Genomic DNA, 121,896 nt, shown 5'->3' on the forward strand with positions numbered 1-121,896 from the left:
TATCATTACCGATGCTGATTAGTCCCATCAGTGGTAATGTTAATATTGATCACTTGCAATCCTCAGCATCAGGAAAAAAAAAAATTGTTTGATCACTTGGCTAAAGCAATATCCTCCAGATTTCTCTGCTTTAAATTTACTATTTTCCTTTTTACAATTATTAAGTGTCTTATGGGAAGATACTTGGAAACTGTTAACTATGCTCTTTTTCATTAGGGCTTTCACTTCCATCTAGTTTTGCTTGAATCAGTTATTACTCACCGGATATTCTGAAGCAAATATGAGAGGTCAAATCTTTTCATTTGTAAATACTCTTCTTTTTATCTTTAAAAGATAGCAATACTTAAAAAACTTAACCACAGGTTTGGGTTTGTGGCTCAGTGGTAGAGCGCTCACCTAGCACGTGTGAGGCCCTGGGTTCGATCCCCAGCACCACATAAAAATAAATAAATAAAATAAAATCATTGTGTCCATCTACAACTAAAGAAAAATATTTTAAAAAAAACTTAACCACAATACCATCATCGTACTTATTAAAAGTATCAATTAGAAGTTAGGTGCAGGGCTGGGGTTGTGGTTCAGTGATAGAGCACTCACCTAGCACGTGTGAGGCACCGGGTTCAATTCTCAGCAGGACATAAAAATAAATAAGTAAAATGTACTGTGTCCATCTACAACTAAAAATATTAAAAGAAAAGAAGCCAAGTGCAGTGGCGAACACCTGTAATCCTAGTGACTCAGAAGGCTGAAGCAGGAGAATCACAAGTTCAAGGCCAGCCTCAACAACTTAGAGAGGCCCTATCTTAAAATAATAATAATAATAATAATAATAATAATAATAATAATAATTAAAAGGGCTGTGGGTACCAAAATAATAAAGTTCCCCATTTATCAGTTTTATTTGTGTGTGTGTGGGGGGGTATTTCTGAGGATTGAACTCAGGGGCACTTGACCACTGAGCCACATCCCAAGCCCAATTTTGTATTTTATTTAGAGATGGGATCTCACTGAGTTGCTTAGTGCCTTGCTTTTGCTGAGGCTGGCTTTGAATTTGCGATCCTTAGGCCTCAGCCTCCAGAGCCGCTGGGATTAAGGTATGCACCCCCATGCCTAGCTGGTTTTATTCTTTAGCATATAATGCATTTGAATTGGAATCCAAATAAGATTTATTTATGCCTGTATTTACCACTGCCTCAGCAATTTCATTTCCAGAACTTGTTTGCAGAACTAAATACTCCTTTCGGTATCAAAAACACCCAAACAATGTAAACTTGAATACTCTTATCAAAAAGGTTAATAAATTATGTGTGTCACTTGGTGGAACGTTACACAACTAATAAAATATGATTTTGAGGAACAAAAAAAAAAGATTTATTTATGGAATTTAATTAAGGAAAGGTGTTGTAAGGAATCTCTGAAATATTGTATTTTGAATTTTTTTAGTTGTTGATGGACCTTTATTTTATTCATTTATTTATATGTAATGCTGAGAATCGAACCCAGTGTCTCACACATGCATAGCAAGTGCTCTATCACTGAGCCACAACCTTAGCTCCTGAAATATTGTTTAACATATAGATTTTATTTTCCTTTCCTATTTACTTACTTTTTTAAAGTCATTTGTTGAAGAAACCAGGTGATTTTCCTTGGAGAGCTTCCCACAATAACATTGATTGATGTTATTTAATGTGCTCCTTTGCCCTAAATCAGACTCAGGATGCACAAATATTTTGGGAGTCTGGGGCTTCAGTTCTTTATAAATGGTGGAGAAAATGTCTATCAGAAGGCCAATGTCGGGTTATCTCTCCTTTTTACTGATAACTAAGACTGATCTGTGGTTTCAGATGCCATCAACTGGTCCTCCCTTTGTCAATTCCTCGAATTCCCTAATGGTTTATCTATGGGCAACACATCGTTTTGTTAGCAGTCTTCAAAGGGTTTCTAACGCATCTTCCTAACCTCATATCCTGGTCATTTTCCCCATTTGTCTACAAAACTGACATATTTTCCTCGAATTCAGACCGCCAACACCTATTACCTTTCCCTAAATGTCTTATCCTGAAATAGTTGCCTCTACCGGAGAGGGAAATGATACTGGTCAGATGTGATTCATTTTTAGTGGCCATTGTAGTGTAAGTGTTAACAGTGCCGACCATGAAGTTAGAAAAACTAGATTTGAATCTCAAATGCAACCCTTGACAGCTCAAGTAGACTTTGGGCAGGGCACCTGACAACTCTCACCTGGTTTCTTTATCTGTAAAAATGGGCATGTTAATAATCCCTACCTCCGATGCAAAATGGTACAGCCGCTTTGGAAGTTGGTTTAACAGCTTTGTACAAAGGCAAACAAACTCACACAAGACCCAGCAACCTGACTCCAGGTATCCACCTCCCCAAGAGAAATGAAAACACATGTCTTCCAGAGACTGTATGTGAACATTCACAGCAGCATTTTTAACGGCCTGAAAGTGGAAACAACCCAAATGTCCATCAATTGGTGAATGGATAAACAAGTTAGAGTACATCCCTACAGTGGAATAACATTCAGCAATAAAAAGGGACAGAATACTGACACACACAATAACCTCCTTGTAATGAACTTCCCAACATTATTTTAAAATGTCGTCCACAAGCAGGCAGCTTGTGAAAAAAAAAAATGCAGGTTCCTGGGCTCTATCAGGGCCTGGAGAGTCTGATTCCAGGGCCCAGGACTCCTCCTGGTTACATTGCCCTGTTCCTGATGTGAACCATCCATGACTTATAATTTTCCCAAAGGCTGTTGTGGGGCTGATTTTAGGCTTAGGCATCCAAGAGGTGTCCAGAAGGCAAATGGTTAGGACAAGGCTCGGGTGCTTTATATAATGTCATTTCTACATGGTTAAATCAGTGATTCTCCCCCGACAGGAGACATCTGACCATTTATGGAGGCGTTTGGTGGTTCTGCCTGGCTGGAGGCAGGTCAGCAAGGAGGGTGCTGCTGTGGCACCTTGTGAGCAGGGATCAGGGATGTTGCTCATTACATGCATAAGACACAGCCTATGTGACAAAAGATAATTCAGCCCCTTAATTAAGGAAAGGTGTTGTTAAGGAATCTCTGAAATATTGTTTAACATATAGGTCTCCTTTCCCTTTACTATTTATTTATTTTATTTTATTTATTTATTTTTTTTAAAGAGAGAGAGAGAGAATTTTAATATTTATTTTTTAGTTATTGGCGGACACAACATCTTTGATTGTATGTGGTGCTGAGGATCGAACCCGGGCCGCACACATGCCAGGCGAGCGCGCTACCACTTGAGCCATATCCCCAGCCCCTTTACTATTTATTTATTTTTCTATTTACTGTTTATTCCACAGTGCCCAGATTGTGGAATCCTGGGCTAAAGGAATTGTATGTGCCTTTCTTTTCTTCTTCTTCTTCTTTTTTTTTTTTTAGTCGTAGTTGACACAATACCTTTATTTTATTTATTTTTATATGGTGCTGAGGATTGAAACCAGGGCCTCACATGTGCTAGGCGAGCACTCTACCACTGAGCCACGACCCCAGCCCCATGTGTGCCTTTCTCATTCCCTCTATTTGCTCAGATGAGTTGTGGCTCCTTAGTCTGAGACTGGGAAACTTCTAGAAACATCCCCAATACTCTGACTGGAGAGCTTAACTCTCTCTCTTTGCCAGGTAGTTTTAATAACTTGGCAATTGCCTTCGGAGAATCAATTGTGGTTAATTGATGGTCATTTTGGGGACGGAAGCTCCTCAGGTGAAACTCGTCTGGTTTATTGGTGTGGGCAGGCCCAGCCCTTATTTCTACCCCCTTCGCTAGGCGAGGGAGACTTTCTTTGCGGTTCCAGAGCGGACGCTGTGTTTTCACATTATTCTCCAGAAGGTAGGCACCTCTCAGCTCTGACCGCTGTTCTTCTCCAGGGCTATGAAGGGCAGAGGCTGTGGGACCCAGGCTGGCCAGAGAGGCCTGAGCAGAGCTAAAGGAGGGGGACACGGTGTAAGTGGCCTGGAGGGGAGAAAGCCATGGCCAGAGTGGGAGAAGTGGGGAGGGAACTGTGGAGAGAAGAGCTGGCGCCTCCTATAACCGGAACCGTCAGTAGGTATGTCCCTGCTGGCTTCTCTGATGCACCACCACGTCTGAGATGCGTTTGTAGTTCTAAATGGGATTGGCAGGTCCTGGTTCTCGAAACTATGTGGCAGGATTTGGCAAAATCTACCCATAAGGCTAGTGGGCCGAATGTAACCACAGCCAGTTTTCATGCAGACTATGGGTGTCTTTCCCATTTTTAAAGGGTTGAGGTGGAAGGAAAAAAAGAAAGAAAGAAAAATAACCTTTTGTGACACGCGAGAATGGTGTGGAAATTGATTTTCGGTGGCTCTACATCGTCTTACCGGCTCACCACAATGCTGACTCACTTATGTATTGTCCGTGACTGCTTTGAGGCCACAAGAGCAGAGTTGGTAGTTGTGGCAGACTGTAGAGCCCACAAATCCTAAAAAATTTACTATGTGACCCTTGATAGAAAAAGCTTCTGACCCCGCTAGGTTTCGTATTCTCTATCTGTCCCTTGTGGCTTATGCCGTCTTCAGTTTGGGGCTATTGTGAATAAACTCAACAATTTTGTTCTTGTCATTGGATTGCTGGGTCCTGGGGCAAGAATATATCTAGCCTCAGCAGGTGTTCCCAAACCAGTTTCCAAAGTGGCTATACCATTTTTGGACTCGCCCCAACAGCATCAAAGAGTTCTGCTCTCGCTAACACTTGAACATTGTCTTTCATTGCAGCCGTCCTGGGGTGTGTGTGTGTGAGATAGGGTATTGAGGTTTTATTTTACATTTCCCTGATGACTAATGAACTTGAGCAGCTTTCCAGATGAGCCTTGTCCACTTGGATATCCTCTTTTGTGAAGTGCCTGTTCAGATGCTTTTGTTCACTTAACAAAAAAGGGACGGTCTCTTACTAATTTGAAGGCGCTCCATGTGTGATAGATTGGCGTTTTGTCAGGCTTTGCTAGCGGAGCCTGCGAAGGGCTGCGTTTCCCTTGAGGACTCGGAAGTCTTTCAGGTGTGCTCAATGAGGTAGGAAGGAAGTGTCCTAATCAGATTTGGCTTCTAATAAGTTTCTCCTGAACACTTGGGGAGGGGGCAGAGGGGCAACCTGGGCTGGCATCTAGGAGAAAGCTGAGGGAGCTTTGAGCCAGGAGGGGCAGATCGGAGGGTTCTGTGAGGCAAAGCTTGCAGGGGGTGGCAGCTGGCCTCCTGTGATCCCAAAGAGTCATCAATCAGTTTGCTCAAGGGGCCTCACAAGGAGGAGGCAGCTGTGTCCAGCACACTCCAAAGGCCATGGGTTTTCCTGGATTTGATTCCTGGCTTGGGCAAGTCACTCAAGTCTGGAGAGTTTTTGAGGACCATGGGGTTGAGACTGTTGAGTCATTGAGTGCTACAGCTGCCGCCAAGGGCCTCTGTGGGGGCCTGGTGCTGAGCACGCGCTCAGTTGCTGTGACAATTTCCCTGGCATCTGCGGTGACTCAGCTTTGGCCTTCTGACTGGGGCTTGGGACACGTGGCTATTCCTCCTCCAGACTTGCCAAATTTGGGCAGCCTGGCCCCTGGCCAGGCTGATATCTGGGCCTCTGCGGAGCATAGCCCTTCAGGTGGAGCTGGAATATGACTGGGAAGCAGGGGCTTGGGCCTGGGAAGCCTTTCGTGGGTGCTGTGGTTAGTGAACAGGACTTCAGAGTTGTAGAGATGAGGCAGACAGAATACCCACAAGCTGGTTCGGTTTTTTTCTGGTGGTTTCAGTAGCTTCTCTCAAAGGAGTCCTGTCTTCTAGGCTGTGGGTGGGGGGTCTCTCTGTTGGTCCAACTACTCATTCCAGGAGATTCTGGAAAGCCCTCAATATCTTCGTCCACCACCCCCATGGCTTTGTGTGGCATTTCTACCGGCCAAATGATGGAGAGAGCCGACAAGATAGGGCCTGGAGATGGAGTAGATTTGCAGCCTGGTCCGTTTGTGCCTCAGTTTCCCCTTGTGAAATGGAAGTTACAACGTTGTAGGACAGAAAACTGCTTCATTACACTCCCGTATAGTCTTATCTCTTTCGGGTAACTTCCATGCCCTATATATTAATTCAACTGATAACTGCATTTCTTTGGAGAATGTAGTCTATGTAGGATTCCACACATGAGGCCTGAGAGCCAAATCTGGCCCACCATCTTTGTGGCCCCACCCACCCTGTACTGGGGATTGAACCGGATTGAACCCAGGAGTACTTTATTCCTGAGCTATATGCCTTTTTTTAAAATTGAGATGGGGCCTTGCTAAGTTGCTAAGGCTGTTCTTGGACTATCACAGCAGACTTGAGCAATTTGATCAGGGAATGTGTGACTCACAAAACCAAAAATATTATCTGGTCTTTTACAGAAAGGTTTCCAACCTCTGCTCTAGTTGGGATAGATAGTATTTACCATGGTCAGATTTTTTTTATTATGAAGAAACGGTGTAATAAGATGGCGTGAATAGAGGGCAAACTATTGCTTACAGGAGGTCTGGAGAAAGCCTCTAAGCACAAGCAAACTGTGAGCTGTGCAAATTTTCCAGAAGAATGGTCTGCGCAGAAATTACAGTAAAAACAAAGGCCCTGGGGCACATGAGCCTGAAAGGGTAAAAATGGGTCAGTTAAGTTGGTGATCAACGAGGTGGAGTAGAATCAGATGAATCTAGGCTGGGTGCTGGAGATGGAATAATTTTTTTTTTTTTTCCTAGCTACAGTGTGGAGGGGAAAGAACTCTCTGCAGCAGGTAGAATTTGAGTTTTAGAAAAATTTGGATTGTAGTTTCAAAGAACAACCAAGAGGTTATATTCAACTTGTAGGGAGCCTGTGGGCAAACTTTGTCTGATCCTTGGCCCCATCCATAAAACGACCAGACTCATTCCTTCCTAGCAAGGTTGACACAAGTATTATAAAGAATCTGCCCATGTGGAAGTCCCCAGTAAATACAGCTGCTGTGGCCAGGGATGTAGCTCGGTGGTAGAGCACTTGCCTAGCAGTGCAAGGCCCTGGGTCTGATTCCCCAGCTCTAGAAAAACAAAAGCCCAGCTCCTCTCCCTTGTATTGAGTCTCCTTTTGCCCTCGAGCGCCTCTTTCCCCAAGGTATATGAGGCCCACGTGCTAGGTACTGACAGTTCTATGAGCCCGAGTTGCACTCTGTTGAAACTTTCTTGTGACTATTACCCTGTTTATGACTTTGTCAAGTTTCCCAGTCCTGTCTCTTTTGGCCATCTGTGGGATGGCCAAGTGGCCAACACTGGGGTCACCATTTTGTATTCAGGCTCTGGACTAAAGACATCTGGTTGCTGATTGAAATCTATGATCTTGTATAAACAAGTAGCTTTGGAGTCAGAGTCCCATGTAACTAATCTCCTAGGCCATATGAAATGCAGTCCTAATACATAATCATAAAACCCTAATCATAAAACCCAAAATCTAGGGGGCTGTGTATGAGGCTTCTACTTAATTCCCAGCAAGTACACATAAGTAAAAATCCCTAAACCTGATTCCAAAATCCAAAACTTTGAGTATGAATATGTTGCCACTAATGGAAAATTCCATGCCATGAAACTTTCTTGCCCAAAATTGTTTTTTTTTTTTTTTTTTTTTAAAACAAACTTGTACAAAATTATATTCTGGGGGCTGGGGTTGTGGTTCAGTGGTAGATTGCTCACATAGCATGTGCAAGGCCCTGGGTTTGATCCTCAGCACCACATATAAATAATTAATTAAAGGTATTGTGTCCAGCTACTTCTAAAAAATAAATATTAAAAAATAGGGGCTGGGGTTATGGCTCGGTGGTAGAACACTTGCCTAGCATGTGTGAGGCAATGGGTTTGATTCTCAGCACTGCATATAAATAAATAAACTAAAGGTACATCAACATTAGAAAAAAAGCTAAAAAAAAAATATTAAAAATTATATTCAGGATGTGTATGAGACTTATATATGAAACATAATTTCATGTTTAGACTTGCATCCCCTCCCTAAGATATTGTTGTATATATGCAAATATCCCCAACTTAAAAAAAAAAAAATCTTTGAAATCCAAGATACTTCTGGTCCCAAGCATTTCAGGGGAGGGAAAATAAACCTGTGCTTCTCTTTAGGGTTGTTAAGCACCAAATTAAATAACTCTAAAGAGCTATTTAGGACCATTTATAAGTTCTATTAGATGTTAAATTAATATGTATTTATTTTGGGCTAGGCATAGTAGTGCATGCCTGAAATTCCAGCTATCTGGGCTGAGGCAGGAGTATTGCAAGTTTGAGGCCAGCCTCAGTGACCCAGTGACACTCTCAATAATTTAGCAAGACCCTGTCTCAAAATAAATAAGGGCTGGGGATGTGGCTCGGTGCTCCTGGGTTTAATCCCCAGTAGCACAATAAAAGAAAGTTGTTAATTTTATATTTATCAATTCTAAAATTAACATAAAACATTAAAATTACTTTAACTAAAATATTAAGATTAAAAACATTAAGATTTTTCAGTGTTCCAGCAACCTGCCATATGTGATTGATGCATAACAAGGTTGGACATTTTGGGATACCAAATACTTTGGTACAAAAATATAAAAATATGTCCAACTTAACATGCCATACTAGAACTTCGTCAGAGATAAAATACCACATTAAAAAAAAATCTTAATAAAAAAACCTAAATAGTGTTTTTCGTACTAGGGATTGAAGCAGGGATGCTTTATCACTGAACTACATCCCCAGCTCTTTTTATTTTGGGACATAGCCTCATTAAGTTGCTAAGGCTAGTCTCAAATTTAAAATCCTCCTGCCTTGGCCTCCTCTTGTGATTATAGATGTGCACCACTGTGTCTGGCCTAAGTTTTTGTGGTACTGGGGATTGAACCCATTGCTTGGCTGTTACTAGGTAAGTGCTCTGCCACTGAGCTATATCCCCATCCCTAGTTTCTTCTTTTTTTATTGCAATAAAAAGCCACCTAAAATCGATCTTTTTTTTTTTTTTTTTTTTTTTTGTGTGTGTGTGTGTGTGTTACTAGGGATTGAACCCAGGGCACTTACACATGCTAGGCAAGTGCTCTATCAAAGAGCTACATCCCAACTCCAAAATTTACCTTTTCTTTAGAGACTTTAGGATCTTGCTTCAGGCTGGCCCTGAGCTCGAGTGATTCTCTGCTTCAGTCTCCCTAATGCTGGGACTACAGGCTCAGTGTTTTACCTTAGCTACCATCTTCACCCTTTTTAAGGGTACAGTTCAGTAGTGTTAACTATATGCATATTGTGCAACAGATTTCTGGAAACTTTTCATTTCACGAAACTGAAACTCTACATGCATTGAACAATTCCCCTTTTTCCACTCCTTTTCATCCTTGGTAGCTGCCATTCTGCTTTCTGTTTCTAAGATTTTGACTTTAGATACCTCATAGAAATGGAATCCTGTATCTATCTTTTCATGACTGTCTTATTTCATTTGTTCTCCAGGTTCAGTCATGTTGAAGCATGAGATGGGAATACTTTTTTTTTAATATTCTTTAGTTGTAGGTGGACACAATACTTTAATTTTTATGTGGTGCTGAGGATTGAACTCGGTGCCTCACACATGCTAGACGAGCACTTTTCCTTTGAGCCACAACCCCAGCCTGAGATGGGATTTATTTTTTAAGGCTGAATAATATTTCACTGTATGTGCCACGTTTTCTTTTTCTTTTTTTTTTTGGTGCTGGGGATTGAACCCAGGGCCTTGGGCTTGCAAGACAAGCACTCTACCAACTGATCTATACCCCCAGCCCCTATATGGCACATTTTCTTTACCCACTCATCTGTAGATGGACATTTTGATTTCACCTCTTAGCTATTGTGAGTAGTGCTTCAATGAAGATGGTTGTGCAAATACCACAAGATCCTGTTTTTTAATTCTGTGAATACATGACTGGAAGCTAAAACACACAATCCATGGGCTTGTACCCTGTGATGGTGCCAGGCAGAAGTGGGACTGTGGGATCACAAAATTCTATTTTTAACTTTGAGGAAATTTCATACTGTTTTCTATAGTGGCTGAACCATTTTTATCCCATTTCAGTTGTTTGTTTCTGTTCCACTGTTGGTTGATTCATTTGCTGTGCAGATGTTTTCAAGTTTGTAGACTCATTTGTGTATTTTAGCTTTTGTTATATTCAAGTATTGTCAAATTCAATATCATGAAGCTTTCCCTCATGGTTTCCTCTCTAGTTCCATGTTTTCTTATATAGTCTATGGTTTCAGGTCTTACATTTAGTTCTTTAATCCATCTTGAGAGGTTGGGATCTAACTTTTTTCTTTTTTTTTTTGTGGTGCTGGGGATTGAACCCAGGGCCTTGTGCATGGAGGCAAGCACTCTACCATGAGCTATAGCCCCAGCCCTAACTTCTTTCTTTTATAAAAGTTTTCCCAGAACCAGATATTCAACAGCCCATCTTCTTATGATTTGGTGCTGTATCAAATAGACAGGCCGTGGAGGTGGTCCCTCGCCTCCCTACAGTGTGAGATCCTTGGTGTTGGCTACAAATTCTGGGTATCCTCAAGATTTTCTGGAGTAGGTGCTATTAGCCCGATCTATAAAGAGAACACTGAGGCTGAGTCAAAGTGTTCAGCCCAAGGTCATACTGTGAACAAATGGAGGTTGGATTGGAACTGAGGGCTGTAACTCAAGAGCTCAAATGCGGGCTTTTAATTCCCTCGAACTGCTGGAGGCTCCACTGCCCTCATGCCCGCATGCCCGCATGCCCTCAGGCCCGCAAGAATGAATGAATGACTGTCTCCGACACTGCGCCCCCTAGACTGCAAATGTTAGAGGAGCTTGGACGAACCCACTGCTCTGGGGGGGGTGCATGCCCGCCTCACGCATGCGCAGCCTCGGAGCACAGCCCGCTCCGCTCTGTCTGCCCGCATGTGGTACGTCCTTCCTTCCCCCGTGCCCGAGCAAGGGTGGTACGCGCTGCCTCCGCTCGCCGCCCCTCCCAGTCAGTTTCCGCGCGAAAAGCTGGGGCTGTCTGCTCTGCTGCCGCGTCTGCTGCAGTCTCCGAGATGCCGGCCCGCACCGCCCCAGCCCGGGTGCCCGCGCTGGCCATCCCGGCCATCTCCCTGCCTGACGATGTCCGCAGGCGGTACGTATTGTGGGGGACAGTCGGCCCAGGGAGGGGGAGAGGCAAAGCATTAGGGTGGGGGGTCGCTTTCCCTCCAGGTGGCCCGAAGCCGCTGCTGACAGCCGGGCACGCATGCGTAGGGATGAGGCGGCGCGCGGCTGTTGGCGCGGGCAGGGTGGCACTTCCGGTTGCGCGCTCCCCTTGCTGTTTGGCGCCAAAATGGGCAGAGGTCCCTCTAAACTCCTTGGTGACTAAAAACTTGGATTTTTTTTTTCTGATCCCCAAATAGAACAAGCTTTGGGTTCGTCTAGGCGGCTCCCCTACCCGAGCAGCTATGGGCCGCGCTCTCGCCGCCAGCCTAGTCGCTCAGGAAGTGGGCAGCCCAGGGCCTCCAGACACCCCTAAGTCCGGGTACTCCGGCCTCCACTTCCGGTGCCCGGCTGGCTCCCCTCGGGTGCTTGGGGACCCTTGGGCATCTCCTTTGATGCTTCCTCCTCTCCCTGAGCTGTGCATCCTGATGGAGGCTTCCAGAGATGGACGTTACTGCTCGGGGTCCCGGGTGTCTTCCACCCGGGCTCTGTCCCTCACCTGGGACTACAAGGTCCTTGCCCCGCGGGGGAACTTGTGTTTCAGAAGGAGCGCTTAGAGTGCATGTCAGGCCTGGGCAGCATGCAAGCTGGTCTCTCTGATAGTAAATCTGCGCCCATAAGCCTTGGGCCTCAAGGAAGCCTTCACAGCGAGGACTGGTCAGTGTCCAGTGTGCACCTAGGAATAAGTGAGGGATGATGGCTGATGGAGGGGACCCCCCCCCCGCCCCCAGCAGTGCTTGCCCTCGTAGGGCTTCTGTGCACAGGGATTGGCGGGAAGATGGCCTGGCCTCTTGCTGAAGGACATCCATTCATTCCTGAAAAACTTGTTCCAAATGAGGTGTGCATTAGTCACGGGAACCCTGGCTGGATCTGGACACTTCATCTAGATTTGTGAACTTAATTTCACCATCTTTTATTTCCACCGGCTTGTACCCTGTGATGTTTTGATTTGGCGAGTTTTGATTTGGGCTTTGGAGAATGAAGTAGGAAGGGGGCTATTTGATTCATACTACTTCCCTTTAACACTTTTTTTTTTTTTTTTTGGTATGGGGGATTGAGGCCAGAGGTACTTTCCCATTGAGCCACTTCCCAGCCCTTTATTTTGAGACAGGGTCTCACTAAGTTACTTAGAGCCTCCCAGTTGCTTGAGACTGATCTGAAACTTGAGATCCTCCTGCCTCAACGTCCCAAATTGCTGGGATTACAGGCATGGGCTCCCACACTCAGCCTGATTCACCCTATTTTTTGGTACTAGGGATTGAAGCCAGGGGCACTTAACCACTGAGCCACATCCTCAGTGCCCCCCCCCCCACTTTCAATTTTTTTTTTTAATTTTAGAGAAAGGGTCTGGCTAAATTGCTGAGGCTGGCTTTGAATTCAGAATCCTCTAGCTCAGTCTACTGGGTTGCTGGGATTACAGGCGTGCACCACCGTGCCCAGCTTCACACTTTTTTTAAATATATATTTTAGTTGTTGGTGGACTTTATTTTATTTATTTATATGCAGTGCTGAGAAGCGAGGCAAGTGCCCTACCACTGAGCCACAACCCCAGCCTTTCACAATACTTCTGAACCCACAGTTAGAAAGTTTACATCTTATTGAGTCTGTATCCCCCACATGCCCCCTACCCACAAAATAGAACTTGATTTCAAATGAAATAATCAGAGTACCTGGCTTCATGATATTAACAGTTCAGAAGTTTGCACCCCCCCTTCTTGTTATAGTCTCAAGTACCAAAAATAGTCATCTTTCAGGGCAAGCCACATTTTCTTCAGCCTGGTTGTTCTTAACCCAGTTGACGTTGCCATCATTTGCTCCATAAGCGTGATCTCCCCTTTGTCTTCTGGTGTTTTTTTGGTTTGCTTTTTTTTTTTTTTTGGTGTGGTTCTATGGGTGGAACTCAGGGCCTTTTGCTTGCTAGGTAAGTGCTCTACCACTGATCTATATTCCTAGCTTTCAGTTATGTCTTCTACAGAGTAGAAACTGTGATTCTGTTAAAAGACCAGTTGGAGCCAGTAGTTTCCCAGCTCCATACACTTCCTTGCACACTTGGCCAGAATTCCCATTGACCTCCCCACCTCATCTTGTGCTCTTCTCATAAACCGCACATGCCTTCTCTCAGGTTCCCTGGTGACTCTCAGGTCCATACAGAGCAACCAGCGTGAGGCCGGATGCCACCGACCCCTTCCCCAAATTGATTTCTGTCCATCCCCTCCCCCCACCATCGTAACAAGGGTCCCTCACTTACTAAGCATGTGCTCTACCACTGATCTGCACCCCACAGCCTTATCCATTCGTTCTTAACCCTTCCCCTTAAAAATAGTCTGGCTTCCCTGCAATAAGTAGCCTTGAATTCATTTTAAAAATAACCATTAGCTTGTTGTCTAGATATTGAACCCAGGGCCTTGCGTGGCGTGCTAGGACAGAGCTCTACTTCTGATGTGCACCCCTGGCCTAGAAGGGTGTTGATCTCTGTTTACTCTGCTTGTTGCCTTTGCTACTTGAGTTGCATTATTTCAAGTAGCATTAGACCATGTTTGCCTTGTTCATTGTATCTGCAGCTTGGTGCACATACACATGAGACTCTTTAAGAGTTTGCAGTCAGATTTTTCCTGTAAGGAAGCCTAGATTTACGATTCTAGCAGCAGCGTCTGCATGGCTGATTATCGTTTTGTTTTTTTTTTTGCCCATGCTGGGGATTGAGCTCTGCCTCATGCATGCTGAATAAGCACTGTGCCATTGAGCTACACACCCAGCCCTGCTGATTAGCCTTTGTAATTACTACAGCTTTCTTATCTGCTAGTCATTCTGTGATTAAACTGGGTTTTGAACCTTACCTCTTAATTTCATGGCCGCTACTGAGCAGATGTTGAAAAGAGCAAAAATGACTTATCTTTTCTAGTTCTTCCCTACAGTAGGATTTTAGGGATGCAAACTACAGGGGTTCAAATCCTGTACCACCCCTTACCATCTTTGTGGCAAAGCCATCTAACCTCTTGGTGCTGGTGCCCCATCTATAAAATGGGGATGGGGCTGCCCCTTTATGGTGTTACAGATTTAGTACAAGGTGTAGGTGTGTTGAAGCGCCTGCCTGAAGGTCTTTATCGCTTGTTATCGTGTGTTCAACCTTGTATTTCACTTCTATCAGGGAAGCATAATTTATATTGTATGTACAGATCTGATACCCTGGCAGATGTTAGTGTGGCCATGTAGTCTGCAGGAGATGAGGGATACAGGGATAGGTTTACTTCTTATTCCAACCTTATTTGTTGGCTGGCTTCTTCTGGAATCATCTGGGCTCTTTTTTTTTTTTAAGTGGTGCTGGGGGTGGAATCCAGGGCCCCACATGTTAGCTAGGCAAGTGCTGTATCACTGAGCTACATTTCCAGCCCTGGGCTTGTTCTCTTTTGCTGGGGATTAAACCAATGGCTTTACACCTGAGTGGCAGGTTACTACTACTGAGCTATATCTTCAGCCCTTCTTCTTTTTTTTTTTTTAACTTTATTTTTTGGTACTTAGGGATTGAACTCGGGACACTCAACCACTGAGCCACATCCCCAGTCCTCTTTTCTATTTTATTTAGAGACAGGGTCTCCCTGAGGCTGGCTTTGAACCCATGATCCTTCGTCTCAGCCCCCTGAGCCACTGGGATTACAGCCATGCACCACTGTGCCTGGCCTCTGCAGCCTTTTTTAAATTTTGAGAAGGTCTTGCTGAGTTGTCCAGGGTGGCCTCAAACTTTATCTTCCTGCCCCAGCCTCTAGAGTTGCTGGGTTTATAGGCAAGTGCCACCACACTCAGTTCCAGTCCTATTCTTAAAGACCTTTTTTTTTTTTTTTTTCCCTAGGCATTGAACCCAGGGAGCTTTGTCACTGAGCCACATCCCCAGTCTTTTTTTAAATCTTGAGTCAAGCTCTCCCTAAGTTCTTAGGGACTTGCTAAGTTGCTGAGGCTGGCCTTGAACTTGTGAGCCTCCTGCCTCAGCCTCCCAGGTCGCTGGGATTACAGATGTGCACCACCACTCCTAGAGATTCTTCTCTCTTAAGAGATGTGGTGGCTTTGTCTTCCTTTATCTCTCAATATCTTGCTTCTCAATTCTTAACTTTCGATTTCTTGAGGTGGACTCAGAGGACCCTCTCTTCCCCGACTTCCATTTTATTCCTTCCATTCCAGTCCTACAACTACTTTTAGCAGTTGGGGTACCAGCTGGAGATGCCAATTTTAATGCCTATCTCGAGTGCCAGTTCTAATTTCTAGTTGCTGAATAATCGTCTCCTTAGCTGCTGCGGGGCTGGGCTGGAGCTGTGGTAGAGGGCTCGCCTAGCATCTGAGGTCCTGCATCTGGTCTTTCACACTGCAGACAACAACAAATACATAGCCGCTGTTCACTACTAAAAGTTACAGCCTGTGTACTCTCCTTTCTCTCCACCAAGAAGTTTAGAATTTGGTAGTTTTTAGTTGCTGCCATAACAAATTGACAGACTCAGTGGTTTAAACATCAAATGTTTATTATCATAGGTTGTGCAGGCCTGAAACTGGTCTCACTGGATGAAAAATCACGGTGTCCGCAGGCTGCATTCCTTTTTGGAAGCTCTAGGGGAGAATGTTTCCTGCTGTCCCGGGCGTTGGCTGAATTCAGTTCCTTGCAGTTGTAGGACTCGGACCTCCATTTTCTTGTTGACTCTGAGCTGAAGGCTGTTCCCAGCCTTTGAAAGGCTGTCTCATCTTTTGGCTCATGGTCTCCTTTATCTTTAAAGCCAGCAACTGCAGGTTGCATCCTCACATCTCTCTGACCCTTCTTCCATAGTCACATTTCTTTTGAAATACAGCTGGAAAGTTCTGTGCTGCTAAGGGCTAGATTAGAGATTAGATCAGGCCCACAGATCATGCAGGATAATCTCTTCATCTCAAGGGCTGTTGAACAATCACATCTGCAGGGTCCTTTTTGCCACATAAAAGAATATTCATGGATTCCGTAGGTTGGGGTATGAATATCTTTGGGGTATTTACTGTTTGCCTTCTGCAAATACCATTGGCTAGTTCCCTCTTGCCTGTGGCATTCTTAAGCAGGGTTGAGTCTTAGAACTTCTCTTACATAGCCCACTCCTATTGCCTAACCCATGTTTCTCACCAACATATCTGGCTTAGATGTTAGAGTAATTTAACATTTTGTAATTTTGCCTTCTCCAGGTTTTGGGGTGCTAGTGATCAAACCCAGAGATATTCTACCACTCGCTACATCCCCACCCTTTTTATTGAGACGGGGCCTCTCTAAGTTCCCTAGACTGTCATCAAACTTGTGATCCTCCTGTCTCACTCCCTTGAGTAGCTGGGATTACAGGCATTCACCACCTGTACCTGGTTATAGTGTGCCTCTGCCAGATCAGTTTTTCTAAAGCATGACTCTGGTATCATGGTTTCTCCCTCCCCTGTGATTCCTCTGGTTTGTTGACTGGGGAGCAGAACTCATGATTTTTAGCCTGACATCCCTGACCTCCTTCAGGCTGTCACCAGCCTTCACTCTCTGGTCTTGCCTTTCTGACCTGGTATGCTTGTCTGTTTCTTGGGTGTCTCCTAAGTGACATTCAGTACCCTGGTGCTCCAGCTTGGACAGCTCCCTCTGCCCAGGTCATAAAGAGCTCTTGGTTGCCCTGTGTCCCTCCTTGGTGGCCTGACTGCCCTTTCTCTGGGAAAGTGCTCAGATGTTGACTGTGGGGGTATTGCCTTACTTCATATTGGTTCTATATTTCTTATGACTGATCTCTGAGGAATACAATTGGGAATGAATCATGAGATCTCAAGTGGGCAGAGAGCTAAGGTTATATAGAGTTGAGTCTTCTGCTAAGTCTTGCTCCATTTCTAATCCTCCTAGTTATAACTGTCAAGTGGGCATGGGATGGCATAAATGTCACTAGGGGAAGGACCAACTCAAGCAAAGGCCTGGTGGCAGGGAGGAAAGCCGTACCCAGTGGCCAGCTTCCTTCCCACTAGCTCCTGGGATCCTGCTGTGGTTCACTTTGGGGACAGGAAGGATAAATGCAATCTTCAGATGCCTTAAAACATCTTGCCCCGTGAAGATGTGTTGCTCTTTGCCAGGCTAAATATCCCAGTGTATAGCAAGATTGAAAGAATTCAGACCTGCAGGTCTGTTTAATGCCCAGGTGTAAGAGATGGCTGAAAAGGGCACCTTGGTGGGCTGTACAGTCTCTTGAGCCATGTCCCTAATACCTGGGATAACCTCAGGATTCAGGCACTGTTCAGCTATTCAGGGTAGAAGCTATGTCCTGCCACTTTGAAAACAGTGACCAGAGCCGGGAGTGAAGCTTAGTGGTAGAGTACTACTTCGCATGCATGAGTCCCTGGATTTGATCCCTAGCACTGCCCCAAACCAAGAAACCAAGTAACCAAGAAGGCAAAAGTAATGCTGCTGCAGTAGCGTGTGTGCCTCTGGCTGGTGATGCCCAGTTCTACAGCTGTCCTTATTGCGGGCTCTCCCTGGACAGTTACTATGGGAATAGGAAGACATTTTTGCCTGCAAGGGGCTTCACGTGCTTCTGGAATTCTCCCACTTCTTCCTGCAGTGCTGGGGGTGGAGCACAGGGCCTTGTGCATGCTAGGCAAGTGCTCTACCACTGAGCCATACCCCAGCCCTTGCTCCTGAAGGTCTTTATTCCAAAGGTTCCCAAGCCCAAGTTACAGTCCATATAACATACAGTGTATATTCACCACTGTGCCCACAGTGAGCCAAGCGTCTTTTTCCTGACCACCCAGCAAGTCAGAAAGTCCCTGCTTGGTGGCACCCATCCAGCCACCCAGCCTGGAATTGGGGCCTGGTATACAGTTGGTGCCTACAGACATGAATGGCACTTGAAGAAAGTGAGTGCACTGCTCCCACAGCAGCCAGTGTGTGGCAGTGGTCAGGCCAGACACATCACTCGAATTCCTGGCTTTGCTGTTTGTTCTAGGCCTCTGCGGAGGCCAGCCAGGGAGAGCTATTTCTGCCCCTTGGCTAGTGATAACTGAGCACCTAGTCTTTGTGGCGCTGGGTGGGAGAATCCAGAGATGGCAGAGGCCTGGTGCCGCCACAGGGTGCCCTCCATGGACAGTCACCCACCCAACTGGTTAGACCTGTTCTTACCTCACTCTCTGTAGTCAGCACTGCCTGGGGACAACAGCCTTTTCACTCATCTCGCTCTCCTTGGTGTCTTCATTCCTTCAGTTTCTCCTTCCCCTACAGCAATGGCAAGCCACTGTCTTCAATAATCAGATTTTCCACCAAAACTTGACAGTTCTGCTCTTCTGAACAACGGGAATAAATACGGATGAGGTGCATGTATTCTGAAGGATGAGCTTTTTGGGGAGCCAGCCCGCTCTCCTAACTTGGTCTCTAGTTCCCGTGTGCAGGGTGGGGCACTTCGCTGCTCAGATGCCTTGACCTCCAATTTAATTAGCTCCTCAATGAGAATGTTGCCACCTTCTCTGGCCTATGGAACATTTGCTGCCTGTTCCTTAGTGTGACCCTGGTCCACTCATTGTAGCACTGACCACTCTGTGGCACACCCTTAAGGGCTCTGGAGAAAGATCAGACCAGCTGTCTTCTAATTTACAGAAGGAACCTGGCTGCCGATACGTGTATGCGCACTGGGGATTGAACCCAGAGGCACTCTGCCACTGAGCCACATCCCCAGCCTTTGTTGAGACAGGGTGTTACTCCATTGCCTAGAGCCTTGCTAAGTTGCTGAGGCTGGTCTCATGCCTGGCCTGATACCTTTTTAAATAACATCTGTTCTGTTCTAGAGTTCCCGTGTTGTCCATTATCTCCAGAAAACCAACCTCAAAAAGGCAGCCTTGCTCAGTTCACAGATGACTTCTTGTGTAGGCATCGTGGAAGCACACACTACACATCGTGGGGGATGGGGGAAAGCCGCCCTATTTATGTTCTATCATTTTAAGCTTAATTCCAAAATTCATTAAAATTGTGGTATTCTTACAGCTAAATGAAGTTTTTACATGAGTGTTTCATCCTCCCTTATTTTATTCCACCAGGCTCAAAGACTTGGAAAGAGACAGCTTAACGGAAAAGGTAATCTCCAGAGTGTGGGGTTTTTTTGTTTTGTTTTTTGTTTTTTAGATAGTCTTACTAGGTTGAATTCCTGGGCTCAAATGACTTTAAGTCATCTAGAGATGACAAATGCCATGTTAATGCTCTGCTATGTACATAGTTGTTGTGCTGTATTGTTTAGGGAATAAAGACAAGAAAATCTTTTTGTGGGGGGAGTTGGTACTAGAGATTGAACCCAGGGTGCTTTATCACTAATATCTCCAGTTCACTTTTTTTTTCTTTACACATTTTGTATTGGTGCATTAGTTTTATAGAATGGTGGGATTTGTTACATATTCGTACATGCACACAATATAATATTATTTGGCCACTAACAACACTCCCTAGCACTTTCCCTCTCCTTTCCTTCTACCACCCTTTTTTTTGAGACAGGGTCTTGTTCAGTTGCTGAGGCTGATCTCATACTTGCAGTCCTCCTGCCTCAGCATCCTGACTGGCTGGGATTACAGGCATGTGCCACTCCATTGAACCCAGATGAAATTCTTTTAAGAATATTTTCCATCTGAGGATGGTTGAATACTTAGAATCAGAACCTGTGAATATGGAGAACTGACCATTTTTTTTTTTTTAGTGTGTTGGCTGAGTCGGTGCTGCCTGCCGTTCAGTCATTGTGATGTGACCAGGTGGTTCGGTTACTTGTGTATTAGCCCATTAGTTAATATCTTGGGAGTTTGGGGGCTGATGAACATATATTCTTCCCTTAGGAGTGTGTGAAGGAGAAATTGAATCTCTTGCATGAATTTCTGCAAACAGAAATAAAGAATCAGTTATGTGATTTGGAAACCAAATTACATAAAGAAGAATTATCTGAGGTAAGTCAGTTCCCAGCATCTTGGCTACCAGAAGAAACATCTCCCTGTAACTTGTGTGTCACCAAGGAGTCGGAGAAACCCCCGCTCCTTGTTGCCTGATGATTGTAAAGGAAACGCATGTATTTGTTCCCTTGTTCTTATTGCCATTTGTTTACATTCACTGCTACTTAAATTATCCTTTCCTGCTGTAGGAGGGCTACCTGGCTAAAGTCAAATCCCTTTTAAATAAAGATTTGTCCTTGGAGAACGGAGCTCATACTGTCAGTCGAGAAACGAACGGCCATCTAGAAAACGGGAGCCAAGGAAGCCGTGCAGACAGGAGAGTGAAAATGTCAGAACCAAACGCCCCCAAATCCGGTTCCAAACCTCGTGGACCCAGAAGAAGCAAGTCTGATAGCGAGACTAAGGGTAAGAACCCTTGGCTCATTTCCAACCTTGGAGGAGATTATGATACACACGAGGGCACAGACTTTGACTCATGCACCCCTGGGCAGCATCTTCTTGTTTTCTTTTTTCGTGCTGGGGGTGGAACCCAGGGCCTCCTACATGCTAAGTGCACTCTCTATCACTGAGCTACTCCCCAATACTTCTGGGTTTTTGTGTGTGTGTGTATGTGTGTGTGTGTACTTCCTAACTTAGACTTGGGTAGATGTTTCCTGAGTTCCAATGGTTCTGGGCTTTTTCAACTTTATAATGTCCATACTTGCTGAAAAACATATTTTGAATTATTTTTGGTACTAGGGATTAAATCTAGATGCCTTTTACATGGAGCTGCATCCCCAGTCCTTTTTTTTTTTTTTTTTTTTTTTTTATTTTGAAGTGGTCTCTAAGTTACTGAGGCTAGCCTTGAATTTGCAGTCCTCCTGCTGGTTATTGACTAGAATCTAAAACCTCAGGATACTTAAGCCTCAATACCTGACTTTCTGCAATAGCTAGGGCCATGCGTGGACTTATCTTTTCATAGCGGCCTTTTCTTGTTTCTTTTTTTCCCTCCTTAAACAGCTGAAGCTTCATCTAGTCCCATGGTTACGAGGAGAACGACCAGGCAGACCACCATCACATCTCATTTTACAAAGGGGTCAGTATATAATGAATGGATTGCTACTTTTTCTTGGTGCACGGCTTTTGGTAAAACATGAATGGAATAGTTTATAATTTATCAGTGCCAACTTTTATGTTGCATAGATTTTTTTCCCCCCCGTTTTTTTGCACTGTGCTGAGATAGAATCCAGGGCCTGGTATATGCTAGGCAAGTGCTCTCCTCCTGAGCTACACTCCCTGCATAGGTTTTCATCTTGCAGTTTTTGTTGACATTCATAAACAGCATTTTTAAAGATATTTTTTAGTTATCGATGCACCTTTTATTTATGTGGTGCTGAGAATCAAACCCAGTGCCTCACACATGCTAGGCAAGGACTCTACCACTGAGCCACAAAAAAACAAAACAAAACAAAAAAACCCCAGCCCCAATAACAGCTTTTTTCTGGGGGGCGGGTACTGGGGATTGAACTCGGGGGCACTCGACCACTGAGCCACATCCCCAACCGTTTTTGTATTTTATTTAGAGACAGGGTCTCACTTAGTTGCTTAGCACCTTGCCACTGCTGAGGCTGGATTTGAACCCGTGATCCTCCTGCCTCATATTCCTGAGCTGCTGGGATTACAGGCATGTGCCACCACGCCTGGCATGAACAACATTTCTGAAGAATTCATCTACTTTTGTTTTACCAGTTACAGTTAGGTGATGAAACAATAGCCATTTGTATCACTTTGAAACAAATCCCAAACATGTCATCCAGCATAAAAACAACATACTGTTTCATGCCTTTTACAATTTTTTTTCCCCCCTCTGCTGAGGATTAAGCTCAGGGCCTGTAGGGACGCTAGGCAAGTATGCTACCACTGAGCTATATACCTAGCATAACTTTTTTTTTTTTAACTGAAGACTTAAACCAGGGATGTTTTACCACTGAGATCCACCCCAGCCCTTTTATTTTGAGATGGGGGTCTCACTAAGTTGCTGTTGGTGTTGGTCGAACTGAGGGCCTCACACATGCTTGAACTTGGAATCCTTCTGTCTCGGCCTCCTAAGTTGCTGGGATTATGGTGTATATTGCCGTGCCCAGCTACTTTTTATTCTTTGAGGCTGATTTCTTTTTTTTTTTTTTTAATATTTTTAGTTTTAGATGGACACAATATACTTATTTTTATTTATGTGGTGCTGAGGATCGAACCCAGCTCTACCACTGAGCTACAGCCCCAGCCTCGAGGCTGAGTTCTTTATAGATGGTACTGTGTATCAGGTGTGTGATGTCTCTTCTCTTTGTGACATTAGCAGCCATTGTTCAGTATTTAGATGCATGATTTCTTAGGACATGCAAAATGGAATTATCCTAAATCTGTCAAAGAAATATTGAATTTAAGCCTCTTTCAACATCCTGCCAATAAGGGTCTCTCCTGGGAGGAAAGAAGGCATCTAGGTCCTGCATTAGGCTGAGTCCTTTTGGGAAGGAGGGCCACAAGTTATTCTGGGCCCACTGGAGGGCAAGGGTCTCTCTGAACTAACAGTTGCCTGATTCTGTGTGACAGCCCTGCTAAACGGAAACCTGAGGAAGAACCTGAAAGAACAAATTCAGATGACTCTGAGGAAGACAAAGACCAGGTAACGCAGGCATTACACAAAAATTAGAGTTCAGAATCGATATATGCTTAGATAACCTAGCGTGTGGTTCATACTGTCAAGCTGGGGTTCTCCAGAGAAGCAACTAGTTTGTGTGTGTGTGTGTGTGTGTGTGTGTGTGTGTGTGTGTGTTGATACATATGATACATAGACATATAAAATGTCAGAAAGCTATGTGATTCTTTGGCTCAAAGATGGTTGGAAGCTGGGACCAGGGTTGTGGCTCGGTGGTAGAGTGATTGCCTTGCATGAGTGAAGCGGGGTTTGAAACTCAGCACCACATAAAAATAAATTAAAGATTATGTCCATTTACACACAAACACACACAAAAAATGATGGTGGAAACTGAAAAGACAGGCTGGTATCTGCAGGATAGGCTGGCAGGCTGGAGGACCCAGGAAGAATTGATGTTGCAGTTTGAGTCTAAAAGCATCTGGAGGCAAAAACTTAATTTTGGTGTTGGTCGAACTGAGGGCCTCACACATGCTAGGCAAGTATTTTACCATTGAATTACATCCCATCCCCAGAATTTTATGTGTACTCCTAATCAGATGTTTCATATATAAATGTTCCTTGTGATAGTACACGGATGTTCCATATACCCTATGTTCCACTTTTCACCAATGATAACATCTCAGACTGTTAGGTACAAATGGCAACAAACCCTTAGGAAATTAACATTGGTACAGGGTACAGACTATTCAGATGGTATCAGTTTTCATGCTTGTATGGATACATATGTATCATTACATGCAGCTTTATCAGTCATATATGTGTGTGTATATATATATATATATATTATAGGTTTATGGGATTCAACCCGGAGTCTGTGCACACATGGCAAGTGCTGTACTGCTGGCATATGCTCCAAACCCTTTAGTTCTCAAATAGCGTTCAGATTTGTTTTTATTGTAACTTTTCTTTGATGCTGAAGATGGAACCTAGGGCTTCATGCTAGCAAACACTATGCCATTACTACATTCCCAGCCTCCTCATCACTATATTTTTATCCCTTTTTAAGTTAAATGAACAGTTAACCTAGAGATGGAAAATCTCATGACCTTAGGGAAATAGTATACTAGTGCATCCACCTGAGAAAGGAACTAATGTCCTAGCTGGGCAGTCACAGTTGCTTCCTGATATGAATCCCAAACTTCCACTTTGTTTTATCCCAGTACTGAAGAATTGCTGACCTGAGAGAATCTGACTCCTATAGCATCCCTAGGCAGTCTCTAGGAATCAGACATGTATTGGCCTAACTCCTGGCCTTGACTTGGTTTGGGGAGCTATGGGGCATTGAAATAAGACTGACAGTTTCCCAGATAGCCCCCAAACCTAGACATCCCTCTTTTCCCACCCTTTTTTATCTTTTGTTTTGTAGCATTAGGAATGGAACCCAGCGAGTGCTAGGCAAGCACTCCACCACTGAGCCACCCAGCTCCACCCTGCTTTTAACTACATCAGATGTTTATTTGATAATTTGACTCATGATTTTGGTATTGATATTCCTTTGAATCCCATATTCTTGTCTTTTTGTTCTCCCTCCTTCCCTCCACACAGGAAGAGAAGAGACGTTTACAGGAAGAGAAGAGACGTAGAGTTACAGCCACTGAATCGTGAGAATAATTATTATACCTTTCTTTTTGTTTGTGTTGTTTCACCTTAATTATGGAAATTACTTTCCCAGAAAGTTTGAAAAGTGGAGTTTATAGTGAGTTTCCCTAGCAACCATAGACCTGTTAAGGATGCTAAATTTGGGGTCAGATAAGTAACCATTTGAGGTAAAACTTCTCCATTGAAAAGAATGAATTAAGAAAAATATCAGTTTTCCTCATCAGAGCTGGATTTAAAGGTTTTACAAATAATACATGTAAAATGAATATTACCCTTCGGGGCTCCTGAGATGACCATTGCTTTTGGGTTAGGAAAAGAGATTTTATGAAATAACTTCAAAATGAACCTGTATAAGTCCCAGTTGCTGTATTTTATTTTGCTTAACAGAGTTGCTGAACCTACTGCAACAGAACCGGAAACAGTGACACCAGGAACACATGCTGACACTGAAGAGGAAGAGAGAGAAGGAGTAATACCTTGTTACCTCCTTTTTTTTTTTTTTTTTTTTTTTAATTCTACTGTGATCTCAAGTCCCCCCTGGTTCCAGGCATGAGGGCAAGGAGTGGGCAATGTACGGGTACACAGTGAGTGTCATGAATAATCTAATAGCCTTAATTTGGTCAAGACACTCAACACTCCCCAACTGTCCATAAGGAAGGTATGTCAAGTTGTGATGGTAAGACCTCAGTGGCAGACCTAGGGGGCCAGCTGGACCTTGGTTACTTGGTCACAGAGCTTGTCTGTCCCCTTACTTGCCTGCCTTCAGTCTTTGTGAAGATGTTTTAAACATGGGAGGTCCTTACATTCTATAGCATCATCCTGATACAAAGTTGCCTTCTTGGACTAGAGATGTAATTCAGAGGCTGATGCCTTCCTAGCATGGGTGAGGCTCTGGGTTCATCTATAGTACTACAAAAAAGAAAAAAAAATTTTTAATTTTCTTTTGAGATGGTGTTTCTTTGTTGACTCGGCTGGTCTCAAACTCCTGAGCTCAAATGATCCTCCTATCTCAGCCTCCCAAGTAGCTGGGACTCTTGGCTTAAACTACAGTGTTACAGGATCTAGTCTGTAAAAATTTCCTTATTGTCCTGCCATTTGCCCTATCAAAAAGAAGGGGCAAGAAAAATTGTCTTAAAGGCAGATAGTTTTTACTCTTACCAAATAGATGATAGGACCAGTTTAGGTAGGCTGTTTCCATAGAACATAAAGATCAGGACCACATGGAAAAATTACTCTTTCTATTCCCCCTTAGGAAGAGAGGAGACTCAGAAGTCAAACCAAAGAACCGTAAGTATAGTTAACTTGCCTTTGTGCTTTGACACCTAACTGCTAACGTGAGGGTTTCAGTGCGATGACTAGAGTGCTGAACGCTGGTGCAGGACTCCAGCCTGTGAAGTTCAGATCACTGCAGGGAAGGCTAAAGTCACCTGGGATGTTTTCTGACCCTGGCCTGCCCTCAGGGTGGTCCTCAACAGGCTGTCATGTGGTGCCAGAGGCCTCAGAGGCTGTGTTGATTATCTTGCTCTGATAGTGCTTGGTGACAACCCTCCCAGAAGCTCAGCTGCTTAAAACAGCACTCATCCAGCTCAACAGCTGTTAGGTGGCTGAGGTTTACGGGGACTGATGGGGCTGACCCAGCTGCCCCATGAATAGGCCAACCTGGGCACACTCTCATGACTGGGTAGAGCATGATGGCACAGTGAGAAGTGTAGCACTTTCTCAAGTTTCTGATGTCCCATTTGAAGGACCTGAGTCCAGAGGTGGGTTGAGTACCCCATCCAAGTGCAGCTCCCTGGTGGAGAGAGACTCTAATCCCTCACATAGCCAGTTTACTATAGTTGCTGGTGCAGACCATACTCAGCCTAGCTCCAAAGGCTAGATGCCCACCTTCTTCCACCACAGGCAGAGCTCCCATCGGGGTCCAGGTAGTGGAGGCCCCCTGTCTGTTGTTCACTGCCATCTCTGATCAATATTCTGTTCAGGGCTGGGCTGGAGCTCTGTGGTGGAGGCTCTGGGTTCAGTTCCTAATACCAAAAAACTCATGAAGCAGTATTTCTGAAGATCTTAAGTTCCAAAGTAATTGGTGCCTTTTGGATTTCCCGCAGTGCAGATAAGAGGTGGCTTGTGCCCTGAATCTAGGAAGGAGACCACTGTAAGCCTTCCGTGGGGCTGCCTGAAGTAGTCCTAGCTCCCCAGCTGACTGACACATCTTTTGTTTTATGTGACAGAACACCTATACCGAAACTGGAGGAGGAGCTGGATGGAGAAGCCAGACCAGGGACTCACAATGAAGCGGAAGGAGATAAGCGAGTAAAGGCAAAAATTTTTTTTAAGTAATATTTTTTTGTGGTAGATGGACGCAATACCTTTATTTATGTGATGCTGAGGATTGAACCCAGGGCCTCGCAAGTGCTAGGCGAGTGTTCTACCACTGAGCCACAACCCCAGCCCAAGGCAAAATCTTTATTATCTATTCTCATGTTCCTGTTTGGTTGGCGGAAACAGTACAGGGTTTGGCTCTGGGATTCAAACCCAGCCCCACATACTGTGGGATGACTCTGGGCAACTTAATCTGTCGGATCAGTGTCACATGTCTGCACTGATACATAGTGAGCATTGCTGTTCTGTCTCTGCACCATGTTGGAGAACCTGTGTTTCTAGACTGAGACTGGTGTGCAACCTGCTTCTCTTGAGGCCTTTTCCACCCAAAAGTCTTGATCTGTGCTCAGCTCAGTTCAGCAAGTTCTCCTTTACCAGCCTGCCTATTAAATCATTCTGAGCCTAGTTCTCTTCTTGCTCCCCAGCCAGCCTCCCTGCCTCCTACTCAGCCAAAGAAGCATTTTTAAAACCTAGAATAAGCTGGGTGTGGTGGCACATTTCTGAAACCTAGCCCCTACAGAGGCTGAGGCAGGAGGATTGCAGATTCTAGGCCAGCCTGGGCAACTTGGTGAGATCCTGTCTCAAAGTAAAAATAAATAAATAAAAATAAAAAAGGGAGGGGGTGCTGGGGATGGTGCTGGGGATGTATCTTGGTGGTGGAGTGACCGAGGGTTCAATGCCTAGAATCAGACACACACACACACCAAAAAAAAAAAAACACCCAAAACACAAAAATAGTTGTTCCCTAGTTTATTCCGAGGATTGGTGCCAGGACCCTCTGATACCAAAGTCTGCTCAAGTCCTTTACACAAAATGACATATTTGCAAACTACACACATCCTCCCATATGCTTTAAATCATTTCTAGATTATGTATGCTGCCTAATACAACATAAATGCTATGTAAATAGTTGTTATACTGTACTCTTTTTTTTTTTTTTTTTTTTTTGTACCAAGGATTGAACTCGGGGCACTTGACCAATTTAGAGACAGGGTCTCACTGAGTTGATTAGCACCTCACTAAGATGCTAAGGCTGGCTTTGAACTTGCGATCCTCCTGTCTCAGCCTCCCGAGTTGCTGAGATTACAGGCATGTGTGACTGTGCCCGACTGGCTGTTACACTGTATTTAGGAAATGACAAGAACAGTGTGTTCATGTTAAGGATAGGAAAATCCTGAGCATCTTCCGTCCCCAGTTGGATGGATCAGATGATAAGGAGGGCCCCTAGTTCTTGGGGCTTGACCTCTGAAAGTATAGGCTGACAGTACTATCTTCTACCTGAGCTTTAAGCAAGAGGGACAGGCTGTATGCTGGGGGCTGCAGGCCTCTGCTCCTCTAATAGGGAATCACAAACTTGGGTAGTCCCAGGGCTACCCATGTGGTTTTTCTGCCTGTTGAGATCTAGAGTGAAGCCCAAAGTCACAGCCTTACTGGGTCATGAGCTGGTTGGCAATGGTTCCCTGTTTTTGTCCCGTGGCACATGAGCCGTAGATATGGCCGCCAGTGGGCTGTGATATCTCACTGCCTCTCTCCTTTCCTGTCCAGATATGGGTTGCATTTCCATCAGTGCTTGCCTGAAATCCCTTCAGAAGGGAGAGACAATAGAAGTATAAACACTCTATCCTCAGTTGGACTTTTTGCCCCTTGGTAGAAAGGGATGTCAGGATCAAACATGTGGCTTTTTAAACTTTTAGTTGTAGAAGGACACTACACCTTTATCTTATGTTTTATGTGGTGCTGAAGATCGAACCCAGTGCCTCACACTTGGTAGGCAAGTGCTGCTCCACTGAGCCACAACCCCAGCCCCCTAGTAAGGTATTTTATTATACATAGCCTCACAAAATACTAGATTGTCCATGTAAGTTAATAACAGAGTTGGGAAATTCTGCTTTTTTTGTTAGCAGTAGGGATTGAATCCAAGGCAGTTTACCACTGAGCTACATCCCCAGCCTTTTTTATTGTTTTGAGACAGGGTCTTGCTAAGTTGCCCAGGTTGGCCTTGAATTTGCGATCCGCTTGCCTCTGCCTCCTGCGTTGCCACAATTAGTAGTGTTCCATTGCACTGGCCTGGAATTTCTGCTTTTTCTCAATCTTTTCTTTTCTGAAACTCTATTCCTTTTTTTTTTTTTTTTTTTTCTTATATCCCAATGTCTGTAAAAGTCTTAACCACTTACCAGAGGACTGGTGGGACTTTAGCCTTTCTGGACAACATCAGCACAATGTCCACAAATTCCCCTTTACACTCAACTTTCCTAGGACAGAAGTTGGCAGGGTGTGGCTAGCAGGACAAATCCAGCCCACTGCCTGTTTTTTGTAAACTTTTCTTAGAATGCAGCCACATCTCTTTATTCATACTTTCTGCGGCTGCTCTTGTGGTACAGTGGCAGGAAGGATAGTCGTGACACAAACCCCATGGCTTACAAAACTGAAAATACCTGGCCCTTAACAGAAGCAGGTCACCAACCCCTGGTCTAGGCAATTTGTTTGCAGGGGTATGTGTTGGGTGTTATAGAAGATTCTTTAGTACCTGCTTATTGGTAGGTTGGGGAAACTGGGGAGTAAATATTTGAAGCTTCATCTTCACCCTGTAGTCCTGCCCGTGCTGTTCCTGTTCTCTGGCTCTGTAGTGCAGAAGGCTGTAGCCTGTTTTCTGGTATCGAAGTTCATCTTGCTATCTGTCTCAAACTAATTTTTCTAATTTTTCCTTTCTTTATTTCTCTCTCCCCTTTCCTTGTTAGGATGAAAGGAGGTCTAGAAGTCAATCCAAAGACCTGTAAGTAACTAAAATGCTTGTTTGTCATCCCAATTATTAAAACCTCTGTTCTAGAACCTGGGATGATACAGGAGTCATGGGGAATGGTTGGTGTTGGAAGGAAAGTGCCGATGCGCAGGGCTGGGTGCCAAGTCATCCTGTGCCCGCCCTTTCCTGAACCTGGCACAGTTGTGTCTCAACTTCCAGCACTTCCTTCAGGGCCCACATCTGTGGGGGCTTCTGTGGGCCTTGTTTTAGGGTGACAAGTTAGCAGTGTGCTTCAGAGCCCCATGAACATTTTGCTTTTCAATAGGGAGGCCTTATTTTGTCATTCGGCACAAGTTGACAAGTTTTTCTGAGCTAATATTTGATACATATTTGTCCACCCAACAGAGCTGCCAAACGGAGACCTGACGAAAAAGAACCTGAACGAGTAACTCCACAAATGTCTGAGAGAGATGAGGATGAAAAGGTAAAGGTCGTGCTTTCAATCTCATTGTATTTCATAAAGTCCATTGACTTTAAAAAATGGGATTTTATTTTTTAACTTGCATTTATGAAAATATTCAAACATACCCAGTAGACCAAAGGTAGTAAATCTCTACATACTCATTCTCAGTCTTCAGCAGATAGCAGCTAAGGCCACGCAAGTTTATCTTCACCCAAACCTTGTCCTACATGATGTTGCATAAGTTAGACATAGTACAGGAGAAATCTCAAAGGAAGAACTCATTTTAAACATGACCATAGGGTGTTATCATACATCAGGTAAAATATCTAGTCTGTGTTTGCATTTCCCTGGTTGTCTCTTATTTTTAGAGTTTGAATCATAGGTCCAAAGATCTAGACAATGTACAATCATGTATTGCTTAATGACAGGGATATATTCTGGGAAATGATTCCTTACATGATTTTGTCATGGTGTGGACACGAGTGTACATACACAAACTAAGATGGCTATGTGACATCAGCAGGTGACAGACGGTGGTCTCATGGGTCCATCAGTCAAGATGTTATGCAATACAGGATTGTATTTGGTTGAGATTTGTCCTAAACCTCTAGTTTTCCTGGTCTGCAAATTTCTTAACTAAGAAATTTTTCTTATCTGTAGTGTCCTAGGTTCTAGATTTTACCAGTTTTTATCTTCTTCAACCCTATTTCCTTCAGGCTGCTTGGCTAGATGCAGGTTGTTACTTTAGAGAATTTATTAGGAGGTGGTGCTATATGCTTCTTGCAGTATCACCTTGGTAAGCACAGTGGTCTCTCAAGGATGAGATTGGTCCTGGGCTCAGATGGCATCAGCCTGATCCATCCATTATAAAGACCCTTCACCTTTTCACCTTTTTTTTCCCTATTGTTGAGGATCAAACCCAGGGCCTTCTATCAAGTCCTCAGTGGGTGTGCTTGGTTTTTTTTTTTTTTTTTTTTTAGTTGTTGATGGACCTTTATTTTTATGTGGTGCTGAGGATCAAACCCAGTGCTCACATGCTGGGTAAGTGTTCTACCACTGAGCCACAAACCCAGCCCTGTCTTCACTGTTTCGAACTGTCATTGCAACCGTGATTTTTGCCAAAAGTTGCAAAGTGGCAGTAATCTAAGTCCTTTGCTTGCCTTATTTTTGGCAGCACTGGGGATTAAACCCAGAACCTTGCACATGCTAGGCAGGAGTTCTACCTCTTAGCTACATAGCTGGCCCTTTCAAAAATTTTATCTTTAGGCTGTCTTGCTACATCATTACCCAGGCTGGACTTGAACTTGTGATTCTCTTGCCTCAGCTTCCTGAATTGCTGGGATCAAAGGTGTGTGCTACTACACCTGGCTTACCTGAACCCACTCTAAAAATTTCTCTACGATGAGTTTGCTCGGGCTGCCATAATATATTGTGCAGCTCACATGACTGACTTTGGGCTGTGGCTCAGAGGTAGAGCACTCGCCTAGCATGCATGAGGCCCTGGGTTTGATCCTCAGCACCACATAAAAATAGATTGTGTCCACCTATAACTAAAAAAATGAATGTTTAAAAAAAAAAAACCTGACATATATTTGCTCCATGTTTGGAGGCTAGAAGTAGAAAGTTAAGGTGGTGGTATCAGGGATAGTCTCTAGTGAGGCTTCTCTGGTTCATACAGCTGCCACCTCACTGTGTTCATGTGGATTTCCTCTGGACTGGCACCTAAAGAGCGGGCTCTGGTGTCCCTTTCCCTTTATAAGGACATCACTCATACCTTTAACCTCAGTTGCCTCCTTTAAAGCCATGTCTCTGGCCAGGCATGGTCGTGCCCACCTGTAATCCCAGCAGCTCAAAGCCAGCCTCAGCAATAGTAAGGCTCTAAGCAACTCGGTGAAATCCTGTGTCTAAACAAAATAAGGCTGGGGATGTGGCTCAGTGGTCGAGTACCCCTGAGTTCAATCCCTGCTGCCCCCAAAAAAACCTGAATATAGTTGGCACCCCATTGGGTTTTAACTTGTTTCGTCCCATAGTCCCAGAAGTAGAACACCTAGAAAAATTTAAGTTATGCAACAAATAGTCTAGTTATGCTAACTTTGAAATGTTTTAAAGGACTATTTTTTACTATTTTGAGTATTGGGTGACTGATAAGAGCATATGAATGTAATACTCTTTATTTCACATGGAAAAAATACAGGGTATATAAGCTCTAGGTTATGACTTTTAAATCTATTTTAATATACTTGTGTCAATTTTACTGAATTATTCACAGAATTAATAACTTGAGGCTGAATGGGTTAACGTTAGAATTTGGAGGGGACACAGTTCAGCTACTTTCCTAGATACCACTTGTACAAGAAAGCTAGGATTTGTTTTAAATTGGCTCCTTGGGACTCCTAAGGAAGTCTTTGGTTATAAGACTTTTGTAAGATTTGGGCACTGGGATGAGTTGGGTCTTATCTCCTGTTCCTCTCATTGCTTTCTTCCCCATTGCATAAGTTTTTTGATAATTATATGTGGAATTCTCAACTCGGAAGCCCCATCCAGATATAGAATTCTTTCTTACTCTTTATTCTGCTTTTGTCTCTTGTATTTAGGAGGAAAAAAGACGAAAAACTACACCCAAAGAACCGTAAGAATTTTTTTGTTTATATGAAGCAGATCATAATGTTAAGACAGTTCTTCTAGAAGGAAGTAGCTTTGAGTTGCTGGAGCAACCTTAGCCATTGAGTTGGGTTGGGGACCAGGATACTCCAGTTCTGCAGGCTGGAGCAGGATTCCTCTAGGCAGTAAAGAACCACTTGTGACCTGGTGCCTCGTCAGTTACTGTGGCAGCTGGTGTCTGTGGTTGGGGGGTGGATTAGGCTTCAGTCTGACAGGGTGGATTTTGATATATTCTGAATTGATTAAAGTGCAATCAGTTTTGTGCTTTATTCCCAGAGCTGAGAAAAAAATGACTCGGAACAAAACCCTTTTGAACCCCAAGGTAAACATACACGTGGGAATGAGGCAGGTGCTGTGGTGCCGTGAGGGTTGCTCCCTCTGCCTCTGAGGCCATTTCTGTTCCTGTTCCCACAGGTTCAGCCACCCAAGTGCAACGAATGCGGGCAGTTCCTGGATGATGTTGACCTCAAGTATGAGCAGCACCCCTCTGATGCGGTAAGTTCCAGCACTTTTGTCACCCTTTTCTCACACCTCCTGTGTGCTTCTGCTTATTGGTCCCATGTCCCTCAGCTGGAAGAGCCCCAGATGTTGACAAATGAGAAACTGTCCATCTTTGATGAAAATGGATCTGGCTTTGGGAGTTACGAAGATCTTCCCCAACACAAACTGACGTACTTCAGGTAACTGATGTGCTTGCATGTGGGTGTTTGCTTCATTATATTAAGTCATGTCTCTGAAATCATTCAAGTTCTTGCTATCCTGGAGAAGTCCTTAACACCTAACCTGCAACGTTTCTCAAGCTGCTAACCATTTGTGGGTAAGAGCACAAAGCTGGTGGAGGTATAGTAGACCTTGCCCAGGTATATCAGTTTTGTATTTTGGTTCTTAACGTCTCTAACATCTTAACATATTAAGTCTGCAGTCTGTATCCATCTTGAAGGTCAGCTCTGTGCTGGGTGCTGATCTAGGTCCTATCAAGTCCTAGCCTTCATGAGACAATATAAGTGACACCTGCTGGGTATAGGTTGAACATTCCCTACCTGAAACACTTGGTCAGAAGTGTTAGATTTCTGTTTTATTTACTTATTTAGAATATTTACATGTACGTGAGATTTCTTGGATGGGGCCCAAGCTTAAACATGACATTCACTTGTTTCACATGTTTTATAGGCAGGCATTTCAGTGCATCTGCTTTACACAGGATCAGGGGTGCACATTTCCACTTGTGTTGTGTTGATGCTCAGTGTTTTGGGATTTTGGATTAGTGATGCTCTCTCAAACTAACAACTATGCCAAATTTCAAAGCCTGATGAACACAGGTGGGAGAAAGATCCTCTGTTTAGAGGGTGATACCTTGAATAAGCTCCTTGGTCACAAGAGAACTCTGGGGAGAGCTGGGGTGGAGGTGGCGTGCCTAAGGGCTCGGGTGGGCCTGTGCTGGCTGTGGAGGGTGTTAGTCTGGTATGGCCTACATGGCAACGGGGCCCAGGCCTTGGAGACTATTTCTGGTGGTGGGGAGCCCCTCAGGAGTACCCATTAGAAGTCTCAGATGGACATGGCTCCTGGAACCACACCCCTTCCCAGGCTGGGATTCTCCTGCTGGCTTGGACAAGATCCATTTATGTGCAACCTCACTCCACATGCCTTCTGTGGTTGACGTGCCTCCTCCCCTTCTCCTTCCCTACCACTGTGATCCTGATCCATGTCAGGAGGCTGTCTGGCTTCCAGCAAGCCTCAGGGCCAGGCCCAAAGTAGGGCACCAGATCTCTGGTGGGCTTGAGTGAAGCCTGCTGGGGCAGACACAGCATAGGGTCGGGCCTGAGGGCCTCCTTAGGATGTTGACCTCAAGTATGAGCAGCACCCCCCTGATGCGGTGAGTTCCAGCACTGTTGTCATCCTTTTCTCTCGCACCTCGTGTGCTTCTGCTTATTGGTCCCGTGTCCCTCAGCTGGACGAGCCCCAGATGTTGACAGATGACAAACTGTCCGTCTGAGCTAGGGTGGGGGCTAGTGCAGGCTTGAATGCCCTGCTGTCTGCTGCAGTCAGGGGTTTCTTGTTGGGGGGGTGGTACTGAGGACATGCTTCCCTGGAACCAGACTGCCTGGGTTGTTCAGGGACTCTGCATGTGATGGGATCAAGTCACAGGCAGGGTCCAGCCTGTGAGTCTGGGTTTTATCCCTGCCTGGAGACGAAGTCCTCTCCAATGTTGCCTCTATGGAGAGAGACCCTGTCAGGCCGGGGACTGATCTTTCCCTCCTGTGGCCCTCCTTTGATACATTCTGTCCATGTCTTTCCACTGGATCTTAAGTCCTGAGGGCGGGATTGTGGAGTCTGTCCATGGTGCCTGGCATGGGGGCCAGGCTCAATTCTGGGTGTTTAGTTTTTTTATTACTTAAAAAGTTCTGACTGGGGCGTAGCTCAGTGGTAGAGCCCTGGCATACGCAAGGCGGGGCCATTCTCTAGGACTGCAGAAATATTGGGAGAGGCCGAGGTGGAGCTCAGTGGTATAGGATCCAGCATGCCAAGCAGATGCTCTGTTTAAGCCCCAGCACTGCAAATAACGTTTTGAAGTTTGTCCTTCTGATTCCTCACTTACGGAAGAACTTGCCCCTAAATGTCAAGGGGTGTCTGAGCAGAAACATGGATGCCCATTTTATGGTTGAGATTGAACCCCCAACAAGAGGCACAAGGCATTCCCTACATGACACATTCTCCCTTTTCATCTGTTCTATAACCTGCTTTAAGTTGTGGAATTTTTGTTTTTGGTAGCTGGAATTGAACCTGGGTGTACTATATTGCTGAGCTATATCCCCAGTATTTTCTATTATTTTGAGATAGGGTGTCTCTAAGTTGCTGAGGCTGGCTTTGTACTTGTGATCCTCCTGCCTCAGTCTCCCAAGAGGCTGGGATTACATGCCTGACCATCATGCCCAGCTTAATTTTCTTGGTGAAGTGATTCACATAACCCAAATTAACTATATATTGTACAAAACATCCTGAATAGGTAAATCTATAGGAATAAAGTAAATTGCAATTCCTAAGGATTTGAGGGAATAGAGAGCGACAGCTTAATGGGTACAAGGTTTTATTTTGGGTAATGGAAATGTTTTAGAGCTAGATGGGTCATTGTGCAGTGTGGTGAGTAGTCTGTTCAAGAAGCCAGTGTTTCTCCCACTGTCAATCTTTTTTTTTTTGTACTAGGGATGGAACCCAGGGAACTTCACCACTGAGCTACATCCCCAGTCCTTTATTCATTTTGAGCCAAGTCTCATGAAGTTGCTGAGGGTGGACTTAAACTTGCAATTGTCCTCCTTCAGCCTCTTGAGTTGCTGGAATTAGAGGCATGCATACCACACCCAGTTTCCCACTGTCTCACCTCAGCGTCACTTTGACACAGGTCAGGGGATTGGATAGATGCCATGGGTGATAGAACATGGTACTAATCTCATGTTCTGGCAGCCAAAAAGATAACCAAGTCTAGTACTTGTCCATTGCCTTATGCCCGATTCTAATTGTAAGTGATGACCTGCCTTCCCTGGTCATCTGTTGAGCCTCCCTTTATTGCCCATAGTGTGTACTGTAAGCGAGGTCACCTGTGCCCGATTGACACTGGCCTCATCGAGAAGAACGTGGAGCTTCTCTTTTCTGGTACAGCAAAACCAATATATGAAGATAATCCGTCTCTTGAAGGTAGGTGTTATGATTCAGGCTTGTGTTTGGGTGTGATGGTTTAAAACCAAACGCAAAACACTTCAAAGCAATAGTCCACTGAACTGCTGCCCCTTACAGTTAGAGTTTGGATCTCTGTCTTGCCCAGTGAAAGCAAAGTCACCCTGATGAGGACTGTGCCCCCAGCTAATAAGAAACATCAACTGAGCTGGGCCCTTAGAGCCTCACATAGCTTTCTTGGGTCCTATGAGTCAGCGTGCTTATTTAGTTTCCTATTGGAAAACTTCTTCCTCTCACAGGTGGTGTTAATGGCAAGAATCTTGGCCCCATTAATGAATGGTGGATCACTGGCTTTGATGGAGGTGAAAAGGCACTCATCGGCTTCAGCACCTGTAAGTGTCGGACCAATCTCAGGATGTTCTGAATCTGAAGGGGCTTTGGCTCTTGCCCTTCCTGGGGGTTGATTGGACTCTAGTAGAAAGTCTTGGCAGGCTTGGAGAGCCCTGCTCAACCATGGCTCGTTTATCTGTGACATGTTATCTCTGGCCTCTCATGTTAATCTCTGGCCTTGGAACTGACCCTCTAGTTTTTGGGTTTTTTGGTACTGGAGATTGAACCCAGGATCACTCGACCACTGAGCCGTATCTCCAGCCCTATTTTGTATTTCTTTTAGAGACAGGGTCTCACTGAGTTGCTTAGGGCCTTGCTAAGTTGCTGAGGCTGGCTTTGAACTCTTGATCCTCCTGCCTCAGCCTCCCAAACCACTGGGATTACAGACGTGCACCACTGCATCTGGCTTGCCCCTCTAGTTTTAAAGGCAGGTCTTATTCCTTTTTTCGTAGTTGGGACTGAAACCAGAGGGGCTCTACTCCGAGTCACATCCCTAGCCCTTTGTTTTAAGACAGGTTCGTGCTAAGTTGCATAGGACCTTGGCCTCCCGGGTTGCTGGGATTACAGGCATTGTCACTGTGCCTGACTACAAGTCTTACTCTGGCAACTCAAACCCAGACCACACTCCAGACACCAGGAACAAGCTCACTGAACACCAGCTTAGCTCATCTTCATTCTCTAGCCGGCCCAGACAAGCCTCTTTAGGATGAGCTGATACGTTATACTTTTTTATTTGGATGTGGAATGACTTTTAAACTGTATTACTGCCCTTTTCCCAGTGTAAGTGCCATCAGGTTCAAACTGCTTTTTTAAATGTCACATTCCAGGTATGATGGCACACATCTATAGTTTGAGCTACATGGGAGACTGAAGCAGGAAGGGTCAGTGAGACCAAGCTTGGGCAACATTGCGAGGTTCCCATCTCTTGAAAACCAAATGAAATAAAAAGAACATCTTTGCAAAGAAATAATAAGTGTTTGAGATGGAGGTGCTGATAATTACCTTGATTTGATCATTCCATTTTGTTTTTTAACAAAATCATGTGTTCCTGCCAGCATTTGCCGAATACATTCTGATGGAACCCAGCCCAGAGTATGCCCCAATATTTGGGCTGATGCAGGAGAAAATCTACATCAGCAAGATAGTAGTGGAATTCCTCCAGGGCAACCCTGATGCGACCTATGAAGACCTGATCAACAAGATTGAGGTAAGAGGGTTGTGGTCTGCATCATCTGGGTTCAGTCCAGTTTGCACCCACTGTGGTCGTTGCTTGAACACTCACATCCACTTCCAGAATCAGCAGAAGCAGCCTGTTGGCTCTATGAGGATACCAGGGCTGGGGCTAGAGTGCTGACCTAGTGTGTGCAGGGACCTGGCTTCCATCCCCTGCACCACAAAAAAAAGTTGGAAACATCTGCCTTTCTTATCTTTTTCCAAGACCACGGTTCCCCCATCTACAATCAACTTGAATCGGTTCACAGAGGATTCTCTCCTTCGACACGCCCAGTTTGTGGTGAGCCAGGTAGAGAGTTATGATGACGCCAAGGACAGTGACGAGCAGCCCATCTTCCTGACCCCCTGTATGAGAGACCTCATCAAGTTGGCAGGGGTCACCCTGGGACAAAGGTAAGGGTGTAGCGGGAATTGAAGTGAGAAGCTGAGACCGGGACAGATTCCTGTGTCCAGTGTCCCGGTCACATAAAATGGTAGACGCTTCTCCCTTAGGCGAGCCGAAAGACGTCAGACCATCAGGCATCCTGCCAAGGAGAAGGATAAAGGACCCACAAAAGCCACCACCACCAAACTAGTCTACCAGATCTTTGACACTTTCTTCGCAGAGCAGATTGAAAAGGATGACAGGGAGGACAAAGAGAACGCCTTTAAACGCCGGCGGTGTGGAGTCTGCGAGGTAATCCACCTGAGCTGCATTCTGGTCCCTCTGAGCTGGCCCAAGTCCCAGCCACATCCCTGTGCAGCTCCTGTCTTTGTGCCTCAGGACTTACTGCTCAAATGTGGCCCCTACAGTAGAATTGTGGGGAAAGAGTGGTCTGAGGGAGAACCTGAATGTTGCGTAGAACAGTCTGAAGCATGACAGTAAGCCACTTTCACTTACTGGAGAGCCTGGCCTCCTGGGGGCCTTCGGTCTTCTGCACTTCCTCATGCGAGTCTATAGGCTCCCTGTGGTCACTGAGGTAGCAGCTACCACCCATAGACGAGAGGCCATTCCCAGGAGCCACCTGTCTCAAACTTCCTGCCAAAGTAGGTGCTTGATTCAACTTAATTGGAGGTCATAAGAGACCTCTTTGATTTTTTTTTTTTTTTTTTTTTTTAACATGTAGTTGTCTCTCTGTATTCATGGGTTCCACATCTTGTAGTGAGCTAATCGCTGATCAAAAGTATTCAGAAAGATTGCATCTGAGCTGAATGCAAACAGGCTTTTCCCTAAGCGATTATGGTGACAATTCTGTACATAGCACTTCCATTGTGTTAGGGATTGTACACCTAGAGATGATTTCAAGTGGGAGGATGCACATTTATTCCAAGTAAATACCCATTTTGTATAAGGGACTTGAACATCTTTTTGTTTTTGTCTGTTTGGGGCAAGTCCCAGATTCTGCAGATACCAAGAGACAACTGTATTTACTGTAGAGAAATTAACCCCGAAATTCTATGGCCCAGAGAGCACATACTTTGGAATGTTTTTTAGTTTCTTTGAGGCAGCTACTGCACCTCTGCCTTTAAAGAACTGCTACTTATGCTTCACGCTGGCTCGCAGCTCTGCCTGTCTTCCTCAGCAGCAGCCCTCGGCAGGGGTTTGCACATCTTCACCATTCTTGTTTTGTTTTTATTTATTTAGCATGCATGATTCCAATGATTATTACTTTTGAAGTCTTGTAATATAACTGCAGTTGTATGCAACTGATGTGTTAACAGAGAGATAGTTAACTCATCATAACTGTTTTCAACGGACTCCTCCATGACATTAATGTTGTAATGCTGCAGCAACATCCTGGAGCAAAAATTCTTGTGAGTTTCTCTTAGAAGCAGAGTTGCTGGGATACAGGTGTGCATACAGCTATCTCTAACTGTGGGGTATTGGTTCCAAGACACCCCTTGAACACAAATCCTTATGTTTTAGTCTCCTATATGAAGGCATAGTATATGCACGTAGACTCCAAATATCCTCTGTACACTTTATTTTTAACTTAGTTGTAGATGGACACAATATTTTTTTTTTAACTTGGTGCTGAGGATTGAACACAGTGCCTCAACATGTGCAAGGCAAGCACCACTGAGGTACAAACCCAGTCCCTCTTTGTGGGGACTTTAAATCAACTCTAGGTCACTTATAGTACCAGATATCATGTAAACACTATGGAAATGCACTGCTGGGAATGGTACACAGGCTTGTTCAACAAGCCTCTCCTGCTGTGCTATGTGCCTGGCCCTTTTGAGATGGCATCTCCCTAGGTTACTGAGGCTGGGTTTGAACTTGCCATCCTCCTGCCTCAGCCTCCTGAGCAGTTGGGATTACAGACATGTACCGCTATGCCCACCTGGAAATGTTTTTTTATATTGTATTGTTTAGGGAGTAATGGCAAGAAAAGGTCCCTATAGTGTGGGTTTTTTTTTTTTTTCCAAATATTTTAATCTGTGGCTGGTTGGACCATGATGTGGAACTCACAAATGTAGAGAGCCCACTGCAGTTCATTTATGAACATCCCAACTTATTCCTCAGTGATGGGCAGCTTCTCAGTTTTACAAATGACATCCTTGAGCAAGGCTCCTGTGAGTGTCATCTTGGAGGTAGAGTGGCCAGGGTGTGGTGTGCACTTACCTGGAAATTGTTCTCCAAGGTGGTTTTACCAATTTGTCTTCTGAGTGGTGCCTTTCCCATGCCACCTGTCTGGCTGCTTAATAATCCTTGCTAATCTGGAATGCTATCTTGTTTTTAACTTTTGTCATTCCTCCTATAATGTTAAATGTGTTTTTTAAAACAAACTCACCAGAAATGATTGGTTCCTTATGGCCAGTTGATTTGCCTTTTTTTTTTTTTTTGCGGGGGGGTGGAGTACTTGACCACTGAGCCACACCCTCAGCCCTTTTATGTATTAAAGATGGGGTCTCACTGAGTTGCTTAGCACCTCACTGTTGCTGAGGCTGGCTTTGGACTCACAATCCTCCTGCCTCAGCCTCCCAAGCCTCTGGGATCACAGGTGTGCGCCATGGCGCCTGGCTTCATTTGCTTTTTTTTTTTTTAATTATAGGTGGACATAATAACTTTTATGTGGTGCTGAGGATCGAACCCAGCACCTCACGCATGCCAGGAGAGCGCTCTGCCTCTGAGCTCCAGCCCCAGCTCTTCATTTGCCTTTTTAATGATATTTTTCAGGTTTGCCAACAGCCTGAGTGTGGAAAGTGCAAAGCCTGTAAGGACATGGTTAAATTTGGTGGCAGTGGACGGAGCAAGCAAGCTTGTCTAAAGAGGAGGTAGGTTGGGCCACCTGTTCTCATGGCAGCTGGTGCAGGTGTGCTGTGCAGAAGGGCCTGCCTGGTGTAGAGCAGGCAGGAGTCCTATGTCTAGGGTCATCCCAGACTGGTCCCTGCTCCCAGACTACAACAGCCTCTGTTGGTTTGACTCTCCTCATAGAGAGGTCCTTACAACAAGTGACTTTGCAGGTGTCCCAATATGGCAATGAAGGAGGCAGATGATGATGAAGAAGTTGACGACGACATCCCAGAGGTGCCATCACCCAAAAAAATGCATCAAGGGAAGAAAAAGAAACAGAACAAAGATCGGATCTCTTGGGTTGGGGAGGCCGTCAAGGTAATCCTCAGATCAGACTCTCCTTTGATTTACCGCGGGCTCCTGAGGAGCAAGTGGTCTGATAATTTCCCTCATGGTAGCCTGGACCCTGGGGCCAAGAACCTGTGTGCTCCATAAGGAGCTGGAGTGGTGGCCTAGCTCCAGAGGGGCTTTGTCTCCACCCTCAGCCTCGTGGTGCTAGGAATTCAACCCAGGGCTTCATGTGTTTTAGGCAAGTGTTCTATGAGCTGCACCCCCAGTCCAAGCTCGTGATTTTTGAATGAAATTGTGAGGAGTTTTTTTTTTTTTTTTTTTTTTTTTTTTTTTATAATTGTATATGGACAGCATGCCTTTATTTTGTTTATTTTTACTTGGTGCTAAGGATTGAACCCAGTGCTTCACATGTGCAAGGCTACTGAGCTACAGCCCCAGCCCATGAGTTGTATTTTTAACTTTTTTTTTTTTGGTGTTGGTGCTGGGGATTGAGTATGTTTTAGTTTTTTTGGTGTTGTTGTACTAGGGATTCAACCCAGGAGCATTAACCACTGAATTACATCCCCAGACCTTTTTTGTACTTTATTTAGAGACGGGGTCTCTCTGAGTAACTTAGTGCCTCACTAAGTTGCTGAGGCTGGCTTTGAACTCAAAATCCTCCTGACAGCCTCGTGAGCCACTAGGATTAGGAGATTGAATCCAGGGCCTTTGCATGCTTGGTTAGCACTCTACCAACTGCAACTGAGCTGTATCCCTAGCCTATGTTTTTAACTTTTTTTGAGGGGTGTTGGGGGTTGAACCAAGGGCCTTGCACATGCTAAGCATGTGCTCTGTCACTGAGCCACATCCCCTGCCCCGAGTCATGTTTTGGTCTAAGATTTCCAGAGGAACACAGAGGTGAGGCCTAGCAAGGACCCTGGAGATGACCCTTATTTGAACTTCATCTTATTCCAGACTGATGGGAAGAAGAGTTACTATCGTCAGGTGTGCATTGACGCGGAAACCCTGGAGGTGGGGGACTGTGTCTCTGTCATTCCAGATGACTCCTCAAAACCTCTGTATCTAGCAAGGTGTGTATCCTTCTGCTTGTTTTTAGCATACTCACAAACAAGTAGGAGGTACCTGTTGAACCAGAGTAAAACCCAAAGCCCCCAGTTCCCGCAGGGGACTCCGTTAAGCTTCTGATTGTAGGTCAGATCTTTCTCCATATCCTGTCTTCTGACTCCAGGGTCACAGCACTGTGGGAGGACAACGGCAATGGGCAGATGTTCCACGCTCACTGGTTTTGTGCTGGGACAGACACGGTCCTTGGGGCCACATCAGACCCTCTGGAGCTGTTCCTGGTGGATGAGTGTGAGGACATGCAGCTTTCCTACATCCACAGCAAAGTCAAGGTCATTCATAAAGCTCCCTCGGAAAACTGGGCGATGGAGGTGAGTGCCCCTGCCCCTGCACCCCTTACTTTCTATGGAGGTTGTTGCTGACACACATTCCTATCCCCAAAGGGAGGTATGGATCCAGAGTCCATGCTGCCAGGGGACCATGATGATGGAAAGACCTATTTCTACCAGTTCTGGTACGATCAAGACTATGCAAGATTTGAGTCCCCTCCCAAGACCCAGCCAACAGAGGACAACAAGTTCAAGTGAGTGTTAGGAGTGGGTTTGGTGGTTCCCTCCCCATGGCCTTGTCCTGCTACTTGAGGACAATATCTGCCCCCCTACTCCATGCCAGTCCCTCTAGTATCCCAGGTGCTCCTCTCTGGTGGGCTTGCTCCCTCTCCATTGGGTTCCTTGCTGACCAAACCTTTCTGACAACCAGAAAGGTTTGACATTTATGGCGACCTGCAGCTAGCTACCTTAGAGTTTTCCTCCCAGGAGCCCGAGGTGTCCTCCTACTCATAGGTTGCTCAGTGTGGGACAAAGCTTGTGTGACTTGCGTATTTTATCCTGTAAACAAGATCTTTTATAACATTTTATACTAACTAGTGGGTAGCTATCTAGGGATTTTTTTTTCTTTTCTGTTTCTGGAGATAAGAGCGCCCTGTGTTCAACCACTGAGCTACATTTCCATACTTATTTTGAGACAGGGTCTTGCTGAGTTGCTGAGGCTGGCCTCAAACTTGGCTATTTCGCCTCAGCCTCCCAAGTTGCTAGGATTAAGGGTGTGTGCCACCACACTTGGCCGGATATTTAAAAAAAAAAAAAAAAGTAGTGCCCTGGGCTTTTCTTCTAATTTTTCTCACACATGAACAAAAAGCTGCTGCTGTGCCTCAACTGTTGACTATCTTGGGCAGTTTGCTTTTATATCTATCCAGAATTGCCACAACAGAGCACTCTGTAAAATATTGGTTATTTCCCATTGTGGTCATGTTGTCTGAGAACCACGTGGCTCTCGGATCACAAGAGGATCATGCTGCCTGTGGCTAACCCAGGGAGTAATCAAAGTTAAAAATCTGAAGTGCAGTTTCTACTGAACACACATTGCTTCACCATTGCAAAGCTGAACCGTCTCGAATTGGACCATTCATATACTGCAGTACAGGTGATGGGGCAAAGGCAAGAAGAGCTCGCTTAGAGCTTTCTGCATTCTCATCAGTTTGCTGGCTTTTTGACTTGTTTCAAATTTTGTATGTGGTGCTGGAGATGGAACCCAGGGCTTTGCATTTGGGAAGCATGTGCCCTGCCACCCGGCTATACCTCCAGTCCTTTGGGGGTGGTTTTTTTTTTTTTTTTTTTTTAATACTAGGCATTGAACCCAGGGGTGTTCTACCATTGAGCTCCATTCCCCAGCCCTTTTATTTCTTATTGATAAGGAGGCTCTAAGCAATTTAATGAGACCTAAGTTGCTGAGACTGGCCTCAAACTTGAGATCCTCCTTCATCAGCCTCCCAAGTCATAGGGATTACAGACACACACCACCCATCTGGCCCCTTGATATTTATTTTTAAGGCTGTCTCCAGCTCTTTATTCTTAAATAAGTCCTTAATGTTGGACTAGGTGTGATGGTGCATGTCCGTAATCCCATCTACTCGGGATTCTGAGGCAGGAAGATCACAAATTCAAGAAACAAATAAAATGAAAGGGCTGAGAATGTAGCTTAGTGATAGAGCACTTGCCTAACATGTGAGGCCCAGTATCAAAAAAATTGTTGGATTTTTCTCACCCTTTCAGCCTTTATGGGGAGAGCAGGATGAGGCACCTCTGGTTTGAGCGCCTCACTGAGCCACTTTTACATGCTTACTCGGGTGGTGTTAACCATATTCCAGTTTCTGTATTGATGGCCCAAAAGTGGGATTGGCTTGTCATTTTCTCAAGGTGTCTCTCTGGGCTCTGATCCCAAATAAATACCTTCAAAGTGTGACCATAAGTATGAGAAAGGAGTTCCTTTAGACGTCCCCATCTGTGATTTCCCCCCGTGATTACCAGTCTCTGGATTAGACTGGGGGTGGTGGCTGCACAGTCTCTGCCAGTCAGTCCATGGCCACATTTCTGCCTTCACTGCAGGTTCTGTGCAAGCTGTGCCCGACTGGCCGAAATGAGGCAGAAAGAAATTCCCAGGGCTCTGGAGCAGCTTGTCGACCTGGACAGCAAAATTCTCTACAGCTCTGCCACCAAGAATGGCATCCTGTATAGGGTGGGCGACGGCGTGTACCTGCTTCCTGAGGCCTTCACATTCAAGTGAGTGAGTACCCATCTTTGCCAGGCATGGATCCCTCATAGCTGTCCCCCCCATCCCTCAGTACTAGACACTGCCCCATTACTCCTCTTAGCATCTGTGGTCACCGCTGTCCATTAGAAAGGTTGCAGTTCCCCTGAGCAGTTAGTTGAGTTTCTATTACTGTAATAAAATGCCCAAGGTGACCTCCGTGTTTCACTCTACAGTCATCAGATTTTTTTAATATCTTCTAGTTGTCAATGTTTATTTTTAAGGCTGTCTCCAGCTCTTTAAGGACTTATTTAAGAATAATGTTGGACTAAGGATTATGGACATGCACCATCACACAATCTACTCAGGAGGCTGAGGCAGGAAGATCACAAATGCACTCACCTGGGGTCCCTCTCCAGCTCTGACTATCCCTGAGGCCTCTTCTTGGTTGCCACTTTACTATTTATTTATACTATTTGTTTATACGCGATCTGAGAATCATACCCAGTGCCTCACACATGCTAGCCAAGTGCTCTACCCTGAGCTACAATCCCAGCACTCATTGCAGATTTTATGCCAAATATTCTTACAAGAAAGTGGGGTGCAGCTGTTATGTGAAGATTTTAACATTGTCACTATGACTTAAGTCATTCATTACTAAACTGTCCTTAGAGCAAGATTAGGATGCAGCGTGTCTGTGAATATACTTTAATGTGGTGGCAACAACCGTGATGAAATACGGTAACTCACACAGAGAAGGTGTGTTTTGCCTCAGCTGTGGAGGTTCTAGTACAAGACCCACAGAGCCCATTGCTTGGACCTCTGAGGGTGCTGGATGGCCATCAGTGGTAGGGAGCACATGGTGAAACCAACTTCTCTCCACGGGCAGGAAGCAGAAAAGGAAAAGAGAAAGAAGCTGGGTCTCACAATTCCCTTCAAGGGCACAAGCCCAGTGACCTAAGGATCTCTAAAGAGTGCCCCCAGGGCATAGAAGCCTCTGGGGGACCTTAACGTCTGAATTACCAGAGTGAAGCTGTGACTTTGTAAGAGGCTGAGAGTGCTGCACTCACCTGGGGTCCCTCTCCAGCTCTGACCAGCCCTAAGGCCTCTTCTTGTTTGCCACTGCATGATGGCAGAGTGCACCTCTCCTGCAGGGTCTCTGGGGATTGAGTTTGGGGCTTTGCCCAGGACCTGGTTTATGGTACTGGTGTGGTGTGCATGAGTTCCTTGCTTCAGAAGATCTCTCGTCTGTAGGAGGGTTGAGACTCTCCAGGGAAGAAGTCAAAGCCATAGGTAATTCCCACATGTGATCCTTTCCTTGTCTCAAGAGTCGCATGATTGGAATTAAAACCAACACTTTCTGAACTTGGTTCAATTCCTGGATTTCTAGTTTCATTTCCCTAGAGTTCTACTGGGAACCTGCTCCCCAGCCTTAGTTCAGTCACTGAGCTAAGGGATACAGGAAGCAGGGTGCCTCCAGCTTTGGTGTCTTTCGGCTGTGTCACCCCTCAGGCACTGGTTGTCCTGGGGTGGAGGGGTGGCCTCCCTGTTGTGCTTTCTGCCCGGTACTCCTGACGCATCAGATAGGCCAAGCACAGCGCTGAGGCTCCCTGGGAGCCCAGCAGACAGAGGGACCTAGTGGGGAAGACGAGACAGCTGCTGTCCAGAGCAATAGCAGCTGGCTTTCCCATGGGTGTTGGACCAAACTGGAGTTGACCAGGTCCTGTGCCTTCCCTGGGCCTCCAACACTGCTTCTAGGTCACGTGTTTCAGTTGGGATGGCATAGGTCATGCCGTAGTGACCACCCACAAATCAGCACACCACAACACTTTCTCTGAGCTCTTAGGAGGTGGGGATGTTTGTCCCAAGGGGCTTGGCTGTTGGATCACTCGGTCCCTGGGCTGTCAGAGCCATCTCCTTGAAGTTGCTAGTCTCTTCCCGAGAAGCACGCTGGACATGCCCACGGTAGCTGAGTGCTCCTGTGTCACTTCTGCTCGTGCTCATTAATTGGAGCTTATCACTTACCAAGAAGTACAAAATACCCCATGCCTGGGAGGCAGGAGGGGAGTTAGCAATTTTTGTGTAGTGGTTAAAACTGAACTAGAGTCTGTCTTGATGCAGACCCGAGGGCACCTTACTGCAGTAGCCGAGAAGCTGTGAACCTGAAATGGTGGTGGTTCCTGCTTAGTCCTGCCAAACTGATCACTGCTTGGCTTAAACACTCATTTGTCCCTGATTGTTGATGCTCTGCAGCATCAAGCTGTCCAGCCCTGTGAAACGCCCAAAGAAGGAGCCTGTGGATGAGGATCTATACCCAGAGCACTACCGAAAGTACTCTGACTACATCAAAGGCAGCAACCTGGATGCCCCCGAGCCCTACCGGATTGGCCGGATAAAAGAGATCTTCTGTGCCAAGAAAACCAATGGCAAGCCCAATGAGTCAGACATCAAGATCAGGCTGAACAAGTTCTACAGGTCAGTGGAGGTCTTTGCCTCTACAAGAGGCTGCAGGCTCTTCTAGAAGATGCTACCTGGAGCCAGGTCGTGCTTGACATAGTACGGTCAAACCATGTTAGAATTGGGTAGAAGCTGGGCATGCTGGCACACACCTTAATCCCATCTACTTGAGAGGCTGAGGCAGGAGGATTATAAGTTCAAGGCCAGCTTGGGCAACATAGTAAGACCCCCCCCCCCCACGACACACCCCTCAAAAAAAAAAAAAAAATCCTCAGGCTTTGTGTATAAGGTGCGGTGAGACAAAGTTTCTTCCCTTGTCCTGGGGATTGAACCTAAGGGCATCTGGGTTGCACTGAGCTGCATCCTCTTCCCTTTGAGACAACTTGGCCAAATTGCTTAGGCTAGCTGTAACTTGAGATCCTCCTGCCTCAGCCTCCTGAAAGCTAAAATTACAGGCATGCACCTCCATGCCCAGTGAAACAAATGAATTTGTTTAGTCTTAGGTACCAGTCCCAAGATTCCATTACATTATGGAAACTATTTCAAAACTTTAAAAAAAAAAAAAATCCAAAACATTTCTTGTCTCGGGTGTTTCAGATGAGGAATTTTCATCTGATTCATTGTAAGTTTGCAGCAAAAGAATCCTTCACAAAGCACCTTCTGCTCACAGGCCCGAGAACACCCACAAGTCCACCTCAGCGAGCTACCATGCGGACATCAACCTGCTCTACTGGAGTGACGAGGAGGCCGTAGTGGACTTCCAGGCCGTGCAGGGCCGCTGCACCGTGGAGTACGGAGAGGACCTGCCGGAGTGCCTGCAGGAGTACTCGGAGGGCGGCCCCGACCGCTTCTACTTCTTGGAGGTGGTGGCCAGGCTCACTGGAGGGGCATCAGAGTCAGACTTGGGAGAAAGCAGTGTGTTCAGGAAGGCGGTTGATTGTGAGGTTATACGTAAAAAGTACTGGCAGTAGGGTTTTGACTTTTGAAAGGAACCAGGTAGTTGGGTGCTATGAGTCCTATTCATCAGGAGCTTTTGGGTGTTACTTGCAAAGCTTTATTCTCCACAGCACTATCTGTAACACTGGTCTGTGAGCCAAGCCTGCTAGGTGGCCTTCAGTAGCCCAACCAGTGCCTTTGTGGGTTGGAAAAAGGTGCCTCTTTCCCAGGAGACACAGTGCTGTCCCTCACCTGGTCCCTTCAGCCAGGTGCCTGTGCCCAGGCCAGACCCACATTACCTTACAGACAGTTGTGGTCATGGACAGGATCCAGGAGCCTGATAAAGCTACTTGCTTTTACATCATTGAAGCTTGACTTTTCCATGTTGGGTTATCTTAAAACGGCACACGTTAGCATTTCCCCAGGTTCCTGCATTGTTGGCCTAATTGGAAGGTGGACCCTTTGTGTAACAGTTCCCTGTTCAGAGTGAATAGTCCAAATGTTCATAGCCAAAGTTTTAACACTGGCCAGATAAAGTATGTATTTTAAAGTTTCTAAAATAAAAATCAGACTGCTCATACTGGTGGCTAATTAGCTGTGGGTCTGTTTAGGGGAGACATTAAGTGACTCTTTGCCAGACTGACTTACGTATCCTATCAGGGAAGGGATTAAGTCATTTCCTTCTGACTGTTGTGGTTCTCTCCTTTTCAGGCCTATAATGCAAAGACCAAAAGCTTTGAAGATCCTCCAAATCATGCCCGTAGCCCTGGGAATAAAGGAAAAGGGAAGGGGAAAGGTATGTCATTATCTGCAGGGTTTATTTCTCTCTTCAGTACTAAAAATGAAACCCCAATGCCTCGTGCATGCTGGGCACGCACTCTGCCCCTAAGCTGCACCAACTGTAGGTTTCGCTTACGGACTCGGAACCACTGCCTTTCCCTCACACTGTGCTGTTAACAACTCAAAATGAGGCTCTTTGATGAAGTGTTGAGCCTGGTAGGACTCTGTCAGTTGGCTTTAATTTGTGGCATGTTCCCCCTAGGGAAAGGCAAGACGAAGTCTCAGGCCTCTGAGCCGAGTGAACCAGAGACAGCAATAAAACTGCCCAAGCTGCGGACCCTGGACGTGTTTTCTGGCTGTGGGGGGTTGTCGGAAGGGTTCCACCAAGCAGGTAAGGATTCTGGCTGTTCTTTTCTCTGAACTAGTCAGACTGGATCCAGCAGCTTTAGCCTGAAGCCCTGCTGGCCCTGGTCACCATCCTGGCTCTGGCCTCTTATGGGAGGCTTCAGAGCATGCCTTTTGTCCTTGTGTGCACCAGGCGTCTCCGAGACTCTGTGGGCCATTGAAATGTGGGATCCCGCGGCGCAGGCGTTCCGGCTGAACAACCCCCGCTCCACGGTGTTCACAGAGGACTGCAATGTCCTGCTCAAGCTGGTTATGGCCGGGGAGAAGACCAACAGCCGTGGCCAAAGGCTGCCCCAGAAGGGCGATGTGGAGATGCTGTGTGGCGGGCCCCCCTGCCAAGGCTTTAGCGGCATGAACCGCTTCAACTCTCGTACCTACTCAAAGTTCAAAAACTCCTTAGTGGTCTCCTTCCTCAGGTAAGTGAGATGGAAGTCTTTGTCACCTACTCCCTGAGGACAAAGACATTACCGGGACGGGAGTGCCAGATGTGCCCCATGCTAGGCTATGCACCCAGGAAATCCCTAGGCAGTGCTGGAGCCAGCACATTAAGAAGCACAGCTTCAGTAAGACTCCCAAGCAGCTTCGGGTAGGATGGCTCTCTCCCGAGTCCCTGTATGGGTGACTCCCGTGGTCTCTCCTGCCCCCCACAGCTACTGTGACTACTACCGGCCCCGGTTCTTCCTTTTGGAGAACGTCAGGAACTTCGTCTCCTTCAAGCGCTCTATGGTGCTGAAGCTCACCCTCCGCTGCCTCGTCTGCATGGGCTACCAGTGTACCTTTGGCGTGCTGCAGGTGGGCTCCTGGACACAAGCCGGGTGGGCAGTGGTCCCTGGGTTACTGTTCCTGTCTGAAAAGAGGGTACATAGGCTCACTGTCCAAGCCACAGATGGCAGCATGGTCCCCTGCAGTGATGGCTAGGGTTAGGGAGGTGGACACCTGTGCCTGCACTCCCCTGGATGGCATTCTCAGGACTTGGATATAAAAATGGCCAGCCCCCAGCAAGGCTACCTTTTGGTATCCTCTTGAGAGCTGCATCCTCAGTGCCTAGGGAGGGTGCGAGCCAGCATGGAGTGCCGGAATACACTGCTTCACCCTTTCTTCAAGGAGATGTGAGAACAGTAGAGCCCTGAACCAGCTGAGTTCCCCTTAGCATGTGCTTTTCCTTCTATACGTGTGTGTGTGCAGAACCTTCAGAGGACAGAGGGTCACACTCCAGGAAGCTCCCAATGGCCTGTCAGCAGGGATAGGAATAGTCATGGGCCAGGGCTTAGCTGAAAATCCTCTGCTCCATGGACCTCTGCTCAGACAGAGTATAACTAAACATGAAGCAGCTGTCAAAGTGGGAGGACACTGGGCCCCAGTCCCCGTGAGTAAGTGAGCACCAGGGGGAACAGTGAAGCCTGGTCAGCAGTCTGTCCCTATGACCATCACCATCAGGTAAGTGACAAAGCGCTCACCTATTCTTGAGGTTCCGTGCAGTTTTCCAAAGAGTTGGCTGAAGTCACCAGCTCCTTCTCATCCTCTCCAGTGGCCACTGTGTGGGCCGTTCCCCTTACTAGAAAGGAACCCACAGGGTCAATTGGGAATCCTATAGGCGAGTTTTGTCCTATGTCCTCTGAAAGTTAGGTGCTGTGGGCCCCAGTCCTGAGTCCACATGGTCAGATGCCCCACTGACCACACGCATGTCTGACCCTACTCACAGGCTGGTCAGTATGGTGTAGCCCAGACCCGGAGGCGGGCCATCATCCTGGCTGCGGCCCCTGGAGAGAAACTCCCCCTGTTCCCAGAGCCCCTGCATGTGTTTGCACCCCGTGCCTGCCAGCTGAGTGTCGCGGTGGATGATAAGAAGTTTGTCAGCAACATCACCAGGTAGGGGGCCTCTCTCATCCCTGTGCCACACAGAGCTGGCGGCCATCATGAGCTTATGGGCTTCACCTGGAGAGGTTGGCTGCTGGGTCTGTCAAGAGGCCTGAGCCAAGGAGGCAGACGGTAGTATATGGACGGCCTGCCATGAGGTTGCTCTGTGCCACCTCCAATCTTAGGTTTGTCCCCTTGCAGAGGCCACACCACAGCTATTCTCTGCTTCAACCAGCTAAAGAAGGCTGCCCTTGTGCCAGACAGCAATGACCTGAGCTGGGCAGTCTGCTCTGGAGAAGGCAGTGCAAATAGCCAGGGGTGGCAGCTATGACGAGGGGACAGCAGTGTGTGATCCCAACAGTATCGACTCTGCTCTGCTGCAGGTTGAGCTCAGGTCCGTTCCGAACCATCACGGTGCGGGACACGATGTCGGACCTCCCTGAGATCCGGAACGGGGCCTCGGCGCAGGAGATCTCCTATAACGGGGAGCCTCAGTCCTGGTTCCAGAGGCAGCTTCGGGGCTCGCACTACCAGCCCATCCTCAGGGACCACATCTGTAAGGTAGTGGCTTTTCAGGATGGTGCCTCATTGGCCACAGCCTGGCTCCCCCGCATCCCAGACAGTCACTTTCCAGGAGCCAGCTTATGGGCTGAGCTCTGGCCAGGCAGCACAGACTATTCCTAGGCCCTCTCCTCCTCTTGGGGTCCTCACAGCCAATGCATAGCCACTGCCTCTCCACTCTTGGCCCCTAATCCAAGCTTGTATCATCCACTCAGTGTCATGCTTGCCCCTGTCCCTTCACTTACTCTTTCCCTAGCCCTCCCCAAACACTATTCCGCATCTCTTGTGGTCATTCCTGAGCTGGGGTTAGGTTAACTTTTTGGCCCCTCCCCATGACATGAGCCCCTAAGATTCCCAGTCACACTGGTGTTCCCAGTGCCCAGAGCGATGCCCAGCCACAGTGTATACTCAGGTTCCCCTTACGCCAGGCGACAGCCAGGGCTCCTTATGCACTTTCAGGACATGAGCGCATTGGTGGCCGCCCGTATGCGTCACATCCCCCTGGCCCCGGGCTCAGACTGGCGCGATCTGCCCAACATTGAGGTGCAACTCACTGACGGCACCCTGGCCAAGAAACTGCGCTACACCTACCACGACAAGAAGAACGGCCGCAGCAGCTCCGGCGCCCTGCGTGGAGTCTGCTCCTGTGTGGAAGGTTAGGACCCAAAGATCATGGCTCCCCTGCAGTAGGGGCTGGGGAGGGGACTGCTGCTGGGCTTCCCCAGAAGCCCATACTTGGCGAGGGCCTCCAGCTTAAGGAGGCAATGCCCAAGTCGGAATCCCCAAAAAATTAGTTTCCAGGAGTGTTAAGTCAAAGTGGCTGTGGGGCTGGGGCTGGGGCTCGGTGGCAGAGCGCTTGCCTAGCATGCGTGAGGCACTGGGTTCGATCCGGCCCCCACATAAAAAAAAGTAAATAAATAAAGGTATTGTATCCATCTACAACTAAAAAAATTTTTTTAAAAAGTGGCTCTGCCCACCAAGTGGGACTGCCAGCTGCTCAGTGGGTGAGTGCTATGCACAGCGGGGGGCTTGCCGTGTACCCAAAGCTTCTCTGCGCCCCCTCTGGCCTCCCTCCTGCCCCTCCCCCTCCCTCCTGCCCCTGCCCCTCCCCCTCCCTCCTGCCCCTCCTTCCTGCCGCTGTGTCCTTATTGCAGTCTTCTCTTCCAGCAGGTAAAGCCTGTGACCCCTCTGCCAGACAGTTTAACACCCTCATCCCCTGGTGCCTGCCCCACACCGGAAACAGGCACAACCACTGGGCTGGCCTGTACGGACGGCTTGAGTGGGACGGCTTCTTTAGCACAACTGTCACCAACCCCGAGCCTATGGGCAAGCAGGTGGGTCCTGGGCAGGGACATCCAGCCAGGCCTTGCACTGGGAGGGGTGGGGCGCATGTCGGGATCTAGCCTGCCTCCCACACCCTGTACTGGTGGAGGTGGGTGTGCTGGCCCTGACTGGACACCCCCTCCCCACATTGGTGAGCCAGCCCTGGACTTGCCCCCTTTCCCACCGTGTACCCTGCCTGTCTGCCCCCAGGGACGTGTGCTTCACCCCGAGCAGCACCGCGTGGTGAGTGTGCGGGAGTGTGCCCGCTCCCAGGGCTTCCCTGACACCTACCGGCTGTTTGGCAACATCCTGGACAGGCACCGACAGGTCAGTGAACAGCCTGGTCACACATCACTGCTGCAGCCCCACCTAGATGAAAAGGAACCTCTGTCCAGAGTGAGCCCTGTACAGCCTCGAAGGACAGGCTGAGCCCCAGAGCTTGTCAGCCACATGTTCTCAGCACTCAGTGCCCAGGGGGACCATGGAACCAAGTCACCCTGTTGCTGGCACTGAGAGCTTACGAATTGGGCTGTGTCGCCAAGTGCATGTGATCTGTAGCTCTGAGGCTGAGATTCAGCCCAAAGGAAAGTTCAGAGACCCCAAAGGAACAGTGGCAAACTTACCTTTACTAAGGATTCAAATGGACCGGGTTCTTAGGGTGGTAGTGTGACTTTTAGATGTATTGCCATCAATGTAATGACTCATGAATCCAGCAGAGCTGAGGTGACATACCTGCAATCAGTGACTTGGGAGATGATCACAAGTTCAAGGATCTAAGCAATATAGTGAGATCCTGACTCAAAATGAAAAAAAGTGGGGGGGGGGCAGGGCTGTAGCTCAGTGGTAAAGCGCCCCTAGGTTTAATCCCCAGTACCAAAGTCTCCCATTAAGGCCTGGGATCCTAGCAAAAGCCACCTTTTACCCCAGATCTGCTTCCCAGAAGCAAAGGCTCTTGACTGGGAGCACAGCATGTCTTGGCAAGCTTCCCTTTCTCTAGCTTTGAGTCTTCTAAAGCCCTTTAAAGGGCCGGGCTCAGTGATACAGGCCTGTAATCCCTGGGGCTGGGGAGCTTGAAGCAGGAGGATCACAAGTTCAAAGCCAGCCTCAGCAAAAGCAAGGTGCTACGCAACTCAGTGAGACCCTGTCTCTAAATAAAATACAAAGTAGGGCTGGGGATATGGTTGAGTGCCCCGAGTTCAATCCCTGGTACTTTAAAGAATCTTTTTTTTTTTTTAAGTTTTTTTTGTTTGTTTTTTTTAATGACACATGGGTGTTGGGGGGATGGGCCAACTGGAAGGCCAAGGGCCATTGTGATAGAAAGGCCTTGGGGGCCCATGTGGGACATGGGCAGGAGGCCAGCCCCAGCCCTCAGGGTCCCATTCCCCACACCATGCCTTGTTCTGAGTAGAGGCTGTTCCAGGGCATTGGTCCAGCTCTGCCAAGCAAGCAGCACCCTTCTTCCTTCCTGCAGGTGGGTAATGCTGTGCCACCTCCCCTGGCCAAAGCCATTGGCTTGGAGATCAAGCTCTGTATGTTGGCCAAAGCTCGAGAGAGTGCCTCAGGTATGCGGGGTTGGGGCTGGTGGATGGGTTTCCTCCTGAGCCTGCCTTCCCTCTGGCTGTTCCTGAGGGCAGCTGGATACAGCTCTGCTCCAGGATTCATGAGATTCACCAGCACTATCCACCCAGCAGAGGGGTGCTGTGAGGACTGGTGATCTCACATCCAGGGCTTTGAACAGGAGCTGACATGGTAGGCATACTGCCAGGCCCCTCCCTCCTAGGCTAACCCAAGCAGTGGAGCAGACTCTAGGGAACATGACCTCCAAATTTTCCTTTGTAACTGACAGGTCTTCATTGGGTCCACCATTAGCATCCGGGGTGTTAATTCTTCCCAACTTGATGTTTTTTTTTGTGTGTGTGTGTGTATGGGGCTGGGGTGGAACCCAGGCTTCAAGCATGCTGGGCAAGTGTGCTACCATGAAGCTGCACCCTCAGCCCTAAGTATATTCTTATGCTTGCATATGGCTTTAGTGTGACACTGTTCCCAAGGTAATTCTTCCTTTTGTTTCCCTTCAGCTAAAGCAAAGGAAGAGGTGGCTGCTAAGGACTAGCTTCACCCTCCATCACTCTTGTTTCTGGCACCAGGAATCCCCAACATGCACTGATGTTGTATTTTTAACATGTTTAAATCTGTCAGTTCAGATGTGTTGTACACAGTGTTTGTGGCCTTGGCTGACATGAAGCTGTTCTGTGAGGTTTGCTGAACTAATGACTTAGTGATCAAACTGTGCAGTTCTTTGTGCATTCTGGATTTTAAAAGTTTTTTATTATGCATTATATCAAATTACCACTGTACAAGTGGAAATTAAGACTTTATGTAGTTTTTATATGTTGTAATATTTCTTCAAATAAATCTCTCCTATAAATCACCTGGGGTAGTGACTGATTGATGCAGGGCTCTGGCTGCCTTTTGGCCCAGGTTGGACAGGAAAAGGCTCCTCAGCACTGAAGGTGACACCATGTCTCCAAGTGTTCTGGGGGTGGAGTTGACTGTGGCTCACTTCTGGCCAATGAGGTGCAAAAGGAACTTGCTAGTGTGACTTTCATAAAAGGCTTCTAAGATCTGACTTTCTCCGTGGCCCTTCTGCTCTTCTTCGGTCTGGAGCAGACTGATGCCTGTTGATCCCCAGCCACTTTGTGACCATGAAGATACAAAACCCCATGCAGTGAACAGGGCAGCAAGAAGTCACCCCAGAGCCACTCTCAAAGCCCTAATCTGCCTACCCCAGACAAAAGCCCCTTGGTTCTTGGGAGGCCGGGGCAGGAGGATTGAAGGTTTGAACTCGGTCTCGCTAAATTGCTGAGGCTGTCTCAAAGGTGGTGGTGCAAGATGTGGCTTAGTGGTAAAGTGCCCCTGGGTTAAATCCCCAGTATCAAAAAAACAAAACCAGAAAAACTTTGTTTGCTTAAAACCATTTGGCTGAAAATCCAGGAAGCCCAGCTAACTTAATCCTACTGAATTCTAAGATGAACAAAACTTTAGTGATCACTGTGTATGATTCTAAATGCAGACAAGAAGTGTCCACTGCCTACGTGTAACCAAGAGCCACTAGGGTGTTGTAACAAGGGCCCCACCATCTCTCTACTTCTCTAAGTGGCCCACATGGGGGCACTTCAACTAGCTTTTCTCTCAATGAGTCACAGATGTCCTGATCATAAGACTAAAGGACTAAATATGATGGAATGCAAAGCTTACTAAATTCCTTCAGTAATTGCGTGCTTTCCCCCTCTCTGCTCCTAAAAACTTCACCATACTTGACATTCTAGTACATTCTCTTCCCTCGTCTCCAGGGAAATATCTAGAAAGGATTCCTGGGTCACTGGATATAAGTGTTTCGATATTTTTACTTCAGCACAGGTGACTTAACTACCTCTGGGAAGGCTTTAACACCTCCCCCAACAGTGCAGACTCCTCAACCCACCTTTTCTTTTGCTCTAGTCAGAGTGGATAGTCAGAGTGGCTTTTTTTTTTTAATTTGGTCTTGCTATGTTGCCCAGGCTGCTCTGGAGCTCTGAGCTCCAGTGATCCTCCTAAGGTGGTCCCACAAGTGCACACCACTGTAGTTGACTTAAATTTCCCCAGAGGTGGGCATTAAACCCAGGGCCTTGTGTGTGCTAAGCAAGTTCTCTGCCACTTGAGCTCTATTCCCAACCCCTGCACCACCACCTTCCCTTTTTTTTTAGGTACCAGGGATTGAACCCAGAGGTGCTTAACCATTGAGCCACATTCCTTGTCCTTTTTTTGTTTTGAGACAGGGACTCACTAAATTGCTTCTCTTGCAGTACTGGGGATTAAACCCCTGGGTATTTACTGCTCACCTGTACCCCAGTCCTTTTTATTTTTGTGATACTGGAGGTTGAACCTAGGGATGCTCTTCCACTGAGCTTCACCCAGTTTTTAATTTTTAGTTTTGTTTTTTTTTTAAGAGAGAATTTTTTTTTATATTTATTTTTTTTTTTAGTTTTCGGCAGACACAACATTTTTGTTTGTATGTGGTGCTGAGGATCGAACCCAGGCCGCACACATGCCAGGCGAGCGCACTACCGCTTGAGCCACATCCCCAGCCCTTAATTTTTAGTTTTGAGACTGGATTTTGCTAAGTTGCTGAGGCTAAACATTAACTCCCTTTTCCCCTTCCCCCGGCCCTGACAACCACCCTTCTTCCTATAGGAATCTGACTGTTCAGGGTACCTCATGGAGATGGAGTCGTAAGCACTGTCCCTCTGTGCCTGTCTTCTTTCACTTCGTATGGTTAGGATCATTCCCTTTTGAGTGCAGCCATGTCCCATTGTATGAATGGACCACATTTTTGTTACCCATTCATCACTGATGGCCACCTGAGTTGCTTCCACCTTTTTGCTATGTGAATCATGGCGGCATGAATATAAATGTGTCCAAGATCCCAGTTTTGATCCTTTTGTGTAAAAACCAGAATGGAATTGGACCATATGGTGATTCTTTTCTTTCTTTTTATTTTATTTTTAAAATATTTTTTAGTAGTGGATGGGTACTATACGTTTATTTATTTTTATGTGGGGCTGAGGATCAAACTCAGTGCCTCACATGTGCAAGTCAAGCTCTCTGCTACTGAACCCCAGCCCCAGCCCCCATATGGTGAGTCTAACTTTACTATTTGAGGAATTACCACATTATTTTCCATAGCAGCAGGTTGTTTTTAATGAAAAATACAGGTCCCTGTCTACTTCCGTAAACAACCACAATCAGGATGTTGCTATCTCTCTCTCTCTCTCTCTCTCTCTCTCTCTCTCTCTCTCTCTCTCTCTCATGTTAGGGCTTTAAAAAAAAAAATACTTTTAGCTTTTTACAGTATTGGGGATTGACCCAGGGGCATTCTGCCACTGAGCCACATATCCAGCCCTTTTTATTTTGATTTTTTTTAATATTTTTTTAGTTGTAGATGGACACAATACCCTAATTGTGTTTATTTGGTTTGTTTATGTGGTGTCGGGCATCGGACCCCCTGCCTCACGCATGCCAGGCAAGCGCTCTACCACTGAGCCACAACCCCAGCCCTCCTTTTATTTTGAGACAGGACTTTGCTGAATGACTGAGGCTGGCCTTGACTGGTGGGTTATAATTATGCCTATTAGTGGGATCCATCGTTACATATTCATACATGCACACAACACAGTTTGGTCCATTGAGCTCCCCAGAACCCTTTCCCTCCTCTCCTTCCCACTTGTCCCCTTCCTCTCTGCACTGATTTCCCTTCTATGCCCTATCTCCTTTCTATCCATACTTTTCCAGTGACCACATCTGTGTGTCATCAGCTTAGTATTTCCTGTATCTTTAAAAATATTAGGTAAACTGAGTGCCATGGAGCATACCTGTAATTCCAACAACACTGGAGGCTGAAAACAGGAGGATTGGAAGTTTGAAGCTCTCAGCAATTTAGTGAGACCCTGTCTCAAAAAATAAAAAGGGGGCTGGGGTTGTGGCTCAGTGATACAGCGCTTGCCTAGCATGCATGAGGCACTGGGTTCGATCCCCAGCACCACATAAAAATGAAATAAATAAAGGTATTAAATACAAAAATAAAAAATAAAAAGGGCTGTGGTGCACGCCTGTAATCCCAGTGGCTCAGGAGGCTGAGGCAGGAGGATTGGGAGTTCAAAGACAGCCTCAGCAAAAGTGAGGCTCTAAGCAACTCAGCGAGACCCTGCCTCTAAATAAAATACAAAATAGAGCTGGAGATGTGGCTCAGTGGTTGAGTGCCCCTGAGTTCGATCCCCAGTACCCAATAAATGAAAAATAAAATTAAAAATGAAAAGGGTTGGGGATGTATCTCAGCAGTGACAAAGTGCCTCTGGGCTCAATCCCCCATATCGATAAGAAAAAGAAATCAGGTGCATGTTATTCTACCGTACCTCTCTGCCACATCCTTTTCTCCCAGCAGTGTTTGGAGTTTCTAAAGAAACAAACTAGAAAATATCTTAAATTCTACAACAACCACATGGATGATCAGCATCTGTATCTTTTTTCTTTTTTTTTTTTCCCCATGAGGAACCTCTTGCTATAATATGTCCTTAAGTGTCCCCAAAGTTCTATTGGAGGCATGGTCCACAGGATGGCACTATTGGGAGGCTGGAGAAACTAAAGACGTGGGGCCTGTTAAGTCTTTGTATCATTGGAGCATGATTCTGAGGGGGTAGACGGACCCCTGCTCCTCAGTCTTCTTTTCTCTTGCACATACTGCATCATGTGCCCCCACCTGTCCCACCTCCCCTTGCCCTTGAGCAGTGAAGCCAACCACCCACACACTGACTTTAAAACTGTGGGTCACTGTTGAATGAATTTTATCATAAAATGAATGAGCTACAGCTATGTAAAGAACATGAATAAATATTGCGATCATATTATTAAGAGAAAAAAGCCAGGCACAAAGAATACAAATTTTTTAAGCCCACAAAGCTCAAAAAACATGCAAAACTAGGGGCTCGGCGGTAGAGTGCTTGCCTAACATGTGTGAGGCACTGGGTTTGATTCTCAGCACCACATTATAAGTAAATAAAATAAACGACCAATGACAAGTAAAAAATAACTTTCAAAAGCATGCAAAACTAATCCATGATGTCTGATATGCTAAAACCATGAAAGTGTGGAAACAAATACCATAAAACAGGCAGCAGTGACCTCCTTTGTGGAGGTGGGTTGTCATAGGGACTTATAATGGGAAGAGGCATGGAAAAGTCTTCTGAGTGTTGGAAACATTTCATATTTGACCTAGGGTGGTGGTTATATGGAAGGCTTATTTTAAAATGATTTATGGAGTTTCACTTTTCTGCATATTTGTCATATTTCATAATAAAGAAGTTAAAGGCAAAAAAACCCCAAACAACTGTGGGTCAAGTTGGGCACAGGGCCACACCCCTGTAATTGCAGGGACTTGGGAGGCTGAGACAGGAGGATCTCAAGTTCAAGGCCAACCTCAGCAACTTAGTGAGGCCCTGTCTCAAAATGAAACAAATAGAAAGGGCTGGGGATGAGGCTCAGTGGTTAAGTGCTGCTGGGTTCAATTCCCAGTAACAATCAATCAAGACCGGGTCCTGGGCTGGGGATATAGCTCAGATGGTAGATGCTTGTCTCGCAGGCACAAGGCCCTGGGTTCAGTCTCCAGCACCACAAACAAAGACAGGGTCTTGCTAAATTGCTGAGGACCTCACTAAGTTTCTCAGGCTGGCCTTGAATTTGAGATCCTCTTGCTTCAGTCTCCCAAATGGCTGGGATTACAGGTGTGCCACCACACCTGGCCTCGTCTAGCTGTTTCTGATAGTTCTTTCTAGTAAATGACTTGCATGTAACTTCACGTCTATGTGCCATTAAAGATTTTCACAGGCTGGTGTCGTGGTGCACGCCTGTAATCCCAGCAACTCAAGAGGCTGGGGCAAGAGGACGGCAAGTTCCAGACCAGCCTTGGCAATTTAGTGAAGCTCTAAACAACTTAGTGAGACCCTGTCTCAAAATAAAAAATAAAAAGGGCTGGAGGGGGGGGTACAGCTCATCAGTGAAGCACCCCTGGGTTTCATCCCCAGCACTCCCCCCAAAGAAAAGGTTTTCAGAAACTAAGAGTTGCGTGGAGTTCAGTGATAGAGTCTGTGCCTTGCATGTATGGAGCCCTGGGTTCCATCCCCAATGCCACCAAAAGAAAAGAAAAAAAAAAAAAGAGGATTTGCACAAATTGGTTCTTGTAACATTTTACAGCTTTCTTCCTACACTTATCAGGAGGAAGAAAAGGATCCTCTCTATCCTCTGAATGTTATCTTAATTTTTTTTTTCTGGTACAAACTCAGGGACCCTCCACCACTGAGCCAATCCCCACTGGGCCAATCCCCAGCCCTATTTTGTATTTTATTTAGAGACAGGGTCTCACTGAGTTGCTTAGCGCCTCGCCATTGCTGAGGCTGGCTTTGAACTCATGATCCTCCTGCCTCAGCCTCCTGAGCTGCTGGGATTTTAGGCATGCACCACCCGCCCAGCTATCTTAATTCCTAACCCTTGCCTTGACTTTTTAAATTTTCTTTTACATAAACACAAATAGATCTACATTCTTCAAGGCCACCCAGTGTTTCCCAGGGGATGACTTTGCTGACCATAATCTATTCAAGCAACCCTTGTGGACGAGCAGACAGGGGCTCCCAGTGGTGGTACCATGAGCCACGGGCACGGATTTCTCACATCAGCGCACATTTACAAACTTGCAGGTTAAGTTATTAGCTGACTCAAAGAAAAATTCCTAGGGCATTATATGTTTTTGAAAGTATTGCCTAATTTCCATCAGAAGAACTACCATAATTTTTTTTTTTTTTTTTTTTTTGGTGGAGCTGAAGATGGAGCCCAGGGCCTGGTGGCTGCTACACCCTCAGACTGTGTTTACATAATTTTAGACACTAATGTTGTGTGTTGGTGTTACATTTCTACATTTTTACTACACATGGATAACACAAAACTTTAAGTTTTGCCCATTGGCTAGTTTGTTTGGATTTTGCATTTCTTGGAGTAAATTTGAATAAGCCTATACAGTTTTGTTTTTTTTTTTTCAGTGCTAGGAATTGAACCCAGGGTTACTCTATCCTGCCCGTGGCTGCTTGCACAAATTTTTACTGGGACTTTGTGTAAACTTTATATTTTCATTCATATTGCCACACACCACCCTCCTAAAAGACGACACTGATGTTCCTCCTCTTTCTTAGACTGCTTCCCAGCCTCCTTCCTGTTCTGCTAATTTCCCCTTCCACATTGCCCCCTACTGGCTACCCAAATCATTTTTCTCACAAGAACCTATGGTGGGGCTGGGGGATGTGGCTCAAGTGGTAGCGCAGTGGCCTGGTATGTGCAAGGCACTGGGTTTGATCCTCAGCACCACATAAAAATAAATAAAGATATTGTGTCCACCTAAAACAAAAAAAAATAATTTTTTTTAAAAAAAAAGAACCTATGGTTACCACAGGGCGCCTCTCAAACACTTCAGTGACCTTATGCCTGCAAGGATGAAGAAGAGTGGCCCACATCTGTAATCTCAGCAACTCAGGAGGTTGAGGCAGGAGGATTGCAAGTTTGAGGCCAGCCTCAGCAACTTAATGAGGCCCTAAGCAACAGCGAGACCTTGTCTTGAAATAAAAAATAAAAGGGCTGAGGATGTGGCTCAGTGGTTAGGCACCCCTGAGTGCAATCGCTGGTAACTAAAAAATAAAAAAGCCCTCTGATTTGGTTCTCACCTCTCTCCAAAAGCATATTAGTTGAGCACTTACTATGTGTGGAGCACAGTCAACGTGTATGTTAATGATTCAGGATGAAACAAAGCAGGCAAATATTTGCTTTCTCTAGCTAGCATTCTAGCGCATGACTTTTTCCCTCATTACTGCTTTCCTAAGGAAAAATAAATGGAATTATTTTCTAATTGAATCTAAATCAGTAAATTCATTTTAATCTAATTACATTCAATTTCTTCCTGACAATAGAAATTAAATCCTGAGGGTTTTTTTTTTCTGATTTTTTTCTGTTAGGGTTGACTTTGGAGGTCCAAATATATTTAAGATTTTTTTCCTTCTCCATCCAAAAACCAATTTTGGCCTCCTGGGGTGTCCTAATGCTTACACTGAGAATGTGTGTTCTTAGATGGAAAACTGACAACGAGTTAATGAACACAATTCCATCAGAGGGCTGTGGCTGAATCTCAGGGAGAGTGTGTGCTGAGCATGCATAAGTCCCTGGGTTCCATCCCAGCACAACATTAAAACAAAATGGTATCAGAGAGCAGGGCGAGGTGGCACATGCCTGTAATCCCAATGGCTCAGGAGGCTGAGACAGGAGGATCACAAGTTCAAAGCCAGCCTCAGCAACTGAGAGACACTAAGCAATTCAGTGAGACTCTGTCTCTAAATAAAATACAAAATAGAGCTGAGGATGTGGCTGAGTGGTCAAGTGCCCCTGAATTCAATCCCCTTCCCCGCCCCCGAAAAATGTTATCAGAGAAGTAACAATGCTACAAAGAAAGAAGAGAAAGTGGCTTCGAAGGGGCCACTTGACATTTTGTCATTCAGATAACGGTATTCCATAGGCTGGGGCTATAGCAGGCTAGGCTTGCCTCGCATGCACAAGGCCCTGGGTTCAACCCCCAGCACTACGGAAAAAAAAAAAAAGTAACTTCTTCAGATAAGGGAATTCCTCCCCAGATAAGGAGAAACAGCCCAGGCAAAGGGATAGTTTCCTCCTTACAGTGCAGCACAGAGTGTAGGGTTGGGTTCTTTGTCTTGCAAAAAACAATTTTTTTTTTTTTTTTTGGTGGCACTGGGGATTGAATGTCTTGCAAATTTGAAGAATGAAACCCACAGACACCGGGTGAGGGCAAAATAACCAAAATAACCGGATTTATTAGAGTAATAGAAAGCAGAGCTGCTGAAGTGGGAAGGGTCCCAAGAGAGGGACACAGAGAGTGGCTGCTATCCAGGGGTTAATGTGAACCCACAGGGTTAAGGAAGCCAGTCCCTGACCTAATCCCAGGTAAGGCACTCAGAGTCCACAAGCTCCTCTCACACCCTCTGGTTGTCCAGCCGGGTTACTGTGCCTTTATTTGATGGGGGTCTGGGTACCGGGCAACCGGTGTCTATCAGTTTTTCTGCTTCCACAGGAATTGGCCTGCCCTTAATGAGGCCTGCTTGCAGTTTCTCAGCCCTGTTACACAGAGACCTGACCTGGAAGGGGCTCCAATTTCCTTTTTGCTAATTTTAGCCCTTTTCCTGCCTTATCAGTACCTGGCATACAATAATCGCTGCATATGTGAGCATTCTTCTTATTATTAATTATTATTATTATTATGTGTGATGCTGGGGATCAAACTCAAGGTCTTGAGCAGGCTAGGCAAGTGGACCACTGGGCCACATCCTAGTACAATTAGTGAGGTTTTTAGCCAGATGTAGTGGCGAGCACCTGTAGTCCCAGCTGCTGAAGGAGGCTGAAGCAAGAGCATCATTTGAGCCCAGGAGTTCCCGGCCACCCTGGGCAACATAGCAAGCTCCCATCTCTTAAAAAAAAAAAAAAAGTGAACTTTAGATCTGGAAGCGGTGGCGGGGACTCGGGAGGCTGAGGTAGGATTGCAAATTCAAGGTCAGCCTGGGCAATTCAGTGAGACCTTATCTAAAAAAAAAAAAAAGACTGAGCAACTGTAACTCTGGGGTAGATTACTCCTGAGTACAGAAAAAAAAAAAAAAAAAGACTCGTTATCCTCTCCTCTCCTCCCATTCACCCTGTTTTTTTCTTTTTCTGCCTTCCTGCCTTCCCTCCCTCTCCCCTTCCCCGCCCTCTCTTTTTCTTTCTTTCTTAAATCCTGAGATGGCATCAGCTCTCCTAACTTTAGTTACCAGCGTCCTGGGGAGTCTGCCCCTGGCGTGTCCACCTCCATCCGCAGGGGGCGCTGTGGACGTGAAGACCGGGCTACTCTAGCTGGCGGCGGAACCAGAAGTTTCGTTCCCCCGCACTTCCGCCCTCTGGCCCGGGCTTAAGCTGCGTGGGGAAGACTTGGCGATGCCGACCGGAGACTTTGAGTGAGTACGGGGTCGCGGAGGAGCTCTAGGGAGGCGATCGGGGGGATTCTGGGGAGTGTTATGGGGCCGAGATGTGCCAAGGCCGCGGAGGGTGGCCCTCACTGACCCAACCGCCATTCTCCGCAAACTTGTACCCGCAGTTCGAAGCCCAGCTGGGCCGACCAGGTGGAAGAGGAGGGAGAGGACGGTGAGTGAGTGTAGCGGGTCGCCCTGGATCACCCCACTGCCGCCTGTTTTGGTGCTCCCCCTCCCTCCCCGCGCCATCCTCCTCGGGTCCTGCCTGTTGCCAACTCCTATGTCACTGCCACAGTCTTCACAGCTGCTCCCTACTCCAGGGAGGAAGTTGGAAAGCCTGCCTTTGTACTAGCGCCTGGGTGACTTTATGGCCCGTCCCCCACTTTCATGGCCGGGATCCCTACCCTTGCCACTGCTTAGGGTTACCACCCAGCCGGATGCCTGGCCAGCCCTTTGCCCTTGGTCCTGCCTTCATCAGCTCCTGGTGTGGAGTTGTCCCAGAGGTCCTTTCATCTTAGCTTAGACCTTTCTTCCCACACTCCCTCTGACAGACAAATGTGTCACCAGCGAGCTCCTCAAGGGCATCCCTCTGGCCACTGGCGACACCAGCCCAGAACCTGAGCTACTTCCAGGAGGTAAGTGACCTCCTCCACTCTACCCCTGGGCTATGTAGTTGTCTCCCACCTCACCCCAGTCTCTCTCTGTCACCTGGAACTCTTGTGTTTCCCCAGCCACATTCCCACCTGGGTCTCCATTACCCAGGGCAGTCTCCCTCAACTTTTCCCTTCTCCCAGCTCCACTGCCACCTCCTAAGGAGGTTATCAATGGAAACATAAAGACAGTGACTGAGTACAAGATAGATGAAGACGGCAAGAAATTCAAGGTGAGGCTAGAGTGGTGACAGAGGGTGAGTCCCCTGGTGCTTGGGGGCACATAGATTGAGTGGGTTGATGATGAAGATCCCCTGGTCCCAGGAACTTTGGAGTGCAGGAAGCCTGACACTCTCCCCTTTCATCCACAGATTGTCCGCACCTTCAGGATTGAGACCCGAAAGGCCTCTAAGGCTGTTGCAAGGAGGAAGGTGAGACCCTCCTTCCCCTGTTTTAGGAACTGACCCAGGAATCACTGTTGGAGGAAGGGTTTAACCGTTTGCACCTGTGTTGTCAAAGCAAAATTGAGCTCTGAGTATTTTCACATTCTTCTGGGGCCTTGAAAAGTCCAGGGTGCAGAAGTAGACAGTATTAGATTCTTTTTTTTTTTTTTTTAACCTCTCGTACCAAGGATTGAACTAAGGTCATTGCATATGCTAGCCAATCACTCTACCTCTGAGATACATCCCCAACTTTTTTTTTTTTTTCGGTATAAATTTATTAGGAATTGAGCCCAGGGGTGTTTTACAGTTGAGTTGCACCCCCAGCACATTAACTCATTTTTTTAAAAAAAGAATGTTTTTTGAGATAGGGTTTTGCTGAGTTGTCCAGGCTGACTTCAAACTTGAGATCCTCCTGTTTCAGCCTTCTGAGTAGCTGTACTTATAGGTGTGTGCCACCACACCTGTCCTGGGGCTAGATTCTTATTCCTCTTGGACTGTCTACCTGGAGGAACTAGCCCTCCCTTGGGGTGGCATAGCAGCTTTCATTTACCCAGGATTCAGGGCTTCTGGAAGAAGTAACAGCATTAAGTACATTTAATACACTTTACTCTGCACTTTGTGCCAGACACCATGCCAGGCACTGATCTCCATAGCAGCCCAGGGAGCATTTGTGGTCCCCATTCTATAGGGGGTAAGTTGAGGCTCACTGTTTAAAGTCTCTCAAGGTTCCTCACTCTGAGTGACCCCCCACATTCCTGAGCATTGCCTCCTGGCGGGAGCTGGCCCAGCAAGCTGCCCTGGGAATTATTGACTATGTAGTTGGCTCCCACCTCACCCTGAGTCTCTGTCACCTGGAACTCTTGTGTTGATTGAGAGCTGCCCCTGCTTCCTCAGAAATGGGAACAGTCACTGTTCCCATGATGGGGAGGTGTTTGGAGAGAGTAAAAATAGGGTACTCTAGGCAGTGGTAGGCCTGGGGTGCCCCAGTGTGGGCCCCCAGTCTTTATCCTGACCCATCCCTCTCTGAGCCTAGAACTGGAAGAAATTCGGGAACTCAGAGTTTGACCCACCAGGCCCCAATGTGGCCACCACCACAGTCAGTGATGATGTCTCCATGACATTCATCACCAGCAAAGAGGTAGGTGGGGCTGAGGGTGGGGCTGGTGCCCAGGGTGGTGGTAGCAGGCGTGAAGCAGCCCCCTCTGAGCTGCTGCCACCTGCTTCCCTGCCAGGACCTGAACTGCCAGGAGGAGGAGGATCCGATGAACAAGCTCAAGGGCCAGAAGATAGTGTCCTGTCGCATCTGCAAGGGTGACCACTGGACCACCCGCTGCCCGTACAAGGACACGCTTGGGCCCATGCAGAAGGAGTTGGCAGAGCAGCTAGGCCTGTCCACGGGCGAGAAGGAGAAGCTGCCGGGAGGTACGGCATGGCCTGGGGTGGCGCGGGGTGGGATTGGGCACCTGGAGCGTCCTGGGCTGAGCTGGCTCTGTGTGTACAGGTGCTGTCCCTTTTGTAGCTGACATCTCCCACTTAACAGCATCCGTGGCTGTGCTCCATTGGGCCTGTCTCCTTGTTGGGGCCCTGTGTGTGCTCAGACACCCTCAGTGATGGTACTCATGTCCACACCTGTGTGTGTAACTTCACTGAATGTGATTGGGATGTGGCTGTCCCTTGTATGTGACTCCCTGATTCTCCTCACCATCGTGACTTGAGTGTGTGTGTCTGTGGGACTCAAGTGCCTGTCTGAGGTCTCAGCCTTTCAGCCCGCTGGGAGCGAGCGTCAGTCTGGATGGTCCTCTGGGGGCTTGTATGCAGTTGCACTTGTCACTTGCCATGTGTGGAGCCCTTGGGAACTGTCCCTTTCCATGTGACCTTGGGCTGTGGGTGCCTGGGACTGCATTTGCCCTGTGAGCCCTTGCTCTGCTGGTGTTGCTGGCAGGGTGCTCAAAGAGTACCCTCTTCCTGGATGTGATCATGGTGTCATTGTGGACACTGAGGCTCTGAGAGGCCTCAAAGTGACCGGCCTGACGTCTGTGGCTTGGCAGATGGTACTTGCATCTAGGCATGGTTGGAGCTGGGTGGTCGGGCAGGTCTGTCACTCTGTTAGCACGTGGCAAGGCTTCACTGGGACCGTACTCTGGGTCTACAGAACTAGAGCCCGTGCAGGCCGCACAGAACAAGACTGGGAAGTACGTGCCACCGAGCTTGCGGGATGGGGCCAGTCGCCGTGGGGAGTCCATGCAGCCTAACCGCAGAGGTGAGGGGCGTTTGGGTGCCAGGCTGGCTGTTGGACGCCTCCCAGCACCCTGTAATTACCCCTGCGTTGTGGTGGGGTGGGGTGGGGTGGGGCCTTCCTCTCATAATCACCTGTTCCCTACCCGCACAGCTGATGACAACGCCACCATTCGTGTCACCAACCTATCCGAGGACACGCGTGAGACAGACCTGCAGGAGCTTTTTAGGCCCTTTGGTTCCATCTCTCGCATCTACCTGGCTAAGGACAAGACCACTGGCCAGTCCAAGGTGGGTGGGCAGTGGCGGGGGTGGGCAGGCAGATGCTCGGGGGCTGTCCCGGCTCTGGCTGCTGAGCCTCGCCTTCCTCCAGGGCTTTGCCTTCATAAGCTTCCACCGCCGGGAGGACGCCGCACGTGCCATCGCCGGGGTGTCTGGTTTCGGCTACGACCACCTCATCCTCAATGTGGAATGGGCCAAGTAAGACCCCTGCTGCCCCAGACCCGCCCCCTCCCTGTCACAGATCACACTGAGGCTGACGTGGGTCCCACCCCAACTGAATAGTCAAGGCTGTTTTGAAGTGGCAGTCCTTTATTGTCATTTTTCTAAAAAACCTGGCAGAGAGGCCATCAGACATTAGTGACAGCTGCCTTGCCTGGGACCCACCACCAGTCTGGCAGGCAGGGCCCAGTTTGTGACTGCTAGCCTGACTCCTCATGTGCCCTGCCACCACACTGCCTGGCCTCCCCCCTCTCCCAGAGCCCCGCTGTTTGCGGTGGGGGGGTGTCTTGGGGTGCCATCACGTCCCGCATTTTGTTGTCCTCACCACTTCCTCCCTCTCTAGGCCATCAACCAACTGAGCCACCTGTCACCACTGCCACTGCTGTCCAGCCTAGACCTCTGTGATGGAAAGGAGCCTCCAAGAGCAGGGGACTCCAAAGGCATTAAAAGGCTCAAAGCACCCACGTGTGTCCTCCTCATTCTCGCGCGCCTCCTCCCTGGGGTGGTGGCACCGGCTCTCCAGGCTGGTGTTGGCCCCCTAAACTCGCGGGGCCTTCTTGCTGTGGGCGAGGAATCCATCGTGTGCTGGCCTGGGCTTCAGCTGTCCCACCCTGGCCAGGGGCCCAGGCCTTTCTCTAGGGAGGCAGTGGCAGCTCGGAGGCCTCTTGGTGCGTCAGGGCCGATGCCTGCTGTGCTCTGGTTCTCACTCTAGTCCTGTCCCAGTGCCTGGTGGGGAGAGCAGGCGGGTCACAGGCTCAGCTCAGAGGCCTAGGGTTCTGGGGTTCGGAGATTGTCATTATCAAGAGGCAGGTCTTGGCCAGGAGTCTTGTCTTCTGGGTGGCCTCCGACACACTGTGGGCAGTTTTGGCGGCAACAGCTCAGGCTGGGCACCACAGCCATGTAGAGCAGGGGATGTATGCAGATGGCCAGGGGCACAAGGCCCCGCATCACCTGGAAGCCCAGATAGGGCCCCAGCTCCAGCGCCCCCCTAGCCTGGGTCTCATTTGCAAAGCCTGGGCAGCGGGTGTACCAGCGCTGCCGGGCATCCACGTTGAGCACCCGTGTGATGTGATAGGGCATGTAGGAACTGGCGTAGAGGACTACACCACTGGCCACCAGCACTGCCACACGCAGCTTCTCACCTGCTGTCATACCATGGCTGCGAAAAACGGCCCACCCCAGGGCACTATAGGCCACCAGGGAGAGCAGTAGTGGCACGCCACCACCCAGCCCTGCCAGTACCAGGCTGTAGGCTTTGTAAGCTGCAAGCTGGTGGTCATCTGCTGTCCCCAGGCACTTGATGCAGGCCTCAGGCCTGTCTGTGCTGCATGGACCTGCTCCCTGCTGAGGCCTCTTTAGGCGGGAGAAGCTGAGCATGGGGGCGGCCAGCAGGGCTGCCAGGGCCCAGCCAGTGGCACTGATGGCCCAGGCGTGCTTGGGCCGCAGGTGGCTGCGGGTGAAGAAGGGGTGGACAACACCCAGGTATCGGTTGAGGCTGATACAAGTGATGAAGATGACACCCCCCAGCAGGTTGCAGGTGAAGAGGAAGCGCTCCAGGCGGCAGGCCATGTCCCCATAGCGCCAGTTCTTGGGAGGGTAGAAGTAGGCGGCCAGCGGGGGCAGCGTCAGGGCGTAGAGCAGGTTGCTGATGGCCAGCTGGGCAGAGAAGACCACAGCTGGGTTCCAGGGCCGCTGCTCCCGACTGCCAAAGCGGTACAGGGCCAGGCCATTGCCAGCCATGGCCACCAGGAACGCAGCCACCAGAACGGGCCAGAGGAAGTCCTGCTGGTAGCTACTAAGCACAAGGTCAGCAGCTGCTGTGAACTTCTCAGGGCAGGACTTGTCACCTGTGGGCGGGGGATGTGAACAGCTGAGCTCTGTCCTTCCTCAGCATGGTTCCTGCTGCCCTCAGCCCACATCTGCAGTGAGGTTGATTCTTCCAGCTGGGGCCTGCGCGCACCATCTCCCTAAGTCCTCATGTCCTGCAAGGGACACCAGCCTCGGCTCCTGCTTGCAATGGAATCTGGCCCCAAGTCAAGAGATTCTATTACTTAGCTGATAAATTTACTGGGTCACGGAGGACCGGCTGAGCACTAGGAGAGGGCCAGTGCTCTCACGTTGGTCTGCATGTAGGTCAGCAATGACTACCCAGAGAGGGCCGTGGGCCCCAGGGCAGAGGAGCAGGAACCTCAGGGAGTCCCCAAACTTACACTAGTCCTTCTTGAAGTCGAATCAGCGAGTCCCAGAGTGCTACATCAGAATCTGTCCCTCCCTAGCCCCTTCCAGGGCCAGCCCCCATCATCTCCCACCTATACCAGCCCTGTGAGCCCTGGACCTCCAGCTTCCTGCTTCACCTTCCGTGTCCTCCCTACAACCCAGAGGGTGCCTGTGAGCACCAGAGAGAGGTCTCATCCCTCACCTTGCACAGGCCTCCATGGCTCCTGCTTCAGAAAGGTCAGTTCTGCAGGGGTTAGAACTCAGCAGAAGAGCATGTTCTTGGCTTGTGCAAGGGCCTGGGGTTGACCCCAAGCACCCTCCTCCCCTCCCCCAAAAAAGTTCCATCCCACAAAGTCCTGAAGGAACCATCCCTCCCACTCTCCCTCGTGTTCTCCGCAGCCATGACTCCCTAGAGCAACCCCCAAACCACCAGCTTCCTGGCTGATCCTTAAGACATGTCCAGCCCCTGGGCCTTTGCACTGGCTGTTCTTCTTGCCCAGTTACTGAGTCACCAGCCAGTCATGCAAGTCACCCTCCCTGCTACCCCTGGAATCTGACCATGTCTGGAAGAGGACTGATCTCCCTCACGTCGGACGTGCATCGCTCATGTCCTCTGGCCCCCTTTCCCTGGTCTTTTCCATAGCCAGGTTATCTTCTTTTGATCATTATAATGAACATTTCCACCAGAATCCCCTCCAGGAGGGCAGGAAGCGCCACTGTGTCACTGTCCCCAGTACAGCCTGGGGACCATGTGCCCCAGAGCTGGTTCTGATCCCCTTGTGTGCCCCTCCCTCAGCCTTAGCTTTGTGATCTGAAAACTTGGCCTGTTCTGTGGCGGGATGGCCCCTAGCTCTTGGGGATGCACAAGCCCCGCTCCAGCCCAGCCTGCCCCTCAGAAGGCTCTGAAGCCTCCTGCCAACCACCTTTTAACCCTCTCCCCTCTTCCTGAAGACCCCTGGCCAGCCCGCCTGTCACCACCTGGGTTGAGCAGCCTAACTCCTGCCATGTCTTCACTCAACCCTTAATTAGTCCAGCACTTGCTCCTTACCTGAGATGGTGGCCGCCATGGCCTGATCAGCCAGCCTGTGGCCTGCCACCCACGCCGAGCCCTGCTGAGGCTCCACCCGAGTTACCAGCAGCCCCTCCCTCAGCCTGCAGAGCTAGTCAGACACCCAGCTTCCTTCCTCATTGCACCACAGCAGATCTTAGTCTGCTCAGGGACCTGGGGGAGGGGAGATCAGGAGGGGCCCATGCCTCAGCACAGGACACCCCGGTCAACCACCCGTCCCCTCACTGCCGGAGGTGGGGGACATGCACCAGGACCTGGGGCAGAAACCAGGTTGGCCCTGGTTCCTAGGCTGTCATGTTGGGCACCAGGTGCCCCTGATCCATCCAGAAAGCAGACTTCAGACACCCGCCAAGTTCAGACTCTTTATTGATGTGCGAGGGTGGGGGTGGGGGGCTGGGGGTTGGGCTACCGCTCCTTTATGAAAGGAAACTGAGGGCTGCACAGGGGCAGCTCTTTTGGGCCCCAATCTGGGGCATTCCATGCATCACTGGGCTCAGCCTCAAGCCCTTCTCTTCAGTGGCCTTCCCCGGCTGCGCTCTCGGGCAGTCCCTCTGTGCCCCTGCTTGCCCTGGACTCCCGTGGGTCTACTCTTGGGCTTCAGAGGCCTCCGGCCACCATCCTGACCCCTGTCTCGGTTAGGCCTCCGCTCCTTCACCCGCTGCTTCTTGCCTGGAGGCCCCGTGTGCAGTCTCCGCTTGGTCACCCTGGGGAACATGTCTGTGGGAAGACAGTCGTCAGGGCCCCCAAGGACCAAAACCATGTCCTGGGTGCCCAGCTGCAGGACCCTGCCACACACCCTCATCAGGCTCCTCGCCCACTGCCTGGCGGAAATACTCCGCTTCATCTTCTTCCTCCTGCTGGCCAGCCCTCTCGGCCTCTGGGGGCACCCCTGGGTCCTCAGCATCACTGTCCCCATCAGCACGAGCTCTCTTCATGCCCGCCAGGCTCTTCTTCCTGCAGGAGATGGTGTCAGCCAGCCACCTGCTGGGGGGCCGCCCCGCCTGCCCGGCTGTCCACACGGACCTGTGCGTCTCCCGCTGCTCCCGCTTGCGCTGGACATTCTGGTTCTGCTGATCCTGCCTCTGGGCCTTGAGCCGCAGCTTCTCCTCCTTGGCTGCCAGGATGGCCTGCAGCTCCTCCTCCGTCTTGTGCACTGAACAGGAGGACACAGGTCACCAAGGTCCTGTGTGCTGTAGCACCACAACCTACCCTGGCTGGCCTCGTATCCCTGAACCCCAGCCTGGCCACCCCTAGCCTCACCAAAACTGTGGAACAGCACGTTGCCCTCCCCGACGCCCTCTTGGATCTTAATGAGCTGCAGCGTCATCCGGGGACCAATCTGGGGGGATGGGGGGTGGAGGAAGAGTCAGTTCTTCCTTTGGGGCTGGGGGCTGCCAGAGAAGGTCACCCCTGCCACCGAGCATCACCTCTGTGAGCCGCACTGCGCTCTGCTGGGCCCGCATGTTGCCGCGTCCTGCAATGGCCTGGGGTAGCTCAGTAATGTTGTGTTCGCCATCAGGCTCCGCCTCACTTTCTGAAAGCCCTGCACCCCTGTGGGGACACATGGGACTCAGCAGGTGATCAGATTCCAGGGACAGTTCTAGGGCCCTTGGATTGCAGTGACCTCCCACCCTGAGCCCTCCTCACGTGGCCAGCAGCTCGCTGATGTCCTGCAGGCGACTCATGTTGGGGAACTTCTCCTGCAGGAGCTTCTTCATCCCCCGACTTGCACCCACGGGAACCACTTTGATGCTACTGCAAGGCAGAAGCGGGGTGGGGTAGGGGTGGCGTTAGGTCACAGCGTCTGAACCCACTCTGCGCCCCTTGCCTCTGGGCAGTGCGTCAGAGCGTTTACTTTGAGACTGAGCAATCACGGAGTCTCAGCAGCTGCGCTGTCATCAGTCGCACAAGGAGGCCTGGCCCTGCACCCCTCACTCCCTCTCAGAGCACTCACTAATGGCGGAAGTCCAGCTCCTGGGAGTCAGGGTTGTAATTGATGAGAAGGCAGCGCTTGATGGTGTTCAGGTTCACCTGAGGGAAGAGAAGGGACCCAGTGAGCTGCCTGCAGCCTTCACAACCCTGGCCAAGCAGGCCCCACGCCACTGGCCATGCTCCAGGAACCTCATGTTTGGGTGGGGAGCACTGGTGATGCCATGCAGCTGCTGGTGCTGCAAGTGGTGCCCACATCAGATTCCCTATTGAGCAGGAGAACTGCTGCCAACATGGACTAGGGGCTGGGGCTCTGAAAAAAAAACTGCAGTCCTACTGGGCGCGGTGGCACACGACTGTAATCCCAGCAGCTCAGGAGACTGAGGCAAGAGAATCCCAAATTCAAAGCTAGCCTCAGCAACTTAGCAAGGCCCTGCTTCAAAATAAAAAAGGGCTGGGGGTGTGGCTCTGTGGTTAAGTGCCCCTGGGTGGTTCAATCCCTGGTGCCAAACCAAACCCTGTAGTCCTTGGCCTAGCATGCCCAAGGGCCTGGGTTTAATCCCCAACTCTGATGGTGGCGGCAGTGGGGATGATGAGCCCCAAACAAAACTCCAGTCCTGCACTCTTTCACCCCCGCTCACCTTTTTATTTTCAGACAGGGTCTAAGTTGTTCGGGGCCTTACTAAGTTGCTGAGGCTGGCTTTGAACTTGCAATTCTGCCTCAGCCCTCTGAGGTGCTGAGATTACAGACACGCACTACTGTGCCCAACTAGTAGCACACTCTAGATTCTAACCTCAGGCCAATGACTTCATCTCTGTAAACCCGTTTCCCCTTTATCAAATAAGGTCATTAATAAAGGGCTGGTGGTACCCATTCCATGACCCACCCACCTACACCTGCCAAGACAAGAGGCCCAGCCTACCTTGTGCACGTTGATGGAGGGGAACAGGTTCTGGAACATGGTGGCCATAAGCTTCACATGCATGCCGTGAGGTCCAAAGTTGTTGAGTACCAGGAGGGGAGGGTGGACAAACTGCTGTTCATGCATGCGGTGCCGGCGCAGCGAGGAGACCACATCGCGGACCAGTGTGTACTGCCAGGCAGGACGGGAGTGGATGATTATCACTTACATGTGGCAGGGGCCATCCCCAAGCCCAGCTCCTACCCAACATGGCCCCTGTACCACCTCCACCCCTCACCTTGTTGATCTGGAAGGTCAAAGTGGGGCCTCCTGGGAGCCGCATCAGTTTCTGCAGGAGAAAAGAGGATCAGTGTGGATGCAGATATTCAGCAGGGGCAGGGCAAGTGGGAACCTCTGCCTGTCTCTTCAGAGCGTTTACTTTGAAGCCAGAATCATGGCAGCTCAGAGGCACAGGGTTTCATCATGAGAGACAAGGAAGGAGAGGGCTTGGGGGAGATGAAAGGTGTGGATGCCCACTCACAAAATAGACACTGGTCTCTGTTTTGCTTAGGATCAGGAAGTGTGTGACCCCAAGGGGCCCAGCCACTGCCACACAGTCCTTCAGCGAGTTCTTCTTGCGGATCTAGAAATTACAAAAAGGAAAAGAAACGAATAGCGGTATTCCTCACTAAGACAGTGACGTTCAGCTGAGGGTCCCGATCGCTAGAACCAGGGTTTAGTTAAGTGCCATCTCTGCCCCTTGCTTCCTATGCACCTTTCATTAACAGATGAGCAATCAGAAGCCCAGTGAAGCCTTGCCCCAGGTCCTTCAGAGAAGCTACGCTTTGCTGTCCCCGCTGCCCAACTAAGCCCCAAGCTAGATGCAGAGACCCTGTCCTCAGGTAGGTCCGGTTCTCCAGTCGGGACACAGCGGCCTCCCGAGGTTTCACAGAGCCGGCCCTCAGCCGCGATGACCGCCCAGGGTGGGTAGAGGCGGGCTGGCTGGGCAGACCTGCAGACGGGTGGCGGTGAGCGGCTCCATGACCCGACGCACGTCCAGGCTGAGCTGCCGGACGCTGCGACCCGCGCTGCCCCGCGTGAACACGAACGAGTGCGGTTGCGCGGCGTAAGCCTCGAGGTTGCGGAGCCGCGCCTGGGCGCGCGCGCGCTTCTGGTGCCGGGACTGAGGGGGCGACAGACGGACGGTGAGCGCCGCGGCCTCCGCCGGGACCCCGCCGGTATTCCCCGCACCCTCGGGCGCCGCGCCATACCCTCCCCGATTGCCCCATGCTGCCGTCTATTCCACGAGGCCGCCTCTGCCGGCCACTTCCGGCGCCGCGCGGCTCACTTCCGGCGCCGGAGCCGATGGCGTCATCGGGCGGGCCTGCGCACTAAGTGGCCTCGAGGGGAGCGGGGGCGGGGAGTAGGAAATCTTTGGAGGGGTTGCTATGGAGACACCGGTGCCTGTTTCTACGGAAACCAGGGCGGGGTTGAACAGCTCCGGGCGGCGGAGAAGCCTATCCACAGGTTCGAATCCCGCCCGGGCCCATTTCGTCCAGCGGCGCCATTACATCTCCGCTTCGAGGATCCTGCAGTACCCCAAAGTGAGGGTGGAACTGTCTGCCCTGGGCTGCGAGCCAAGAGACGGAATGTGCACACAATGCTTGACACCATGGCACCAGGCACTCGGGAGGAGCCGGAGAGGGAATCGGGCCATGGCGGTTTTTCATTCTCGTCCTGTCGGCCGATGGGCTGAGGATGGAAACTCCACCTCAACTTCCGGAGACTTTGGGCACGGCGGGCGCTTCGTGAATAGTCCACCCCGCCCTCTTCCACCCAGAGCCCGGGTCTTGGCCTCAGCCTCTGGCTTTCCCCCAAAACCTCGCCTGGGAGGGGAGGCCACCCGCCCAGGCCCTCTCTCGGCTGCCCCAGCCCCTGCCCCCTCCCCATCCTTTGTCCTCCCATCTCGGCCTCCCTTTCCTCCAACATCGGTCGTCTCCATCATCAGTGGGTTTCCAGCTTTCCCCTCTCCTCTCCATCGTTTCCCTGTCTCTCCCTTCTCCCCAGGTCTCTCCACTCGGTGGCCTCTCTCCCTCCCTCAGTCTGTCTGTGACTTAGGAGGTTTCTCCTCTCTCTGCTGCCAATGGGGAACCAGCGGGGGCTGAGGGTGGGGGGCCCAGCCCCGGCCCAGCCCCGGCCCAGAGCCCAGCCTGGCAGCCTCACTCAGATCTGGGACAACCATTTCCTCTTGCAGCCCCGGAGTCCACTCGGGTTACTCCAGGAGTTCAGGACGGTTGGAAGTGGGGAAGGAGGCTGCTCCCCCGGTGCTGGGCTGCTGGCCGGCAGGGCCTTCATACAGGTCAGAGGCCCCGGCCAGCTGGGGGGGGGGGGGGGGCTCTGCATGAATCTCTTTCTACCTCTGAGAAATGACTGCATGGTTATTTCCTCCTGTTCTGTCCCTGTGTGATTTGACTTTTGTGAAAATGTGACCCAGTGAATGAGGGACAAACATTCATGGTTTGGCAGATGGGCATCTGGGCGTTGCTGTGTGCCGGCTTGGTGTCTCTGTGCTGCCTGTGTGTGGCCACTTGTACCTGGCGTGTTCATGTCTGAGGTGCAGACCCGGACCCACAACCCGTGGATATTTCCCTTTGAGTTTCACTGGATGTGTGCCTGTGTGGCCATATTTTGAACATACAATTGTTGCCTAGATCTTCGTTGTGTTTCTTGTGTCTTTTGTTCTTTTTTTTTTATGGTGCTGGGGAGGGAATCCACTGAGCAATGTCCCTAGCCCTCGTTGTCTTTGTGGGTGTGCCAGATGAACTAGTAGTCATGTGTACATGAACTTCATTTGTCTATCTTTGCTGCTTTGTGCAGTACTTTGTCAGTTTTGTTGGGTAACGGCACGAGTGTGTGTGTCTTTGTTTTGTTGTGCACATGCATGTGACTGTTGTGTTATATGTGTGAGTTCAGGAGCCAAGCTACTGGGCTGAATCCCCTGTGATCCCTTTCTGGCTGCTTGATTGCAGGCAAGTGGCTCACCCTCTCTGAACTTTTTCCCTTTTCTAAAATGATGCTACACAGAGAATCTGGAGTGGGCTTCTAGGATTAAATGAGATAAAAGGTATAGAGTTTAGAGGTGCGTCGGACACACAGTAGGTGCCCACTGATGCTCTCCATCATTATCCTTCTATGTGGGATGTGTGTCTGGGGCTGGGATCCTGCAGGTCCTACCAGTGCCTGCAGCCTCCCACGCTCTGTGCTCCACTGGGAGGAAGAGAAAGGACGTCCAGGGCACTGACCTGTGTTATCAGGCTCTGGTGGCCTGGGCAGGGGGGTCTGGCAATTCTGCCTCAGTTCTCACGTGGGAAAGGCTAAATATTTACAGTTGCTCCACTCCCAGATTCTGGGGGCCGGGGGTGGTTACCAAGTCTTCTCTCTCCTTCTTTCTCACCAGCCTCTCCCCTTCCTTAGCTCAGAGGCCCTCCTGGACCCTCGGCTTTTCCTCTGACTTCTTGTGCCTGCTGTGAGCTTCGCTGGATTCAGGGTCTTGGTCGTGAGAGGTGAGAGGTGGGAGTGCAGATGGATGCGGATTCTCTTTGTCAGGAGACCCTGGCCTCTGCTTGGCTGGGCAGAGGAGGCTCCCAAGCCTCCTGCTCACCACCCCAGGCTGACACCATGAAAGGCGCTGGGTTTTGCACACATTCCAGCTCCCGGGGATTTGGTCCATTCCTGTTGTGGGAGACTGAGTGTTGGAAAGGGCAAGAGAAGACCCTCCCGACCCTGACAGCTCTTTCTTGATGTGTCAGTACAATAGCAAATGGGCCCTTCCACCACTCAGAACCCTTCCTGGCCCCCCTGACTCAGAGTTGAACCCCAAGTCCTCCTCAAGGCCCCAAATACTGTGCACCCTATGTCCTGCTACCTCTCTGCCTTCATTTTCTGCTCTCCCTCTTGCTCACTCTGTTCCACACTCAGGAGCTTCCCCTGCTGTTCCCATTCTCTCTTCCTTCAGGCTTTGCGCAAGTGTCGCCTTTTCAGTGAGACTTTTCCTGACCCCTCCCTTTAAGTCCCTTCTCCCCAGCTCCAGACTCTCCCTCTTCTTATCTGATTTTCCTCCTAAGCTCCATTGCTCTGACTTCCCTGCCGAGTATTCCACAGTTTTCCCAAGGACACTATCAGATCCAGGAGGGCAGAGATTCTGTGTTTTGGTTGAGGCTGTGTCCCTGTTGCCACACAAACAGGCACTTGGGCAGATGGGGTGGATAGGCGTGCAGGTTCCAAGGGTCAGTAAGCACACACAGGCATGCATGTCCCCTTCTGAGACTGCAAAGGTGTGAACCCTGGTGGGCCTGGAGATGAAGGTGAGGAGGGCATAGGTGTGGCTCTGGCAGGGCCAGGGTGGTGGCCACAAGTATCCACTTGCCAGCAAAGATCCTGTCTGAGCTCACCTGCAGGAGCACTTGGAACACCTGGGGGCCTGGGGCCTGGGGAGGAGTGCTAGGCACTATTTTAGGCACAGGATAAGGCAGCCAAGGAAACCCCAGAAACCCCGGGGAATGCAGTGGGGGTATGCAAATTAATAGCAAGAGTGGGGAATAAAACTGAAAAACACAGAGTGACAGGGAGTGCAGCCCAGATCTAGTGGGACCTGAACCAGGATGGGGGGGGGGCACGTTAAAATAGAAAGAATGTTGCCTGTGGAGCAAACTGCAAATGCCAAGGCCCTGAGGCAGGATCTGGCCAAGTGTTGTTCCTGGGTGCTTTGGAGGCGGTGAGGGCAGGGAGGGGACGAGGCAGAGTGTGTCACTGGGAGGACTAGGGCTTTCACGCTAAGTGAGGTGGGAACTACTGAAGGTTGAGTAGAGGAAGGATAGGAACAGATTCCTGAGGTCAAGGTGTCCACTGGCTGCTGAGGGCAGAGTGCTGGAAACCGGGGGCGGGGGGGCAGCTGCTGTAAGGAAAGCCAGGTGGTGTCATGAGCTGGGACCCTGGGAGGGGGCAGGGGGCTGGAGGAATTCAGGATCTAAACAGAGGCGCACAGGCTTGGCGAGGCCTGGGTCTGTTATGAAGGGAAGCAGATGTGCTCCCTCTGGGTTGGAGGGGGAGGGCTTTGTTACCAGACTTGCCCCTCCCCCATCTCACCACCCGCTTTCCTCTGCTTTTTTTTTTTGAGGTGCTGGGACGGCACCCCGGGCCTTGCACATGCTAAGCAAGCGTCCTCCCTCTGCTTTTGCTCCAGCTCCTTACATTTTCCTTAATACCGCCGGCGTGGGCGACTCGGGCCTTTGCACTTGCGTTACCCTTGCCCGGGTTGCTTCTCTCCAGACTTTCCCACGACTTCCTGCCGTCACCTCCTCCTGGAAACCTTCCCCTGTCCGCATCCACCTCCTCTCAAGCAGCCCCTGTGTGGACTCTTGACATCCCTCCCGCTCCGCGCTACCGTTATTTTTAGCACTTAGCACCGGCTGACTAATATACTCTACGAATCCTATATCTGTTTCTTGCCCACTAGGGCGGGGACTTTTGTGCTTTGCTCACGACTAGAAGAAAGTCTGGCACACAGTCGGCGCTCAATAAGCATTTGATGAATGAATGCAGGAGGCATTTTAACCGCAGGGCGCCGGATCGGGAGCGGGATCGCCCTGGGGCGTCTCGGAGAAAGAGACGGAGACGGATCCCGGACCCGCGGCCAAGCAGGAGTGGACACACGCATGCCCGCGTGCGTCGCCCGGCCTGAGAATGGGGGGCCGGACGTGGGCTCCCGGTGCAACCGCCTCCTGTCCTCCCCTGCTTGCAGGAACGTCATGTCGGTGCCCCGGTGGCGCGCGCTGCCGCTGCTGCTCCTGCTGGGCGCGTCGTGGGCGCGGGCGGGCGCCCCGCGCTGCACCTACACCTTCGTGCTGCCCCAGCAGAAGTTCACCGGCGCCGTATGTTGGAGCGGAGCGGCTGCAGCACGTCCCACTTCCGAGGCCGTGAACGCCAGCGAGGTGGCGGCGCTGCGCATGCGCGTCGGCCGCCACGAGGAGCTGCTGCGCGAGCTGCAGAGGCTGGCCGCCGCCGACGGCGCAGTGGCCGGCGAGGTGCGCGCGCTGCGCAAGGAGAGCCGCGGCCTGAGCGCGCGCCTGGGCCAGCTGCGCGCGCAGCTGCAGCATGAGGCCGGCACGGGGGCGGGGCCGAGCCAGGGGGCGGAGCCTGCCGCTGCGCTGGCGCTGCTCGGGGAACGCGTGCTCAATGCGTCGGCCGAGGCTCAGCAGGCCGCAGCCCGCTTCCACCAGCTGGACGTCAAGTTCCGAGAGCTGGCACAGCTGGTCAGCCAGCAGAGTGACCTCATCGCCCGCCTGGAGCGCCTGTGCCCGGGGGGCGCCGGCGGGCAACAGCAGGTAACCAGAAAGCCTTTCTCAGTAGCATCTGTTTGCTGTGCACATCATCTGTGAAATGGGCCTTCTGCAACCCCACGATGTTATCCGCAGTTCCGAAATCCGAAAAACCTGGAAACGAGATTCCTATCCGTTCCTTTCATTACTTATTTGGGTCAAAATATAATTGGGGGCTATTTATGGCCTTTACTTATCCATTTAATGTGAATATTCATATGCTCCTCCACTCAAGCATATTATTACCGTGTACAAGGACCAGTGACCGTGCATCCCTGTCATTCAGAATTTTGCCATGCCATTCTGAATTCTAGAACATATCTGGCCCTGGATTTTGCATAAAAGATAGTTTCTCTGTGATAGTCCCTATCTTACGGTGTTGATGGGAGAATCCGTTAAATAGCAGGTAGGACATGCTCCTGTTATTCCAGCTTCACAGAGGAGACTGGGGTGCAGTTGAGTTAAGCTCTCAGCACCAAAGAGAATTTTAGCCCAGCTCTATCTGTGCTTGATGACCAAGAGAGGATCTCCAGGGGGGGATTTGGGGGGATTTAGTCCTAGGGCTGGGACATGTCCCCCACCAAGTTCCTGTTGGGGCACTGGGAGAGTCTACATCCTCTCTGGCCCTGAGGAGACCATGCCTCCTGAGCTAGGCATCGATGCAATTGCACTTGACTTTTTCCATCGCCCCAGGTCCTGCCCCCGCCCCTGGTGCCTGTGGTGCCCTTGAGTCTGGTGGGCAGCACCAATAACACCAGCAGGAGGCTGGACCCAGCCCCAGAGCCCCAGAGAGACCAGACCCGGAGACAACAGAGCCCCTTGGCCTCTCCTATGCCTGCAGGGTCCCTTGTGATCCCCACCAAGCCATCAGGTAAAATGAGGGGGTGTGAGGAGCCAGGGGATCTCCATTGCAGTGTGGGTGGAAGGAAATGGAAGAGTCAAGATTTTCATGGGAGAGTCTTCTCATAGTGAGAGGACTGGAGGAAAGGCTGCTTCTATCTTATAATGAAACGCTTATATAAAGACAAAATTTCTTACTATGGTGTGAAAATAGGAGAGAAAGTATGAGGGGAGGGACTCTCACTTTGATGAGGGGACAGCAAGTGGAGGACTGCTGCTTGGGTGAGTGGAGTTGGTTCAGAGTCTAAGTTCAGGACATATATTCTGGTGAGGAGATGACAGAACTGAAGAGCCCTGGGCTCCACGTTTGCTCTTATGAGAGAAGGACTTGCGAGGTGAGGTGAGGAAGTGGCTGCTGGTGTTACTTGGATGAGGGAAGGGGAGGGCAGAGTCTGTTTCGTGAAGGGACCAGCGAGAAGGAGGACTCTTGTTCTGCTGAGGAGTTGTTTGGCCCGGCTGTGCCTTCATCCCTGTGCCCTTAGGCCCGTGGCAGGACTGTGCGGAGGCCCACCGGGCAGGCCACAGCCAGAGTGGGGTCTACGAGCTGCGACTGGGCCGGCTCGACGTGTCTGCGTGGTGCGAGCAGCAGCTGGAGGGCGGAGGGTGGACGGTGATCCAGCGGCGCCAGGACGGCTCCGTCAACTTCTTCACCACCTGGCAGCACTACAAGGTGGGCAGGGCCGGGCGGCGCAGGCCGGGGGGCCCAGGGCACTGTCCCTGACCTCCCGACTCTCCCGTCTCGCCAGGTGGGCTTCGGGCGGCCTGACGGGGAATACTGGCTGGGCCTCGAACCTGTGCATCAGCTGACCAGCCGGGGGGACCACGAGCTGCTGGTGCTCCTGGAGGACTGGGGGGGCCGTGGGGCACGTGCCCACTATGATAGCTTCTCTCTGGAACCTGAGAGCGACCACTATCGCCTGCGGCTTGGCCAGTACCACGGTGACGCTGGAGATTCTCTTTCTTGGCACAACGACAAACCCTTCAGCACCGTGGATAGAGACCGAGACTCCTATTCCGGTAGGAGTTCTTATTCTGGAGGGAGGGTAGGGCAGGTGGGATTCCTGTTCTGGGTAGGGAATGAAAAGCAGTGGACAAGATTCCCCTCTGATAAGTATCAGAATAGGAAAGCAAGAGAAGAAAGGCTAGGACTTTTATTCTGATGAGGGGATGGGGAGCCTAGATTAGCTCTCTAATGAGGCAAGAATTAGGATTCTGTTCTGTTCTGGAGGGCATAGGGTGAGAACCAGGATATTCTTTCTCACTCTTGCTCTTTTTGTGCGTGTGCGCACAGGTGCGGTGGGGATCAAATCTTGGACCTCACACAGGCTAAGAAAGCTCTTTACCACAGAGCTGCACCCACCCCAGCCCAGTCTCTTATTCTAGAAAGGAAGCAAGAATTTTTTTTCCTGATAAAGGAATAAGTGATGATGACTAATTTTAAAAGTGGGAAAGGTGTGTCTTGTACTTTGGAAAGGAGACAGGGAAGGCATTAAGACTATTACTCTGAAAAACAAAGTGGGAGGCCAGGGTTTTTATTTTGGAGAGGAAATGGAGGATCAGGGCTTATATTCAGTAAGACTGGGGAGGACCAGGGGATGGTTGGCAGATGCCTTGCACGTGGCGTGCAGGGGAGGCTCCTTTAATCTGGTGAGGACACCCACTCTTTTCCCCTCAGGTAACTGCGCCTTGTACCAGCGCGGGGGCTGGTGGTACCATGCCTGTGCCCACTCCAACCTCAATGGTGTGTGGCACCGTGGTGGCCACTACCGAAACCGCTACCAGGATGGTGTCTACTGGGCTGAGTTCCGTGGCGGGGCATACTCCCTCAAGAAGGCCGCCATGTTGATCCGACCCGCCAGGCCCTGACTGCCCGGGCCTCTGTCCGCCTGGCCCCGGGGTGTTTCCCAGCAGAAGACTAAATTGTCCTGGCCGCACCTTCTCTGTGGCTCAGTGCTGAGCCTGTCCCGGACTTTCCCACTGTGGATTTGCTCCCCAGAGCCCCAGAATGGGACCCAGGAGTCCCCCCACCCGTGTCGCGGGCCCAGACAGCTCCCCAAGGGCACTTGTCTCGGATTTGAGCTCACATTTTATAACAACACAGAGCATCCAGAGCCCGCGTCTGGTGTGTGCGCCCGCAGGGGTCACTCCCTGGGCCTGCCCTCCTCCTCCTCCTCCTCCTCCTCTTCCTCCTCCTCCTCTTCCTCCTCCTTCAGGTCCTCCAAGATGAGGTTGTCCAGGTCCTCCAGGAGGCCGCCCTGGCTCAGGCAAGTGGCCACCGTGGAGCCGCTGCTGACGTGGGGGTTGCTGGGGTGGAGGACTTTGGGCAGATGGTTCTGTTTGCGGCTCTTGGGGTGTGCACAGGACGTGCCAGGCACATGGGGCTCTGGGGAGGGAGAGGAGCTGAGGTCATGGAGCCCAAGGACCCAGGAGACTCGGGATGAGGCAGCAGGGGCCATGTGGGGCTCTGTGGAGGCCAGGAGGGGACCGAGATTATGGACCACAGATTATGGGGACAGAGCTGCAGGAAACCGAGCACATGGAGACTACAGAGAGCCAGGGACACGGGGTCAGCTGGGACTGCAGGGATAAGACAGGAGCCCAGAACAGAGGCCACGGGACCCTGGATGTGGGCCACTGGGGCGAGACCTCAGAACCCCATGGGCAAGACTCGGGCCAAGGAAAGGGGAGCCAGGAAGAAGAGCGCAGGTGGGGCTGTGGCCGCACAGGCTGCCCGAGCGGTCAGTGGTGGGGCTCACCTCGCCGGTTGTAGCAGTCGGCGGCCGAGCAGGAGTGGGTGTGTGTGCTGCGGCGGTCCATGTCCCGGTCCCAGCGCGGGGGGAGGATCCGTGTTGGATACACGGGAAAGCCGCACCCGTAGCAGGGGGACGGGGACCCCATTTGTGCCCAGCCCCTGGGGGCGGGCAGGGCTGTGAGGGTCCGAAGGCGAGGCTGGGCCGGGGTTGGGGCCAGGACAGGGTGGGACAGGACTGGGAAGGGGCAGGAGTGAGGGTGGGGTGGGGGTCAGTGCCCTCACCGGAAGTTATGCCGACACTTCGGGCAGTGGAACTCGGCCACGCCCCACATCTTGTCACAGGGCACTGGGTCGTAGCGCTTGCGGCATTTCCGGCACCGAGACACCTGGGGTGTGGAGAGGGCACTGGGTTGTCGCCAGTGCAGTGGCACCGCAGCGGCTGCTGGTGCTTGAGCTGCTGGACTGTACGTCCAGCAGGTCACACTGGCCGCCTATGACAGCCACTGCGGCAACGTGGACACCAGGGCAGTGGGCACACAGCGGGGCCCCACTCCCTGAGGAGCAGCACACCACAGGCCCCCTGCCCCGCAGGCCCCGGGCAGAAGCCAGCCGTGGTGGGTCGGGGCTCGGGTTTGACTCCGTAGGTGCCCAACTGCACAGGGTCAGGCTCTTGGGCAGGAGTTTGGCTTCTCAAATCCAAGGTCAGGAGCCCACCTCGGTGCCACGGGTTGAGATCAGAGCTCACAGTCGGGCTCCAAGGTTGGAAGTGCCACCGAGCTCTCGGAGGCTCATGTCCTTTGGTCGGAGGGGTGGCTGCTGAGGATGGGGCTCAGGAGTGAAGTACGGGATAGAATCAAGGTCGGGCTCGGGAGCATCACCTCTTTGCGCTGGGGCACACGGCGCCACCAGACGTGATCACAGGAGGAACAGGCAAACTGGCGGTCCACGGCAGGGATCAGGTCGTCCTGGGCACGCTGGAACATGCGCAGGTTGGCCTGCGTCAATGGCAGGAGGGAGGTGGCCACCGCCTGTGGAATGGGGTTGGTGGGGACGAGAAGGGGGGGTCACCCTCCTCCACAACCATAAATGTCAGCCCTCTTCTCCCTACAAATGCGTCCCGGTCCTGCCCCTGTGCTGTCTGCCATGGATGGATGGATGGATGGACGAACAGATAGACAGATGTCCTCTCTGCCTTTCCTCCCTCATCCCACACCTGGCCTTGTCCCAGCCACCAACACACCTGGATATCCCGATCCTGCTTCATGTCCTCTGGTGGGTCCTAGATGGAGACACTGGGGCAGAAACTGGGCAAGGCGCTCGGGCCTCTTTGTACCCTTGTTTGTTGGGGGAGGGGTCCCTGCATGGTGGCTCCCGGATGGGGAGAGGTGGCTCTGGCTCCCTTTGAGAATAGGGTGCCCCTAAGTCCCAGGAGCTGACTGAGCCATGCCTCACTTACTGAGAACCACCAGGGTGGCCTCAGGTATCCAGATAACAGCCCTGGGAGGAGGGCGACCTGGTGTTCCCACTGCTCAGATAGGGAAACTGAGGCCGAGAGTCTGAGAGTACCCCAAGTGAGCACGGCTGGCGGAGCCTGGACCCAATGCCCTCTTCCTGCCTGAAGACTCACCACACGCTGTCCACACTGAGGCCACACTGCCTTAGGCTAAGTGTTGGGGACGTGGATTCAGACAGAGGCAGGTTGGAATCCCGGCTCTGTCCCTTCCAACTGGGGAAAGTAGGGCAAGGTACTTGTCCCTGGGGTTGTTATTGAGGGGCATCTCAGAGCCAGGCTCTGATTCCAGGTGGCCAGGGTTCAAATCCCAGCTAGCACCTGCTTGCTGCATGAACCTGGACAATGATGTCATCATGCTGGGCCTTACTTTCCTTGTCTGTAAAATGGGGTGATGCATATTAGGACCTGTCTAATGGGGTCACTGTTGCCACAAAAAAGTCAGTTCCTGGAGTCCTGCCACAAGGGAAATGCTCAGTCAATGTATTGCTATTATTTTTGTAATCCTATGCTCTATGTATATAAAGAGACAACATACTTTATTATACTCTTTAATAACTCTGTGATTGGCCTTTCCATCAGGGACATTCAGACTATCAGCCACCAAAGCTGTCTTACGAGGCAGGTGCATCAAAGCCATTCATTCCTTCCTTGCACACACGGGTTCCCTCCTCCCTCCTCCCCAGCTCCTAACCCTCCTTCTTCTGGGGCCAGTACCCTTTCTGACTTCCCTCCTCCTGGAAGATCTTTGTCTTCCTCTTCCCTCCGCTTCCTTTTCTGGGGCTTCCTTCTCCCTATCGTGAAGTCTTGGCAGCCCCAGCCCCAGGCAGCCTTCCCTGACCTGGAGGCCTCTCCAGCCTGGCTTGTTGCACGGCCTGTTTCAAGCCGCGGCCAGAAACGGATTGAGAGGAAAAAGTGCGTGAGGTCGGTTGATGAGTGGAGGACCATCTGTGGCCAGGCCCTCTTGCTCCAGAGTGGGTCACCACGGTCGGGTCGGGTCCCCTCTCTCTCCTTCGGGTTACCCAGTCCTTGGGGCGAGGGGGCAGGTTACCTGGGCATCGAGGTCGTTACTCAGTTCCTGTCCATCTCTCTGCTTTACCCCTGATGGGAGAGTCAGGGAAGGAAGGGCCCTTGAGGGGTCTGTTGGAGTTCCAGGTCCCGCGGTCTCCCCAAGGCTGGGACCTCCGGGGAGAGGGTCTCCCTAGACCATGTGGTCCCAGCGCCAACTCCAGGGCCCGGCCGCTCACCGTACACGATGGAGCGTCCCACTCCGGTGTGGTCGCTGCCGAATTTCCTCATAAGCGCCCCTGCCTTCTTGTTGGACACCTTCCCATGAAACTTCTCCCGGAGGCGCCGGACGCTCTTCTCCAGCTGTGATGGGGACAGGGGCCTCGGGTAGGGGAAGGAGAGGAACGACGGCCCTCCCCCATCTCTGGGTATCTTTCTTCGAGCCTGAACTTGACCCTTGGTTTTGGCCTCCGCTCCCCCCGCATCCCTTTAAGGCATTTCCTGGAAAAAGCCAAAGTCCTCGCGGGGCGCTGGGGGAGGGTGCGGGCTGGAGCGCGCGGCCCGGCCTAGGGGACGGGGCGGGGGACGGCCAGACAACCCCTGGTCCCTGACCCCTGACCCTGCAGCCCCCGCTTTCCCTCGGGGAGGCCGCGCTTCGCTCTGGGGGACGTGGGAGTCGCTCTCTGCTCCGAGGGGGCCTAACGTCACCGAGGGGAGGCTGACTCCGGATGGAGTCCCCCGGAACTGCGAAGCCCCCTCGGCGTCGGTCGCGACCCCGGCCCAGCCGAAGCCATCTCCTACCTCTACCCCTTCCTGAGACATGGTGGCGGCGGCGGCGGTGGCGCAGGTCTCCGCGAGGGTCCGCACTGCGCGGCGCGGCCGCCCCCTACCTGGGCGCGCCCGTCGGTCCGGCAGCCGCGCAGGGCAGGGGGCGGTGCCTCGAGGCGGCTCCGCCCTTCCTCCCCGGCCCCTCTTTCGCTTTCGATTCTTGGGGGACGGGGCGCGCTGGCTCCGCCTCGGCTCCGCCTCTGCTCTGGCGCCCCGAACCCAGCCTGGCGCCCGGGGTCTGCGCCCTGCGGCGGAGCGCGCACCCCTCGGGCGGGGGAGGCGGCGCGGCCTCTGCAGTCGGTCACATGTCCCCACGCTGCGCGGGGTCCGCGTCTTCACGTCCCTCGTGGGGGCGGGGCCGCATCCGAAGGCCGCGGCTGGTCCCCGCGGCCCCCACCTCCGAGCGCGCTCCCCAGTTCGTCACCCTGCGCCCCGCGCTCGCGCTCTCGCTCTCCCGGGAATCAGGCTTCGGTTAGCACCTGGCCCCTTTTCTTGCTCTGAGTCTTTCACCTGGCCACCATCATTTCTTTGAAGCTCAGTTTACTTCTCTGTAAAATGGGCACGACAGGAAAGCCTACCTCCTGGAGCAGAGTGTGTGCCGGGATTCCCCGGCAGGAAACTTAATGGCGCCTGCCACACCGTAGACACTCCCCTGGTCACTGGGCCACCCACGGTGGGACCGCGGTAGGGGCAGACGATGAGGGTGGTTAAGAAGAATACAGATTCCTGGCCCCTAACAGCCAGGCAGAATCCGCTGCCTCGTGGCGCCAGGGAATCCACACTGTAAGTCGGGAGGTTGACAGTCCCATGGTCCAGGACTATTCTAACGCAGTGGGCTGGGGAGCCCTTAGATGGGCTCTTGTCAAGCCTGAGGACACCAGCCATGGCTTCATGGAGAAGGGGACAATTTGTACAGAAGCCCTGAAGTTTAAGGTTTTAGCTAGGCGAAGAATAGAGGGGAGAAGGAAATAAGACAGTGGTATTTGGGGCAGGGTCTCAGCTGGCACGTGCCACGAGGAGGGAACCGCCTTGTGGGCTGTCCTGGGCTCTGTAGGGTGCGGGGCAGCATCCCTGACCTCCACCCACGAGGTGCCAGGGACAGCCCTCTCCAGTCGCCCAATCAAACTGGACTCCAGACATTGCCACGGTCCCTGGGGGGCAAAGTTGCCTTGGAAAAACCAATCCTAAAATGCTTTTTCAGTTTTCCAGCCCTTTTGTACAGAGGTTGAAGCCTCATCCCAAGATGGACATTCATTTGTGAATTATATTCAGATACTACAGTCAATATGGACAATGGGGTAGAAGTTCCTAAAACATTTTTAAATGGACTATCCTAGGGTCCATCAATCGCACTGCTGGGTATTTGTATCTAAAGGAAAGGAAAGCAGCGAGTTGAAGAGACCGCTTTACTCGGGTATTTACCGCAGAGCCGTGCACAGTCACAAGGTGTGGAAGCATCAGATGGGTGGACAAGGAAACCTAGCGCACACACAGCGGATACCACTGAGCCAGCGAAGAAGAAAACCCTGTCATCTGCGCCAACAGGGAGGAGGCCAGAGGTCAGCGCGTTCAGTGAAATAAGCCTGGTCCGAAGACAAATACCAGGTGATCCCTCTCCTAGGTGGAACTTTAAAAAGTCGATTTCATAGAAGTTGAGAGTAGAACTGGTTTCCAGAGGCAGTGGGAGAGGTCGGTCAGAGTGCAACGTTATATTTAGAAAGGAACACCGAAGTTCTGTTGACGGTAGGGCGACTGTGTACATTGAAAAACAGCTAGAAGGAGCCAGGCACAGTGGCCCGCCCTTGTCTGTAATCCCAGCAGTTTAGGAGGCTGAGGCAGGAGGATTGCAAGTTTGAGAACAGCCTCAGCAACGTAGTGAGGCCCTAAGCAACTCAGGGAGAACTTGTCTCAAAATAAAAAAGGGCTGGGACGTGGCTAAATAGTAAAGCACCCCTGGGTTCAATCCCCAGTACAAAAAAAAAAAAAAAAAAAAAGTCTTACTGCAAAGAAATGGTAAATGTTTAAAGTGTGGATAGGCTAATTATTCTCATGTGATCTGTGATCTTTATACAATGTATCCATGTATCAAAACATTACATTGTAGCCCACAAATTTATATAATTATGTCAATCAAAAATAAAGGGCTGGAGTTGTGGCTCAGGGGTAGAGCTCTCGCCTAGCATGCATGAGGCACTGGGTTTGATCCTCAGCACCACATACAAACAATATAGGGCTGAGGATGTGGCTCAAGTGGTAGCGGGCTCGCCTGGCATGCGTGCGGCCTGGGTTCAATCCTCAGCACCACATACAAACAAAGATGTTGTGTCTGCTGAAAACTAAAAAATAAATATTAAAAAATTCTCTCTTTCGCTCTTAAAAAATAAAATAAAAATAAAAACAAAATAATGTGTCCACCTAAAAAACTAAAAAAGAAAAATACATAAATAAGTAAATATTAAAAAATAAAAATAAAACAAAAACCCATTTAAAACTGAATGAACAAATTAAATACAAATACAATTATACTAGTGGGTTGGGGATCTAGCTCAGTGTAAGGGTGCTTGCCTGGTGTGTTTGAAGCCCAGGGTTTGATCCCCAGCGCTACAAAAATGAGAAAGTAGCCAGACACAGTGGTGCTCTCCTGTAATCCCAGTGGCTTGGGAGGCTGAGGCAGGAGAATCTCAAGTTCAAAGCCAGCCTCAGCAACTTAGTGAAGAAGCCCTGAGACTCTGTCTCAAAAAAATAAAAAGGACCGGAATGTAATTAAGTACCTCTAGCTTTAAGTACCTTTGGGTTCAATCCCCGGTACAACAAAAAATGTAATTATACTAATAAATCTTACAGATTATTATTGTATAATAGTATATTTATCACATCAATACTTTTATTTTTTTGCCGAACTGGAGAATAAACCCAGGGGTGCTCTACCACTGAGATATCCCCTTAGCCCTTTCTTATTTTTAATTTTTTTATATTTATTCTTAAGTTTTAGGTGGATACATCATCTTTATTTTTCATTTATGTGGTGCCAAGGATTGAACCCAGTGCCTAGTGCATGCTAGGTGAGCAGTCTACCACTGAGCCACAACCCCAGGACCCTTCAGCCCTTTTTTAATAATTCTTTTTTTACTTTGAGACAGGGTCTCACTAAGTTGCCCAGGCTGGCCTTGAACATGTGAACCTTCTGCCCCAGCCTCCTGGGTGTTGGGATTACAGGCATGTGCCACTTTACAGGCATGCATCAGTGCACCTGACTAAACATATATTCCTTTTTTTTAAAATTTTTTTTGTAGTTGTAGATGGGCACAATACCTTTATTTTTTAAATTATTTATATGTGGGGCTGAGGATCGAACCCAGGGCCCCAGATGTGCGAGGCAATTGCTTACCACTGAGCCACGACCCCAGTCCCAAGATATATTCTTTAAAAAATGAAAATAGCCATTAAAAATACAATGTTGCCAAGTGTGATGGTGCGCGCCTGTAATCCCAGCAAGAGGAGAGGCTGAGGCAGGAGGATTGCAAGTTCAAGGCCAGCCTCAGCAACTTAGTGAGACTCTAAGCAATTTAGTGAGACCCTAACTCAAAATACAAAATAAAGAGGGGTGGAGATGTGGCCAAGTGGTTAAACACCCCTGGCTTTAATTCCCAGTAACAATAAATAAATTAAATAAAAATCCAGATGTTCATATGTTTTTTAGTTGAACCCCCTAACCGCCTGGGCTGTGTGTCCCCACTCTGGAGAAGGTGATATTACCGAAAGCAGTTCTTGGTTCTTTGTAGCTGGATGGTGGAAGTTCAGGCAGGACAGGGGTTAGAGACTGTATCAAGGAACTGAGATTTTTGTGGCAGCAGTGGGGAAGTCTGAAGGGGCTGTCCCATTAGAGTTGCCAGTGGCTGGTCTGTTTGCCGGGGGAGCTCTTAGCTCTGCCGAGTGCCCGCTGTGGAAGGCATTAAGTCTACTTAGTGGAAGCTGCTCCAGTCCTAACGCACATCAGGTCTGCAAGATTCTAATAATGGTGGCCCCCGTATAGAGTGCTTACTGTGTGTCAGGCACTATACCCCTGTCTTTGTGGAACTGGCGCTGTAGTGGGGGAGACAGAAAAGAAATGAATATGTGCCAGGTACTGTGGCACATGCCTGTAATCCCAGCTACTTGGGAGGCTGAGACAGGAGGATTGCAAGTTTGAGGCTACCTTTGGCAACTTAGTAAGATGCTATTTCCAAATAAAAAATAAATATTGCCAGGGATGTAGCTCAGTAGATCGCCCCTGTGTTCAATCCCGAATACCTCTGCTCCCATAGTAATATAATAGAACACAGTTTGTAAATGATCTGATGAAAAATGAGCTGGGGTAAGAATATGGGTAAAAAGGATCAGGGAAGGCACAGGAAGTGATATCTGAGGAGAGACCTGTTGGAGCTAAGGGAGGGAACTAAGTGGATATCTGGGGAAAGAGAGTTCCAGGCAGAGGGAACAGCATGTGCAAGGGTCCTGGGGTGGAAGCATGGGACATTTGTTACCGATTGTATTAATTTTTTATTGCAGTGTTACAAATTGCCCCAAGTGTAGCAGCTTAGAATACTAGACACTTACTATTTCATCCAGTATTTATGGACCAGGATTCCACGAATGACTCTGCTGGGCTGTTGGGGTTCAGGGTCTCTCACAAGGCTACAGTCTAGACATTGGCTGGAGCTTCAATTCCAAGAGGGTTTGACTGGGGCTGGCAGACCTGTTTCCAAGATGGTTCACACTGTAGCTGGCTGGTGGGTGCTGACTGGTAAGGCCACTCTTCAGTTCCACCCCACGGAGACTGCCTGAGTGGCCTCCCAGCATGGCAGCTGTCCTCCCCAGAGCATTCTGTTCAAGACGGGGAGAGCCTCGTGGAAACTGAATCTCCCATTCTCCCATGCCCCAGTGCGGGGGCTTGAACCCAGGGCCTTGCACATGTTAGGCAAGCACTGTCCCACTGAGCCACACCCCCAGCCAGAAAGTTGCCTCTTTTCCTGACCACGCCTTGAAAGTCAGGTAGCGTCTCTTCTACCACATTGTGCCTTCACAGTGGGGCAGTAGAGCAGCCTGCATCGGGGGCTGGACTGGAGACCCCGATCTCTCTCCCTCCCACCCTCCCATCTCCTGTTGGCTGTGCTCAAGAGGCAAGGAGGGGAGATAGCCCATGAGTGCCGGGCAGGAAGGAGAAAGGGGAAAGTCGATTCTGAAGGACAAACAGAGACATAACCAGGCATTGAACTGGGGCATTTGTAGATGAACCCAAACCTGAAATATTCCCAGCAACCACACGGGGGCGCTGCCTACCCACTGAGAGTTGGGTTAGAGTTTCGTGATCCTCTTGACCTGGGCTGGTTTGTGCAGTGGTGTGAGCGTTAGTGTGAGCGTTACTGCCTTCATCTTTTTTTTTTTTTTTTTTTAAGAATTTGACCTTTTTCTACTTATTTGTTTTCATGTGGTGCTGAAGATCGAACCCAGTGCCTCATACATGCTAGGCAAATGCTCTAATACTGACCTACAACCCCAACTTTATCCTTTATTTTTATTTCTTTCTTTTATTTTGTGGGGCAGTGCTGAGAATGCAACCCAGGGCCTCACACATGCTGGACAAGCTGGGCTACATCCCCAGCTTACCCTTTGTTTTTATAAAAGGTGTGGGAAAGGAGGAGGTGCATGCGCTGAGACACTGAGAAGAAAGGCAGCCATTGACACATTAGTGTAATTGAGTCAAAGATGAAACCCATGAGATCCATCCGTGTATTAAATTGTGAGATGCACATCTAGTGCTGCCCGTGTGGCAGTGGGTGCTAGGTGCATCCAAGAGCAAGGCACTGTCTGCCCTTCCGAAGCTCATGTTTTGTTTTCAGTAAAACAAACCAACCAACCCAGGGGCGCTTAACCCCTGAGCCAGGTCCCCGGCCCTTTTTTGTATTTTATTTAGGGACAGGGTCTCGCTGAGTTGCTTAGAACCTCACGAAGCTGCTGAGGCTGGCTTTGAACTTGCAGTCCTCCTGCCTCAGTCTCCTGAGCCACTGGGATTACAGGTGTGCGCCAAAGCTCAGAGTCTTAATGGGGATGAGAAACGTGAGCACGATGATATCACAAGTAATCATTTAATTATATCTGTATAGATATCAAAGAAAAGAGGAAATGAAGGAATCCGTGAGAAAGGAGAACCCAGGGCCCGCATTCCCACCCCCTCCTCTATGGGGCTCTCACACTCTGGGGATCTGACCACCGGCCCTCTTCACCCCAGGGCCGGGTATAGTCAATCAGGAACAGCCCGACACCCCAGAGCCCACTGAAGTGATTCCAGCTGCTCCATCCTGAACCTGCAGACCCAGCCTCGCCCATTCTGTCCTGTGGAGGCCTCAGGGATGGTCTTGCCCCCACCTTCCTCCTGCTCCTCTGTTCCCTGGCCAGCCTGCGGCTCCTCACGTGGGCTGCACAGCACGCCCTGCTTCCTGCCGGGCCTGTGAGGCTGGACTTCTTCCTTCATGATGGTCATTTCCACGTCAATCCTGGGGGACCTGGAAACACACACCTACCCTCTGACCTGGAGGTCCCTCCCCACGGAGCCATCCACCCGCGAGCACAAAGCTGCATGGAGCAGAATCTGCAGGCACTCAGGCGGAGCTGGGCAGCAGAGCTCAGCCTGGCACGCACAGGGCGCTGGCTGCACCCCCAGTATCCAAACCCCAAGCCAGAAGCCAAACCAAAACCACCGTATCGTCACCTCATGGCTAAAATCAAGAATCGGCCATGTAAAAGGAACTGTGTGGATAAACCAGGGTACCCCGCCGTGGGATGCTATCATCCGGTTCTTCAACAGAATGAGGTTTCTTAGGGCCAGTGTAGGAAGATGGCCACTTACACATGAAGCAAAAAAAGGCAAGTCTCCAATGAGTTTTCTGTTAAAAAATGAGAAATCAGCTAGGCGCAGTGGCCCATGCCTGTCATCCCAGCAACTCAGGAGGCTGAGACAGGAGGATCACAAGTTTGAGGTCAGCCTCAGCAGCTTAGAGACCCTGCCTCAAAACAAAAAAAATAAAAAAGGGCTGGGGATTTAGATCAGTGATATAGCACCCCTGGGTTCAACCCCCAGGACTCATATAAAACAAAACAGAAGAGACACAGAGACTGGTTTGGACATAAGAAAAATTCTGCAGAAACATCGGTGTGCGTCTCCATAGGTAGAGCTCCACACCACCTTATTTCCTTATGGCCTATTTCTCTAACAACTGGATTTCTTTTGCAATGAGCATTCAGCATTTCTGTAATCAAAGGAAAATACCCCCGTGAAATAGAAAAGGAGGGAACCCTTCCAAACTCATTCTACGAGGCTGATATCACCCTGATAGCAAAAGCAGGCAAAGACCCATCAAGGAAAGAAAACTTCAGACCAATATCCCTGATGAACATAGATGCTAAAATTCTGGCAAATCACATACAAAAACATTAAAAAGATAGTGCACCACAATCAAGTGGAGTCATCCCAGGGATGCAGGGTTGGTTCAACATACGGAAATCAATAAATGTAATTCATCATATTAATAGACTTAAAAACAAGAATCATAGGATCATCTCAATAGATGCAGAAAAAGCCTTTGACAAAATACAGCACACCTTCCTGTTCAAAACACTAGAAAAAAAAGGGGGTGCCTGGGGTTGTGGCTCAGTGGTAGAGCGCTTGCCTAGCATGTGTGAGGCACTGGGTTCGATTCTTAGCACCACATATAAATAAATAAAATAAAGATTCATTGACAACTAGACAATATTTTTAAAAATAACACTAGAAAAAACTAAGGATAGTAGGAACATACGTCAGCATTGTAAAAGCTATCCATGCTAAACCCAAGGCCAGCATCATTCTAAATGGATAAAAATTGAAAACATTCCCTTTAAAAACTGGAACAAGACAAGGATGTTCTCTTGTACCACTTCTATTCAACATCATCCTTGAAACTCTAGCCAGAGCAATTAAAAGAAAGAAATTAAAGGGATACAAATAGATAAAGAAGAACTCAAACGATCACTATTTGCTAATGACATGATTCTATATCTAGAAGATCCAAAAAAAATCCCACCAGAGAACTTCTAAATGAATTCAGCAAAGTAGCAGGATATGAAATCAATGCCCATAAATCAAATGCATTCCTATACATCAGCAATGAATCCACTGAAAGAGAAATTAGGAAAACTAACCTATTCACAATAGCCTCAAAAAACCAAACCAAACCAAACCAAAACAAACAAACAAACAAAAAAACAAACAAATAAACAAAAACCTGGGAATCAAACTAACAAAAGAAATGGAAGACCTCTACAATGAAAACTACAGAACACTAAAGAAAGAAGTTGAAGATGGAAAGATCTCCCATGTTCCTGGATAGGCAGGATTAATATTATCAAAATGGCTATATTACTTACCAAAAGCATTAAACAGAATTAATGCAATTCCTGTTAAAATCCCAATGACATTCTTCATAGAAATAGAAAAAGCAGTCATGAATTTTTAAAAAATATTTATTTAGTTAGTTAGTTTTAGGTGGACATAATATATTTATTTTATTTTTATGTGGTGCTGAGAATCGAACCCAGTGCCTCACGCATGCTAGGCAAGCATGCTACCACTTGAGCCACATCCCCAGCCTGAAATTTATTTGGAAAAATAAGAGACCCAGAATAGCTAAAGCAATCCTTAGTAAGAAAAGTGAAGCAGGAGGCATCACAATAACAGACCTTAAACTATACTACAGAGCTATAGTAACAAAAATGGCATGGTATGGCCCCAAAATAGACTTGTAGCCCAATGGTACAGAACAGAGGACACAGAGACAAACCCACATAAATAGTTATGTCATACTAGACAAAGGTGCCAAAAACATTCACTGGAGAAAAGACAGCCTGTTCAACAAATGGTGCTGGTAAAACTGGAAACTCATATGTAGCAAAATAAAATCAAACCTCCCTCTCTCACCCTGCACAAAAATCAACTCAAACTGGGTCAAAGACTCAGGCACTAGAACAGAGACCCTGCGTCTAATAGAAGAAAAAATAGGCCCGAATCTTTACCATGTGGCCTAGGATCTGACTTCCTTAACAAGACTCCTCAAGTGCAAGGAGTAAAATCAAGGATCAATAAATGGGATGGATTCAAATTAAAAAGCTTCTTCTCAGCAAAGGAAACAATCAATAACGTGAGAAGAGAGCCTGCAGACTGGGAGAAAATCTTTACCACATGCACCTCCAATAAAGCATTAATCTCTAGGATATATAAAGAACTCAAAAAGTTAACACACACACACACACACACAAAAGTCAATAAATGGGCCAAAGAACTGAACAGACACTTCACAGAAGAAGAAATACAATCGCTCAACAAATATATGAAAACGTGTTCAACATCTCTAGCAATTAGAGAAGTGCAAATCAAAACTACTATAAGATTTCATCTCACTCCTGTAACAATGGCAATCATCAAGAATACAGGTAACAGGGGCTGGGGTTGGTGGCTCAGCGGTAGAGCACTCACCTGTCACATGTGAGACCCTGGGTTCGATCCTCAGCACCACATAAAAATAAATAAACAAAATAAAGATATTGTGCCCATGTATAACTAAAAAAATATTTAAAAAAAGAATAAAGGTAACAATAAATGTTGGCGAGGATGTGGGGAAAAAGGCACACTCATACATTGCTGGTGGGACTGAAAATTGGTGCACCCAATATGGAAAGCAGTATGGAGATTCCTCAGAACAACTTGGAACAGCACCACCATTTGACCCAGTTATCCCACTCCTTGGTTTATACCCAAAGGACTTAAAATCAGCATACTACAGTAATGCAGCCACATCAATGTTTATAGCAGCTCAATTCACAATAGCTAAACTTTGGAACCAACCTAGGTGGCTTTTAACAATGAATGGATAAAGAAAATGTGGTATATATACTCAACAAAATACTACTTTGCTGAGTAGTATTTAAAATTTTAAAAATACCCAATGAGATAAATCCAATTATTTTAAAAAGTAGCCCTGGAAATATAGTTCTGATGATGACACATAAGAGGTGAGGAGTAATTTGGGATTTTACAATTTGTGCTGTCATCAGTACATAGAATGTCCCCAGATCACAGAAATCAGTGGAATGTCCTTTACAGCATAGAAATTATGGCATTTGCTAGTAAATGGTTGGAGTTGGAGAATGTCATGCTAAGCAAAATAAGCCAATCCCACAAAACCAAAGGCCGAATGTTTTCTCTAATATGGGGATGCTAATTCACAATAAGGTGAGGGGCACTAGGGAAGAATAGTGTCACCTTAGATTAGGTAGAGGGAAGTGAAGGGAGGGGAGGGGAAAGAATGTGGGGATAGGAAAGACAGCAGAATGAAACAGACATTATTACTGTATGTATATATGTGACTGCGTGACCAATGTGATTCTGCAACATGTACACTCAGAAAACAAATTATACCCCATCTAGGTATGATATATCAAAGTGCATAGATGCATTCTACTGTCATGTATAACTAATTTAAACAAATTAAAAATGAGATAAATCTAATTATTTAAAAAAGTAGCCCTGGAAATACAGTTCTGATGATAAAATGTAGGATGTGAGTAGAAATTTGGGATTTTATAATTTGTGCTGTCCTCATTGCGTAGAATGCCCCCAGAGCACAGAATCTGTGGAGTGTCCTTTACAGCATAGAGGTCTTTGGTTGAATTCTGGGGACCAGCCTCCCCACACTTTTCTAGGAATGCCTTTTGTGCAGAAGTTGAGCAAACTGTTTGGAGCGTCTTCTCAGATGAGTTAGGTGGGCAGCGTCTAAAACACCATCGATCACAGTCCACCCAGTACCGGGCTGTCTGTGGGGCTGTCTGTGTGTCCTGGCCTTGGTATGTTCTGGCTTAGGGGTCATTGTCCCATTTACCCTAGCCTTTTTTTTTTTTTAATCCCAGCCCCCCCCCCCCCTTTTAAATGTCTCTCTCTCTCTCTCTCTCTCTCTCTCTCTTTTTTTTAAGAGAGAGAGAATATTTTTTAATATTTATTTTTCGGTTTTCGGCGGGCACAGCATCTTTGTTTGTACGTGGTGCTGAGGATCGAACCCGGGCCGCACCCATGCCAGGCGAGCCTGCTACCGCTTGAGCCACATCCCCAGCCCACATCCCCAGCCCTTGCACTGCTTTTTCTAAGGTGTGGCGTGAGGGGAAACATCCTTCACACCATCCCAGGCCTGGTGGCCTTGCCTTTGCATCTGGAAGTAGAGTTCACTGTTGAACCCACATTCCCAAGGAAGACCAAGGGTGAAAGGCTCCGAGGAGGAGAGCTGGAACAGTGTGGGGCGGCTCAACAGAATACTCGTGGCTCTAGGGCCGCGATGGCCGTGGCGTCACCTCTTCGTATTTTACATCTCATATATTATCCAGTATTATCCCTTCCCCCTACATGGACCATCCTGGCCTTTCTTTTTCTTTTGTTGTGGTGCTGGGTGGGTCTCACACAAGCTAGGCACGTGCTCCACCACTGAGCTGTATACACCCCGGCCCTCCCTGCCCTTTTCTTATGGAACAAATAAATCAGGCTTGTTCTTAAAAAAAAAAAAAAAAAAAAAACAACTAAATGTTAAGACTGACCTAGCCAGGCGTCACCAGGTGTGGCACACGCCTGTAATCCCAGTGGCTCGGAGGCTGAGGCAGGAGGATGGCAAGTTCAAAGCCAGCCTCAGCAATTTAGGGAGGCCCTAGGCAACTTTAGCGAGACCCCATCTCTAAATAAAAATACAAAAAAGGGCTGCAGATGTGGCTTGGTGACTAAGCACCCCCGGGTTCAATACTGGTACAAAAACAAAAAAAGTGTGACCTCCAAAGAGGAAGCCCTTGTGTGCACAGGGAAATAAAAGGTAAATTTCATCTTTGTCTGTGGTCACTGGATATCCCAAAACATGAGGGACGAGGGATGCAAGTTCTAGTTCCTGGGTGCGGGAGCAGGGTGGGAAAGATTCCCTTTGTGGTGCTGGGGATCGAACCCAGGGCCTTGTGCATGCCAGGCAGGCACTCTACCAACTGACTACATCCCCAGCCCCTAGGTTTACCTTTTGAGGATTGGTTTTTGCTGGAATGTTTTCACATATCATTAAAAAGCAATAAGTACAGAACAGCAAAGGAGACGGGAAGGTGAAGAGTCCCAGGATGGCAGAGGGTCTTCGCCAGCTGCTCTTCTCACAGAGGGTTGACATCCAGACTGCATAAGGAACTCAAAACACCATCACACCAAAGATCAAACAGCGCAATGAAAAATGGGCAAATGAGGGTGGGGTTGTGGCTCGGCGGTAGCTCGCCTAGCACGGACGGAACCCGGGTTCGATCCTCAGTACCACATAAAAATAAAGGCACTGTGTTGTGTCCATCTGCACCTAAAATAAATAAATAAGTAAATGTCTAAAAAATATTTTTAAAAAATGGGGGGCGAGATAATAAATACAAAGTCCTGTGGTCAGGATGAGGTGGGAAAGAGGTGGGGGGCAGGGCCACGCCCTGGCGGGAACAGGACACACGTCTGCCATCTGAATACCGAACTTGGTGCTCTTTATTTGGGGCTGAGCCCTGTGACCCAAAGTTTCTTAGAGACACCTTCCCGAGAGCAGCAGAGGCCTTTGGGTCTCAGGATTCACAGCCGTGGGTGCTCAGGTGTTCTGAGAACCCCTCCAGCTGTGCCAGCAAGTCCTTCTTGCCCCTGTCCCTGTCGCTTGGCCAAAGCATGAGGAACGTCTTTTTGCCGAGCGCGTAGCTGTATCTGTCGGGGGACAGCAAGACCGGTGAGGAGAGTCTGATGTCCCTGGGGGTTGGGGACCTCCCCCCCTTTTCCTTCTGCCATGACTGGCAGCCTTCAAGGGTCTCAGCTCCGGATCTCCAGCCTTTTCCCACATGACTGAGGATTAGGAAAACGAGGACACACAGTGCCCGGCCCTCTGGCCCTTCTCTGCCCTCCCGTGGAAACAGAGATCACGAACACCGCTCCTCTTGTGAAAGAGCTTCCCTGAAATCGCTCAGTGCACGACCTGCACTACGTTCAGGGTGGCCCTCCTGTCCCAGACCTCCTGCTGACAGGTCCAGCAGAAATGGTGAAACCAAGGGCAGGCTGGAGTGTGTGTGGGGGGGCATCTCGGCCTGATTCCCTGGGGCACCAAGAGTCTCCACAGGTCTGATGTCAGGCCCATGATGAGGTAAGACTCCTGTTCTGGCAACCCCAAGGAGTCATAGCAGGTGGCCTGGGTGACAAATTTCTTCACGCTGAGGGGCATAGCAGGGTCCGTGCTGGAAGAGACCTGGTGTGAGCGCATGGGCAGACCAGGCCCTCCCCTGGGCTGTGACCCAGAGAGGGCCATATGCCCCTTCCCCCTTCCCGACACCTGGGACATCCACTCCCCCCCATCCCCCAGGGCTGGGGATGGCGCCCAGGGCTTCCTGCACGCTTGGCCAGTCCTGGGCCCCGGCCAGCCTCACGGCTCTTGATGATGGCCTGCAGCTGCATGTGGTAGTAGACGTAAGGGCTCGACCCAGCGGCCTCCAGCTTGGCCTTATACACTGAGGAAGGCAGGGCGAGGGCATGGCGTAGCCTCTGGCTTCCAGCCCGCTGTCACCCGACTGCGGTGGCCTCACCTTACCAAAGTCCACGCCCGCCTCGCACGCGGCCGCCTGGAGCTCCTCCTGCCTCAGCCTCCCTCCGTCCTTCCTCGGGGCCGGGCCGGCTGCTCTGGGTCTGGGCTTCGGGAGCCGCAGGGCCTCCCCATCGGTCCTCCTCCTCCTTCCTTCTTTCCGTCCCTCTCTGTCCATCTTTCTTTCTTTTTGTCGTTTTTCTTTGCCACATTTACTCCCCCCACCCCCAGGGCTGGGAGGGGACCAGGGCTGTGGCCACGCCTGGCGGGCCCCGAGTCTCCTCTGGCCTCGGCCTGTCCCGTGCTCTTGGGCCTTTACCTGCTTGTGTGCGACACCCCGCCCAGAGCCGGGGACCCCGAGCCCCGCGGCCCAGCGCTCCCGCCCGCGCGCACCTTCGGCACATCTGCAGACGTCTTGGTGGCAGATCCTTCGCAGGGACGCCGGCTGGGAGGGCAGGTGGTAGAAGGCGCTGCACCTCTGGGCTGCGGGCGGCAGGGCCGGGTGGGCTCGGGCGGGTCCCCTAGGGGCGGGGCGCTCGCCGGGCCCCGCCCCTCATCCCCGCCCCCTCGACCCCCCTCCAGGCCTTTCCTGACCTCTTCCCGGCCCGCCCCCTGCCGGCCCGGCCCCGCCAACCTCTCGCAGGCCCCGCCCACTTAGGCCTGCCCGAGAAGGCCACGCCCCATGGCCGCCCAGGCCGCCCTCCCAGCCCCTGGCTCTGTCCCCTGCGGGCCTCTCCGCCCAGGCCAGCGCGGCCTGCAGGAGGTCGGTCTGCAGCATCCCGTGCACCCGGAAGCCCAGCACCGTGCCTTCCCTGTGGGAGAGCTGTGCAGGTGGCGGGAGGTGGGGGCAGGTGGGGAGAGTCCAGCTGAGTGACCAGGGGCACTGACCTCGTGGTGCCGATGATTGCCCATAGCCACTAACCACGTGGCCTTGACTACAGGCAACTGGACCAGAGGGAGTGGCTCTCTGCAGACCCCAGCCAGGAGTGTCCCTGTGGGGTCGCTGTCTTCGGCCTCACCTTTTCCAGGTAGAGAACGACGAAGCTGTTACTGGTACTGGCCTTGGTCTCATACTGGAACGCATACATCTCCACGTCGCTGGTGAGCTGGGTCAGAGGGTGGCAGCGGGGGTCAGCAGAGTCCCCCAGACCCAGCCCTAGGAGCTGCAGTGCCAGCTCCCAGCTCCTGGCCTTCTCTGATTGCCCCCCCACCCCCGTGGGACAGCCAGAGGCGCAGGGATGGCAAGGATGTGGCCAAAGCGTCCAGGACGGTGTGCAGCAGTGATCTGACCACGGAGAGGGCCCTGGCCTGAGCCTCAGCACTGGGAGGCGCAGCTTCCATCGAGGGGAGTGAGGGTGGGGTGGGTGGGGTCTGCCTCACCTGTTTGAGGTCATCGTTGGGGTAGAAGCTGGTGAGCATTCAGATCTCCATGATGGTCATGGTGGCCACCCGGTTGCCCTGGAACCTGCGGATTTCACAGCCCTCGGCTCTTCCAGCTGTCCTCTGCCTCTGTCCCCATGCTCCCCACTGGCATGTCTTGCCTGTAGTAGTGCAGGAGCCTCCTGAGTTTCCCCAGCTCCACTCTGCCCTCAGTGGGAGGTTAGAAGCAGAAATCTGAAGTGTCATTGCCTCCAGATGTCCTCTGGGGCTCTGCGCCCTTCCCTGCTCTACCTCTTCCCTCCAGCTCCATAAGATGGCTCTAAGCCTCAGCCCCTCTCTTGACCCCAGGGCCTTTGCACGTGCTGGTCCCTCAGCCTGGAACTCCTGCTCTTCTCTCGTCATCTTCTCTGTCTCAGCTGGTGTTTGGGAACCCTCGTCCGTCTCTTTTGCCACATTTACTCAGGGTTGTCATTTTATACAGATTCCCAGTGATCATTTGCTCACCATCCGAGTCCTCTGATAGGCTGTGAGCACCACCGAGGCAGGGAGGGTCTGCCCTGTCCAGAGCTGGCCCCCTAGATCCTAGGACAGAGGCTGGCACACAGTAGGTGCTCAGCACGTTTGTATCTGGGGAAGACCTGGCCAAGAGAGTCTGGGTGACAGCAGGACTGGGGTGAGGGGAGGGTGTCTGGAGAAAATAAGACCTGGGGGGAGGGCCATGGGGCGGAGTCAGCTCTGGGCATCTGGAGCTCATTGGTGCACTACAGGTGGCATCCTGGGCCACGTGGACACACAGGATGGTGGCAAAGGGGAGGGCAGGAGTGGGGTGGGATGAGGAGAGGTGTGGAGAGCAGGCTCAGCGGTTCCCACCCCATTCAGGGCACAGGAATCTGGATTCTACAGAGTGGGCCCTCCTCCTGCCCAGCCCCGAATCCTGGTGCTCTGACCTTGTTTCCATTCGGAGCCGGAAGGTCTCCTCCCCCTTTTTATTTTCTGCAAAGAGAAGGCAGGAGAGTTTGGAAGGCTGGATTGCGCAGTGGTTAAGCTCACAACCTCTGAAGCCAGCGTCCTGGACTCAAATCCTGATGCTGTGGCTGTGTGACTTTGGGCATGTAGTTTAACCTCTCTGTGCTTCAGTTCCCTCAGTCAGATTACAATATTCCACCTTGAGAAGTTATTTGAGGAATAAATGAGTTAATATAACTACAGCACTTAGCATGGGGCCTGGCCAGTGCATTGCATCTCTTAGCTTTGAGGATGATGGTGACGATGGTGACGATGGTGACAATGCTGCTGCTGAAGAAACAGGGCCAAAACCAAAGGCCTGGCCACTGATTGTCCCTGAAGTCCCTAGGCCTGGCGAGGCTCCTCCTTCCCTCTCTCAGGGAGCTCCCAGTGGCGGGGTGCCCTCCTTCCCCTCTTGGCACCCCAGCTGGGAACCGTACAGTTCCACTCTTTCTGATCATTTCCACAGCTGCGACCCCCATCGGTCCCCGTGGTCTCCCTGGCCTCGTAGCTCCCGCCCTCACCCTTGGAGACTCTTCCTACGCAGCACCGAGAGTGAGGCTCTGGAACCCTGCGCTAGGTCATGTCTCCCCTCTGCTCAGAACTGTCTACGGCTCTCACTTCACTCAGAGCAAAAGCCGAAGTCTTCACCGTGGCCCACAAGTCCCCAGGCACCTCTCCTATTACCCACCCACCCTTTCACCGCAGCTCTGCCCTTGTTTGCTCTGGGCCTCACTATCTCGCTGCTTCTCAGACAGGTGTGCCCATCCCTGCCTCAGGGCCTTTGCACTGGCATTTCCTCAGGGCCTTCATGGCTCGCTCCCTCAATTTCTTCATGTCTCAGTTCAAATACTGCCTCCTGCGAGAGCCTCCCTCTTCTCCCCACAATCTACGTCATCTTTTCCTACTTTATTTTGTATGACATTTTTCATCACTTACTATTATGCCATATATTTATTTTCTTATACATTTACTTATGTCATAAAGTAGAAAACGGTATAAAATATGTGTGTGTGTGTGCACGCACGTGTGTGTGCGATTATTTCCCTCCCTGCTCCCTACTAGAATGTGGCTTCCAAAAGAAGGGATGTTTTTCTTGTTCACGCCTCTGTTCCCAGGGCCAGAAATGGTCTAGCAGCAGTCAGTGCTCACCAAGGTTTGTCCAGTGGCTGAACTGAGCCACATACATGCCTGACGAATGACAGTTAAAATAATAAGGAAGAAGGGACCAGGCGCGGTGGCTCACATCTGTCATTCCAGTGACTCAGGAATCCCTGGGGCCAGGCTCACCTTCTGGGGCACTCTGGAGTGTCACATTGAGATGGTACATGTTGCAACTGTCCTCCCAGGATTCTGGGGACCGGTGGTACATGGTCAGGATCTGCCGGGGCAGAAAAGGGGGTTCCAGAGCCTACCCACGCTCCCTCTCCCCCTTGTCCCAGCATCTGAGTTTCTAGGCCTCTGGCCACTAGGGAACTCCCTTCAGGGCCTGCCCCTTGGTTCCTAGGCTCAGCGGCCAGAACACTGTGTGATAGAACTTTCTATGGTGATAGAAATGGTCTCTGTGTCCCTGTCCAAAGATGGCAGTGGCTAGCCACCTGGGGATTAGCATGGAGGGACCGAAGCTTTGATCTTGTTTGATTTTAACTCATGTCAATTTAAGTTTGACTGAGGCTTAAGAAGGGTGTGGTTTGTCCACGGCAGAAATTCAACAGTGACTCTGTTCCTGGCACCTACTAACTGGGAAACCGGCCCGTCCTCCTGGGCCCAGAGCTTGGGATCACTGGCTCCCATTTTGGGAGGGTGGAGTTCACCTCTGGGCCTGGAGAGGCCACCTAGAGGGAAACGCTTTCCTGGGGGGAGGAAGGAGGGGCTCAGGATGGCAGGAACAGAGGGGCCCCTAGCCTCTGACTTCTGTGGCCCTTAATTTGGGACAACTGAGGCCACCAGGAGCGGCACCCCACCTGCTGAATGGAGCTCCACCTTCACCTCCTTCCCTGGGCCTTTGAGTTGTCCTCAGCTGGTTCCTGGCAAATATTGGTGCCCTGATGGTGCCTGGATCCTTGCTGGTTTGGGCCTTGCCTTGGAGCATTGGACCTGTCCCTGTCCCCACCAACGAGGGGACTTGGGCTCTGTCCAGTTAGGGACCCCAGGGGGGGTCCTGTGGCGTGAATGTTTGTGTCTCCCCCAGTTCACTTCTTGACACCTGATCCTCAACAGCACGGTGTGGGGACACGGGCCTGTGGGGGGTGGGTGACGTGTCAGGAGGGCGGAGCGGGAGGGGTTAGAGGGGCCCCACAAAGGGCTGCCATTACCAACCAGAGGAGGGCTCATGCCAGACACCAGATCTCCAGTGCCCAGACTCGGGCTCCCCCCTCCAGAATTATGCGAAGTGCATTCCGCCTGTTTGGCAGCCAGAGTGGCCGAGGTGTGGGTCCCAGACCTACAGAGATGGTGCCTCTGCCGCGGCCGCTGGCTTTCATCTCCAGGTCCTCCGCGCCCGGGACCTGCAGGTGCTGGAGCGCAGGGCGAGCGCGGTTCTGGTCAATGAGCCGCCGCTTGTTCAGGGACCTGCTGGGGGTGCTGATCTGGACCTGGAGATCCTGGATGCCCTCGAAGGGGACAGCTAAGCTGAAGCGGGTCAGGGCTTCCAGGGTCACCACCGTGGTCTGCGAGGCGGGGTGGGGACCTCAGATCAGCACCACAGACAGCGCCGAGCGCCGGCCCGGGGCGCCAGCACCACGGACAGCTCCTTCCGGGGTCGGGCAGCACCGGTTAGCGCCCTGGCGCCTCCCGAGGCCCGTCACCTGAGTGGACCCGAAGCCGCCTCCCAGCTCTCGTTTCTCCAGCAGCCACTTGTTGATGGCGTCCGTGTCATTGTGCAGGCCCAGCTCCAGCTTCTGCATCAGCGCATAGGCCGTGGCCTCCACCGGGGACAGGGAGTTCTGGGGCAGGCTGCCCACCGGCCAGTGGGTTCTGTCTAGAAGGAGGACACCCTCCTGGTCACCCACCCTGGGCCCACCCACCTCGACCTGCCCACACCTTGTGTCATCTTGGACCCCCTTCTTCTAATCTGCTGTTTTATTGAACACCTACTTTATGGGCAACCGTTGGTTAGGACATGTGGGCATTTCAGAGTCACCCTAGGAACTGGACTCTGACTATGTAGATGCGGGGAAGCCGAGGTTCAGAGTAGCTCCTCTGTGGCTCCCCAGCCCCTGTGGGTGCGTTTCCTAACTCCACTCTCCTCGACTGGGGGAATGCAGGTGGGGAAATGGACCCTAGGGGCAGCACAGGGCGAGGGAGGCCACCCTCTCCATAACCTACATGTTATGATCGTCATCCCACCTTTGGCCACACAGGTGCTTCAGAGGCGCCTGGCCTTCCACACAGGTGTGGCTCCTGTCAATCACCCCAGCCTCCAGTCTGTTCCCCTCCGCCATCTCTCTCGCCCACCTCGGAGACGTTCCCATCTCCCTACTTGTCTCAATGGGTAATGATATATTGATGTGTTTGTCTTTTGCTCGCCTCCCCCAGGGACAGGGGGACCCTGGAGGGCAGGGACCATGTCAATCTTGTTCACCTGGGTCTCTTAGGATATGAGTCCCAGTATGGGTGCAAAATAGGTGCTCAGCAAATACCAAATGATGCATCGTACATGGCTGTACTCGCCCTCATGCTCCCTCCCCACCCCAGTGACTGTGGGCAACACACAGTGGGCTATGAGGTGCCCCGCGCCCACCACGGCTGGCAAAGCTGTCCAGGCGGCTCTTGGCGAGTGCCAGTGCATAGGAGGCTATGGCCATGGCGAAGGTTGTGAGGACATGAGGCAGTTTTGTCTCCAGAAATCCACAGGCTTTCCTGATGCTGCCGTCCAAGTTCTAGAGGTTTGGAGGGAGGAGGTGAGAAAGGAGGTCAGTGGAGAGAGGTCTGGGAGTCAGGAGAGAGGAGTCCAGAGGGGCTGGAGGACGGGAGCCCCTCGTGTGCGGGACAGGGACGGGGATGGGGAGACCTGCCCCCCCCCACCGCTTCCTACCGGCACCCTCGGGCTGCACAACTCCTTCCCCTCCCTCAGGGCGACCAGGACAAGAGCCGTGAGGGATACATCTGCTTCGGAGCCTTTGTAGCCTCCCTGTGGAGGCAGAGGGACAGCGCAACTCCCTCAGCGTCTTGGGGACACCCTCCCCAGCCTTCCTTCCAGACTCTGGGGGTCTCCTGGGTGCCCAGCTCTGGCCTGGATGCTGTTGGAGGTGAGGTGGGGCAAGGGAGGAGGAGCCTTCTCAGGGTCGCCCCGGCGGGGTCTGTCCCCCTGAGGGACGTCAACAGCCCAGGAGGCGAGGCTCTCAGAGTTACATCAGAGTATCCTCGTGGTAGCCCCATTTTTTCTGAGGAGGACACTGAGGGCCAGAGGGGTGAAGCCTTCCCATTGCTAGGAAATGCCCCACAGCATTCAACCCCTCTGCAGCCACAGCTGCCACCCTGGCCCCTGAGCAGAACAGTGTCCCCTAAGTTTCATGTTCATCTGGAGCCTCAGAACGTGATCTTATTTGAAAATAGGGTCTTTGTGGATGCAGGCAGTCTCGGAGAGCTCACACCGGATTAATGGGGACCCTAAATCCAACAGCTGGTGTTTATAGAGATGGCCAAGTGGCCGGGTGCAGGGGCGTATCCCTGACATCCCAGCGGCTCAGGAGGCTGAGGCAGGAGGATGGCAAGTTCAAAGCCCTAAGCAACTCAGTGAGACCCTGTCTCTTAATAAAATACAAAATAGGGCTGGGGATGTGGCTCAGTGGTCGAGTGCCCCTGAGTTCAATCCCCAGTAACTGCCCCCCCCAAAACAAAGAGTGAATGGTGAGCAGGGATCATGGGAAGAGAGGCTTTAGAGGGGATGAAGAGGAGGGCAGCTGTGAGCCATAGAAGGTGTTGGAGGAGGAGAGCGCCCCACCACACTGTGTTCAAAAGCCACTTCTGGAGGCTGGTAGGGAGGAAGGCTGGGGGGATGGGTGTGTTCCCTGGGTGACAGGGAGGAGTCAGGTCCTGGGGGAGGAAGGCCAGGAATGGTCACGTTTGTGGGGTGGGTGAGGGAGAGATGGGTCCCAGGAGTGTCCAGGCTGCCCACACTGTGACGGGGCACAGGCCAGCAGGGCCAGGAGCTGTGGGCCTCCGTCCTGACTGCAGCTCTCCTGTCATTCAGGTGGACAATATCAGGGCAACATTTGCCCAGGTGAGGGGGCAGCGGGCACCTGCATGGGCGCCATGACGACAGGGCCCTTCTCCAGGAAGTGACCATCCTCCGCCTGCCCCTGGGTGATGATCCAGCGGACGATGTCACAGAGAGACGACAGGCTGAGCACCTTGACTGGTGGGCCAGGCTGAAGAGCCTGGGGGGGGGGACAGCTGGGCAGCGCAGGGGGCTCTGGGACGGCCCGGCTACACCTGGGGGAGGCCACCCCAAGGCCTGCTCCAGGTGGACTCCCATCCCCTGTCCCCTCAGGTCTGCCAGTGTGGGGTGCCACTGGCCAGGGAGCCAAGCACGTGGGGCCATCGATGCTCTTGGGTCATCGACGCTCTTGGGGCCATCGAGCCCTGGACTTTGGAGCGGGTGGTGGCAGGCGCGGCAGGGTCATCTTACCAGGTGCTTCCAGGCCTCCTCTTGATGACATGGAAGGTGCCGTCTCTACTCTGGTGGCTGAGCATCTGGGTGAAACCTGGGGGGACACGGCGCAGGGCTGTGGGGAGGTGGCGTGTGGGCCACCGGGCATTTAGATGTGTCCTGCGGAGGAGACCCATCAGGCGTGTGCAGGAGAGGACTTCAGGGCCCAGGGTACAGGGGGCTGTGACCACAGGGCCTCGGGTGCAGTCTTATCTGTGTGAAAGTCTCCCAGGGGGAGGGACCTGCCTTGGGGACTCGGAAGCTGTGCCTGGGGGTCTGGGGGGTGCTGCCATCGGGTGAAACCCGAGCCCGCCCAGGGGTTTCCTTGGGGGTTGTTGGATGTAGTCTGGGGGCAGGTGAGAGATAACTTACGGGTCACTGCTGGGGACCTGGGGCCACCTGGAGAAACCGGTGTCTGGTTGTAACCTGAGACAGGAGCCAGGCCTTGGGTGTTCTTGTCGGAGGGTCCCAGGGGTGTCCCCTAATCCTAGGTACTCCAGCCACCCTGCCAGAGAGCCCTAGAGCCTCCCAAGGCCCCCAAGGGGCCTTCTCTCACCTGTGACGATGTTCTTCATCACCTGGTCCCGGAGCAACACTGTCCTGTGGTGTCCAGGTAGCCCATCAGGAGGACCACGGGCGCCAGTTTGCTCAGTGTCTGTTCAGGACAGCCGCTGGGAACCCTCAGCAGCTGCTGTACTTCCATGGGAGTCAGGCTGCCCAGGATGGTCTCGGCAAGGATGTCACCTGGAGGGGGTGAGCGGGGTCCCCTCAGGGGTAGCCTAAGCCACCGCGGCCCCTGTCACCCCAGCCCAGGCCCCTTCCCTGCACCCCCCACCTTGGACACTGACAAACACTTCCACCTGCGTGTCGGGCACGTCCCGTCTTGGCAAGAGCTCTGTCTGGGTCTGACCTGCAGGGGCACAACCTTCGTGTCACGTGGGCTCCAGGACTGGGGGCATCAAGGCATGCAGAGCTGGGCAGGGGCTCAGATTACCCACCTGACCAGACCCCCTCCTTTCAGTCCCTTCTCCTCCTAGTGTGGCCTCAGGACCCCACACGCCCTGTTGCCCACCCCGCAAACCTTGGGGGTCAAAAAGGATGTGGAACATTCGTTCTATCTGACCTCCCGCCTGCAGGATGGGGAAGGCAGTTAAAAATGACTGTCACAACAGCAGTAATAATGACAATCACAATGACAGTGAGAGGAGCACTGCTTAGCTAATAAGAGAACGGACTCTGGAACTCAACATCTGAATCCAAGATCCGAATCCAACATCAAATCCAAGCTCAACCACTTCTTAGCTGTGTGTCTATGAGCAAATTACTTAACCTTTCTGTGCTTTAGTTTTCTCTTCTGTAAAGGAGATAATAATAGTCCTCAGGCTGGGGATATAGCTCAGTTGGTAGAGTGCTTGCCTTGCACGCACTAAACCCTGGGTTCAATCCCCCCCATCCCACACACAAAATAGTCCTCGCCTCTAAAGTTTGTTCTGAGGGCTCTTTGAGTTTATATCATTAAAGTGTTTATATCTTAAATGCGGATCATTTGTTTATTCTTTTAAAACTTTAAATTTTTAAAAACTTATTTGCAATTTAATTTAGCTCCATGGGCCACACATTGGTCATGGGTCGTTTTTATAGCCCTCTGATTGCTCAGTGGATATGATGATCATCTTAATCTTGTAAATGAGAAAATGGAGGCTCAGAAAAGTTAAGCAAGGTCACACAGGAGAGAGGATATTTGAATCCAGGCCCTGTCCCGGCTTTGTGACCCCTCGAGCCCACTGACTGACCTTTGGCCCATTCTCTTCCACCTCACTCCCATCTGGGCCCCACCTGGCCCTCCCTTGGTCACATAGCCCGGGGTCCCCACTTGTCTGTGTTGACAATAAGGCATTGGCACGCCCATTACCAGGACCAAGAGTGTCTTCTTGACGTGGTCCTGGAAATCCATGCCCTGGCCTTGACCTCCACATCTACCTGGCCACTCTCAAGAGGGAGAAGTACAAAGGCACCATCTTGGAGGCAGTGGGGGGCACCACCACCACCTGGTGGTGTGGGTCTCCTGACTTGGACAAGCTACACAGCGGTTCCTTGTAGGGGAACTCCACTCGGACCTGCAGCAAGATGGGCAGGTACGGGGACATGGTCCAGGTGGCCAGGGAGGCTTGTGGTTCCTCCCTGCCCCGGCCCTGAGATGCCTGAGTCCATGACGAACAGCATACTGCCTGGGTCCCCCTCTGCCACTTACATGCTGTGTGACCCAGGCAAGTCTTTTAACCTCTCTGTGTTTCTGTCTCTAAGCCAAGACCAACCATTTTACCCACTGAGTGGAGCTATTGTGAGGTTTAAATGAGAAAATATCTTAGACTATTTCTAAAAGGGCCCCTCCTTCACTGACCTAATGGAATAATGGATTCCCTCTGCTTTTTTTTTTTTTTCTGGTGGTGGTGCTGGGGATTGAACCTATGCCTTGTGCATGCCAGGCCAGCTCTCTACCATCCGAGCTGTATCCCCAGCCCCCCACCCTGTTTAGAAGGCGTACTGACGGGGAGCTCAGGGGTCACCTTGACAGGGCGATCTCTGAAATTGTACAGCATGGCTTGAATCTGCACCTGCTCCTTCTTGATCACAGACAAGGGCAACTTTAGGTCCACAAAGAATGTTTTTGTAACTACCTCTTCGAAGGGCTCCGAGATGCAGAGACCTAGGGCCACAAGAGCCAGAGAGTCAGGCTTAAGCAGAGGCCAGCGCCCCAGGGCTGGCGTAGGGCCACTGTCCCCACTCCCTCAGCTCTGGGCTTGCTAGTCGCCTTTTCCTTCTTGGAAGCTGACTGCCACAAACTGCCAGGTGGTGATGGAGTCCCGCATATTCTCATTGATGGAGTAATGGGAGATGCTGCAGTGGGGACCTGTCACTCAGCTCGTGCTGCCGGGACAGAGCCTCTGGGCTGGGGGGCCACTGTCCAGGGCTAGGACACTATTAGGTGTCACTGGATCACCCATTAGTGGGTCATTATTTTGGGGACCCACTGGGATATTTTGGGGGGGTACAGGGGATTGAACCCAGGGGTGCTTAACCACTGAGCCACCCCAGTCCCTTTTTTTATTTAGAGACAGGGTCTCACTAAGTTGTTAGGGCCTCGCTAAGATGCTGAGCCTAGCTTTGAACTCCCAATCCTCCTGCCTCGGCCTCCCGAGCCACTGGGATGACAGGCGAGCACCACGGTGCCCCTCTGGGATCTTTGACCCATCCAGGTGGCTCTATCTTGGGTTTACCCTGAGGCTCAATGCCACTTCTGGGGTCACCATTCATGATCGGTATCCACTGAGGTGGGAGGGGTTGGGGACCAGAGGAGGCAGGGGGATCCTACCCTGATTCACTTTTTGGTAAAGTAAACATCTTCTAGAGCCAACTCTCGGGGAACAAGGTACGGACAGGTGTGTTGTCCTCAAAGAGGTCATCCAGGTCATCGTCTTCATCGGCTGCAGGGCAGGGGGTGGATGTGGAGGGGCACCTCCTTCATGTCTGGCCCGAGGCCCGCCAGATCCTCCATGGCACCCACCACCCTGCCCCACGGCACCCCATACCCTTGGGTGAAGCCCCCACCCTGTGCATCCTGATGTGACCCCCTCCCTTGTCCCTAGAAGCAGCTGCTCCTCCAGGGCCTCCCGAGTCAGGGTCTGACAGTTGACAGCACTGCCGGAATGCCGCCACGCAGGCTGGTCCGTGGCGGACGTGCCTGGCCCTCTTCTCGCAGGACAGCCCCACTGGGCTCTCCCGGAGTCCGGCCTGGCAGCAGCGCCTCTCCAGCTCTGTGGTGAAGTTGTCCACTGTGGGCAAGTCGAGGAGAGGAGGGTGGGGCCGGCTCTGAGGAAGCTGGGACCCGCGGGCCTTGCTGCCCTGCACCTCTTGCCTCTTAGGCAGGACTCTGGCATCTGCTGAGCCCCATGTCTCACCCTCCTCTTCTCCCTGAAGCCTCATACTGAGCCCTTGCGGTGAGTTCCAATGAGAAAGCTGAGCTTCAGAGAGGTGAATTCACTAGCTCAAGGTCACACAGCTCCCAAGTTACAGAGCTGGGACTAGAATCCAAGCTTCTCCAGGCTCAGATCTTGGGGTCCATGCCCTGGCCTCGGGGACGGCAGCTTTTCTAGATATTGGCCGTGGTACTCCCATATCAGAGGCTAGACATCTCCTAAACTACATTTCCCAGCCTCCCTTGCTGCTAGGATCCTCGGCGGGATCAGATCCAGTCACGGTTGCCATTGTGTAAGATTTGGAATGTAGGAGAGAAACACAAACCATTTTTTTTTTCTTTTCTGCAGCAGTGGTGGCTAATGGGGGGCTGTGGGGGGGGGGGGTCCTGCCAGTTGTGTGTTTGCAATGGTCACGATTCCGTGTTTCATCTTCTACCCACCGTCCGCAGTGTCCCGAGCCTTCACCAAGTACCAGGACTGCAGTAGGGTGATCCTGAGACCAGCAAGCCCCCTTCCAACTCCACCGCTCCATCCCTTCTACGAGTCTGTACGCATCACATACCTAGCCAAGTCCCTCCCTGCGTGGAACAGCTAAGCGCGGCAGGTTTCTATTCCCAGCCTGGTGGGCAAGCGTAGGCTGGAGAGTCAAAGAGGGCCGCCTCCCGCCTTCACGCCCACCTGCATTCCTCTTGGTCTCCCGTCTCTTCAGGGAACGACGGCGGCGGCTGGGAGTGGGACTCTGGGGACAGTGCCAGTCTGGGGTTCAGAGGGTCAAATGAGAGGATAACGGTCAAGACCTCGATTCAACGTCTTTTTTTTTTTTTTTTTTTTTAATTCGGCGAGGCAAACTTCCCCTCTGCAGAGGGGCGCACTGCAGACCCAGGTCCGGCAATCCAGCCCCGGGCGCCTGCTTTTATCCCCGACGTGGCTCCGCCCCCGGCTCTGATAGGAGGATCTCCGGGCCACGATCTACGCGATTGGCTAATTTTTAAATTGGGGCGGGTCAAGGGAAGGACTGTATTAAAATGGCTAAAATTGGATTATAGGACCCGATTAAGGCTGAAGAGTGTATTCTGAATGGATCACAGGACCTTCTGGTTCTCACCCCACTCATTTCCTTTTTATACCCTTTGGTCTTATGAATGATCAGTGTTCTTGATGGTATTTACCGGGTGCCTTCTTTATGCCCAGGGCCTTATGGACATCACATTCATCCCTCCTACATTCCTCCTAAGAGCTGGGTATCTTCAGCAGGTCTCTCAACCTCTCTGGGAATTAATTTCTCCAGCAGTGTAAAATGGCCATGATCATAGTTCTGACAACGAGAGCATACCTATAAAAATACTCAGTGGGGGCTGGGGCTATAGAGTTGGTAGAGCGCTTGCCTCACATGCAGGAGGCTCTGGGTTCAATCCCCACCACCACACACACAAAAATACTCAATGAGCTGGGGGTCTAGCCCAGTGGTTGAGCGCTTGACTAGCACGCACCAGGTCTTGGGTTCAATCCCCAGCACCACATAGAAAAAGGTACTCAACACAGAGTCCGGCATATAATAAACTGCTATTAATCCATCTGTTTAGAACTAGAGAAGACACTCCTAGTTGTCACATATATCCATTCCTCCCCACTCATCTGTGGCAACGAAGCCTCCATTTTTTATATATCTCTCAGAATACAGTCTACATTTCTCAGTTCCCCTGACAATTAGGTGGGGGTCTTTTGATTGAGTTCTGGCCAACAAGATCTGAAAGAAGTGTCCTCTCTGCCCCTGTTCCTTTCATCCTGCTGTCAGACATGAAATAATGAATGGGAAGGTGCCATCTTGGACTAGGGCAGAGCAGGAAGCCAGAAGACGCTGGGGTCCAGGATGACCTCTAAATTGTTCACCAAGTGAGAAATACACTTGTGCCTTGTTCAAGCTAATGTCTATTTATGTCTCATACATGTGGCCAAATCTATAACTTTTTTTTTTTTTTACTAAATATTTATTTTTTAGTTTTCGGTGGACACAACATCTTTTATTTTTTTAATATTTATTTATTTATTTATTTAGTTATCGACAGACACATCATCTTTGTTGGTATGTGGTGCTGAGGATCGAACCCGGGCCGCACACATGCCAGGCGAGCGCGCTACTGCTTGAGCCACATCCCCAGCCCCACTTTTTTTTTCTTTTTTTTGAGACAAAGACTTGTAAAGTTGCCCAGGCTGGCCTCAAACTCATGATCCTCTTGCCTCAGCCTCCCTAGTAGCTGGGATCACAGGTGTGTGCCACTATGCCCACTCAAACCTACATCTTAATAACACACAGTGACTGACTTCTGTAAGTTTCCTTGAGTATCCTTTATCTGAAATGCTTTGGATCAGAAATGTTTCAGATTTCAGAATTACTCAAGATTTTGGACTATTTCCATATATGTTACCTGTTGAACAGCCCTAATCTGAAAACCTAAACTCAAAATGCTCCAAAACCTGACCATTTTTGAGCATTATGTTGGTGTTCAAGAATTTTCAGATTTCAGGTCATTTCAGAGTTTGGATTTCTGGACTCGGGCTGTTCTACCTGTGTCCCTACCTCATGGACCAAGAAATTGAGACTCAGAGAGAACATACGACCGGCCCACGGTAAATGGCTGGGTCTGGCTGGTGGTAGGCAAGGGTGGGGGTGCACTTGTCTCTCCTGCACGAGGCCCTCCTGGGTTTGCCCCCCAGCACTGCAGTGGACTGTGATTCATGTCCATCTGGCACCAAATGACAGTTGGCAGCCCTGCCCCCCCCAGACCTCCCCTTGCCCACGCCATGCCAGTACCTGAGCTTGCCGGGGTGTACATCCCTGTGCTGACCTTCAGGTCTAGCCCAGCGCCCTTGAACACGGCAAACCTGTCCCTTCCACTGCCCACTGTGCAGCCGGGGTCATGCTCCTCCACTGTGTCCCAGATCTGGGGGTCGGAGAGGAGCCTGGATCGGGGACCTGCCTGATGCCTTCAGGGAAGGAGCAATGGTGCCCTGAACTGCAGGTTCAAATAATTTCCACACCTTCTCCCGTTTATTACCCTCTTACCCGATCGCCCTCCTCAGAACCGCCCCCCGGCCCCCCACCTCGACAGCTGCCCACTCATAAGCCCAAGAGGCCGGAGCTCCTGCTGGAATCTGCAGGCAACGCCACGGCCCAAAGCCCACGTGATCTCACCTTCCTCTGGGTGAGCCTGTGTTTGCTGTTCAAAACATAGACTGCCTTGTCCACGGCCTCCAGCCCTACTGTGGCCTCTGCATCACCTGTCACCTTTAGGTGCACTTGGCTACTGGGCTCCAAAGTCTGGATGAATTCATTATTCTTCAATCCAACCTTCAGCTGAAAAAGAAAAAGAGATGTTTCGAGCGCCCCCTTCAGGTGTGGGCTCCTGACTGGTCCCGAGGAGCACCCGGGCGCCCCGCAGGCCAACCCCAACCCATGCGCTTATCTGCTGCTGTCCTCTGTGTGGAGGTCTTAAGGACACACACACACACGCACACACACACACACACACACACACACTCCCCTCCTTCCAGCCTGCCCCCAGGCTGGGAACCCTGAACTCATAGAGACCCCTTCTGGAACTTTGGGATGGTGATGTGCGACTATAAGGAGTCTGGCTCACCATCCCCACGCATCTGTCAATCACATCAATCCATATGGAATCGGCCACGAGCTCGGGGTCCCGGTGCACACCCCGGGCAGTAAGTGAAAGGCCACGATGCGGAAGGAGGGCAGCATCTCTGGAGTCACATTAACGATGGTTGCCGTGTAGTCGCTCCCTGGGCTCCTTAACTGACGTTTGGCACTCACGATCCGACCCTGACTCAGGATCTTGGGGACAAGGGACACCAAGCATGATAGTGAGGGACAATCCTTTCCTGAGGCTCCCACTCCAGTCCCTTTGCTTCGGCCTCTTGGGTCTGAGCCCTCCGCCCCGACCCCAGATTGTCCCCTCCCTTACGCCTTTGTGCCTAGTCTCTCCAGCCCAGCAAACCAGGGCTGTCCCAGGAAAAGCACTCTTCATCTCCGGACCCTGGCCCAGTCCTTCACCAGAATGCTGAAGTGAGAGAGCCTGTCCTTGGTGTTTCCTGTAGAGGCTCAGATGGAGGCTACTACCAACCTCGGTGCCCGCTGTCTTGACTTCAATGTGCAGAAAGTTTCCCGACCCCTCCTGAGTCAAGTACGGCCACACTGTCATCTTGGCAGAGGCCTTTGGCCAGAGGGAGTCGCCAGTTTCCATCTGGGACAGCAAAGCGATGGGTGAGCCGGCCCTTCCCACTCCCTGGCCCCGCCCCGCCCTTCTTCCCCTCCTGGTGGATACCAAGATGTGCAGCTGCTCCGCCTTAGCTTCTGTGTTGATGGGCAGAGTGGCCACCCCGTCATCCAAGGAGTACACTGTGATTTTGGCAGCTAATGAGGACTCCAGAGGCCGGAGACCCATCAGGATTTGAGACCAGGACCTGGGGTGGAGTTTGGCATGAGTGAAGGGTAGGCCTGGGGGTGGCCTGGACTGAGGGGTCCAAACTGAGAGTCCCATGGGAGGGGACTGCTTGGAGGGGGGCCCCGAGCAACCTGGGCCACCATTCACTCTTATGGGGGTCTTTGTGAACGGTGGCCCTAGGGTGTGGTGATGGGCCACTGTCTGTGGCCTCCTGATGCTGTGTGCTGGTTGGGCGTGGGAGGGCTGGGGGTGGAGGGGGTAGGGGACATCCGAGTGGGTCTGGCTTTCCTAATGCCCACCTCAAAGATTTGAATTAAGATTCGGAGGGACCTTGGGATTAATGTGATCAACTCGGATTTTAGATGAGCTGGTCACCGTCGAGGGCACAGAGGGGTTTTATCTCTGGGGGAGTCTGTTTTGGGGAAGGGAGGCCTAGACCCTGGGCAGGGGGAGCCCAGACCCTGACCCTAAAGTGGAAGGGCATCCCTGGCTTGAAGTGCTGTGGCGTCCTGGTGAACTTGATGTCGTAGGGGTCTGGACGATCTTCACCCCTGAGGTCTGTGCCTGGACCATCTCGCCCCCTGTGGAGACAGGGGACCCCGGAGTCTGCCAAAGCGGCTCCGTCTCCCACCACGTAGGGCCGCTGGCGAGGCCGCCCCTCTGGGTGGAGGTGGAGAAAGGGATCACACAGCCTCCATTCCTCCTGCCCTTCGCTTAGGGCGCGTCCTGAGGCCACGAGGGCCGGGTGTCTGGGCTGGGAAAGACACAGGGCCCTGGGTGAGGGTGGCACCTGAAGAGAACACGGTGACGCTGACAAAGATGGAGGCCCGATGAGCTCTCCTCCTGGGCCTCCGAACGCGGCTGTCATCTGTCCTTCTGGAGGGAGCCTCGTCGTTGAGGTAGAAGAATGTCCTGTTCGGCGTGAGCTGGACCTCGAAGGGTGGGAGCACTGAGTGGACAGGACAGCGGGCGCCCTCAGCACTGCACCCAGGCCCGGGCCCCTCCTGGCTGTCTCCCTCCTCCATGGCTGGGGACTTCAAGGGCTGGAACGTGGTCCCACCCACCAGCGGCCAGCTCACTTGCTGGCACTCGGGGGACGTGCCTTAGTCCCTGTGTCCCCTGAGCCTCCTCGGATCCCCAGCCTGGTCCCACCTTGCCCTGCCTGCCCACGTCCCCTTGTCCCCTCACCGTCTCCTTCACTTCAAAGGCACCTGGAACTTCTGTTTGCCTCCACTTAGGGAGCTGGCTTCCACGTCCCCAAACTGAGACATGGCAAGTCAGGAGGGAGGGAGTTTGAGGACCGCCTCCCACACCAGCCCGGGCTCCCCGCAGGGCACCTGACAAACTTGGGCAGCTGGAAGGTGTTTGTGCAGAGCCCTTTCTTGGCCACCAGATCCCGACTGGTGATGGCGACTCCCTCCGGGTTCTGCAGGGGCAAGGGGTGGGGCTGGTCACCGTCCCATGGGAGAGCCCTGGTGGTTTGTGCCCCAGGGCCTTTGCACACAACAGGACCCCAGTGTCTGAGATCCACCCCCTCCCGTCCACCTTGATGCCCAGTGTGAAGGTTCTGTTCACAGGATCCATCTTGTGGTTCATAGCAAACACTCGGTACTGAACTAGGAGGGGACAGGAGGATTCTGAGCGTTAGACAGAGGACAGGAGAGAGAGGCTTGCTGCAGGGTTGTCCTTAGGACTGTGGATCGAGATGAGGCCTTGGGGGGTAGAGGAGATTTTAGGGATGGGAACACAGCAGACACTGAGGGACTTTGGGGCTAAGAGTTAGCACCTGCCCCAGGCCATGTGCCCAGGGGCCTACCCATTTGCCCAGGGGTGTAGACAGGCTTGTCTGTCTGGATGAAGATGTAGTCAGCATGCAGAGCCACCAACACCATCTTCTCCATGAACGAGGGGTCTGAGGTGGCTGCCCAATTTGCCCGGATGACGACATATTGCTGTCCCAGTTTGGGGGGGTATACCAGTCTCTCAGGAATCTGGAGAGAGATGCTCACATTCCTCTGGTTCTCCTGAGGGCAAAACTTTGGGCCCAAACTTGGGTGAGGCAATTGAGTGGGAGCCCTCTTGCTCTTTTGGGAAAGGTCACCAAGCATAGCTGTGCAGGTTGCCCACTGCACAAGGGCACCCAGTCAAGACAGGAATGAAATCCAGTCCACATTCCCAAACTGCCAGCAGAGGGGGCCGTTTACGACTTATACGGAAGTACCAGGTGGGCATAGGGGTCCTTCCTGGAGCTCAGGCTTAGGGGAGCCTACATTTCTAAATGGACAGGGTATGAAAGAATCAATAAGTCTATCCAAACCCTGCCATGGCTCGTCAGTGTCCCTGTGGGTCGTCCCCCTGAGGCCTGCTTCTCTCTACCCATACTGCTGACCCAGAGCTCCTTTTGGGCCACCCAAACTGGCTGTTACCCACCGTCACAGGTGTCTGGACCATGAAGTCATTTGCCAGTGACAGAATGAGCTGACTCTTGGCCACCAGCATCTGCCTCAAGGGGAAGTCCCACATGGCGACGTTCACTTCCAGGGACCTCTTGAGGGGCTCCAAGGAGGCCGAGTGGGCCTGGACGTGGATGTTCTCAGGGGTCCCCACCCGTAGCACACGGGGCATCACAAGGATGTACCTGCCAGGTGACAAACACAGGGTCTCGGAGGGACTGAGGCAGACAGGATCACAGGCAGGGGTGGCACGGACGTCAAGAGTGCAGGAGGCCATATGGGTCCCCCGAGTTCCTGGACTCACAATGGCTCGATGTGGGTGGGGGGGCTCATGGTGAGGATCAGGAGGAAGCCCAGGGACCAGGGCACAGCCATGGCAGGCCAGAGGGTGTGGGGGACCGCGGGCTGCAGAGGTCTGTCCTCTGGTCTGCCTTGGCCCTGGTCTGTTGGCCTTGGCCTGTTTGGGCCGAGTTAATATCTAAACGGGTTTGGAGGAGGGGGTTCCCTGAGCCCAGCAGGCGGGGTGGGGCTGCTCCTCACCTCTTGGCCAGGCCTCCAGGTTAGGCCAGGGATAATTGTCCTGAGACTGTCCCAGCTCCTGCCTTGGGGTCAGAGTGGCAGGAGGCTGCTGCTGCCATGAGCCACGGGCCTCATCCTGGGGGCCTCCCCTCCCCCAGCAAGGAGTCATGCAGACACCACCCCCCCCACCCCCCCCACCCCCACCCCCCCGGCACTGAACTCAGGGCTCTGCTGGGAACTCCTCCCTGATCCCGGATGACTTCTGTGCTTGTGCAATTGGTGACC

General features: G+C 50.5%; 6 protein-coding genes and 2 non-coding genes across 14 annotated transcripts; 3 read left to right on the forward strand and 5 right to left on the reverse strand.

Moving 5' to 3' along the window:
* Nucleotides 1–11,010: 11,010 nt before the first annotated feature.
* On the forward strand, nt 11,011–55,962 carry Dnmt1 (DNA methyltransferase 1). Of its 7 annotated transcripts, none has more exons than XM_027955254.2 (40): nt 11,011–11,168; nt 19,283–19,319; nt 20,063–20,170; nt 20,362–20,578; nt 21,173–21,248; nt 22,760–22,832; nt 24,411–24,466; nt 24,852–24,933; nt 25,717–25,751; nt 26,693–26,780; nt 29,582–29,616; nt 29,989–30,067; nt 32,641–32,675; nt 32,984–33,029; nt 33,122–33,202; nt 33,278–33,387; nt 36,279–36,397; nt 36,676–36,768; nt 37,822–37,973; nt 38,205–38,392; nt 38,477–38,675; nt 41,160–41,257; nt 41,447–41,594; nt 42,522–42,637; nt 42,796–43,000; nt 43,073–43,212; nt 45,074–45,247; nt 47,469–47,690; nt 48,343–48,535; nt 49,320–49,404; nt 49,651–49,779; nt 49,927–50,209; nt 50,444–50,585; nt 51,496–51,662; nt 52,034–52,211; nt 52,671–52,866; nt 53,382–53,545; nt 53,745–53,861; nt 55,006–55,096; nt 55,610–55,962. In XM_027955254.2, the coding sequence occupies exons 1-40, from the start codon at nt 11,089–11,091 to the stop codon at nt 55,642–55,644; spliced, it is 4,872 nt and encodes a 1,623-aa protein (XP_027811055.2). In that variant the 5' UTR covers nt 11,011–11,088; the 3' UTR covers nt 55,645–55,962. The 7 variants fall into 7 exon arrangements, with proteins under 7 accessions (XP_027811055.2, XP_027811054.2, XP_027811057.2 ...); XM_027955253.2 differs by having other exon boundaries at nt 11,012–11,168; nt 53,379–53,545; XM_027955256.2 differs by having other exon boundaries at nt 11,012–11,168; nt 38,492–38,675; nt 53,379–53,545.
* A 9,110-nt stretch (nt 55,963–65,072) lies between these two features.
* Eif3g (eukaryotic translation initiation factor 3 subunit G) lies at nt 65,073–69,459 on the forward strand. Its single transcript, XM_027955106.3, has 11 exons — nt 65,073–65,155; nt 65,296–65,342; nt 65,722–65,805; nt 65,965–66,053; nt 66,192–66,251; nt 67,297–67,401; nt 67,496–67,685; nt 68,416–68,523; nt 68,653–68,789; nt 68,872–68,978; nt 69,343–69,459. The coding sequence occupies exons 1-11, from the start codon at nt 65,136–65,138 to the stop codon at nt 69,356–69,358; spliced, it is 963 nt and encodes a 320-aa protein (XP_027810907.1). The 5' UTR covers nt 65,073–65,135; the 3' UTR covers nt 69,359–69,459.
* LOC114107737 (suppressor of SWI4 1 homolog) lies at nt 69,070–76,451 on the reverse strand. Its single transcript, XM_027955104.2, has 14 exons — nt 76,388–76,451; nt 76,129–76,299; nt 75,658–75,759; nt 75,415–75,465; nt 75,138–75,308; nt 74,240–74,316; nt 73,933–74,040; nt 73,713–73,836; nt 73,546–73,624; nt 73,309–73,438; nt 73,082–73,239; nt 72,791–73,002; nt 72,265–72,376; nt 69,070–70,846 (listed from the first exon to the last, which is right to left on the reverse strand). Exons 1-14 carry the CDS (start codon nt 76,403–76,405, stop codon nt 69,768–69,770), a joined length of 2,592 nt encoding a protein of 863 aa, XP_027810905.2. The 5' UTR covers nt 76,406–76,451; the 3' UTR covers nt 69,070–69,767.
* On the reverse strand, nt 74,118–74,197 carry LOC114107916 (small nucleolar RNA U105B). The gene has a single exon (XR_003585379.1). It is a non-coding gene; the product is annotated as a small nucleolar RNA U105B (small nucleolar RNA).
* LOC114107914 (small nucleolar RNA SNORD105) lies at nt 75,528–75,613 on the reverse strand. The gene has a single exon (XR_003585377.2). It is a non-coding gene; the product is annotated as a small nucleolar RNA SNORD105 (small nucleolar RNA).
* A 4,465-nt stretch (nt 76,452–80,916) lies between the features above and the next one.
* Nucleotides 80,917–84,259, forward strand: Angptl6 (angiopoietin like 6). The gene is made up of 5 exons (XM_027955130.3): nt 80,917–81,499; nt 82,187–82,364; nt 82,876–83,063; nt 83,140–83,410; nt 84,069–84,259. The coding sequence occupies exons 1-5, from the start codon at nt 80,924–80,926 to the stop codon at nt 84,257–84,259; spliced, it is 1,404 nt and encodes a 467-aa protein (XP_027810931.1). The 5' UTR covers nt 80,917–80,923.
* Nucleotides 83,910–88,709, reverse strand: Shfl (shiftless antiviral inhibitor of ribosomal frameshifting). Its single transcript, XM_027955131.2, has 8 exons — nt 88,465–88,709; nt 87,903–88,026; nt 87,707–87,756; nt 86,386–86,424; nt 86,024–86,173; nt 85,428–85,531; nt 85,150–85,304; nt 83,910–84,776 (listed from the first exon to the last, which is right to left on the reverse strand). The coding sequence occupies exons 1-8, from the start codon at nt 88,483–88,485 to the stop codon at nt 84,535–84,537; spliced, it is 885 nt and encodes a 294-aa protein (XP_027810932.2). The 5' UTR covers nt 88,486–88,709; the 3' UTR covers nt 83,910–84,534.
* A 14,874-nt stretch (nt 88,710–103,583) lies between these two features.
* Nucleotides 103,584–121,467, reverse strand: LOC139701387 (complement C3-like). The gene is made up of 29 exons (XM_071599793.1): nt 121,397–121,467; nt 121,070–121,277; nt 120,456–120,663; nt 120,185–120,255; nt 119,977–120,065; nt 119,106–119,220; nt 118,520–118,708; nt 118,319–118,438; nt 117,892–118,029; nt 117,373–117,534; nt 116,992–117,121; nt 114,858–114,935; nt 113,793–114,035; nt 113,637–113,687; nt 112,770–112,909; nt 112,183–112,319; nt 112,022–112,079; nt 111,275–111,332; nt 111,038–111,112; nt 110,781–110,946; nt 110,182–110,322; nt 109,793–109,985; nt 108,586–108,681; nt 108,292–108,430; nt 107,357–107,529; nt 106,997–107,218; nt 105,840–105,930; nt 104,492–104,537; nt 103,584–103,629 (listed from the first exon to the last, which is right to left on the reverse strand). The coding sequence occupies exons 1-29, from the start codon at nt 121,465–121,467 to the stop codon at nt 103,584–103,586; spliced, it is 3,654 nt and encodes a 1,217-aa protein (XP_071455894.1).
* Nucleotides 121,468–121,896: the final 429 nt, after the last annotated feature.

This window comes from Marmota flaviventris, chromosome 1 (genome assembly GCF_047511675.1).
Source record: "Marmota flaviventris isolate mMarFla1 chromosome 1, mMarFla1.hap1, whole genome shotgun sequence".
Lineage (NCBI taxonomy): Eukaryota > Metazoa > Chordata > Mammalia > Rodentia > Sciuridae > Marmota > Marmota flaviventris.

Excerpts from the sequence above, each read along its gene's own strand:
- Dnmt1 (XM_027955253.2), top strand. The coding sequence starts at position 11,089 with ATGCCGGCCCGCACCGCCCCAGCCCGGGTGCCCGCGCTGGCCATCCCG. Across the intron at positions 43,213-45,073 it reads ACAGAGGACAACAAGTTCAA|GTTCTGTGCAAGCTGTGCCC; the intron begins GTGAGTGTTAGG and ends CCTTCACTGCAG. Across the intron at positions 45,248-47,468 it reads CCTGAGGCCTTCACATTCAA|CATCAAGCTGTCCAGCCCTG; the intron begins GTGAGTGAGTAC and ends GATGCTCTGCAG.
- Eif3g (XM_027955106.3), top strand. The coding sequence starts at position 65,136 with ATGCCGACCGGAGACTTTGA. Across the intron at positions 66,054-66,191 it reads AAGACGGCAAGAAATTCAAG|ATTGTCCGCACCTTCAGGAT; the intron begins GTGAGGCTAGAG and ends TTTCATCCACAG. Across the intron at positions 67,686-68,415 it reads GAAGGAGAAGCTGCCGGGAG|AACTAGAGCCCGTGCAGGCC; the intron begins GTACGGCATGGC and ends CTGGGTCTACAG.
- LOC114107737 (XM_027955104.2), bottom strand. Across the intron at positions 74,317-75,137 it reads CCTCCATCAACGTGCACAAG|GTGAACCTGAACACCATCAA; the intron begins GTAGGCTGGGCC and ends CTCTTCCCTCAG. Across the intron at positions 74,041-74,239 it reads GAGCTGGACTTCCGCCATTA|TAGCATCAAAGTGGTTCCCG; the intron begins GTGAGTGCTCTG and ends TCTGCCTTGCAG.
- Angptl6 (XM_027955130.3), top strand. The coding sequence starts at position 80,924 with ATGTCGGTGCCCCGGTGGCGCGCGCTGCCGCTGCTGCTCCTGCTGGGC. Across the intron at positions 81,500-82,186 it reads GCGCCGGCGGGCAACAGCAG|GTCCTGCCCCCGCCCCTGGT; the intron begins GTAACCAGAAAG and ends CCATCGCCCCAG. Across the intron at positions 83,064-83,139 it reads CCACCTGGCAGCACTACAAG|GTGGGCTTCGGGCGGCCTGA; the intron begins GTGGGCAGGGCC and ends CCGTCTCGCCAG.
- Shfl (XM_027955131.2), bottom strand. The coding sequence starts at position 88,485 with ATGTCTCAGGAAGGGGTAGAG. Across the intron at positions 88,027-88,464 it reads TGTCTCAGGAAGGGGTAGAG|CTGGAGAAGAGCGTCCGGCG; the intron begins GTAGGAGATGGC and ends TCCCCATCACAG. Across the intron at positions 84,777-85,149 it reads CGACTGCTACAACCGGCGAG|AGCCCCATGTGCCTGGCACG; the intron begins GTGAGCCCCACC and ends CTCCCTCCCCAG.
- LOC139701387 (XM_071599793.1), bottom strand. The coding sequence starts at position 121,467 with ATGGCTGTGCCCTGGTCCCTGGGCTTCCTCCTGATCCTCACCATGAGC. Across the intron at positions 108,431-108,585 it reads TGTGCAGCCCGAGGGTGCCG|AACTTGGACGGCAGCATCAG; the intron begins GTAGGAAGCGGT and ends CCAAACCTCTAG. Across the intron at positions 105,931-106,996 it reads GCGGCAGAGGCACCATCTCT|ATCCTGACCATGTACCACCG; the intron begins GTAGGTCTGGGA and ends CTGCCCCGGCAG.